This window comes from Sorex fumeus, unplaced genomic scaffold (assembly GCF_029834395.1).
Source record: "Sorex fumeus unplaced genomic scaffold, SorFum_2.1 ptg000128l, whole genome shotgun sequence".
Classification (NCBI taxonomy): domain Eukaryota; kingdom Metazoa; phylum Chordata; class Mammalia; order Eulipotyphla; family Soricidae; genus Sorex; species Sorex fumeus.
Window position 1 is genome coordinate 48,805,934 of NW_026606185.1, and position 124,754 is coordinate 48,930,687.

The 124,754-nt window shown below is 50.7% G+C and overlaps 1 protein-coding gene and 1 non-coding gene across 3 annotated transcripts; both read left to right on the forward strand.

The window, feature by feature from the left end:
- The first annotated feature begins 17,613 nt into the window (after window positions 1–17,613).
- On the forward strand, window positions 17,614–114,458 carry ARK2C (arkadia (RNF111) C-terminal like ring finger ubiquitin ligase 2C). Of its 2 annotated transcripts, XM_056138253.1 has the most exons (8): window positions 17,614–17,964; window positions 97,220–97,535; window positions 99,523–99,633; window positions 103,746–103,875; window positions 105,660–105,764; window positions 106,085–106,180; window positions 112,818–112,924; window positions 113,375–114,458. In XM_056138253.1, exons 1-8 carry the CDS (start codon window positions 17,904–17,906, stop codon window positions 113,490–113,492), a joined length of 1,044 nt encoding a protein of 347 aa, XP_055994228.1. In that variant the 5' UTR covers window positions 17,614–17,903; the 3' UTR covers window positions 113,493–114,458. The 2 variants fall into 2 exon arrangements, with proteins under 2 accessions (XP_055994228.1, XP_055994229.1); XM_056138254.1 differs by lacking the exon at window positions 99,523–99,633 and having other exon boundaries at window positions 17,617–17,964.
- LOC130045581 (U8 small nucleolar RNA) lies at window positions 55,859–55,989 on the forward strand. Its single transcript, XR_008795567.1, has one exon. It is a non-coding gene; the product is annotated as a U8 small nucleolar RNA (small nucleolar RNA).
- Window positions 114,459–124,754: the final 10,296 nt, after the last annotated feature.

Here is a 124,754-nt window from a genome sequence, read left to right on the forward strand (position 1 = left end):
TTTTTACAATACCCAGGGACCCTTTCTCTGCACCACGAAGGGCGTCTCCACGACACTCAAACTCAGGCATTGGAATCTGGGGGTGCTGTTTGGGTGGTTTTGACGGAGAGTGCAGCGGGGACCCTGGGTTAGTAAGAACCCACGCTGCAAAACTCCAGAAGGCTGAAGCTGCATCCCCAGACAGCCTGGTGGGGTGAGGGGTGTGACGACAGAAGCAAGAGACCCCTCTGTCCCCACTCCCTGGAAGCTGATGCTCTGCAATGGAGTTTGGGGGCACTCTGAGCACCCTGAGAAAATTTCAGGATGCTATCTAAAAGCCAGAAATAAACCTGAGATAAATCTTGGAGGGGGGGGAATGAAGGATTTCCTAACCAGATGGGAAGGGACTGGGAACGGATAGAGCAACCTCCCCAGCCGCTCTTGTTCCAGCTCTCTGTGAAAGTTCATGTCCTCGACCCTGCCATTGCCCTCTGGAACCTTTCAGAAGGCAACCTCTGGCCTGGCTGATCTGGAGAGGTGACAGTCAGGCCTGGATCCCCAGGATAGGAAAGGGGTGGGCAGCAGACCTCGAGGCATCCTGCCCTCACCACCACCTGTTGCTTGTCATTCTCCAACTCTCTGGGGAGGAAATGAAACCCAGAGAGGTTGGGGAACCTGCTGTGGTTGCCCAGCACTGGCTGAGTACAGGGACCTGAGTGGCCGGGACTTGGGGGACACAGAGGAAGGCTGAGTGAAGGGAAAGGTGGGTGCACACACGATGCATACAGAGGGGTTTCCCATCACATTACTTATGCATTTGTGTCAACTCCAAACATTTGTATCATGACTGATTGTTTTGGGGGTTCCCAAGCTGTGCTTAACCTGGGGCCCCCATCGGTGATTCTCAGCCAGCCAGGCTGGTGACTCAGTGCAAGGACCAGAGGACATGCTGCTGTTTGGGCCCCGCAGTGCTGGGACACTGGGCCCACCTTGGTGGCAATCGGGAGTCCACAGCCCACGGTGCTGTTGGGATGTGTGGTGCTGGGTCTCCTGGTAGGCAGCCTACCCACTGCCCTGACTCCAACCCACCTTTACTAGATCTTACACGCTCTTCCAGATCTCAGCACCTCTGCTCCCTTATCTGCTGCATGCCTGACCTGGGGGCGGGGGTGGCGGGGAGGTTGCAGGGGAGGGCCCCCCTCCCAGCTGGAGCACCCACTCAGTGCTCTCCCAGGAGGCAACAGAACCTCGCCCTCAGCCCTTCCCATACAAGCCCCATCTGCCCTGGTCACTGACTCAGCCACACCTTACATGGCCCCATCTCCATGGCAGTTTCAAGCCTGGCTCTCATTTGCCCCTACTGGCTCCCAGTCAGTTCCACAGAACACAAGCTCCAGATGAGGCGGGAGCCATAGCACAGCAGGTAGGACACTTGCCTTGCATGCAGCCAACCCAGGTTCGAGCCCTGGCACTGCATAGAGTCCCTCAGCCCTGCCGGGAGTGGTCCCTGAGCACAGTCAGGAGGAAACCTTGAGTATCACTTCTATGGTTCAAAACCAACAAAAAGCCCAGGAAGGAGGGGAGGGGGATCTCAGACCGTCCCACCTCAGGCCTTAAAGTTAATTTCTTATTGGCTAAGCAACTGCAGAGGGGGTGGGGGGACACCTCTGCTTGCCACCCAACTGCCATAATCTCAGGCAGGAGGGCCCGGAAGTCATCCAGTCCCATCCTGGCATCTTCCGTCCCTGGACTGCAAAGGGACTGTGAGGACAGTTTCCTGGGCCTGCCCGCGGGGATCCTGGGGCATGGGGTAGGGGGCAGCGTAGGAGAGGGCACCATGTTCGGGCTCTGTGACCTACGCGGGGGCGTATCTAGCGCCTCCTGGTGGCCGTCTGCACTCAGAGGTGCGGGAACGCCTTTGAGCAGAAGGAGCGCGTGGGTTGTGCGCCGTGAATGTGGGCGTGATGATGGTCCACTATGGACAGCACCGCAGCTCTCAGGGTGGGGACTGTGAGCATCAGCTGATGGCGGATACTCGGGGCTGGGCTTTCTGCTCACGCTGATCTGGGGCGGACAAGGCCCCAGTGGGAAAAGGTTCTCCTCTGCTGCATCCTGGAGATGGATCTGCTCTTCAGGTCCTGATATCATCCTCGCACCCCCAGATCAATTCAGGCAAGTAGTCATGTCTTTTGCCTCCAGTGTGTTGGGTAAGATATACAGGTTGGATGGAAGTTGTGTTCCTGCTGAGACATTGAGAGTAGGCGTGGGGAGAGAGAGACAGTGAGAGAGAGAGAGAGAGAGAGAGAGAGAGAGAGAGAGAGAGAGAGAGAGAGACAGACACACAGACACAGACAGAGAGACAGAGACAGACACACAGACAGAGACAGACACACAGACAGAGACAGACACACAGACACACAGACACAGACAGACAGAGACACAGAGACAGAGACAGACAGAGAGAACGGGAGAGGAGGAGGGAAAGAGGAAGGAGTTCTGAAAGAGAGCTGGATAATGAGTCCAACTTTGTGCTCATTCCCTTGGCCTATCATGGTCCCTGGACACATAGGTCGGTGGGGATAGACATCACCAGGCATCTGCTTCATCTGTGTGGACCTGGGGTCTGGGTGTGGCCAGTGGCGCTGACTGGGAGGGACAGCTCACTGCCCAGGTGAGGAGCAGGAGCTGTGGAGGAGCAGGCGAGAGGCCGGGATTGCAGCTCAGTGGCAGAACACATGCCCCACATCTGTGAGATTCTGGGCTCAGTCTCTGACATGGAAGGGGGCATGGGGAGAAGCGGTGATGGGTCAGTGGCTAAACCTGCTCCCACCCCTCCTAGGAGAGGTTGGCAGCTTGGCGGGTGCCTACAGTCCTAAATCACCAGGTACTGCTAGCCAGGATGGTTCCCCATTGGGGACGGAATGCCCAGGAGCCTGGCCTGGGATGGTGTTAGGAGGTGGCACTGGGGTGGTGGGGTGGTGATTAGCTCCTGAGGATGGGACCCTCATGAATGGGATGAGTGCCCTTTTGAGAAGGGCCAGAGTGGGTCTCCTTCTGGACACTCAGAGAGGAGGGGACCCTCTGTGAATGGTCAAGGACCTCATCATGCACCCAGTCTCCACAGCCCAAGCATTGCTGCTTAAGCCCCAGCAGCCAGAGTTGAGAGGCCCCCCTGGCCTCACCTCTCCACCCTCAACTCCCTCCTGCACCTGTTTGAAAAGATCAGAGCTTTAGCAGTCCAGTTGCTGCTCTTCCCCTCAGGAAGATGGAGATATGGAGGATGGGATCAGGGAAGGTTTCCCAGAGAAATTCAGGTTGAAGCACAGCTTGAAGAAGAGGAGAAATTGCAGATGGACTCGGAGTGATGGCAGAGGCTGGCGGTCCATAGGAAGGATGGTTGCATGCTGACATCCTGTCAGGTCTGAAAGAGTCCTTTGGGGATGGTATTCGGGGTGGCATGTGGGATTGGACGTATGCCAGGCCTCTCTGCAAGGCTGCCTGGAGGGACCCACACCTGACTTCATATTACCTACCCGCCGTGATCGTGTTCCTGGGGTATACTGAGAAGCCACCTCCAGTTCCCCACGCTGTGACCAGGCTGGGTTCCAGAAATCTCTGTGTGAGCCAGTTGTTTGCAACTCAGAATGCATTTCCCCATAGAAACCAAGTTATAAATGGTGGTTGGCTTTTCAGTCCAGTCCACAAAATCTTATTTAACTCCTAACGCTCCCGAGATTCATCCCTGAGGATGCCATGCGGACTGGACTCGCTCGCTCTTGGTCTGTGCAGAGAGATGCATCGCGGGTCCCACCTGTTTCGTGACGACTTAGAACTGAGGACTTTGGGGAGGCATCTTGGGTAAAGGTCAAGTATTTGGGGGTACTAGGAACTCCTCCTTTCTCACCCCACCGAGGCTCCAGGCTCTTGGGAGCGGTGGGAGCAGGCGTGGAGGGGGGTGGTTTGGGCAAAGGCTGCTTCCACGTGTTGGGGCACACACCCAGGATGCCCGCACAAACTCATTCCTTCGTGCTCCAGGTGTGTCCCTGCGCACCCCTGGGTGATGGTCTGTCGCCAGTGGAAGGGCACGGCATGTGCGTGGCCTGTGGGCCAGGCAAACCAGAGGTGCTCAACAGTCTGTTCCGCAGGAAGCAGGCCTTGGCAAGGACGCTTGGATAAAGACCCCTGCTCAATGAGACCGGGTCTACACAGCCTCCAGAGGCTCGTGCCAGCCTAGTGTTTCAGTCGCCCTTTGTGCCAGCCGGCTTGCTCTCTCCGTGATCTATTGCTTCAGAACAAATGGCTCCAAAACGGTGCTGGCAGGCAGCAATGATTCATTTGTTCTCACGAGTCCGTGGGCGGGCGGGCAGTTCTGCTCCACTCACCTAGGATCCTCCAGCATCTGCCCTCACCTGGAGGCTGGCCAGGACAGCCCGGCTGGCCAGGGGGTGAGGGTGGGGCTCTCTTCCTCTCAAGTTCCTCTCACCACCCTCCCTCACCCCATGGGTGGGACCAGCTTCCCTGGCTGGTGGCTGGCCTCCAGGCAGTGTTCTAAGAGGCCCCGGGCTTCTGCCACGAGTCTTTTGCTCTTGCTGCTGGTGGTGATTCTGTCTTCAAAGTCCCAGTACTTCACCCACCAATCCTGCAAGTGAAGACATTCACCCCAGCCCAGGAATAGAAGAGGCACAAGTTGCTTCGCCAAGGAGTGTGGAAGCTGGATGGGAGAGAGAGGGAGCCTGTGTACCTCCTCCCGCAACTGATAAAGGACATTCTTTTAAAAAAATTATTGAGGGGCTGGCACAGCAAGTAGGGCGTTTTCCTTGCATGCAGCTGACCCGGGTTCGATTCCCAGCATCCCATGTGGTCCTCTGAGAACCACCAGGAGTAATTCCTGAGTGCAGAGCTAGGAGTAACCCCTGAGCATCACTGGATGTGACCCAAAAACGCAAAATAAAAAATTTATTGAAACACCATGAGAGCGATAGCACAGTGGTAGGGCCTTTGCCTTGCGTGCTGCCTACTTGGCCTACCTGGGTTCAATTCCTCTGCCTCTCTCGGAGAGCCCAGCAAGCTACCAAGCATATCTCGCCCGCACAGCAAAGCCTGGCAAGCTACCCATGACGCATATTCAATATGCCAAAAACAGTAACAACAAGTCTCACCATGGTGATGTTACTGGGCCCGCTCGAGCAGATTGATGAACAATGGGAGGAGCAGTGCTACAGTGCGGTGCTACCATGAGATAGTTGCAAAGCTTTCATGATTGAGTTTCAGTCATACAATGATTGAACACCCATCCCTCCACCAGTGTGCATTTTCTACCACCAATGTCCCCAGTATCCCTCCCACCACCCCTACCCCACCCCACCCCCTGCCTCTGTGGCAGGCACTTTCCTTCTTACTCTCTCCCTACATTTGGGCATTATGATTTGCAATACAGTTACTGAGACACCATCTTTAGTCTACTTTCAGCATGTATCTCCCATCCTGAGAGATCCCTCCTACCATCATTGACTTAGTGATCCCTTCTCCATCCCAAGTGCATTCTCCCCCAGCACATGAGGCAGACTTTCAAACTGTGGAGTGATCCTCCTGGCCCTTGTCTCTACTGTCCTTAGGTGTTAGTCTCATATTATGCTATTTTATATTCCACAAATGAGTGCAGTCCTTCTATGTCCGTTCCTCTCTGTCCAACTAATTTCACATTCTTATCACTTCTTGGCACCTCACTCTCTTTTGTCTGGGGGAGATGGACCACATTCATTAGTGCTCAGGGCTGATTCCCAGCTCTGCACTCAGGACTCACTCCTGTCAGGGCTTGGAGGAACATAGGCGATGCTGGGGATTGAGCTCTAGTCAGCCCCATGCAAGGAAAGCACCTTACCTGCTGTGCCATCTCTCCACCACAGTGGCTGGATCTCCTGTCAAATATCCATTATACTCAAGAATGCTTGAACCTTTAGGATCTCACTCAAAGAGAACCTAAGCCCACAGCCTCATGCAATGCATCCGGATAGGGGGTAGAAGCCTTTGGAATCACTCTGAACACTGCTTCGTGTGGTTCTGAAGATCCCAAGCACCCCATCGTTGAATCCTATAGCACTGAACTGTTGAACAAGGCTAGCAGAGCATCACTGGAGTGTCACTGAGCACTGGGGAGCTCCCCCTCACCCACCTGAAGAAGACCATGGCAGCCTCTCTGAATTCACAATTCACAATTCAAAGTCTAGTGGGAGGAACTACACTTCAACTTAACTTCCCATTGGATTCACAGATTCCTCTCTCACACCTGCCCCAATGAGGGTTTGGGGGCACAGACTTCAAGGTCACCAGACATGGATGGGCCTTTGGCATATCTCATTTCTGCAATGACAAGATGCCCTGAATTCAGACTGATGCCCAGTGTATTATTATTCTTTGACAAGGCATCTTCCCTACAGCTGACACAGAAGGGAGCACTGCAGGAAGGATGGGGCGCCTCCATGGGAACCGGACTCACAAGGCCCAACATAGCCACCTGTGGAATTCTCGAAGGTTCAGGGATTCATCCCCTTTTTTTTCATTTCTCTTATCTCTGACCCTGGCTTTGAGGTTTTCTCTTTATCAGGGTGAAGATTATTCTTTACCTGAGTGGTGAGATTATAAAAAAAAAAATCAAGAAAGTTTTTATTTTTTTGTGTGTGGGATAATGTGCAAGGCTTTCCCTGTGACAATGCCCAGATTAACTTTTTAAAAAATTTTTTTATTCGTGAAACAACATGAGGTAGAGTTGTAGACTCACAAACTTTCCTGCTTGGGTTTCAGTTATACAATGATCGAGTACCCATCCCTTCACCAGTGCCCATTCTCCACCACCAATGAATTCAGTTGCCCTCTCACTCCCCCATCCCATCCCCCCCACCCCGCCCCATCTCTGTAGCAGGGCATTCCATTTTCCAGATTAACTTCTAAATATGCAGAAAACTCCAGAAAAAAACCCTCTGGAGGAATTGTATATCACCTCTTCTGGAAAAGCCCTTCAGGTTGCCCTTTCGAGCCCGTGTTCTCCCTTGAACATGCGTCTCATCTCTCTTCTGCTTTTCCCACTCTGGAGAAGCCTGTTTTCTCTCTTGAACATAGATCCTCTTTTTCTCTCCCTCTACATCTTTCGACATATATTTTGTTCAATAAAAATGATTTTGCTTCACACACACACGCATGCGCGCGCGCGCACACACACACACACACACACACACACACACACACACACACACACATGCCTCGTGCCTCACCACTTACCGGGACATGTAAAGTCCCCCTGTTACCAGCAGTGAAGACACAGAAGGACCCCCGAGTCCTGTTCTTCTAGTGGTAAAGTCCCCTTCTACCACTCTGAGAATGATTCTATCGTCTCCCTTTGCCCTGTTCTCTGCCACCCCTTGCCACCTGCTCCTGTAATTCTGACCCATGTGCCCTGGGGTTGCATGCCTGACTCTCTCCAGGTTGACCAAACTCCCTCATGAGTTTCACAAGCTTAGTCTTGGGGCTTTGATGCCTTAAAACTCCTCATTGCTCTCTGGAGGGTCTTCAAATATTAAATTCTGCTGTTGGTTTGCAGCATCTTCTCTTCCTTCTCTGGGGGATACTCATGAGCTTTAATTTTTGTTCCTTCTTCCTGAATGATTTCTGCAGTCTCCAGCTCACTTCGTCTTTGTATTTCTTATTAGATCTTTTCTAGGAAGTCTGGTGACCTTTGGCTGTCTGCTCAGAATTAAATGTGGTGGTAGGGGAAAGGATGCAAATGTGGATGGAAACAGGACAGTGATGGACACACTGACCTGGGACCTCACTGCAAAGATGGGATTGGGAACTTGGGTGGGGGACCTGAGAGGGTCTCCGTCTTTGTTTTTTCCTTCAAGATGGTCAAATGCCCAGAGATTTCTCTTCTGATCTCCTGTCTGGAGGAGTCTGAGTTGAAAAGGAAATTCTGGGGACACTAGTTAACTCCTGGACCCCAAAATCTCTGTCTCTCTTCTCCAGACCTTTGCCCCAGCACTGTCCTGAGGAGAGTCTCCCACCTCTCTGACCCCCTGACTCCCCAATCCCAGGGCACCCTGGTGGGCGGTCTTCAAGCACTGTGAGAATTCAGCAGGGGATTTAGATCTTGACTTTGCCCTCCCATCTCTGGCTGATGGTTCAGCAACCTTGGTGCTGCCCATTTCCAGGTGCCATTTCTCCCTTTGCTTTCCAGCCTCCCATATTTTGCTGCCCTCTTCTTTGCCTTCTCTGTCCTTGTGGATCTCTCTGTTTAAAAAAATATGCATTTTTTAGAGCCAAGGCTTTTTCTACTTTTAAGAAGCCCATGTTCTTTCTTGAAGACCTATTTCATCTCTTTCTTTCCCATCACACCTTTCTAATTTTGTTTATAGAAACTATTTTGCTTCCCTATTTCACCTCCCCCTGAAATTCTTTTCTGTGAGTGAAGGTGACACATATGGAATGCTTGTGCTGAGCTTAGGACTGACTTTCCTTTCCTGCAAAGAGCAATTTGTCCCTCCAGCCCAAGTTCATGGCTCCCTGAGAACGTGGTGACGGGGACCTGTTCCCACACCATGCAGAACAAGGGGGCATGGTGGAGCTGGCGGGACGTGGTAGTTTGTGCTATGTAGGTGCCCATAGCAGCCTTTACCAGTCCTGACCCACACCACACATTTCCCCCGGTGGCACAGCAGAGAGGTGAAAGCACTCTTATCTCCAGGCTAGTTCTGTCACTCCCTGCTTTGCCCAGCCACCTGCAACAGGAGTAGCTGTGCATGGGAACCACCTTGGATATCTAACATGCGCACATGGTAAGAAATGCCTGTAGAACATTCTGACTCCTGTTTGAAAATGACAGGCATTGTGTCTGCTCCTTCTGGAACCTCCCACACTCAGGGTCAAAATGCTATTTCCAGGCTTCTTCTCCTGACTGCTCAGCCCCTAGAATCTCTGACCACCCTTTGGTCATCTTATGCCACCGGCTGATCAGTTCCCTCTTCTGCACTAAAACCTCCAGAATCTCCACTGCCTAATAAACCCCTAATTTGTCACATACACACACATACACACACATACTCTCTCTCTCTCTCTCTCTCTCTCTCTCTCTCATTACTACTCACCAAATAAATAAATCTCTTCCTGTTTCCTTTACTCACCCAGTCCCTTGGCTTTGCAGGGTCTCCACACACACTGGAAGAGGCTTTGCATATGTCCACTTGCTCCTGCAGGGCAGAACAAGGTCTGGACAGCAGCAGGAGGATGAGCGACATGTGGAGGAGTCACCCAGCCATGCCAGCCCTGCAGTGGGGATCTGCAGAACAGCTGAGGCTGCCTGGGAGAAGGGTGAAGCTATCCAGCCCACAGAGCAGCCTGAATAGATGCTTGTGTTGAGTGCTGTTTTCCAACTCTTTTTTCTTTCTTTCTTTTCTTTCTTTCTTTCTTTCTTTCTTTCTTTCTTTCTTTCTTTCTTTCTTTCTTGTTCCCTAAGCCTTTCCATGAGTGATCCTGAAGCACAGTCTTTCTTTCTTTCTTTCTTTTTTTCTTTCTTTCTTTCTTTCTTTCTTTCTTTCTTTCTTTCTTTCTTTCTTTCTTTCCTTCTAGTTTTCAGGCCACACCTAATGATGCTCAAGTGTTACTCCCTGTTCTGCACTTAGGAATTACTCCTAGTGGTGCTTGGGAGACCATATGGGATGCTGGAGATCAAACTTGGGTTGACCATGTTCAAGGCAAGCACCCTCCCACTTCTCTGGCCCCCATTTTCCAACTTAATATTTTTTTAAATTAATTCAATTTTGAATGTAGACAAGAACCACAGCTGTTCATACAATTCTGGAGTTGAAATTGATTAGATAACAAAACTCCAATAGTAAAATTGATACATTTTTTAAAAATATATCCATTTTTTAATGTGAAAATTGTTGTACTCTTCAGGGTGCTATTAAGTGCTTGTCTAAGGATTTACTAAGTTGTTGCTAGTTGAGCCTTCTGTGTTATTGTCTTAGTTTGTTGAGCTTAGTTGGCTTCTATGTTACTCTCGCATTAAATTTGGTATAGTCCTGCTAGAATTTCAGTATTGAAGAGTTAGGAGGTGTTGAATGTCAGCATATGCGGCCACACAGTCCAGAGACTTCATGTTCTGAGGTCTGGGCCAATGAGTTGGCATAGTGACCATTGTGGGAGGTGGGCACAGGCCCTAGAACTTCTGAAACTATGAGACGGAGTGGGAGAGAGTGCCCACCTCCACTCTAAGAAGACCTCAGAGTTCTCGGCCTGGGGACCTGAAATTTTTTGCAGTTTGGTGTCTCTACAGAGAATATCAGTAAAGCAGTGGAGTTGGGCCATGGCTATGGCCAGGGCATGTGGGTGCAGCTGCAGGGCCTTCAGCAGGGCAGATACAAAACCATTCCCCCTCCCCAGGGTTTTCAGCCCGCAGGACCAATGTGTTCATGAATTGTAGCTGCTTGGCTTGCATTTCTTCCGAGATTTAGCTGTGAGTCGATAGAGCAGGGTAGCTGGATGAATCAACATGGTGGTGGCTGTGGAGGTGGGCTCCATCTCTATATCATGTAAATTTTATTATTTTTTGGTTTGGGGCCATAGCTAGCAGTTCTCAGAAATCACTCCTGAAAGTGCTCAGGGGACCACATAAGTGGTGTCCAGGGTTGAACCAGGGTCAATCACAGGCAAGACTAGCTCCTTATCTCCTGTCCTTTCTCTCTGGCTCAGGACTTACTACTGACTCTGTGCTTCAGGATCACCTATGGAAAGGCTTAGGGAACAATATATATGCCAGGGATTGAACCTGGGTTCACCCGCTTTTCGACCTCTTCAATTCTTACTGTAATGTTTTGGTGCCGCTGCAAACTGGCTGATCCATCTGAGCAGATACACTTTTTTTTTGGCCTCTGACCCACATGGTCCTATCAAAGTCTCTTGTAGAGTACCAGCACTCTCTCCTTCAATTGACATTAGATTTGGCTGTGAACTCAAAGTCAAGGTTCAGAAATGGCTGGAGCTTCTTGATCAAAGGGAGGCAGTGAACTCTACTGTCTGCAGCAGCCTTGGGCTGTGAGCTAGAGCAGAGCAGGCTGTGTTCCTGGCATGCACGCAGTGCAGAGGGGATGTGGACATGATACTACATTGCATTCCTCGAAGCTCTGAGGAAGCAGTATTCTGTTGTGACCTGCTGAGAAGTAATATGGTGCTGGGTGCCTGTTATCTTTTTTTTTGTGTATATATATATATTTCACTTTTTTAAAATGTAGGAGTATTGCTATTTATTCAGCCATTGATAAGGCTGATGAATTGGGCATGAGCTCCGCTATTTCACTTTATTTTTGAAAAATTTCTAGCATAGACTGGATTTGTCAGGAATCCATGGAGAAGCAAACACTATTTTCAAAGAGATGGAGAAAGATCCATTCTGAGGGATGGGAACGAGTTGTCCCATCATCAGCCAGCTAGACTTGTGCTCCAGTCAAACCTGAGGCCTGAGAGAGGTAGGGGCAGCTGAGGAGTCAACCTGTGGAGCAGCCATGTCCAAGGGCAGGAGGGCACAGCTGCTCCAGTCAGGAAGAAAGCCAGTTTGCTCTTCCTAAGCTATTCAATGCTGCTTGGAATCTCACTGGCTTGAGGACATCCCACTTGCATGACTGAGGGGTCTCATGACTCAGGGCACTGGTTCAAGTGCTCAGTTCTCCCTGAAGCCCCTCCCAAATAATCCAGAAATGCTTTGCCAGCTTTTTGGACATGCCTTAGTCCAGCCTGGGTGACACACACAATTAGCCATCATATAAACAAAAGTAGCATTAATTCAATCAACCCTGCTTGGTCCCTCATCGAATTTCGACAGTTATCAACTCAATGCCAATCTGGCCTCACCTTTACTCCTCCCCTGGGGAGAGCCTTCCAGACATCAGGCATCTTTTAATGTCATCTGTAAAGACTCTTTGTGTAAACAGAACCACAATGCCAAGTTTCCATCTCAAAACAATTCTTTAACATCATTAATACCCAGGCAGTGTCTGCCTCTCCCCAACTATTTTTATAGCTTATTTGTTGTAATTGCATTTCACAAAAGCCAGAGCACTGCATTTGGTTGTACTTCTTAGGTCTTATAAGCTCCCCCTCTATCTTCTTTGGCCCTTTATAATTTATGTCTTGAAGGAAATGATTGGTTGATCCCATAGAATTTCCATAATATAGATTTTGCTAATCATATCCCAATTATCTCTCGTGGGGGCACATCCAGCTGTACTCAAGACTTACTCCTGTTTTTGTACTCAGGGACCACATGTGATGTGAGAGATCTAACCTGGGTTGGCCACATATAAGAGATTTAAGCCTATCCTGTCTCTCTCAATGGGATTGTTGAGTATGTTTCTGTTTCCTTCTCTTCATTGGAAATGAGATCTAGAGGCTTGATATTGTTCTGGTTCCATTTTCTGGAAAGACTTCTTCAGAGATGATGGCATGGTCTTCCGGGAGCCACATCTCACTGCATGGTCTTTCTTTGGGTACTACTAACCCCTACAGACCATAGTTGCCTGCAACTCTTCATGATGACAGTCTTCTCATCAGATCATTTCTTCTCCACTTATTCACAATGCCTCTCCAAACAAAATGTTCTCATTAAACATTTCCTTTTCCTAAAATAGAGAAAAGACAGCAGACACACTTGATTCTTTCTCTCTGTTCATTTCTTTCTTTCTCTCTGTTCATCTTTCTTTCTTTCTTTCTCTTTCTTTCTTTCTCTTTCCTTCTTTCTTTCTCTTTCTTTCATCTCTTTAATTCGTTCCCTCCCTCTCTTACCCTTCCTTCCTTCCTTCCTTCCTTCCTTCCTTCCTTCCTTCCTTCTTTCCTTCCTTCCTTCCTTTCTTTCTTTCTTTCTCTTTCTTTCTTTCCTTCTTTCTTTCTCTTTCTTTTATCTCTTTAATTCTTTCCCTCCCTCTCTCTTACCCTTTCTTTCTTTCTTTCTTTCTTTCTTTCTTTCTTTCTTTCTTTCTTTCTTTCTTTCTCCTTCCTTCCTTCCTTCCTTCCTTCCTTCCTTCCTTCCTTCCTTCCTCTCTTTTTCTCTCTCCCTCCTTCCTCTTCTCTTACCCTCCCTTCCTTCTTTCCTACTTTATTTTGGTTTCTTTTGGGGCTACACTCAGTTGTGCTCAGGGCTTACTCCTGGCTCTGCACTCAGGGATCACTCCTAACAGTGGTTGGGGAACCATACGGGGTCTATACTATCACTACAGTCTACACTACAACCTATTCAAATGATTTCCTAGCATCCTCCAAATGCCAAGCTCATTATCTAAAGAATCTGTACTCCCCTTTTCTTCCCTAGGAAGCCACTAGGATCCCATTGGGAGAGACAGGACAGGCTTAAATCTCTTGCCTTATATGTGGCCAACCCAGGTTAGATCTCTCAGGTTAAAGTAGCATCCTGCCTTCCTTGTGTGGCTGTCATTAGACTTGGACCCAAGGCACCACTGCATTTCCTGGTCAGCCACAACTGTGTCGGCTGGGCAGGTTCCTGGCACACACACATGATCTACTCACCGAGTTCCTATGCAGCCACAGTGGATGGTTTTCTTTTCACTGGCCTCCATCTGTCACATGGTTCTCCACAGAATACTGAGCACTTCCTTCAGTCTCACCCTCCCCAGACTGCTCTCCGTTTTCCCCTCCCCCCCATGTTTCTCCCCCACTCTCCTCCCCTCCCTCCTCTGTCCCTCCCTGGCCCCTCCTCCACTGCCTCCTTCCATGCTCTTACCTGGTCCTTCCTTCAGGGTTTGCCACTTCCACCCAAAGCCTCCCGGTCTTTGCAGCCTGTTTCACACGGCCTTTCCCTCCTGCTGTACCCCTAGACTTCCGTGGTGTGCCTCACCATAGACCTTGACCTAGTAGACCCTATTGGCTCCCTCCTTTCTCTTCCCCAGTGATGATCATAAGTGACTGAGGTTATGCCATTTCTCCAGCGCCCACCCCACTTCTTGTTTGGAGATTGAACTGTAGCTGTTTGCAGCTACTCTTTGTGTGTTGTTTGGTTCTGGGGTTTCTCCCAGCTCAGTGCTTGCGGGTCTTTCTCAGTGGTGCTTAGGGGATCATGTGGTACTGGGGGTCTTTCACATGCAAAGTGTGTGCTTTAAGTCATATTCAGAGACCCTGCATGGCACAGGTTTTGAAAGCTCTATAGGTGACTGCACAGCTGAAGAACAGCAGGAATTTTGTTATGAATCTTGGAAAATGGGTATTTTTTTTGGTTTGTTTTGGTTTTGCTGGTCACACCAACAATGCTCAGGGCTTACTCCTGACTCTGAACTCAGGGCTTACTCTTGGCAATGCATGAGGGATCATATGGGTTCTGGGGATCAAACCCAGGTAGGCTGTGTGCAAGACAAGTGCCTTACCTGCTGTACTATCTTTTTGGCCCTGATTTGGAAAATATTTAATGTCCACCTGACAAATCAGGGAGATGTGTTTCTATTTGTTGATAAAAGGGCAAAGATGCTTCATTTAAAAAAAAAAAAGAAAGAAAAAAAGAAAAAGAAAAAGATCTAATTTCATGCTCCCAATGTAGTTCTGCAGAGAACTGCAGGTGGGCACCATTTAAACATGATGCTCCCCAAACCTTCTCTGCAGGGGGCCAAAGGAAATGGGGGATCCAAATTTGGGCCAAGGTCAAGGTCTCAGGGCTCTCCTTACCTTAAAGGTCATGTGTCTCCACTTTGGACCAGAAATTAAAGATCTAAATTAAAGGATCTTCACTTTTCATTTTAAAATATTTCTTCCTGAGTCTTACATGCAATGTCTTCAAACGTGCACTAGGCAGGGGATGAATGTAGAAAGCAAACATCTCAATGCATGGACTATATCTACCCATCTATTGGTTCTCTGAAATGTGAGTTATTGTGTTTCTGTGGACTTTAACAAGTGGGAGGGAAGCGGGAGAATAATCCTCATAGCTTGAGGGCAACAGTCAGGAAGCAGGCACTACCCAGGCTGTGTGCAAGGAGAAACAAACTCAGGTTTTTTAAATTATTTTTTTAACTATTAGTATTATTATTTTATGTTTCATTGAGTCACCATGGATTACAAAGTTATTCATTATTGGGTTTCAGCAAACAATAATCCAACACCAATCCCTTCACCAGTGTCCAATTCCCTCCAGTAATGCCCCATTTCCCTCTAACCCACCGTCCTGTCTCTATGATAGCACTTTTACAAAAATAACTTTTGGCCTTGTGTTTTACAGTACTGTTACTTATAGGGGTTCATGCATAACACTTTACCACTTTTCAGCACCTCCTTCTCCCAGTTGACCACTTCCCTTCACCATTTTTGTAGTCAAACTCAGGTTCTAACTCAGTCAATGATGGTTGCAGCTGACATATAATTCCATTTCTGGGCCTCACTTTCTTCACCCATTAAAAAAGGAGATGGGCCAGATAAGAATTACATTGATCTGAGAGACACGGTGGTATTCATGTTTCTGCAAACACCTGCCCCCTTTAATTTTTAGACTTCATGCTATATTATCATTTGATCCTCAAGTTGAACCTTAAAGGTAGTTCTGACTGGGTCATTAATATCCCCACTGGACAGATGGGTGCATTGAGGTCTCAGAGGGCAGCTAGAGGAGTTTGGGATGGGTGGGAAAGTCTAAGGGGTCTAAGGGTCCACCAGATGTAGGTGGAGTGAGTGACCTCACCCTGTCTGAGCCATTCAGTCTGGTGAGTGTCTGGGTAAGGCCAGGTTTTAAGTGGTCTTTGCTGGCTTCTCCTTTGCCTTTCTCTCTTCTCACCTGTTTTATTTCTTGAGTTGCAGTTTGGAAGTCACTTTTCAAGAGCTAACCCAGTGGACTTCTCAGCCCCTGGCACTTCTCTAAAGGATCCCTTACCAGGCCTCTCTGCCAGCTCCTGTGCTGTAGGAGATGGAGTCTCTTGGAAGGATCCTCTCACCTCCCCCATGTGCATTTTGTGCCTGCACCCACTTTCTTATCTTTAAAATGGAACCTGGGGGCAGGAGAGATAGAACTTGCCTTGCATATGGCAGACCCTGTTCCCATGGCCTGCACTGTTTATGGCCCTCCAAGCACTCCCAGAGGTCACTCCTAAACACAGAGCCAGTAACAGTCCCAGAGAAACACTGGGTGTGACACCAAACCTCCAGAGCTCCCCCTGGCCCTCCATCCCCAATTAACTGCAGCCAGGGTGGGTTGAATTAGATTCCTTCCAGCTCTGACTCCTGTGACATGACCATCAGTTTCCCAGAATGTTCAAGAGACAAAGAGTTTATTGCTACCGACAGCATAGTGGGTAGGGCACTTGCCTTGCATGTGACTAAAGGGGGGGCGGAGTTGATCTCCAGCAGCTCATAGGGTCCCTAGAACCCCACCAGGAGTTGATTCCTGAGGGCAGAGCTCGTAGTAAGCCCTGAGCACTGCTGGGTCTGGTCCCCAAACCAAATAACCCACCAATCACCACCACAACATAAAAAACACCATGAAAGAGTGAAGGAGTTTTAAAGACTGTCCCACTAAAAGAAATCTTTGGACTTTCTGCCTGTGGGTGGGTGTGGGGGGGTCCCCCTAGCATTCTCTAGTTTGGGTGTGGTCTGTGGGCTCTGCCACAGGAGTGGAGTGCTGGGACTTTTCACTGCATATGGGCTGTGGCCTCTGACGAGGTGGTCTCAGCGATCTGCCTGACAACAGAGCTCGGGTGGAGGTTCTCCCATCTGTCTGGCTTGTTCCCAGAGAACAGTCACAGAGCACACGTGACAGGATGCCAGTGCCTCCGTAGAGTCTCTTGGCCCCAAAGTCCAATACGTGCCAGCTGGCTGGGGAGTGGGCGTGTCTGTGCACATGCGGCCACGGGTCAGAGTGGGGTGACGGCGGAGCGTTTTTGGCGCCGCAGGGTGAGTGCGTGTCCCTCATGCGTTGACATCCCTCCGTGTGTCTGAGTATCTGCCAACAACTCCACAGCTAACTGCTGCCAGCTCTGTGATCTGCAGACGCAGCTAAGCAGAGTGACAGGCAGGCCGCCCGGGGGTGCGCATATCTGCACTGTGGGGCCACTCTGTGTGTTTTGGGGGATGCGTTTTTTGGCACGCGTCCCGGGTTAACAAGGCTTTCAGGGCGTGCATGTCTGGGTGCCAGCGCCTGGGTTCTGCGTGCGCCTGCTTGCTGCTGCCTTTCCAGCTCCACTGGCGTCTGCAGGCAGGCTCTGCACGTGCGCCAGCCTCCCTGCGCACGTCCCCGAGTGACCCGTGCGCGGTGTGCAAGGACCTCTGGGTCGTGTGGATTCGGCGCGCCCGTGCCCGCCTGTGCACGCAGGCTGCACTCACCTCCACCGGGCAGGCCGCACGGGTCCCCTCGGTCGCCGGGTGCACGGCCCGGGCCCGCGTGCATGGGCGCTCCACACGCGCGCGCGCTCCGGCCTTTGCGGGCGCCCAGGGACCCGCGCCCGGCTCCACGCCACCCGCGGGGCTGGAGCAGCCGCCCGCCCCCCGCGCGCGCGCGAGGGCCGCGGGCCACCGCGATTGGCCGCTCGCTCCTTCGCCGCCGTCACCCCTCCCTCCCCTCCCCGCCACCCGCGCGCCCGCGGTCCCCGCTGTCCCCCGCGGTTCCGGCGAGGCCGCGCCGCGCTGCGCTCCGCTCCCATTGGCTGCGCGCGCCTTTGTGTGGCGGCAGCTGCGGCCCCAGCGCCTTTGAATGTCGAGAGGGGCCGGGAAGGGAGCCTTTCCATGGGCCATCTGTCTCCCCGCCAGCCGCCGCCCCGCCGCCGCCCGCGCCCCGCGCTCCGCCTCCCGCCCCGGCGGCTCCCGCAGCCCCGCCGCCGCCCGCGCCCGCGCCCCGGAGCCGCGCCACAAAGGGCCCGCGCGCAGCCGCCGCCGCCGCCGCCGCCGCGCGAGGAGCCAGGATGGTCCTGGTCCACGTCGGCTATCTCGTGCTTCCCGTGTTTGGCTCTGTGCGAAACAGAGGTATCGCTCTTTTCCTTTCGGGCTCCGCTTCCGAGCGCGCCTCGCCGGCGGGCACCCGGGCGGGGGCGGGCGCGGCGGGCGGCGGGGGGCTCCGGCACAGCCGCGGGGACGCCGAGCGAGCGGTGGCTTCTCCCCGCTCGCGTTCGGGGTTGGGGGGAGGACCCCCCGAGCGTGGGGCGGGGGGTGGTGGTGGTGGTGGTGGCCGCCCTCGTGGGAGCTTTCTTTGGTAGTGAAGTTAGGGTTTGGCGAATTTGGGTCCCTCCCTCCCCAAGCCCCATTTTTCATTCTCTGCGGCGGACGCGGTTCCCCCCACGCCCCCCACCCCCACCCCACCAAATCACAGACCCTTCCCCTAATTCCTAGCCCTGTGTGATCGGAAGGAGGCGATACCTGCCGGTGTGCGTGTGCGTGTGTGCGCGCGCGCGTATTTGGTTTTCTGTGCTTTTTATTTTATTTTATTTTTTTTAAAAGATGTGTGTGTTTTGTGTTTTTTGTGTTTGTATTTCTTTCCCTTTTTTTCCCCCCGGGGAGGGGGGTGCTTTCTTGATGCCGATGGCTGGTTAACTGGGATCTGGTCGCTGCCCGATCCCGAATCCCGTGCCCCAGCCCCCACCCCCACCCTCTTGTGGGCACTTGCACGATTTCCCATCCTGCCCCCCTCCCTTTTAACCCCTTTTGTGCCCGGCCCTTGTGCTATTGGCCCAGCCTCCCACCCCAAGCCCCCAGTTTGTCTTTGTATGACAGTTGCATCTTGGTTCGGGAAGCATGGCAGTGCGTGCATCTGTGTGTGTGTGTGTGTGTGTGTGTGTGTGTGCGCGTGCAAGTGTGTGCGCGCGCCTCGGGGAGCCGGACGTACGGGGCTGTGCACCCTGGGCCGGCCGGAGCGGGGTGCCTGGCCCTAGGGGGCTGCGCTGTGTGCGAGGATTTGGTGGGAAGCTGCCCTCCTGCCAGGCCTTTGCCCCAGGCAGGCTTTGACGAAGCAGCAGGCCGGCGCCGGCTTTGTTTTTTAACTGGGATCTGTGGGGTGTGTTTGCACCACCGACCCCTTCCCCACATCCCCTTTCCCCTGCCATTCGGCTCCACCAACAATAGCTGGATTCCCCCCCTCCCCGCCCCCCACCGCCCTTCCCTCCCCTCCACGTTTTCTTCCATTTTCTTTTAATCAAAAACTCCCATCTCCCAAGCAAATTCGAGATGCATTTAGATTCCTTTTTTTTCTCCCTCTCCCCCTTTTTTGTATTCTGCCTCTGGACTCATTTCTCTTCTTGGAAATGTTTCTGTTCCGCTCCCACTCCACGTCTGCTTAAATCCCTGCTGGCTGAGGCCGTCCCTCCCCCTCCCCCTCGGAATGATGTCTTCCCTCTGCGACCCGGGCTGCTCCTCCGAGTCCGAGTGGGGGGTGGGGTCGCGGGGCCAGCGCTTCAATGCGCCCCGGGGGCCCGATTGGACGAAAAATGCAAACCCAGCCCTCTCTCTCCCAGCCCGGCTGTCCCCAGGCCCGTTCTAAAAAGGCAAGGTCGGCCCCCTAGGCTTGTTGGAACCGCAGGTTTTTTTTTTTCCTTTCCTTCGTGTGTGATGATAGAATGATGACATTCTGCATTTATCAAATCTTTTTTTTTTCTTCATTGTGTAGCTCAGTGAATGGTCAACTCGCTGCTGTGTGCGCTGTGACCCCTCTGCCTCCGCATTTAGCTGTATTGTGACCCTCTCTTAACCATTTCCTGTCTCCATCTGAGGAACGCATTGCTATTTAAGCGGCAGTATCCCCTATCTCAGGCCAGCCTAGCCCTGGAGGGGGTGGGTGGGTGGAGTGGGTGTGGAGGGATAAGGATTGGGGGTTGGATGAGATCTCCCTGGAAATGTCAGCCCCCCCCACCCCACCCCTACACACCCCCAAGACACCATTGTGTCTTATTACTTGGCATTTCGTCCTAAAACGGGTGTGGAGCATTACGGTTAGGCAGAAATTCAAAAATGATTAAGAAGGATGTTGAGGCTGAAAGTATAATTATTCTGATTAAATCATTATCATCCTCATTAATACCACCGATCTCTAAATACCATTGCGGGATGTCGATTCCATGTTTTGAAATTCAAATTGCTCAGCTGCCTTGAAATTTTATTTTGAATGACACCCTCCCCCCCCCCCCCCCCAATAAAAGCCAAACATATTCTGCCAGTTAAAGTTTACTTTCTGGCAAACACACCCACAGGAAAGTCGCCCACAGGAAAGTTGGGGGCTGAGTGGTTAGTGAGCCTGTGGGTAAAATCTAGTGCAATGTGATAAAAATGCATGACCTTCTGATAGAGGATACTAATGCTTAACCCAACGAGGTCCTAAACCACGATCTTGTAAAACTATTAGATAGCCTACCAGCTTAAATCTGTTCTTTTTAGTTTCCATTGTAGTAGTTAGCATAGGATGTAGGCCATTTCAGAATAGATGTAGAGAAATAACCATTTTTGTATCTTCATCTTGTTTAGCCAAATACATTGCACTGTAAATCCCTGTTAAGTGGATTCCTTTTGCCTTGACTTGAAGGCTGCAGTCCCCTGCAGCCTCCCCCCCCCCCCCCCAATTCTACACTTATCTGGGTGGCCATCCTCTAGTTTCCTGGCGCACCCAGGCAATACTGAAGAGATTGCATGTAGTCGAAGGCAAAAAAAAAAAAAAATCATGCAACTCTGTGAAAATCTTGGATGGAAATGCCAGAAGCTGCTGTTTCATAGCCTCTGGAAATTTGGTGCAGCAAGGTGTCCAGGGGCCCCGGTGTCTTAACTGTTTAACGCTGCAACGTCAAGAGTGTCTTTGGACGGCCGCCCTGGCCCTCCACGCTGCCCGGTGAACAGCCGGCTGCCTTCTGCCGCGGCCAGACCTGCTGCACGCCAGAACAAAACAGCAGTGCTCATGAAAGAAGAAGGCCCCCTACTTGGAGGGCCCTTCCAAAAAAAAAGTCCCAAGTGGCCTCCCCAGATTGCCATTTGGCAATCTGAAAAAGGAAAAAAAAAAGCAAGAAAAATGAAAAACTACTCAAATCTCCCCTCCTGTCCCCCTGACCTCTGCAAAATGGTTTTCCATTAAACAGGGATCCGTGTTCTGCTGTGCTGAATTACTTCCTGTTCTTATTTTGTGGGTAATTTTTTCTGTATTGAATATCTTTTGGTTGTGTATCTTTTTCACCTTTCTTGTACTAAAACTAAAGCATGATCTGTATTTTTTTACATTCCCCCAGTTGACAATGTACAGCGCTCGGTCAGACACTGCCCCCGCTGAACTGTGCTGTGGCGGTCGTGGGCCATCTGCTCATTGTACGCTGCTTTTGTTCTGTTGCCCTTCGGAAGCATGGTGGCCCCAGCCTTTTTTTTTTCTTTTTCCTTTTTCTTTTTTTTTGTATCGTGTGCATGACGACATTGTTACACACAGAATCCACTAATACTAATATACAATCTCTCAATAAAGAACTAGTTTTCCTATATTAACCTAGTGTGCTTCTTCTCTTGCTGTTTTCCCATTTATTGTCGTATCCCGCTGTTTAGATTTCCCTTGCTTTCTCTCCCGCCCTCACCCACCCACCACTCCCACCTCCCATTGTAAGATTCAGTGAATGCCTTTCTTTTTTTTACCTTATATTATTTTTGTGTGTATGTATGTGTGTGTGTGGTATAGATATGATGACTTTAATCCCATCTAGTCCATATCTTTTTTATTTTTTTTAACAGTAGCTGTCTGGTGGGGAGGGGTCATTTGTCCTGTCACACGGCACGTAAACGAATCCACTGCAAAGAGAACCACTGTCATGGGCCACCTGTGTGCCCAGGAGCTATCCATCTGCCCTTTTAGTTTCCAAGTTAACTGGGCACTCCAGTTATATGCTGGAGAGAAAGGGGGCATATTAACACTCAGGTTGAGAGAAGGGATACTGTTCTTAACTAGCAATTTGTAGCATTTCAGACTTGCCTGGAAAACCCATTTTCAGTTGTGTTTTTAACTTTTCCGTTCACTGTCTCATTGATTTGCTGTCCTTATAAATCATGCTGAGGAGAACATGTTCCAGGATCTGGAATTTTCAAAGGACCTCTGCTGCTGTTGTGTGTGTGTATTTAAATCCTTGGCGCCTGCCCTGTAAGCTTTTTGCATTAAGGTCCTGCCTCAGAAGATGTGTGAAACAAACCAACTCAGACCAATCCCATTTCATCCCAGGGCCAGGAGTCTGTCCCGCACTGTAGCAATAAGAGGGTCTGTGCCCTCTGTCGGCTGGGAGCCTGTGAAGCTGATTAAGAGCCCAGTTCCCCGACAGCTGCTTCATCTATGGCCCTAGTGCTCTGCTGAAAAAGAAAGCCAGACCCCTGCCATTGTCCAGGTGTGTGTGTGAGTCTGTGTGTGTGTATCCAGAGATGGGGGGGTCAGGAGGGAAGTCAGGACCCACCCCCAAACTGAATGAGGAAAACCCTCACCGCACATTTGAGAAATGAGTGCTGAGGTCTCTTCCTCCCAGAGTAGAATCCACATCCAAATGCTCGTTCGTCAATTACACATATTCCCTTTCAGTCCAGAAACTGCCTGGCCCAGTGAGGCATTTTAGACAAGGAGGAAATCAACTGATGAAAAGAAATTCACAGTTCCTTCAGAGGGTCATCGTTTTCTGAGCAGCTTCTCCTTGGATCCAAGTGCCCTAAATGCTCTGGGCTGTCTCTGTCCCTCTGCCCCCCCTCCCGCCCCCCCCACCCCCATCCCTCCGCCTCACCCCTGCTCCTTCCCCAGCGGGCACATCCCTGCTTTCTCACCTTCTTTGTGGCTTGGTTCAGCTTGTCTCCTCCCGCCCCTGACTGCCCTTTCTGTTCTGGCCCTTTGTTCTCCTGCTCTGCCCAGCCCAGGAGGGAAAGCTGGGCTGATTTACTGTGACACATGGTCACACATGGAGGTTCCCAGTGGAGACTTGGGTTGTAGTTTGTGGGTGAAGTGACAGGCAGGTCTGGAAAGGAGGCGGGGGGTACATTTCCTCTCCCTCCTCCTTTTCCATTTTTGGATTTCATTCATTCCCCTGGTGTGTGAAAGCAAAACAAACCACCCCCACCAACCCACCCACCCACCCACCCACCCAAATTCAACAGAACTACGCCGGATCAGGTGATCGCACTCATTTTTGTCCGAGAAAGCAGTTGGCTCATTAGAATGATATCATCCTGCTCTGAGATTTAATTTTTCTAAATTACTGTCAGGTCTGTCAGAATTATTTGATCAATACCTTTGGAGGGTGGTGTAGTAGCCTAGTAATAATAGAGAATACTAGTGGGTTAATGGGAAGTCATGTTTGAGCAATTCATCACAGGCACACTTCCTTCATTTTCACCCCGGTTGTCAGAATAAACACAGTCCAGCAAAGGAACTTTCCCCTGACTGGATGATCTAATCATTTACAAAGGCGCTCTCTCGACCACCCGACTCATATCCGTTTCAGTAACTTTTGACTCCAGCATTTTGGGAGAAACCATCTGTTAGGCAGATCCTGTACCTCAGACTTTGCGAGCCAAAGAAGCATAGCTTTTGTTTATAACTCTTCTGTTTGAACAAGTACTTCTTTCTTGGAACTCCCATCAGATATCCACTTACCCCACAAACCAACAAATACGATAAGTCTTCAAGGTCAGGGGGAGAACCAGCAAGAGCCTAGCTGCCCGCTCTGCAGATGGCCGTGCCGCCTCCCTTCCTTTGCCCGTTGGCTCCTGCGCTGTCCCGCCCTTTCCCCATGTCCTGCCCTCCCTGCAGTCACATGGGAAGATGCAGGTTTTCCGGCCTAGGGAAGCTACAGCTCTTGCTGGATCAAGTGGCCTGTGAGGCCTCTTTCCTGGCCAGGACACACAGGCCCTGGATTCCAATTCAGGGGGTGACTTTGCATTGCTCAACCCTGCCTGAATCCTGGGGCACAAGTGTGCCAAGGATGTGTGTGCCTTGGTGTTCCTGTGGATCCTAAGGACTCTAAAAAAATCCCCAGATTAACACAGTACAATCTCATACTTGTCTCCTGTACCGAGTAGCCGCACATGAACCAATGTATTTCCCTGAGAGTGACCTTAGAGACACTCAGAAGGGGAGGATGGTTGAAGAACTAAGCGCACCTAGTGACAACTCCACAGCTGGACCATGGCCATGCCTGCACCTTCATGTATTCACTCATTCATTCATTCACTGGCTCACTTGTTTGTTCATTTGATCTCTACCTGGGGCCAAGCCGAAGGGGATTCGACGTCCACGTGGGCTCTGGGGGCCTGTGTCCTGAGGTCGGTGCCGAGGCTGGCCCGGACCCCAGGTGCTTCTAAAATGGTCTGTGCTCAAGTGCCCACACGGATGGCAGAGAATCCTGGCTGGTGAGATGGAAGGGCTGGGAGCAGTCCAGAGGGTAGGGCTCAGCACTGCCTGGTGACTAAGGCTCTGAGTGTCAAGCCCTTGGCTGCCACTGATACCCGACAGACAGAGCTGGTCTGGACTCAAGTCCAATGCCTTGGGTGTGCCAAGTGGCTCTCCCTGCTCCCCACTGGCCCATGGGATCAAATAAAGTCAGATACGACTTTGCTGAGGGTGTGGGGTTGGAACGTGTGTCAGGGAATGGAGAGGAGGAAGCGTGCAAGGGGCGGTGGAGAAGGAGGGGACATTGGTGCAGGCCGGTGGCTCTGCTAGCACGCAAGAGCACAGAGTGTCTATGAGGAGGGAGGGACGGGAGTGTGTGTGCCCATGGGTATGCTTGGACATGTGTATGTGTGTGTGAGCTTGTGTATGTGTGTGCATGACTGCAAGAGTGTGCATGTGGGAATATGTGTGCACATGCTTGCATGTGTGTTTATATGTATGTGATATGTGCATGTGTTTCCCTGTGAGAATGTGTGTGCACGAGGGCATGTACATGTATGCCTATGACAATGCACGTGAGTGCATATGCATGTATGTGTGTATATGTGCATTGTGTGCCCATGAGGGTGTGTGTGTGAATGTGTGTGTGGGGATGTGTGCGCTGGCCAAGTCCTTGCACCGTAACACGGGGCCCTGGCACCACTACTCTGAATGGTTTGCGGGAACACATCCCAGGAACTGACCTGTGTGAGGGCCAGAGAAGGAGGGAGTCAGGAAGACTTGGCAGCGTTCTGGAAGCCTTTGGAAGCTCCCAAAGATCTGCGCTTGCTCCCCAGGAACAATCAGGTGCTCCCACACTGATGACAAGGTCCAGGAGTTGGAGACCGAGGCCAAGGAGGAGGCTGTGGCAGGTGTGGGGGTGGTGGAGGCCCAATCCATGGTGCTGGGACTGGGAAGGAAGGTCTGGGAGCAGGGAGACCTCCTGGCTGGGCACATGGGGTGGGACTGAGATCTGGGGCCACTACAGAAGCTATTAGGACCACGAGGTCAACTGGGAAATGTGCGACATGTGAGTTTGGGGAGAGACAGTCCAATGAGTTAGTAACAGAATAAGAGATGCTGGGAATGGCAGAAGGTGGCACAGTGACTGTGTCCTGGGATTGGAGTTCTAGCTCCTTTTAGTCCCAGGTAGGGGTGGAAATAGACTTCCAGACCACACATCCTTCCTATTTGCTCCGCTGCTTCTCAGAACCCTGCCCCCCCATGCCTGAACCCCACAACCTGCTCAGGTACTCTAGACTTAGCCCTGCGGTTCACCCTATTGTCAGCCCTGCTCACATCACTGGCCCCTCGGGGTGCTGGGCTCCCACATCCAGGAACGAGTCTCTTGCAACTGTGCCCTTGTTAACTGGGGACACCCCGTGGCAGCCTTCACAGATTGGCCCTGAGCTCTGGGGGAATCAGGCTAAGGGTATGGCAAATGGGTCAAGGGCATGTGGGGGGCGCTCGGCGTACCACCCTCCTAGGAACGTGTTTCTCCTTGATGATTCCAGGGAGGGGGAAACCGAGACCCCCCTGCCTCCCCCGCCCCCATCCCCCAGCTAATAATGACCATCAAGAAGCAGGCATGAGGTGACCAGACAGCCGGTACAGTTCCCCACTCTATCCTCCCAGTGTGCAGGCTGACGAGCACCATGCTGTGAGCATTCGAGAGGAAGCCTGGGGATGGGCTCCATGCCAGGGCTTGTTCGCAGTGTCCAGCACTGGGCTGCCAGTTAGAGGGTCCCTGTCTCCTCTGCCGTGCTTTTGAGGAACAGGGGGGACAGAGAACGACTGGGGTGGAGGGAATGAGCCAGGGCCGGAAGTGGGGGTGTGAACCTGTTCCCTGCAGACTGTCTGGGCATTTGTGGGGCTGGGGGTGGCTAACTGGTGCCATCTGACTAGGGACTTTGGCTCTCAAAGTTGTGGGCAGCTCCTATACCCTTTCTGAGCTCCTCTTCATGCCTCTGCCACTTACAGCTGTGCTGTCATGGAAGACATAGAATCCCATTTAGGAACGTTTTAGAAAATGGACTGAAAGAAAAATGGGAGCAGAGTAACCCTCAGAGATCACCTTAGGGGCAGGCCTTTCCCTTTTTTGCTCATATAGGACATATCTATATCTGTATCTATCTATATTTGGGGAGAAGAGCTGATTCATTGAGTATCCAATTATGCCCTCTTTATTTTTTTTTTAACACTGTAACAAGCAGTTTCACATTTTGCTACACTGTGTTCATGGGCATCCCTTTTCAAAGCTGCATACTATTCCACACAGGGCACAGCTTGGCACTCAGGCCTCCCAACTCTCACTAATGCTCCCAAGGAACTTTGGGTTCAAGACCACCTTTGCTTGCCCACTTATCACCCCTGCAGCTATTTGGCCCTTCTGAGGAGAAGCCAGCATACAGGGGGTCTGGCAGTTCCCAGCCTCTGTCCCACCACCCACCAACCATCAACTTTCCACAGAACCCAGTAGGCTGAGGGCAGGGCAGAGAGAGGAGCCTCAGGGCAGGAGGAGGAGCAGAACAAACTCTTCAGCAATCCTGGTCTTTGTTCTGCCATGCACGTCCCTCCTCTGGGCCTCAGTTTCCCCATCCTTCAAAGGGAGATGGCAGGCCTCAGCAGATAAAGGAATGCATGTGAGCAGGAGGAAGAGGCAGCCACTGGCCCCCGTAGCCCCCCAGCCAGGCTGGTCAGTGCAGACCCAGCCAGGCCCGTCGTCCCCTGTGTATGGTGCTGGCTGACTCTGTCTTCACTTTCTCTTTGCCGGGGAGATGACTGGCCTAATTGCCCCTTCTTGCTCTGAAAAGCTGTGATTTCTTCTGGCAAAGGAGAGCCCCCCACCCTCCCAAGGTCTCATCAAGGGGCTGCAGCCTGTCTCCCAGGCGGTCAGAGGCACATGACCCTGCTGCATCCCCCCACCCCCAGGTGCTCAGCACACAGCTCAGGCCCAGGCCTCGTGCTCTGGGCCTACAGCAAAGCCTTTCCCAGCCATGCTGGCCCTGATGCTGTGTAGCCTCTCCTGGAGGAGGTGCTCTGGGCGGCGGGGAGCAGGGGAGCTGGCCCTCTAGGAAGAGCCCCTCAGTGGCCGCCCCCCCCCCCGCCCCCCACTCCCCGCTCCCCACACACACCCCAGCCCAGGAGAGGAAACGCGGCTGCTGAGTCAGCGCCAGGCTGCGGGTGGAGAGGGGGTGGAGGCGCGGGGAGGAAGTGAGAACCAGCCAACACCTGTCTCAGGGAAGGGCAGGAAGCTCCGCAGCTGCTGCGGCCCTCTGGCTGCGGGTGGGAGGAAGTGGGGGGCTCCCGAGTCACCCCTCCTCCCAACCAGCTGGAGGGGCTCCAGCTCCCCTTCTCCCCTAGCTGCCAGGGCCACCCTGGACCCCACCCCAGGGTTGGGAGTCTCTCTCACCCCACTCCCAGGACCCCCTCCTAGAACTATTGCTCTGTTCCCCAAATTTGTGGGTGCTGTGTTCAGCCCTCAGGGGAGACACTGACCTTCCATCCGTCAGAGTATTCAGTAAGGCCCGGGGCTCCATAGCATTCCCCGGGGTAGCTGGAGTGACTGGGAATGTGGGAGCCGAGACCCATACATGGCTCTGGGAAACACGTCAGTGATAGGCGAGAGCCCTGGACTGTGGGGCTGGAGCTGAGTGTGCCCAGCTCCTGGCTGAGCAGCCTGATGCAAGGTAGGGGGCCAGGCTGTAGTGCAGCGGGTAAGACCTTGGACGTGGTGAACCTGGGCTCATTGCCTGGTCCCCTAAGCTCCCTCCACGTCCCCACAAGGGACAATCCCTGAGCACAGAGGTAGCTGTGCAGAGCTGCCTTCTCTTTCTCTTCCTCTTGCTGTTCCTTTTCCTCTTTCTCTCCCAGTGTTCTTCTTTCTTCTTTTTCTTCTTCTTCCTCCTCCTCCTCCTCCTCCTCCTTCTTCTTCTTCTTCTTCTTCTTCTTCTTCTTCTTCTTCTTCTTCTTCTTCTTCTTCTTCTTCTTCTTCTTCTTCCTCTTCCTCTTCCTTCCTTCCTTCCTCCTCCTCCTCCTCCTCCTTCTCCTCCTCCTCCTCCTCCTCCTCCTCCTCCTCCTTCTTCTTCTTCTTCTTCTTCTTCTTCTTCTTCTTCTTCTTCTTCTTCTTCCTCTTCCTCTTCCTTCCTTCCTTCCTCCTCCTCCTCCTTCTCCTCCTTCTCCTCCTCCTCCTCCTCCTCCTCCTCCTCCTTCTTCTTCTTCTTCTTCTTCTTCTTCTTCTTCTTCTTCTTCTTCTTCTTCTTCTTCTTCTTCTTCTTCTTCTTCCTCTTCCTCTTCCTTCCTTCCTCCTTCTCCTCCTTCTCCTCCTCCTCCTCCTCCTCCTCCTCCTCCTCCTCCTCCTCCTCCTTCTTCTTCTTCTTCTTCTTCTTCTTCTTCTTCTTCTTCTTCTTCTTCTTCTTCTTCCTCTTCCTCTTCCTTCCTTCCTCCTCCTCCTCCTTCTCCTTCTCCTCCTCCTCCTCGTCCTCCTCCTCCTCCTCCTCCTCCTCCTCCTTCTTCTTCTTCTTCTTCTTCTTCTTCTTCTTCTTCTTCTTCTTCTTCTTCTTCTTCCTTCTCCTCTTCTCCCTCCTTCTTCTCTTCTTCCTCCTCCCCCTCATCTTCCTCCCTTCCTCTTCATTTTCCTCCTCTTCCTATTCTTCTTTGGTTTTGGTTCACATCCAGTGGCACTCAGAGATTACTCCTAGCTCTGCACTCAGGGACTACTGCTGGTGTCACTCTTATGCAGTTCTGGGGATGGACAAGGCGCCAACCTTGTGCTCGGGAGTGCTGTAACCCATACACTATCTCTCTGGCCTGGTACTCCTTTCATACACTAGGGCCTGGCCATGACTTCATTGGGACACTTGTCCCTCTGGATAGGGGTGGAAATGGGTCTGTCTGCTGGGTCTGGAGGGAAGAAGACTCCTGAGATGACTCCTGATCAGCTTCCTTTAACCGCATAGATAGTGGGGGTCCAGGTGGGGGTCTCAGAGTGCAGGACTGCCAAGGGTGAAGGAAGGAACAGACCTGATGGGTGAGGTGGGAGGAGGCGCCCATGATGCTTCCTTTATCGGTCTGTTCCCCTCCCATCCTGGGCGCTGCTGAGCTCCGTAGCCACGTGGCCATCAGGGCTCCTGTGTGGTGGCCTACCTTGGTGGGCTGGTGCGTGGGATCAGGGCCATACCCTGAAAGGGAGACTGAGGGGTGGACAGAACTCCCGACCGGGCCCCAGGATGAACACTGTCGTTTCCAGCCGTATCGCAAAACCCGCCCGGAAATGGGGCACCCACAGAGTGACCCAGGGGTGATCTGGGGTGGCTCACCTGGGTGAGACTGAAGCCAATGTGGTTCTCCCGGGGCGGAGGAGCTGGGCTGTGGGTTTCAGTCTGGCAGCTGGCCCCACCCTGCTTCCCTAGTCCGAGGGGGGTCCCAGGGGAGGCACCCACCGTCAGGTGTCTGAGGGGCACCCTCAGGGCTGACCCTGGGCTCTCAGCACTGTCCCCACGGCTGCCTCCTCTCTGGTGTGCCCCACTGCCCTTCTCGCCACCTCTACAGGACTGGCACTGTGTCGCCATCAGCACCTTCCCATGGGGAGCCCAGCACCACCTTCTACTCTTTTCCAAGGCTCTTACATCAACCCAAAGACAAAGTCGGGGTTTCCCCTTGGACTCTGGGATCTGCTTCTGCAGGGCCCCGGGGGACAGTTGGTGGTGACCGTGCGGTGACGAGGAACGCAGGGTCTTGGGTGTCTGCCAGCCTGGGATTCATCTCCTGGCTCTCCCCACCAGGAGCTGGGTGACTCTAGGCCTCTCTGAAGCCTGATCTCTTCACCTGGACGAGAGGGAGAGGGTCATAGTGGGGCCACAGCAGCAGGGGCGGAAGGGCCAGGACTGGGGTGCAGAGGAGGGAGACTTGCAGAACCCTGGGAAGGGCTGGGGAAAGGTGGTCGCAGTGCCCACCCCCTCCCTGGCCGCCTCTGGGGCCTGTGACCAGCAGAGGTTTCCACATTTCAGGAGAAAAAATTCCCTCAGCTGCCCCTGGACATCTTCCTCCTCGAGGTGAGCGAGGAGCAAGCACTGTTCACTGCACGAGGGGCATCGCCACTTCTCACCCTGGGGTGGCATCATCCACTTTGGGAGGCTGGTCTGAGGGGACCCCAGAGGGTGTATGGTGGGGCCAGAGGGAGAACAGATGGACTTTTGGTTTGTTGCATAAGTAGCTGTAGAGAATTTCACATGGGCTTGGGGCAGCAGAGGGACCCTCTGAGCACCCCTGATATGGGCAGAGACAGCCGACTGGCCCAGCCTGGAAGCAGCAGAGTGAATGCTTGAGATGGTGGGAGTTAAAGAACTGGAGAAGTCAGGAGGGCTTCCTGGAGGAGGCAAAACTACAGCTGATGCACAGTGGGGAGAGTGTTGCAACCCCCCTGCCCCCCTCCCCGCCACCACCTCCCAGACTGGTCTGGCTTCTCTTTCTCTTTGGTGGCATTTGGGGGCCTCCCATTCTTTTAGCATCTCACCCCTCCCAGTCCCTACCCCCACCCCACCCTCAACCATTCTCCCCTGTAAGTTCTCTGCCTCTCTGCCTTCCCACTCCCCTCTGTATGCCCCAGAACTCTGGTGGGGGGTTGGGGTGAGGGGTGCTATGTGCTGTCCCTCGAGGCTGCTGAGGAAAGCTGGGGGGCTGGTGACCTCTTCTGGGACTCTGCTCTCCGCAGAGTTGGGGCCAGAATGCATAAGGGTGGGGGGTCCACATCACAGCACCAGGCTCCCTGCTGGGGGGCAGCCACTTCTCCCTTGTGCATGGGGTGGGGTCAGGGCTTGGGGTCACTCTGAGTTTGGTCAGGGGAACCAAGGAGAGGGGAAAAAAATGGCTCGGCTCTGAGGGGAACAAAAACCGTTCTCACCTGCAAAATGGGAACAAGCCCAGTGCTCTGCAGAGGTGTTCTAAGGACTCAGATTTGCTCATTTGCTCAGGGATCTGCTCTGCCCAGCTGCGCTACTAGAAAGTTCTCAGGGGTGCTGGCTGCTTTCTCAGCGGGAAGCTGGGAGACCTGAGGGAGCAGCTGCCTGAACTGAGTCTCAGAGGCTCTTGCAGGGAGGGTCAAGACTGCAGGGGTGTTGCCAGCACCGGGGGCGGGGCAGGTCTGTCGTGAGACCAGAGTGGCATGTGTCTGTGTGAGTTGCTCTGGGCTGGAGGGTTGGTGACATAAGGCTGCTGATGGTGCAGGCATCACCGCCCCTGCACTCAGGGCTGGAGCTGACCTGGGGAGCTGGACCCTGGGCTGTAGTTCCCTCACGAGCCCACCAGATATAGGGCCCCTGAGGCTGTTCATTGTCATGAATGCACACGCGTTCCATGTTCCAACAGTTTGGCAAACTGCGGGGTGTGGTGGTCCCTGCGTCTTCTCAGGCCCTGCTAAGTCTCCCCACCCAGCCTCCCCACCCCCCCAGTCTGCATCTGTAGCCTGCACTAGACTCCGGACGTGGAACAGTGAGTGAGTGTGTGTGGAGGGGTGGGTGGGGAGAGATGGAGGGAGAGGGTGGAGGAGAGTCTTGGGAATTTCCGCTGTGTTGGCGCGGGCACCGCCAGGAAATGCTGAGAGAGGACCCGGTGCCCAGCTCAGCACCGACCAGACGCGGCTCCCTAGAGGGAAGGAAATGGACACCAGCAAAAGGCTGGAGAAAGGAACTGCCCAGTGGGTACCTACCTGTCTAGGGGTCCTCTCACCCCACAGACTTGGACGGGAAGGTGAGGTGTCATGGCCTCCCTTTGAAGGGGATGAGTGTCCCCTGGTGGGGGGCTCTGGGCCCCTGAAAGGACTGGCCTGGTGCCACTGCCTCTCTGCTCCCAGCTTTCTTCACACCAGCTTTATACCCATGAAGATTATGGGTATACTCAGATTCTTGTGCAGGGGTCTCCTCCCATCTGGCTGGGACCCCGAAGCCCCTGATGCCCCAGTTGCCTTTCACAGCCCTTAACATCTGTGTGCCTGGGTCCCCACTGGGTAGCACACGTGCCCATTGGCAGGAAAGTCACACGCCTGCAGGCCAGTGGCACTCAATGGCCACGGTCAGCACTGGCACAAGCTCCCAAGGGACAGTTGTCAAGTTCAGATGCCGATCAACCCTCTCGATCCCGTAGTTCACAGGTCTGTGCTCATGGGCACACCCCAAGACCCCAGCACCCATTTTTCATGAAGTGTAAACTTAAGCGCCCCATTTCCCCTGATTTTCTCTGACCTGTGCCCTGGGGGACCCCTCACCTCAACACTGATGGCCCCTCCTGACCAGAGTTAGAATAAACCCACAGCAGTCCTGTGGGATCCATCTACTTGGCCCCATCTTCAGGACCCTCGCTGAGCCCCAGAAGGGACAGTGGAGGTACGGTGGCTTTGCTGAGGACCCCCCTGAAGCCAAGCAGATATCACAGGCTCCTCTGGGTTGCAGATTGCCCTGGAGGGCTTTCTGGAGAAGGAGGACGTGGATCAGAGGTGACAGGGTAGGTCTGAGTCTCTGTGGCAGGAAGTGCAAGAGGGGAGGGGCCCAAGGGAGCCCAGCGAAGCTGGTTGCTGCCTTCCCTGCCACCAAATGCCAACGGGGGTGGTGGGGGGTTGCCTTTTCCTCTTGCTGCCCTGGGCGGTGGTCCTAGCCCAGGAGACTCCTCAGTCAGTGCTCAGCCTCTGCAGCAGGGGTGGGGGAGGGTGGACTCTGCCGACTCTGTGATATTAATGTGACCACTCTGCTTTATAAAGTGTCCTAACAAGCTGGCGAGAGGCACGCTCGGTCTTATTTACGGCTGCTATTATTTCTCCGACATGGAGATTAATTTGCCGATAGTGGGGTGTGAGCTCGTCCATCATCAGATGGGCCCATTACCTGGGAGGAGAGAAGGGCTGGGTTTAATTTGTGAACAGGGCTCTGGGTTCTCCTGCTCCTGGAGAGTGTGTGGGAGGCAGGACCATAAATCACAGCATCCCGGTGCTCTAGCTGTGAGGGGCGGAGCCGGGCAGGCGGCTAGACCAAGAGAGGTTGGATCATCTGAACTGGGGAGACCCCAGGGGACCCCTCCCCATCCCCACTGCCCTGGAGCTTCAAATTCCAGGATCTAAGAATCATGGGGACATAGCTGTGGAAGCAGTACAGGGGTTAAGGTGCTTGCCTTGCGCACAACGGACCCTGGATTGACACCAGCCGCCCCCACCACAGCGATGTCAGGGCGTATGGTCCCCCAGCGATGTCAGGGCTCATTCGTGAGCACAGAGCCAGGAATAGCTCTTGAACAGTGCTGAGTTGTCCCCCCACCCCCATAAGGATGATGAGGATGTTTGTTAGGGTGCTGATTCACGTCCTTCCTGTCACCGCCTCTGGAGGTGGGACAGGGTGCCCCGGCTGGGGGCCGGAGAGGTTGCAGAGGTGTCTTTGCTCTAGGCATGGTTTCCTGGCACACCTGGCAGAAGGCCTGGGCCCTTACTCCTCTCCTTCACTGTGGAAGGGCTGTGGGCACAATGGCCGGACCCACACATGTACCACCCTGATGCATGCCATGCAGATGGGCACAGTAATCCTGCTCTGCGCCTTTGGCTACCTCTCCTGGCCCAGCTGTCCACCCTGCCACCCAGGCTGTCCCCGCTGGGGGCTCACAATCTCAGGGCTCTGCAGGGAGCAGCTCCTTCTCAGCAGTGGGTGCTGGGGGTGAACTGCTGGTGGGAGCCCGGGGGTGGAGAGGGAGCCAGTATGGGAGAGTGGGGGGCTCTGTCAGCACCCTGAGAGCTGCACATTTGCACTGTTAGGGGCACCAGCTACCCTAACACGGAGCTTATTTCACATGGACCAGGTACCATATGCTCACATAGTGGTCTCGGAGCAGAGAGTTGGAGGAAACAGCTGTTGTGGACTCATGCTTACCTGGGGGTTGGGGGGACCCTTCTTAGCATATTCCAGGATGGTTCACTCCCATGATGAAAGGGGAATGCAAAGGGCAGAGAGAGCAGGACCCCAGACTGCATAGAACCCACACTAATCGAAGTGGCCAGACTGGGTTACATGACCAGGCCAGCTTGCAAAGGGGAAATGGAGCCTCCGTTCAGGAAGACCATGCACATAGCTAAATCCAGAGGTGTGTGTGTGTGTGTGTGTGTGTGTGTGTGTGTGTGTGTGTGTGTTTGGGGGCCACACCCAGCAGTGCTCAGGGTTTACTCCTGAGTCTGCACTCAGATTTCACTCTTGGTGGGCTTTGGGAACCATATGGTGTACCAGGGATGGAACCTCAGTTGACTGCATGCAAGGGAAGTGTCTTCCCCTGTCCTCTCTCCGGCCCCTCCAGTTCTGTTATAACAGGAGAAGGCAGGTATTGGGAGACTGCTAATTGTCTTTGCCTCCACTGGGTTTTCAGGACCCACATGCCAGGCCTTCCATGGATCCAGATTAAAGTCCCCTGTTTCGTGTTTGGCAGGTGTGGCTGGCACAGGTGGTGTCAGTGACAGTCCAGGATAGAGCCCCAAGGAAGGAGCAGAGAAACCACTGAAACCCTTACAAACCATCCTGCTGACCTGCTTAACTACCCCCTCTGCCCTCCCCAAGTTGTGCCCAGGAGAACGCGGCAGGGGCGGAGCCTCGCAGTAGAGGGAGTAGGAGGAGTGCCAGGTGCCGGTCCCTGAGCAAGGGCTGGTCTCTGGCTCTTCCGTTTTCTGCTCGGAGGAATGAGGCTGCAGCCCGCACTCGCCCTGGTTGTTGCAGAGACTCAGGGAGTTGGCAAGCATCAGGGACCATGCCTCGAGGAGCTGCCGTGGCAGTGCCCAGGTCAGAGTCAGGCCAAGAGGGCGGTGTGAGAACTCGGAGCAGCAGACAAGAAGTGAGGTGGGATCCGTGCAGGGTCTGGGTTGGTGCCCGCATGGCTGGACTCAGCAAGGGCTTCACTGGCCCCTAGCCCCTACCCCACTGTCCCAGGCACTGGGCTCCCCCTAAGAACCCCTCAACCCTCCCCCTCCCTCTACATGTTTGGGCAGATATTACAGGTGGAGAGATGCAAGCAGCCCCCAAGAAGAGGTCCCTGGCTCTGGCTCCGGGGTCCTCACTGTGCTCCCCAACTTGGGAGGGAGAGGAGGGTGTGCCCTGGAAGCTGCAGCCACACATGGGCAGCCCATGATGAGGGTGGGAAGTAGGGGGCTGCTCATAGGGGTGCATGGGCGTGGCCTGGCAGAGCCCTGCCACCAAGACTGCTCATTTTTTGGTTTGTTTTTGGACCACATCTGGTGGCACTCAGGGGTCACTCCTGGCGGAGCTCAGGGAAGCCAGGGATTGAACCTGGCTCAGGATATGTACAAGGCAGATAGCCAACCCATGGGGCTATGGCTCCAGAACCCCAAGACCCTGCTGTGGCCTGAGATGGCAGAGCTGGAAGGTTGGCCCGAGACATGCAGCCAACTCCCTCATTTTATAGGCGCAGAGAGAGACAGACAGACAGACAGGGAGACAGAGAGAGACAGAGAGACAGAGACAGAGATAAAGACACACACACACAGACAGAGAGACAGAGAGGGAGGAGATGGCTGAGGTAGAGGGAAGCCAACCCTCTGGCTTGGTGCTCCCTGCCTTTTCCTCCTGTCCCCAACTCTGAAGGATTTTTTTTCTGTCCAGCTCCCCTGGAAGGCGATCTGGGGTATGTGCCGGGTGTGTGTGTGTGTGTGGGGGGAGAGGCTTCTGCATGCGAAGGCAGAGGAGCTCTAGTTCTTGAGAGGGAATCAGCCTTGGGGGGTGCTGTGGAGGGTCAGGGCTTGGGGCCAGGGCTCTGGGTCAGTTCTAAGGTGGCATGTGTGTGGAAGTGGCAGGGCTCGACTGCTGTATGGGGGACTAAGGTTCAGCACCGTGGGGGGCCCAGGGATTGTCACATCCAGATTGTAAACACGAGCTACCTCTTGGCTAGGAGGGAAGTGTGAGGGAGCACAGGGCTGTCAGTTAGCCTTGAGGTCAAGTGTGGGTGTCTGCTTGCATCTGCATGGTGTGTGTGTGTGTGTGTGTGTGTGTGTGTGTGTGTGTGTGTGTGTGAGAGAGAGAGAGAGAGAGAGAGAGAGAGAGAGAGAGAGAGAGAGAGAGAGAGAATATCTCAGGGAGAGGAGTGCTCCTGGATGCAGCAGGTGCCAGTCAAGGTCTCCGTCTCTCCAAGAGGCACACCACTTCCCTCACACGTCTCCTCCCAGAGCCTGCAGGACTCCCACCAATGCCCATCTAACTGTCTTTAAAAACTTTTCTGGGATGCGATCAATGGCCAGCAGCACATTTTTTTTTCTCCTCATGCACTGCACTGACCAAAATTTGGTGACCTCCAGTAGATCTCTCGAACCACAGACACACCCATCAGTGCCAGGGTAGAGCTGGGGACATGCAGGCTTGCCTCTCACTGTCGACCCCACTTCCGTGTTGCCCGGACACCATGAGACCTTCACGTGCATGCACGCAGCAGGACGAGCACTCGGGTGGCCGGAAGTCAGGAATTGGGAGATGGCAGTCCTGGGAACCCCCTGAAGCAGACCAGCCTGGCGGACCTCTGCAGGGGCCTTGTGGTCTAATTAGAGGCACCTCCTGTCTCTGCATCAGAGGGGCTGGCAGCTGTGTGAACAGCTTTGGAAAGCAGGGCCAGAGCAGGAGTGCACCGGGCACGGTGCTGGCCTTACACAAGGCCCACCCGGGTTCCATCCCCAGCACCCCATAGGGTTGCTCAAGCCAGCCAAGAGTGATCCCTGAGCACTGAACCAGGAGTAAGCCTTCAATACCACTGGGTATAGCTCCCAAACAAAAACTGTCACTGTCACTGTCCTCCCATTGTTCATCGATTTGCTCAAGCGGGCCCAGTAACATCTCCATTGGAAACTTTTGTTGTTACTGTGCTTGGCATATCGAATACATTACGGGTAGGTTGCCAGGCTCTGCTGTGAGGGTGAGATACTCTCAGTAGCTTGCCGGGCTCTCTGAGAGGGGTGGAGGAATCGAACTCGAGTTGGCCATGTTGGCTGCGTTCAAGGCAAACGTCCTACCGCTGTGCTATCGCTCCAGCCCAAACAAAAACAATTATTGAAAAAAGAAAAAAAGAGAAAGTGACAAAGATGTCCCATAATTAATATTCTAGAAAAAGTGCAAACTTCTTTCCGATTCCGTGTCTCCCTGAACCAGCTGCCCCAGTTCCCTCCTGGCTCCCACCCAAGGACCCCCAACTGTGAGTATGAAGACCCCCTTTTCGGCTCCCCCTGCAGCCCTGCTCTCCCTGGGCATCTGCCCGCACGGCCTCTGGGCAGCACCCCCAGGCCTGACCTTACCCAGGCCTGCCCACAAATCTCGAATCTCGAGCCTTGCAGGGCCCTGCAGGTATCTGATGATGTGGCAGTGATGTGACAGGAAGGGTCTCTGCGGAGGGTGGAGGCGTGGCCAGGTGATGGGACCTGCCAGCCCTGGTCACGGGCTGGACCTGGACAGGCTCCCACGCTCTTGGCCGTGGCCTGGAAGAGATTGTCAGAGCAGACCCTGACCTGAAGCTCCAGAGAAATTCTCCTTCTCGTCATTAGAAGAAATTGCATGCCCTTGCCCGGCCCTGCCCTCTCATCCTCTCCCCTCCCCTCCTCTGCCCCTTCCCTTCCCCTTTTCTTCCTCTCTTTTACTTTCCCCCTTCCTGCTCCCCTCCCCTCCCCTTTCTTCCCTTTCCCCCTTTTCCTCCCCTCCCTTCACTTCCCCTCCCCTCCCCTCCCATTTCCCTCCCTTCTTCCCCTCCTCCCTTCCTTTCCTTCCCCTCATTCTTCCCCCTCCCCTCTTTCCCATCCCTTCCCCTCCCCTTTCCTTCTCTTCCCTTCCCCTTTCCCCTCTCCCCTCCTCTTTCCTCCCCTCCTCTTTCCTTCCCTCCCATCTTCTCCTTTCCCCTTCCCTCCCCATCCTTTCCCTCCCTTTCTTTTCTCTTTTCCTTTCCTCCCTTTCACTCCTTCCTCCGTCCTTTTCAGCCCCTCATTCCACAAAATTACAGTGGAGTGGCAGACCCAGTTCCCTGCGTGTTTAGCGCTGAGAATACTGAAGTCAGATACTCCTGTTCCCCCACTTTATGGATTGTCCCTACTGGAGGGATCAGCCAGCAGCCAATGTGTCCACAGGGGAACAGTTGGAGGTGATACAGAGAATGCAAAGAGCAGAGGGTCAGGGACAGGGGTGCTGGTGTGTACGGGTTGGAGGGGTAAGCAGCTTAGGGCTGCCCTTCTGTCCCCTGTTTGGAGCTCTGAGAGAGACAGAGTCCTTGGGGTCACTCGGGGAACTTGGGAAATTCACCCCAGGACACTCTGCACTGCTTCTGGGTGCCTGGGTGTCCACTTGGTGCTTGGGAGTCATGTGGGTTGGGAATGTGGGACATGGTCCTTGGTAATGTTGTGCTGGTTTCCTGAGGGGCCCAAGTCCACACACTGCTGACTTAGGGCCGTGAATGTAACTCAGCAGCAGAGCACAGCCGACATTGCATAGATGAGGCCTTGGGTTTGGTCCTCAGTGGAAGGAATGGAGGAGGAGAAGAAGGTAAAGAAGGAAGGAAGGAAGGGAGGGAGGGAGGAAGGGAGGGAGGGAGGGAGGATTGAAGGAAGGTGGGCAAGAGGGAAGGAAGGAAGATTTGGAGGAGGAAAGGAAGGAAGGAAGGAAGGAAGGAAGGAAGGAAGGAAGGAAGGAAGGAAGGAAGGAAGCCAGGAAGCACACACTCCGAGCCAAACAGAGATGTATTCCCTCACAGTCTGGAGGTCAGGGTCTGAAACCAAGATGGTGCCAGAGATGCCTCCTCTGAAAGCTCTAGGGAGGCTCTTCTGGTGGCAGCCTTTGCTTAGTGGACATATCACAACTGTCCTGCCTCTGTCACCAGGTGGCCTTCTCTGTCTGTGTCTCTGTACCCCTGTGGCCACAAACTGGGTAAACTCCACTCAAACCCATGTTGCTGTATCTAAACCTGACCCGTTTCTGAGCAAGTTCACTTTCCCAGCTACTGAGGGTTTGGATCTTCGGGCATCCCTGTGTGTGTGAGGAACAGGTAGACCCTGGTACGGGACCACCTGGGAGGATTTCAGGAGTCCAGGGAAGGGGTGTGGGTCTCTGCAAGAGAGGAGGACAGGACAGTCTCAGGCTGTGGGGTCCCAGATCTGGGCGGCACAGGGAGGAAGGCATGAAGAGAGGTGCCAACGGCCTCCTCAGGGCTGCCTTCTAGCCCCGTATGGACTTGGGCAGTCTCCCTACAGGTCACTTAATCCTGGGATGAGGGGGACACTCCAATCTCAGTTTTCCCCTGGGACCCCCCAACTCTTGCTGGAAGGCTGACTCTAGCCTTCCAGTGCAGTGAACACAGAGGGCAGAGTGTCTGGCATCAGGACCCTGGAGGAGTTTCCCAAAGCATGCCCCAAACTCGGGCACTCCTGCCTTTCCTCTCTCCTGAGGCTCCTCCCACAAATTAGCTGCTTCTTCACACGCAGGGAGAATCCGGGTGGTGGGGAGGTGGGACCACAGAGCCTCTGTTCGTCACTAGAGCTCTCATGCTGAGAGACCTTGGATGCTCACCTGCACCCACAACCAAACACACACACACACACACACGCACGCACACGCACACACATGCACACATGCACTTGTCATCCAACTTTTCAGAGCAATGACAACGATGTGGAACTTCTCTCATGCAGCCCCCCCGGATGCTGTCCTCGAAGACCCAGGCCCCCAGCCTTTTAAGGGCACCAGCGTGTGGCCCTGAGCTGACACAGCCTGAATAATGAGGTCTCTCCCATTCTGGAGCCTCAGTAATCCTCTCTGAAAAGAGGGTGTCCACAGGACTGCCCACCCTCACAGTGCTCGCCCCTCACCTGGGAGGGAAACACGAACCCCTCTAGACCAGCAGTTCCATGTGCCTGGCATATTGGACTGGCCACCTTTGCGTCTGCCTGGCCACCTGCGCTCTCTCCAGGCCAAAGAGTCAGGGCAAGCAAGATGGGGTGCTCCTGCACCCCGGGCCTGGGGCCTGTCTGTGGGGAGGGGGGATGAGAAACACTGTAAAGGGGAAGGGCAGGCAGCTGTGAGGAGGAATAATGAGATCTCAGTGGGCCCAGGGGGTCCACAGAGCGATCCTGCGGAGGTGGTAGGAAGTTCTTGAGGAGGAAGTACTCAGCAGAGAGAGTAACATCTTGCAGATCAGAGCTCATGGTATGTTCTAGAAACTGAATAGTCCAGGGTTGATGGTGCACAGAGCACAAAGGGCATTGAAAACGGGCCAGACAGCCCAGATGGGCTTCCTCTGAATGGCCATTGCACTAATTTAGCAGTCAATTTGGTTTAAAACCTGCAGTCGATTTCTCTCACTTGTGTAGAAGAAGTCAGGAAGCAACCCAGGGTTGGTGCAGTGTTCTATCGAGCCATTGGCAGATCTGGGTCCCTTCCACTTATTTACTCTGCCATTCATGATTTCCTTTCTCCAAAAAAAAATCACTCAAGGTCCAAGATGGCTGTGAAAGCTCCAGCCCTTGCTTCTGCATTCCAGCAAATACAAAGCAGCAAATGCATGCTCTCTCAAATGAAGGCACTTCCTAATGATTGCATGAATCATTTCCATGTAAATCCTTTGGCAGATTTTAGTCACCGGGTCATACTCGACTTCAGTGGGAGGTGTCTGGAAAATTGCCTTTATCCAGATAACCAGGGGCCAGCTGCTAAGGATGAGAGGTTTGATTTCTGTGGGAAAAGGAAGCTAGATCTTGGGTCATTACATCATGGCATCTCCCAGAGTTGTGCTTAGAATTCAATCAAAAAGGTCCTCTAGGTTGGAATCCATGAGCAGTGCATACAGATCTTGGTCCATGATTCACAGCCCATGTGGTTGGTTCCACAGAAGGCATCCCTTATTTCTTCAACCTCCCTCCCACCAACATGGTCCTCCAAGGCAGTGCTCCCCTCTGGGAAGCCCCTTCCTCTGCACTGCGGGAGTTGAGGTGGTTGGAGGATTTACAGACCACTTCACTTCCAGAGTAGGCTGAGAGAAGAATGGTCATGGGTCAGTGCAGGGGCACAGGGGGTGTGCTAGAGACAGTGGAATGAATTGGTGGCCGGGTCCAAGTGCAAAGGCAGTCTTACTGGGAAATTGAAGTCAGGCTTTAGTTACCTTTAGAAACAAGCCTGTGACCCAGGTGGTGTGTCCTCAACCCAGAGACATTCCTGGACAGTCTCCCTGCCCATCTCTGCCTCTGCCCTGACTTAGGGCCAAAGCACCAGGAATCAACAGGGGAGGAGAACTCAGCCACATCTCTTGAGAAAGTGGGAGGGAGGAGTCTACAGGGGGAGGAGTCTCCAGGAGGGAGGGGTCTATAGGGGGAGGAGCTTTGCAGGAGGGAGGAGTCCATAGGAGGGGAGGAGTCTGCAGGAGGGAGAAATCTTCAGGAGGAAGAGGTCTATAGAAGGGGAGGAGTCCGAAAGAGGGAGGATTCTATAGGAGGGGAGGAATTTGTAGGGGGGAGGAGATTGCAGGAGGGAGGAGGAATCTTCAGGAGGGGAGAATCTGCAGGAGGGAGGGATCTTCAGGAGGGAGGAGCCCATAAGAGGGGAGCACTCTGAAAATGCTGTGAGAACTGCCATCAGTGAAAGGTCGGGGTGCTCTGGGGAGAGACCTGCCCTGCACCTAGGGCCACTCACCTAAGCATAGAAAGTGAGGGTGGTGCTAGGCAGGGCCAGACACTGCCTGAGTCAGGCTGGTCCTTGGGCACTAACCTGGGAGCGAGGCAAGAACCATTTGGTTTGAGATGTTTCCTCTGCTCTCCCCAGTGGGAAAGTGGGGTGCGGGCAGAGCTCTGCAGGAAGGAGGAATTAGAGGAGGGAGAAGTCTACAGGGGGTGGAGTCTGCAAGAGGAAGGGGTCTGCAGACGGGAGGAGTTTATAGGGGAGGAGCTCTGCAGGAGGAAGGATTCTTCAGGAGCAAGGAGTCTATTGGAGGGAGGAGTCTGCAGGAGGGAGGAATCTATCGGAGGGAGGAGTTTATTAGGAGGGAGGAGTCTGCAAGAGGGAGGAGCTCTGCAGGAGGAGGAGCTCTGCAGGAGGGAGGAGTCTATCGGAGGGAGGAGTTTATTAGGAGGGAGGAGTCTGCAAGAGGGAGGAGCTCTGCAGGAGGAGGAGCTCTGCAGGAGGGAGGAGTCTATCGGAAGGAGAAGTCTATAGGAGGGAGGAGTTTATAGGAGGGAGGAGCTTGTTAGAGGGAGTCTATAGGAGAGAGATGCTTAGGTAGGCTTCCAGCCCTGCAGCAGGTGACTTTCCATAGCTTTAAAAATGGGTCTCCAGGCTGGAGAGATAGTATAGGGTTTGTGTCCTACCAACTGGTTTTTTTTTTTTTTGCTTTTTGGGTCACACCCAGCGATGCACAGGGGTTACTCCTGGTTCATGCACTCAGGAATTACTCCTGGCAGTGCTCAGGGGACCATATGGGATGCTGGGAATCGAACCCGGGTCAGGCCGCGTGCAAGGCAAACGCCCTACCTGCTGTGCTATCTCTCCAGTCCCCCAACTAGGTGTCACTCTTGAGCACAGAGCCAGGCTTTCCCCAAGAATCTCCACATGTGGCCCAATTCCCCTGCCCCCTTCCAACACCCTTCCAAACAAAAACAAAAACAAACAAAAGCAAAACAAACAAAAAAGACCAAAGTGGGTTTCCCAGGGACACTGTCTCAGAAGCAAGGTGGTAAGTGAAAAAAAATCAGGCAGGTAAGAAGGGGCTGACTCACCCCCGACTCACATTACTAACTGTCAAGAAAGCAGGGGTGTAAAGAACCCCACTTTTCTAATGCCTAGTGTGAAGCTTTCCCTGCTCTGCACCACGCTGGGCTAGGTCAGAGCACTCTCCTGCGAGCACTCTCTAGCATGTTCTGAGCTTCTGCATCCCCGCTCCAGAAAGAGACCAGCTCCCCGCTTGATCTTCAAGGCAGAAGTTCAACTCGAACCCTCAGCTTTGCTCTTCAAAAAAGAGAAAGGAGTAATCAGATTTACCATGTCATCTAAATCACATACATGTAAGCATTGATGGGGCCTGGAAGAACACAAACAACACTGCAATGGCGGAATGTGCTCCCAGGGAAGGCATGGTCCCCCACCTTCCTGTGCCAGGGCTAGCAGATTGTCACACACCTTCAGTCTGATGCTCTGCATCCACCTCACCCCCATCCCTGCAGCCAGTCCTACCCTGCCACAGCAAGCACACACACACGTATGCATGTACATACACACAAATTCATGCACACACACACACACATACACACACACACATGCACACAGAGCTCTCCCTGCTCCTGGTTCCCAGGACTGCTTCTCTGACCCACCCCAGACCTCATTGCTGTGCTAGCAAATGAGGGGGTTGGGATATGCTTTCGAAGATCCCTTTTAGCTCACATTTCCATGATCCTATTATCTACTTCATGGCCCGTTTCCCCACTTAAAGAAATTAAGAAATAGGGCAGCATGAAGATAATAGCTCATTTATGTCCCTGAAGGGTTTCAAAGGCATTTCTAGATTGCAAGCAAAATGGAGCGCACACTCAGCGTTACAGGCCTGCCCGAGGCAGCCTCTCCCACAATCTTTAGTGCAAAGCGGGAGTGCAGTGGGGAGGCCCCAGACTCCTGGCTTGGGAGCTGGTTTGAGGTGACAAGGGGTTGGGTGGGTTTTCTCTTTTCACTAGAGGTTGGATCAGCCTTAGGATTGATTCTGAGGGTGCTAAGTTGTTCCTTCAAGTTTTTTTTTTCTTTCAGAAAGTAGGTTTCTATTCAAGATTCCATTGGCCTGGGTTTATTGATTTAGAGCCAGCTTTGTGAGCTTTGAAAGGAAAAATAAACTCTTCCTAATATATCTGCCTTGCTGGAGGGGGCAGGTCGGGTCTCGGGAGCACTGGAGAGGGGTCACTGGCCCTCTTTGTAGCAACGCCAGGAATCCTGCAAGCCTAAGGAACAGCCTTCATGGATGATGATACAGCCAAATCTCATGGGTCTGATCTCATGGAAGTCTCGAACCCTTAGTACTTTACACATGGGGCTCACTCACTTTGGCCAGCATCACTCGGGGGAACCAGCCCCCACTAGCAAACAAATGGATTGAGACTTACTCCTAACAGTTCTGAAATCGATGTATCTAAAGGTCTTGCTAAGACTTTCCTTTCAATAGGTCCCTCTGGTCATTGGTTTCCATGGCAGAAGGTTAGTGATCAAAAGCCTAAAAGATGTCAGAGCTGTGGTTACTTCAAGGTCTCCTGGAATCTTTTGTGCTCCCTACCCCCTACATTTCCACCTCCCACCTACAGTGCTAGAAACTGAGTCTGCAAGAGATGACAACCTGGGACAGGATAGTGGCAAAGATCAGATCTGTGGGCCCTTGCACGGAGCCCCTAGCAATTGTTCACGTCCCCTGATCTGCCTCCACTGCCCTCACAAGCAAACTTGGGAGTGGAATGCCTGGATCCTGCTCAAAATGCTCAAATCTGCATCCCTACTGTCTGACCTGACACTGACACTGACCAGTGTTCGGGCTTTCCAGCACATTCCAGAAATCAGAGGTTTCAGGAAGAAGGTGGCTTCTTTCCAAAGTAAGCCCCTCTGGGGGTGTGAATGGGGTCATGAAGAGGATTCCTTTTACTTCTTTGGCAGTAGAGTCCACATCTTCTACCCTGGAGATTGAATAGACTAGTTTAGGCATTAAACCTATGGAAAGCAACACATCACATTGCCCCCAGCCAGAGCTGCTGTTTGCAAAACTTAAGCTTTCAAAGGAGCTTTTGGGAGTTCATGGTCTCAATGTGGTGTCTATACCAGAAGTGGTAAGCTCATACTGGAAGTGGGGTACTCATACAGGAAGTGGTGTCTGTACCAGAAGTGATGTCTGTGCTGGAAATAGTATCTGTAGGGCACCTGGCATCTTTCAGGATCTGTCTGTCAGGCTTCTCTCCTTGAGGCACTCACAAGACAAGGATTACTCTTTGATCTCTGGTCCCCAATTCACTCCTGCTGACCCACACCCAGCTGGTTGATGTGTACTCTGTTGTGTAGACTTCTGGAGGGTGTGGGGTGAGGTGGTAAGGAGACTGCCAGTGTTAAATCTCCTTTAAGCCCCAGGAGGCTTGTGTTCAGTTGAGGAGTGAGGATTCTGGTTGCCATCATCATCAGACCTTATCACTCTGGTCAGTCAGCCACCTCCTTGCAGCAGGTAACCTGTGTCTGTCTCAAGTCTCCCTGGGGTTTATGAGTGGGAGTGAAATGGTCACAGGATATACTGGGGCCAGCAGTGAGGGGGTGATCATACTCAGAGGCCTGAAGCCCCCTGCTGCTCTCTGAACCTGTTGCTGAATAACTGATGTCATCTGAAACCTTCTGTCCTCTCATCCCCTATGCAAGCATGTTTTCCCCAACCTGATGTTTCATGGGGTAAGAAATCCACAGTATTCTACTGAGTTATGTTGGGGGAGGGGTGGGGAGTGGCATCTAACATTGCTTTGATGGACAGAGCTGGCACTCTTTGGCAGCTGATGAAAGGTCGTATTGTGGGGTTTTAGTGAGTGACCCCAGAGACTTCACATCTCACCTCCCCTGCTATCTATCCCCCCGCCCCACTTTGATACCCCAATTTTGACATATTTCACACTGCATTGAATTTTGTTCAGAAGAACAGCCATTGGTTACACAAGGTCACTTCTGGAGTCCCTTTGACAATCTTCCTTCCGAAGTAGGTGGGGTAGCCTTTGCTGAGGACCACAGGGCCACCAGGAGCCTGGAATCACAGGAAGGAAAGACAAGAATCTTTCTCTGTCTTCCTCTCTAGACTGCAGAGGCCCTAGAAAGTCACTGAACAGTTGGGCAGGATGCCTAGAAAACTTTGGGAATGCAGGAGTGTGAGTCCCACTGGGGTCAGCCGAATCCCTCCCCAGGACTTTGGGGATCTTTCTCAGTGATAAGAGAGTAGTAGAGTGTCACCTTAATTGGCACTCCATCCCTGTCTGATGGTCACCTTTCCCTGTTCCTTGGTGGAGAATGGCAAGTAAACAACACTGGGTGGGGCAGGGCAGAGGACAGGTTTTGGACGGCAGGTTTGCTGGCCAGAGGGTCCAAACCAAGAATGAGGCTCCCCTGCAGACTCTTTGGAACTCAAGTTTCTTGCCTGTGTTGCCCACTCCTGATTCAGTGTCATGGAGGGTCAGCAGTCCAGTGGTTCTGTTCTGGAATGCTCACATCTCTATCCAGAAGTCTCTGGAGGAGCCTTTTCTATGCTAAGTGAGCAAGTGTAGATATTCCCAAGGATACAAACATGGGGTATGTATGGGATGGAGCTTGGAATCTGGCTGGGCATCTCATTGTGGGACGTTTGGCACCTCATTTCTCGTTTGCATTTCCACAGCCTTGTTTGGGACCAGGGAGCCCTACCTTCATGGCTAAAGCTGTCCGAAGTGTACAAACATAGGCATAGCTGCATCAGAACCAAATAAGCACTCTGAGTAATTAAAGTCACTGCCAGGGAAATGTCATGCTTGGGGAAGTGTCATCACTACAAATTGGGGTCTCATGAAGAGATAAATCATGTGATACAGGCTTCACTGGGAAGATGAGGTAGGAAAAACTGGTATGTTACCTGGCTTCCCTCTGCTAGCTCAACTCAGCCACAAGAGATGGCATCTGGCTTTTCCCGGAGGCCCCTTCAGTTGTGTGATGAGCTCTGACAGACCTGGCAGGGGGTTGTAGAGAGTTACTTCCTGATGCTTTTGGAAATTTGACATCCTGCAGTGCCAAATGTGGAGAATTTTGGCTGGACTTGAGAGCACAGACTTATTATCCATGCTCACGTCTGAGAACCTAGGCAGGATTTTTATACAGTTTTCAAATTGGGAAAAAGGTGCTTTCTTTCTAGAATGCTCTAGTTTGGTCTTGAGAACTTTCTCTACTCTTTGTAGTGCTGGGATGAGGTGCAGGTGCCGTGCTAAGGGCCAGAAAGCTGAAGCCGACAGAATGGTTTGGGAAAGTGAAAAGGAATCTAACAGAAGAGCTTCTAGGTCCTGCTCAAAAGAATAGATTTTCTGGAACAGGTTCAGGGCCCACGCTTCCCATTGTGCTTCTGGGATTCACACCAAGAGGAAATTCATCATATACTTAATTTCCAAGAAAAAAAGGAAATAAACCATCAAAACAAAACAACCCTGTCAATCCTCTAAAGCAAACACAACAGGAAAACCCTGGACTGGGTGGATGAAAGGCTCTTCCTGGCCGCCTATCAGCTGGGGGATGTGGGATCTCTGCTTTCAGCCGCAGAGTTCTGGAGGTTTTCCAAAGGCCTTATGAGACTTAGTTTCCTTTTCTACTAGGTCAACCAGCTCCAGATGTTGGGTTGACCAGATGACCCCCGTAGGTCTCCATCTGCTTTAAAATGCAATACGTCAGGATTTTTAGGATCTAAATTCAGCTTGGAGGTGATGTGGGAGAATTTGGTCATAGTAGTGACCTGCAGAAGGGAAATGATACCTTGCTTAGAAGAAAAATGCCTCTCTCTGTTCCTGTGTCTGTGCCAAAGCCTTGTTCAGACACCCCTGGAAGCAGGGTAGGGTTGGTTTATAAGGGACAGATGGGCCTATTAGATCCGAGTTCTCATCATCACTATGACCTGGTCCTCATAGTTGGGCCATTTCCATGAAGAGTTGGTCCCTGAAATGTACATCTCACAGAGCTTCCTTGTATGAAGCAAGTGGTGTTTGAATAACATTTGGTAGCATACTCTGCCAAGCTGGTTTTGGTTTACCCTTCCAGTAGCATGTGAGTTTGTGCTTCAGTCAAGAGCAGATCCATGAATACCAGACTAAGAGGGTGCTCAAGTCTTCCTGAACCTTAGAATCTAGTTTTACCAGCACAGCTTGCTAGGCTCTGCCCTTGATATTCATTGAAACTGAGCAGGTATCTCTCCTCGTCACCTCCCTGTTTGAGTTTGTTGCCTTGCCAGGGCTGAGGACCACTGCCTGAGAATTTCAAGTCTACAAGTTTGATCTGCTCAAGAGCACCGTCCTCTGAGGAGCTGAAATATGCAGCTTTTGGGGTTTCTCCCCACAGTAACTGAATGGAAGCCCAACTAATGTGTACAAGCTGTTGAAAACCACTGACTTAGGTTTTGTTTGTATCCTTGGGCCTCCAAGCACCCTTGTGTTTGCACGAGGAATCCCTTCCCAGGTTCAGGAAAAATTTATTAGAAGTTCAGCAAGCAGTTTCATCTAGATATGTAGATTGGGCCTGTCTGGTGTTGGCAGAGGTTGGCTTAGAGCATGGGATCCTGAGCAGAGAATAAAAGATGTTGGTTCGATCACTCCCTCCCTTTCTTTCTGACCTCCAATTACCTCCTTTCTTGCCTCTACTTTCTGCCCAAAACATTACCCTAATTCCTGTAGTCCTTTGGGCAAGAAACTAAGATATTTCGAGGAGGATTAGCATGGGAAGAGGAGCAGGAAGTAATCCATGAATGCCTCCTTCCCCACTTTCTTGTGGGCTGGACACAGTCAGATTACCCTGGTCAGAATTTTTCATGAACTTACCCTTTGTCCTTTTGAGGGTCTCAGAGGAGACAGCTGGACCGTCCCCTGAGATGATTCAGATCTCTAGCTCCCATCTCTTCAGAACAAATCTACAGAGGCTCTGCTGTCCCATACTGTTTTTACTATAGACCAGTGTGGACTATAGACTCATTGTGGACCAATGAGTCCATACTCAATTACTATAGACTCATTGTGGACCAATGGGTCTATACTCAATTGCTATAGACTCATTGTGGACCAATGAGTCTATACTCAATTACTATAGACTCATTGTGGACCAAACCCTTGCTGAAGACCAAATCCTTACTGTACCTCAAACTCTTGATGCAGACCAAGCCCTCACTACAGTTCTTACCATAGACCTTACCATAGATGAAGCAGCCACTGCAGACCAAGGCCTCACTGTAGACCAACCTTTACTGTAGATTGGGCTCTCACCAGAGATCAAACCCTCACTATAGACCATGCCCTTTCCTACTTCATATAGACCAAGGTTTGGGGGTACATGCAGGTGTGTTCCAGGAGTCTGGAGCAGGAATACTCAGGCTGAAAATCACTTTGCTCTTGATTAAGCCATGGGCCCTCAGTCCTGTCACTTGACTCCTGAACCTCAGTGTCTTTGTGATGATTTACTCACAGCCACCAGGCAACCGTCCTGTATTAAATGCCAAGTCACAGCTGTCTTTGGCCACGTGCAGAGTGGGGGAGCTAAGCTGTGAGACACCCTGTCACTCACTTGCTGTGCTGCCCCAAACAAGCCACCTCCCTCCCTCCTCCTCCCTTAGGATGAGCAGCCATCCCTATGCCTGCCACCACACCCCCCACCCAGAAGATCCAATGGGGATCCATAAAATAGAGCCCAGAATAGCCAGGAAACGATGCTTTCGGTGGTGTAGGGCATCTCTTTCATCGCCTGCCATAGATCAAGCAGCCACTGCAGACCAAGGCCTCATGGGCACCTTGTGTGCACTCCCAGCTCACCCAGTGCTCTAGCTTGTTGGGTCTTGGAGGAGAGGGGACAGTCTCCGGCTGTGGAACAAACCAGCCTCTGTTACCATGGCAACAGGTAGGGAGGGTCGGGCCTGAGGGTCTGGTGAGGGGCAGAGGGCAGGCAGGGTTCTGGCTCCAGGGACCAAAGCTCCCACTGCGCCTGCACTGCTGCTCTAGCCACACTTTCTCCCACGGTGTGCCCCGAGAGGCGTGAAGCGCACGCTTTCTTCACCCCACCACACTGCAGTGCACCTTCTGAAGGGCTGTGCGCTCTCTGGGGAATGCCAGGGCCCATCTACTCTGAGCAGGAAGCAGGCACATGTGTGCATGTATGTGCACTCGTGTATGTATGTGTACACCAAAGGATGGTCTCAACGCTCCCATAGGTGCCTGTAGATAGAGGACCCTCCCCTTGCCCTCCCCCCTACACCACACTGACAGCACCCCTCCCCAGCCTCTGCCTCTGTGGGACTTGGCTGGTCCCCTCTCTTGGCTCTGGGCCCTGCTGGACTGATGTCCAGCTCCGCGGGATGACATTCTCATTCTCAGTCGCCTTTCTCCCGAGACCACCACCTGCACAAGCGGCTGGCCAGGGGAGGGGCTGGTGCTCCAGTGGGCTCTTGTCCAGGGTTTCTGAACCCCAGATGCCCACTGTGTCCTGGATTGACCATGCAGGACGTGCCCCAGAAAGATCCTGTTGCGGCCGCAAGGTCTTGCAGGATCTATCAACCAGAAGGGTGGCAGCAGGAGGGGGCCTGCTGGGGGTCACGGGGACTCTATCACTCAGGCTGAGCCGGGGGCCATGCTGCAAGACAGAGTTGGCCCAGGGAATCGTTCCTTGATGTTTCTCCCCAGGCGAGGGTGGGGGCTGGATCCTTGCACATGGAACTCTGACCTGGAGGCTGTGGTGCTCGGGGGGCCTCACCCTGGCCTGTGCCCTCCAGCGGCCTGGCAGCTGCCTGCTTTCCCAGAAGCAGATGGGCAGTGGTTCCCACAAAGGGGCTGTGTAGCGCCCGCCCAGGCTGTGGTTCCCATGGCAAGCTCAGGCCCCTCATGTTTCTAATTACTCCTGAGCGCTTTGCTTCCAGCGGCGGGAGCTGGGCCATTCCTGTCCCCCAGCCGTGAGGAGAGAGGTGGGGCACAGACGGTGTGTACATGTCAGGAGAACACTCCAGGACCTGTCAGGTGGCTTTTGTTTCTTTCAGAAAGAATGACGGTTTGTTTCTGTGGGTACAGAGATATGGAGAGGCCGTGAACCCACTCCCAGTGTGCACTCAAAGTTGAGTGGCACTTAGGATATCTGAGCTGGGTGCCACTCTGCCCTTCATGGCCAGAACATCCGTCTCCTCCAGCTGAAAGGATCCCCAGGAATCACCCACCTGCCCTGTCCCCCTAGCCAAAGCCCTGAACCCCTAGACAAAGCCCTGACTTTGACCCACTATTCTGATTTCTGTCACTATAAGTTTTTTGTCTAGGGGTATATGGAAGCAGGGCTCTGTCTTGGGGTGGGCATTTGGGCCTTTGAACCATATCCCCAACACTCCCCTCACTCCTAGTATCTCTCTGAGTTTGAGTTTTGTTGCTGCAGGTCGAGATAAGGGGCATAGGCATGAAGGACAGGGGATTTGGAGACCAGGGAGATGACCCAATGGATAGTGTGCAGGCTTTGCATGTGGGAGCCCCAGGTTTAATACTTGGTCCCACGTGGTCCCTTGAGACCTCTAGAAACCACATGTCCTTTGGAAACAGCGTCTCATTTTCACCACCAGAACTTCCTTCCCCGACCAGGTGAGGAACGAGAAGGCCAAGCTTCTCTTCTGCCTTCATTCTCTAGATCTAAAACCTGGTGACAGATGGAAGGCTGTGGAGCCCTCCCTCCCCTCTGCCCCTGACACTGCCTTTTCTATTGATGGGGAGGCCTCATCGACAAGACACGCTAAAACACAGGCACTCTGACTATACTGGGGAAAGAACTGCTATCCACACCCTGGACACCTTCCCTGGACTTCTGGGTGTACTGCCCCGGTGGACTGGTATGTGCCAGAGCAGAGGGACCATTTGATTGGGGGTGAGTCCCTGGGCCGGCCCCAAGGAACTTTATCTCCCTCACTGCCCCGACTTTCTTCAGATAAGGCTCTGATGGTTTCTGGGTCCTAGGCAGGGCCTCCAAGTTCATGAGGGTGCAGAAAGGAGAACATAAAACTCTTCTGGGCACTTTGTGTGAACTCCTGCCAACTCTATCTGCATCTATCAGGTTAATTGGGGGACCTGGTGTGCCCCTTTTATTCCCTCCCCTCCCCTCCTCATTCACCCCTTTCCTTGCCCTCAGCGCTTCCGGGATCCATTCAGGCTGCCTGGCTGCATTCCTTTCAGCTGCTGCTGGCCTCACCTATATGTGAACGCTCCAGATAGCTCCTTCCCTTTCAGCACAGATGACTTGTCCTGAGCCCAGAGATCACTCACGAGACCATGACCTGGTCAAGAGCTTGGGATTGTTCCCTGACACCACATGGTTCCATGAGCACTGCCAAGGAGTAGTCCCTGAGCATTTGAGTGGGGCACAGAAGCCAAAACAGGAGCAGAAAGACAAAGATGAGCCTTGTCCTGAGTTCCATTTCTTTAGTGTCTGTGCGTGTTGGTTGCCTTATTGATTCATGACAGCATCTCATTGCACTATTAGTCTCTGCATGCATCCCGCACTCTGGGGAGCTCATTTCTCTGCTGATACTTCCCTTTTATTTTTATTATTATCATTATTTTTATTAGCAGTCTTATGTTCAGTTTGGTTTGGGAGCCACCGCCAGCAGTACTCAGGGGGAGATTCTTGACTGGTATTCAGGAGACCAATATGGTGCCAGGAATTGGGCCCAGAGCCTCAAACATGTCAAGTCCACCATGGAGCCACATCCCCAGCTGCAGCTGCTTAATATGGACATTTGGCACACATCAAATTCCAAACCCCCACAGGAGAGAAGATGGGGTGATATTGGAGGGTAGAAGCAGCACATAGAGAAGAGCCAGGGTTCTAAACTTATGTGGCCTTCTACCCTCTTTTCCAAAAAAAATGTCTCAGCACTTCTGAGTCTTGATCTTCTCTAGAGTACACAGACAAAGCACCCCCATAATTACATCTGAGGCTATGACATGCTTCCCCATTCCAGTCATTTAATTATCCCCTCTGGGTCAGGGGAGGGAGGTGTCACCATCCATTTGGGAAAGACTGGAGGAGGGTATCTGGGCATTGAACACTATTGATCGCCTGCTATGTGGAGGCCAGGGATTGAGTAGAAGGGAAATGCCAAGACAAGGCCTGTCCCAGCTCTGTGTAATGGGAGCCAATCACTCCTTCTTGTTTTGCTTGTGAAAGGGGAAGTTAAACTTTCCTGGGATGGAGACAGTTGGGTGAGGTTGAGCAGGGAGCGTGGGGAGCTGGGCAGGTGTGGTCCTCTGGGAAGCTGAGGGGCAGCAGACTCAGCTCTGTGCCTACTGTGACCATTCATCCTTCCTGTTCACTCTCACCCTTCTCAAATCACCACCCAAAGAGAGTGATGTGAGCTGATGTGAGTTGGCTAGCTTCTTTGTGTGAGCCATCTCTGTGAGGTAAGTGCAGGCCCACTCTACTGACAGAGAGACTGCAGTTCAGGATAGCAAAGGAGCAGGCCTAGGACCATCCCCTGAAGATGCAATCTAGGCTTTAGACCCTCCCTGCCTTCCCAGCACTGAGCTTTGTTGCTGCATGTTAAGATGAGGGACATAGGCTGGAAGAATGCAGAAGATACAGCCTCTCGGTGGAGGAGATACAGGGGCCACAGGATGGCTCAGTGGATAGTGTGCAGGCTTTGCATGTGGGAGCCCTAGGTTTAATCCCTGGCCCTACATGGTCCTTTGAGTTTCCAGCACCACAAGATGTGATCACCCAAAGGGAGGCAGGATGATCTTTTATCGACTGGGACTGAGAAAAACTCCAAGAGGCAAAAGCTAGTCCTGAACTGCTTCTACTGAACTCCGAGTCAGCATGGGTATGACCAGGGAGTATTTTTGTCTGTTTCATTTTGGGATTACGCCCAACAGTGCTCAGGGATTAATTCCATCTCTGTGTTTGGGGTTCACGCTCAGTGGTTCTGGGAACTATGTGGTGCCAGGGATGGAACCCTGGCCTCTAGTGGTACAAAGCATGTGCTCCAGCCCTTGAGCTAACTCCCCAGGCCCGATGGATGACTTTAAGCCATTAATCTGCTTCTACAAAAGATCTCAAGAAGGAATAAAATTGATGCACGTTATCACATCCTTAGTAAACATTCATTCATGCAAAGGATCCTGTCTCATAAACCAGACACTGGAAATGTGGGACTGGAGGGAAGATCATACCTCCTTCTTCTCACTCCCTCCAGCTCTCCCCTTCTCACTCCCACCACACTTTGCCTCCGTGCACTAGGGCACACCCCACATAAGGAGACTACAGGGAGGTGAGGGGCAGACTAGTATCAGGAAACAACATGGAGGCTCAAAGGGCAGGTATGTGTGTTTTGCATGCCGGAGCCCTGGATTCTATCCCCAGCTCTGCAAGATTCCCCAAGCTCCATGGGGAGTGAGCCCTGAGATCTGAGCTGGGAACAGACACTGCAAAAGTCTATTTTGAAAAGAGTGGTGGCTGCACCACTGATGCCTCAGCCCTGCCTGGAGGGGTCACAAGAGCCCATGGGACCAGTGTGTCCCCTACTCTGCAGCAGGGAGCAGCTGGAGCAAGTGTTCTGGGAAGAACCAGTATGGGAGAGATGACCAGAAAGGAGGACAGCAGAATTTGGTCAGGTGAGGAGGGGTCGGTGGTGGTGGTGGGGAGATGCTTTTTGGGAAGGACTGATATTTGGGGTTTTGTAGAATGTCTAGGGGTCTGACAAACGAAAGGTTGAGAGCACTGTGGACAGAGAAAGCCATGTGAGGCCACAGATATTTAACTCTTTGGGAGGTGTCACTCAGGAACACCACAACTAGGGCAAAACATGTGGCATGATCAGGGCTCTGAGAGGAAGATCTGTTGGAGGCCTTTAGTGGGTGGTGGCAACTGTATGGGCAACACAGGTGGGGGTACAAGGGACCTTGGGGGAAATGTGGGTGGATCTCAGCAGTGGATGAGTTGCTTTAGGTGAGAGGTGAGGCCCATGGAAATGGTTCTGAAAGTGTGGCATTTCCGCTCTGCCTGTTCCAAGTAGACTGAATGCCCTGCCCTTTTTTGATTCCTACTGGGGGAGCGAGCTGGAGAGAATTGTGATCAGAAGCAAGGAAGGGGCTGGAGCTATATAGCACAAGAGGGTAGGGCATTTGCCTAGCACGTGGCCGAGCCGGGTTCGATACCCAGCTCCCATATGATCCCATGAGCACTGTCAGGAGTAATTCCTGAGTGCAGAGCCAGGAGTAACTCCTGAGCACTGCCGGGTGTGACCCAAAAAGCAAAAAAAAAAAAAAAAACAACCCAAAAGCGAGGAAGGGAGCCACTCGTTTCCTGGTACAGCAAGGCGTCCATCTACACAGTGCCATGTGGTTGGTCCTCTCTGCCCACATGACAGATGGGAAGACTGAGGCTGGGGCTGCTGAAGGCCATATGGTGAGAGGCTCCAGAACACCGAGCAGACTCTGGGCAAGGCCAGGACACAGTGGGGGCCTTTGATCTTCTTTATTCTTGCCCCCATGATAAAGCCTTTAGGACCTTCTGGGGAAGCTCTGGTGTCTTTGCTACCTGGTGCCACCTATGCACACAAGGACCCCTCTGGGCCTGAGGACATTTTCCTGCCCAGCTTTCCAGCCTTCCCTGGGGATCCCATGCTGGCAGGCACCACAGCTGTGAGACTTTCCCTGTGTGCAGGGGAAGAAGAGACTCAAGCTTCCAGACCAGCCCTGGTCTCCCTCCTTTGTTTCACCCCAGGATCCATCAGGTCAGAGGAGGCAGCTGATGATCGTCAGGTAGGATAATCCTTACCTGTTCCTCTACTCACAGGGCAGAGAGAGCATGATGATTGGAGTTGGTGCGACTCGTGATTAACTTCTCTGTGTGATTAGGGATTGCAGCAAACTCTCTGATTCAGAAAAAAAGAGGCAGCTGGGAGAGATCCTGGATGGATCCTGGGGTGTCCCTGCTCTCCTGGTTTGGAAATTTTTGTGCTCCCCAGTTTGCTAAGGTTCAGGGTCCTTCCTCTAACTTTGCTGAGTTAGGCTCTGGGCGAGCTGAGGGAGGATCTATCAGGGCCTGGTAGATCCAGACCAGGTGAGTGGTGCCCAGGTAGGTGACTGATCATATCTGGTCCAACTGGGGAAGGCAGAAATAGTGTCAGACCAGCTTTTCCGAACATTAAACCCAGATTTCCCCGCCCAATACTTGTGAGCACGATACAAAGGTTGGTTTAAGTCATTCATCAGGGAGCTGGTGGATGTGGGCCTCATAGAGTGTGCTCATTATTGCAAAGGGGGATGATGAAGAAAAAGATATTTGCACACATGAATAGAAAACCCAACAAGGCTGGTAGAGTGAAGTTACGAAGTTAATTGAGGCAGAGAGTTAGTACACTGAGGTAGGGTGTTTGCCTTGCATGCAGCCAATCCAAGTTTGATCCCCGGCATTCCATATGGTCCCCCAAGCACTGCTAGGAGTGATTCATTTTTTTCTTTTTTTTTAATATTTATTTTATTTTATTTTTATTAGTGAAACAAAGTCTCCAATGGAGACGTTACTGGGCCCGCTCGAGCAAATCGATGATCAACGGGAGGGCCTTTACCTTACCTTACCTTAGTGAAACATCATGAGGTACAGTTGTAGATTTACAAATTTTTGTGCTTGGGTTTCGGTTATACAATGATCAAATACCCATCCTTCCACCAGTGCCCATTTTCCACCACCATGGATAACATCCCTCCCCCCATCCCCCCATCCCACCCTGCCTCTGTGGCAGGGCATTCCCTTTTGTTCTCTCTCGCTAGGAGTGATTCTTGAGTGCCGAGCCACGAGTAATTCCTGAGCACTGGGTGTGACCCCAAAACAAAACAATACAAAAAAGTCATGAAGCTAATCAGCGTCCATCGGGGCCATAAACCACAGCCTCTCTCCTCGACCAGTCTGTGGGCCTTCTCCATGGGCCTTCTCCGTGTCCCGATGAGGGTCTGATTTCCAAGCCTGGCTGCCATGGCAGCAAACAACCACAGTCCCCTGTCCTCGGCATGGGCTGTGGATGGCTGGGAAGGAACTCTTCCTCTGAAAGACACATCTTTGGGCCTTATTTCAATGTTTCAGACATTTTATTTTTAACAGTAGGCAGAAACAGGGTGCAGCAGAGGAAGTCCAACCTGAGATACACATCCAGGTCCCTTACTCCCCTGTCCCTCCTGCCCAGGTCACCCCTTCCTCCGTTAGGAACCTTACCCTGGTTATCAGAGAATGACAGGTCCCTTCAGGATGGACATGGACTGGCGTGCCAGAGGAGCCTCTTTTCTTAAAACAACCCTGGGCCTTCTTTCATCCTCTCCCTAATCCTTAACCTGTCCCTTGATCTTTCCCCAGAGCCACCCCAGCACGCCCAGCCCAGCCCAGAGGCCCACCCTCCGACCTCCCATCTCAGTGACCCCTCAGACCTCATGCTCTGGGAGCAGCTCAGCTTCCCAGGGGAACATGGACATGAAGGCCCCTCCTGCCTGCCCACTGAAGTAGGAGATGGTTCTTGCCCGGCCCAGCAGTGGCAGCCTGGTACACGGCCCCTTCCCTGTCCCCTTTCCCCAGCTCTCAAGGGACATCCCTGTGTCCCATCATGAACTGCCCACACAGAGTGGACCCACTTCCTCCTCACAGAGGCTTCCCAAGTGGCCCCAGGGCTCCCTTTGCCCTTTCCACGGGCAACCTCCTGGAGGTCTCAATGGGAGGTGATCTGGCAAACATGGGCATGGGGCCCTGGGATCCCACTTATTGCGCTGGTACCAGCTTGTGTCTTGGGTTGAGAATATGGTCAGCCCAGGTAATGTGCTGTTGTCCGTGGTCAGGAGCAGCCCTATCTAGCCCACCAATCGAAGGGCCCAAATCAAGTCCCCTAGAAATGTGTTGCATGTTTGCTTGGGAGGTGGAAGAAGGGGCTGCACCCCCATAATCAGTGCAAAGATTGACAATGAGAGATAGATGTTTGGAGGACTCTGACAAGGAAGACTGTTTGTTAGTGTGTGTGTGTGTGTGTGTGTGTGTGTGTGTGTGTATGTGTGCGAATGCGTGAATGTATGCACATTTGTGGGCAGAGAGGATGGATCCTGAAGAGGAAGCAGTACTCAGGGATGCTGATGAGGGTGGGTGGGGGTAGGGAGGAAGAGCAACAAAGCTTTTTAAAAGATACACAGAGGGAAAAATCTAAATACAAACCCTGCAGCCTCTCCTCCCAAAGTGTCAGCTCACACCTCCTGAAATGTGAGCCAGAGACTCCCCCAGCCCCTTGCTCCACTCCCATAGTTTTGGCAGGACCCCCTGGAGACAATTAATTAATAAATCAGTGTTTGCCTTTCTCTTGGAAGAGTGATCCTCCCACCCCACTTCTGTAAGTGATAAGTGTTTCAGCTGAGCCCAGCAAGTTTTCTGGGACTGGAGGATTTGCTTTTATCAACACATGCCAATAAGCCTGTAATTTTATCAGTATAAAATGAGGGCATGGGTCTGATGACCTCATGTTGAGGCCTGCCAGCTCGACTCTGAAGCTCCGGTTCTATGGGTCCTGTGTCCACGGAAAGTAGCTTCCAGAACATCTGGACCTCCCTGAAAATAAGGAGGCATTGGAAACCACTCACAACCTCATGAGCCTTGGCCCCTATAGTTTAGGGAAAGGGTTGACAAAGGAATATTGTGAGGTACCACAGTGCCAGGTGGTCCTATGCTGGGTTGCTCCAGGGTCCACATTGGCAAGGCAGGTTGAATGAAAGAACTTCTCGTTCCAGAAGGAGCTATTGACAGACATCCCTGGCTACTCTTCAGCATTGTCATAAGCAGCATCACATCCTTAGATAGCTCTACAATCCGACAACCTACTAAACACTTTCCTGGATCTGGGCATCTTATGTGGAGACACAAACTCCCAAAAAGTGATAGGATGGAGGGTCACTATTGTTTGACAGAAACAATGGGTCAGAGGGGACATGTCAATTTTTCTTCTATGGCCAGTAGGTATTGGAGCCAGAATTTGAATCCAGGTCTCTGTCTTTGGTATCACATGTCTTGCCCCTGTATTCATCCAGGCATCTGCCATCCATCCACCAACCCATCCCTTCTCCAGCGGATGATGACTGCAGGCTCATTTCCTGCCGAGCCTACTGGTGGCTAGCATTGTTCCCTGTCAGTTAAGGGGGATCGTCTTCTCTGTCTGGAAAGATACACGTATGGAGCTCTCAGAAGCTCTATGAATATTTTATTTCCCTTCTGACCATTTCCTTGTTCCTTCTGCTCACTGCAGGCTTAATGTGGATCATTTTGGAGGCCCTTTGCACTCTGATTTCTAGAACCTTAACCCAGTGGACAGGGTTTGGGGGTAGAGAAGAACTGATGCTAACTGAAGGGGAGAAGGACTCTGACATCACTGGGCACAGCTAGGGTTGGCTCTGCGGAGGCATCTCACCCATGTGGCAATCATTCTTCACATCTTCCCAGCGGGATGGGCATGGTGAGTCTTGGGGCAATGGGCCAGGAAATAGCAATTCCTGGCCAGCTCATGATTGTAATGTCCTGACATGCCTTGTTAGCAGAGGACACTGGCCTGATGAGCTCAGCAGACATGTTTCTCGATGACCAGAGGTTCTGGACTTCAATGTCTTGCTGAGGCCAAGTGAAGAAAGGCAAAACTACAAAACTGCACCCTACCTCTCGAGTCCCACCGGCGTAAGTGGTGGGGACTGCACCAGCAGCCTGCCATGATTCTGAGCAGTGCTTTGGGGCCTCCTGGGAAATCAATGTTTCCTTTCCCAGGGAGGCATCAGGTAAGCATCGCTTATCTCTAGAGACAGGGCACCTGTACTAGTCACGGTGTTTGAGGACTTGGAGGAGAGAACCATGTCCACGCTCAGGCACCCAAGACCCCCAGAGGCTGCAAAATATGGGCACACACCGTGCTTTCATTGAGTGTAGGAGCGGAGGGTGGGAATCCAGGGAGCAGCACAGAATGGGAAGAAGCCCAGATCTGAACAGATGAACTCAGCGGCATTGATGCTTTGGGCAACTTCTGGTGGTGTTCAAGTCTGAGGGGCCAAGGCTCCCATACCCACCTCAGGGTCTCCTAACAGTTCCTCCATAAGCCGATAACTCTGTCTGCAGGAAGAGGCTTGGGGGTCATGGGGTCCCCAGAGATAACCAGTGTGGGGTGCATAGGCTGCCAACAGGGACTCCCAGGACATCATAATTGACATCAGCAGCATTTTCTTCAGACCTAGATGCAGAGTCAGGATTCGTCCTATACCCACGTGACTGACAGGCTGTGCCAAGACTCAGGTTGGCATGAGTGCTGTGACTAGTCTCTTAGCTGTCCCCCAACTGGCTGAAACCAACTTCACCCCCTGCCTCCCACGTTTCTGTTGTTGTTGTTGTTTGGGCCACACTCAGCAATGGTCAAGGCTTGCTCCAGGTTCTGCAATCAGGATCACTCCTGGTGGTGCTTGGGGCAGGGGGCATATGGGATGCCAGGGATCAAACCTGGGTTGACTGTGTGCCAAGCAAATGCGCTACCCACTGTCCAATCACTCTGGTCCCTCTGCCTTCCACATTTGACACTTGCAGGACAGGAGATGAGAAGATCACTCCTGTGTGTGTGTGTATGTGTGTGTTTATGTGTTGTTGTTGGTGGTAGTGGTGGTTGGTGAGGGGGGAGGGCAAGTGGCTGATAAGTGGTTTAGATCAGGAAGAGGACTGGGAGGTTCTGGGAGGAAACTTGTGAGATCAGGTGTCTCAGTCAAGGGTGCTAGGGTTCCTGTCCTAGAAAATTCCAGAAATGTTCTCAGTACTATTGCTTCTACTTTAGAAAACATTCCACTCATAGCCCTCACAGAATTAAAACCTTCCTCCATGTCTTGGGTCCTGGATTCCTGGTGGCACAGAACCTACTCAGTCCTGCAGAATCATTTGTTCCTGACTCACCTGGAGAGATCCACAGAGTGTGCAATGACATGAGGTGACAGGACACCCACGCTGTCATCATAGGTGTCTGGGCCAGAGGGAAGCTGCTAAAAGCCTGTGGTCTGTGATGAGGAGGTGCCCTGTTTTCCTGAGCCTGGCTTACTTTCACTTGAAGGGTTTGTGTCTCAGGTGAGAATGGGGGTGGAGGGCAGGTGGCCAGGCAGCTCCCCAAATCCTAATCAACAATTACTGAAGACTTTTTGGGCAGGAGCCTTGAGGATAATGAAAGAGTGCCATTTCCCTGAGAAGTGTGAGGTGTGTGTGTGTGTGTGTGTGTGTGTGTGTGTATTGAGTGCATGTGTGTGGTAAATGTGTGTGGTGTATGTGGTATGTGAGGTGTGTGTGTGTGTGTGTGTATTGAGTGCATGTGTGTGGTAAATGTGTGTGGTGTATGTGGTATGTGAGGTGGTGTTTGTATGTGTGTGGTGAGTCCATTTGTGTGTGGTAGGTGTGTATGGTATGTGTGACATGTGGTATGTATGCTGTGTGTGGTTTGGTGTGTAGGATGTGTGGTCTGTCTGTGTGGTGAAGTGTGTGGTATGTGTGCATACATGTGTGGCATGTGCATTGTGTGATCTGTGAGGTGTGTGTACATTCGCATGGCATGATATTGTGATATGTGTTATGTGTGTTGTATGAGCATGTGTGTGATCTGTGTGGCATTTGTACATGCATGTGGCTTGGTATTGTGGTGTGTTTGTTGTGTGCGTGTGTGTGGTGAGTGCATGTGTGTGATGTGTGTGGTGTGTGTGTGGTATATTCATATATGTGATCTACATGGCATTTGAACGTGCATTGTGGTGTGTGTGGTATGTCTATGTTGTGGTGAGTGCATGTGTGTTGTGCATACATGTATGTAATACGTGCATCTGTGTAGTGTGTGTTAATGTGTGTGTTATGTACATGTGTGTGATCTGTGTACATGCATGTGGTGTGGTATTGTGGCATGTGGTGTATTGTGATGGGGTGTGTATGTATGAAGGAGTGAGAATGGAACAAGCCTGTGAGGGGTGGTCACAAACCACGTAAGGGAGCAGAGGGTCAGGGGAAAGAGAAAAGAGAAGCTGAGCCCGGAGATCAGGTGAGAGCGCGGGCATTCCCAGGTCTCAGCGTCCCTTCCTACTCCATTTCTTGCCTCTCCATTGACAAAGGGTTTCTACTGCCTGTGGTTCAACATCCACAGCAAATTGAAACCCCTGTTGGAAGGGGGAGCCCAGGCTCAGGGCCAAGAACCATGGTAGCAGGGGGCAGGGGGCTGATCCTGCGCTGTGACTCAGTGCTCGGTGCCTCCAGCCAAGAGAGCACGGGAGACCCTTGGCGTTGACTCGCAGCTGGGGAAGCCTTCAGGAGCACTTACATAGAGGGTCCTGCAAAATGAGGGCACGTACGTGGGTAAGTTTCTGTTCCTGGGGGGAAAGTGACTTCATGACTCTCTCAATAAGGCTGATCAACAATCTATCACTATAATTCTAAATGCTCCAGATAAATGCCCTCAGGGACAGGCACATGATGCATTTTAGGAAAAAAAGTGCTTCAGAGGCAGCTGGCTGAAGCCCTTGGTTTGGGAGGGCAGGAAGGGAGGTGGGGGTGAAAGAGAAAGCAGTCCAGTTAGAGCCCCCCTCCCCGGATGGAGGCTGAGATGGTCTCCCAAACCTGATGTCCAGCATTTGCTATCAAGGTGAGCATGGGGGTGAACTCAGACCCTCCCAGCGGCCCCCAGACGGAGACCTCCAGTCACTGGACTCACTGGGCAGCTTTCTCTGATCCTTTGACTTGACTCATATGAGAGCTGTGCTCTCGACATGACTCCTAACTAGTGGCCACTCTGAATCCCACATCTTTCTTGGTCCTCGGAAGCCACTCTGCATCCCTACCCTCTGCCCAGCATCTGGTGACCTCCTTTCACTGTGCCTGCCTGAGACCGCCCACAGCGAGGGGGGGGGGCTGGACATGGAGACATTCCTGCCTGCCCCTCGCTCAGGAAACCTGCACTTCCTCCTGCCTCTCCCTGAACCCCCTCTTCTTTCTCAGCTGTGAGGCACCCCCACAGCCCTTGCTAACATTCCCAGAGGCAGACACTCCCCTCTTCCTGCCCCGACCTCCATGGGTGGCTTCCTCTCCCTAGGAAAGGGGTCTCCTGGGAGATGCAGCCAAGATGGTGGTCCCTCTGGAGTCTGACTCCATCAGCCTGATGGATTTGACAGGGAACAACAGTGTCTGGGATGGGTCACGCTGCTGTGTCTTTGGGTGCTCTAGCTTCTGCTAGACTCTGTCCTGTGTGTCCTGGTGGCTTGGTTAAAAGCTGTGTGTGTGTGGGGGGATTCCACCTCTCTGTGAAACAGACCAAAAACCCTTCTCAGAGGAGTGGAAGTCGGCCAGTTCCTTCTCTTTTTCCCCGCTCTGTCTGACACACAGCCCACCAAGCCCATCCCTGAGCATCCAGGAAAGGAGCGTGGGGGTTAAGACTGGGGGGTGGAGGGGTGGAGGGGAGAAACAGGTTTCAGAGTGGATTGCTGCGCTGTGCTCAGCTTCTCACAGTGTCTCCAGAGGGAGCAGCTGCCCTGGATCTCAGTGGTTCCTTCCCCTCACTGGCAGGAAAGGAGGCGACTATCTCGTGGGCAGGATCAAGCGACCTGGCGAACAGAAGCCAGCCCCTGGCCAAGATGATTCCACTGCAGTGGATGAGAGACTATTTACTAGCCTGTAACTCCACCTTCAGTGCAAGAGGTTGTGGACATGTTCTTCTCTTCTCACTTATTCATCAAGGGTCTGCAATAGCAAGGAGTTCCAGGGTTGGTTAAGCTTCACACCTCTGTCCGTGTGTGATGCCACCACCCAATTTTTAGAGCCATTTTATCACAGAAAGGGCCTCTTTCCTCACTCCTCCACACTTCCTCCCCTTCCTTCAGTGAGAGAGTTAAGTTTGGTTGCTGGTGGTGTTTCTTGGTTTTTTGTTTGTTGTGGCCAGTCGGCTGGCTCCCGTTTTTCACATTCCCAGCATGAATGGAACCATCCGGTAACTGCTTTCACCTCCTTTCTTATTTCACCAGGCCCAGTCACCTTAAGTGTCTTTTTTTTTTTTTGCTTTTTGGGTCACACCTGGCGATGCAGAGGGGTTACTCCTGGCTCTGCACTCAGTAATTATCCCTGGCGGTGCTCAGGGGACCATATGGATGCTGGGAATCCAACCGGGATCGGCCACGTGCAAGGCAAACACACTGCCCTCTGTGCTATCGCTCCAGCCCCCAAGTGCCTTCATTTCTAACAAGAGAGATACATTCCACTAGGTGCTGGATCATAGTTGTTTTCCCAGTCATCTGATGATGGACACTTTAGGGGGTTCTATAAGGCAGCTGCCATGAGCAATGCTACTGTAAACTTGGGGATGCCCATGTCCTTTACAGGAATTCTTGGGAGCAATAATACCCATGGAAAGACTTTACATTTCAGGATCAGCCAGAAACATAACACACTGGAGTTTCGATTGGGCTCTGTTCTTGGTCAGGGATGGACTGTGGCTGAAAGGGGTCCCTCTCAGGGCTGCTCACTGGGGACGTTAGTCCTGGTCTCCTCCAGGACCCTTCTCACTCCTTCCTTCATGGTCTCCGGTTGGCTGTTGTTCACACCTTTACTTGAAGATGTGTTTCTCATGAGTGATCTCGCTTTTGTTGAGAGGGGATAGAAGTCCAGACTCTACATCCTCCCTTACAGCTGTCCCCCATCATGTCCTCTAACTGGCAGGTTGGAGTGACATTTCAGTGCCTTGAGGTTATCAAGAGCCTCTGGGGGCAAACCTAGGAGGACTACCTGAGGGCTGCATCACCTGTGACGTCTCTACCTCATCCTGAGATGTGTTCACGGCCAGAGGGCATCCAGACTGCTGGCTTCAGGTAGCCTGGGGAGCACCTATCTTGATGCCCCAACCTTTTTGCTTAGCTTCTTGCTGTCTGGGGGGACACATCCTGCTGCAGATCAAACTCTCATGGATTCTTTGCCTCTAGAACCTTCTCTGTTAAGGCATATGGGATGATGGAGGGAGAGGCAGATGAAGGGGAGGGGCTGCTGCAAAGGAGGGGACTTAAGCAGGGGGAAACATGCACGAGGTCCGAGGCTTGATCTCTCACACCACCACCAGGCTTCCCCCTCGCCCCCCCGCCCCCCCCCCCCCGCTCCCATAAAGAAACCTTGAACCTAACATCACCAAGTGGGTGATGTCACAGATGACAATGTTCCCAGGGGCACAAGCGAGAGCTCCAGCTAGGCCCTAAGATACATCCCAGCCCCTGCACCAGCTGCCTTGTCAATAGTGTGCTGGCCCCGCCCTGCTAGCCTGCCACTGGCTTGCTCACTCCTAGAAGTCCCCTCTTCCTCTCCTCCCAGATAGTCAGCTGGCTGACACCCAAGCAAGCTTCAGGCGGGCATGGGTACCAAATCTCCATGTTCCCCAGCCCCCGTCCACTCTCCCCCATCCCTCCCCACTTAGCTGGCAGCGCTGGTCGGGGTAGGCTTTTGCTGAAGCTCAGACTGAGTGAACAGTGTGGATTTCAAAATACAAGTGACTCTGCTGGTGGTTTCCCCTGCTTCTGTTCAATGTAGTCCCAAGAAGCCCCTCAGAGCACACCCACAATCCAAGCAAGCAGAAGGATGCTGAGCTTCATGTCCCCTTCGTGTTCCTTTATGTCCCCACACCATGCCAGGACAACCGTGAAGCCTAATAATGGCCCCGCAGCTCCTTCAGCAGGAGCCTACAGGCCCTCAGAAGCAACTAGAGAAGGTGCCAACGCTTCCCCGGTCCTGGTGCCCCATTGGTGGGTGGGCTCTCCTGCTTGCTTTTCTGGCTCAGACGCAGTGGGTGTCTTGGCAGCCTGCCCAGCTCCTGGGAAACTGGAGTGACCTGGAAGGAAATTGGAGATGCGCTGGAGAGGCTACAATGTCATGTGTGGCAGGAGTAACCTTTCAGGGGCCCCGGGGCACTTTGATGCAGGCTCCGGGCTGTGTGGGAGGCACCCCTTTCTCCAGGCTCCATCACAGAGGAGAGGATGGGGCCTTCGCTGTCCTCACTCCTCTCTCTCACCCCCACACCACTCTGGCTCAGGCTGAGTGGGCCGGGGCATCGGCTTTGCATACCGGAGGCCCCAGGTTCAGTCCCTGGCATGGCATTGTCCCTGCACTCCCAGGTCTTCCCAGTGCTGCATCGAGGATTGGTCCATTGTCCAGCCCAGCTGGCTGAGGAGGCCCCAGTTCCCTGAACACTGCTTCATGGTCAGTCATGTGGGTGGTTTCTGGGGTGACTAGAGTAGAGGTCACTCAGTCATGCATGGGGTGTGTGTGGGCATGTATATGTGAGTATGTAAATAAGCATGTGCGCATGCATATGCATGTGAATGTGTAAATATGTGTGCGTACTTTTGTGTACATATGTTTGTAATATGTGTGCACATATGTATTAGGTGTCTATATGTATGTGTGAGTGTGTATATATGTGTCATGGTGAGGTGGCAGTGTATGTATGAGTGTGTATATGTGTGAATGTCTTGTATGTGTGAGTATTATGTGTATGTGGTATGTGTGTGTGTGTATGAGAAAATGTGAGTGCACAGGTTATGTGCACTCAATGCAGCATTAGGCAAGGGGAAGGAGGAAGGAGGCGGGGGATGGAGGCAGGAAGAAGGAGGTGGGAGGATGGAGGCAGGAGGAAGGAAAAAAGGAAGGAGGTAGGAGTTGGGAGAAAGGAGGTAGGAGGAAGGAGGCAAGAGGATAGAGGTAGAAGAAAAGAGTTAGGAGGTAGAAGGCAGGAGGAGGAAGGAAGGTATCAGGGGAAGAAGAAAGAAGGTGGAAGGATGGAGGAAGGAGGCAGGAGGAAGGAGGCAGGAAAAGTGGCAGGGACCCGGAATTTGGGTGTTGATTGCCAGGAGTCCTGAGCCTTTGCCTGAAGGGTGGCTGGACCAGGAGAAATCCATCCCTTCCCCTAGGTGCCCCTCCACGCTGACACAAGAACAGCACAGGGACAGACAGGGTCCTGCAGCATGAGACAGTGCGGCAGGACTTAAGGCTGAGAGACACAGCCACAGTTGGGGAAGTTTGAAGAGGAGGGGACTGGAACAGGAAGGCTCAGGGTCCCGGACAGGCAGGTGTAAGTGACTCTGTGGGTCTCGCTTCCTGGCCCCCTCTCTGTCTCTCCTCCTCAGAGCCCCATCACTCACGAGATGTGCCACCAGCATCTGGACTCCATGCAGGCCCTGAGTGTCACATTGTCCCAAGATGGTGGGGGGTATCCCGCCGGGGCCCAGGATCTGCGTCCTAATCACGCTGTCTGTGGCCTGGCTAATGTGGGGAGTTGTCTGAATGTGGGCCAGTGCCTGAAGCTGAACAGGCCCTTCAGGGCTGGGTCCCAGGAAGAAGGGGGGAAGTGAGCTGGGCTCAGGGAGCCAGGAAGCACTGGTGCAGGGTCACCCAGCCAGGTGGTACAACCAGGGGCTCCTTTCCCTCCCTCCTGCTTCATCCCCCTATTTTTCCTTTCTCCTCCTCCTCTCTCATCTTCCTCCCCCTCCCTCCTCCTTCCTTCTCTTTCTCCTTCCTCCTCCTCCTTTGCTTCTTCTTCCTCCTTCCTCTTCCTTCCTTCCTCCTCCTCCATTCTCCCTTACTTCAACTCTTCCCTCCTTCCTTTCCCCTCCCACCGCTTCCTACCTCCCCTTCCCTTCCTCCCTCCTCCCCTTCCTCCCCCTCTATGTCATGTTGCCCCCCTCCCCTCCACCCCCCACTAAGCCCACTGAGATTGGCTGGGACAGTCTGCCTGTGTACAGGTGAAGGCAGCTCAAAGGAGCAGAGCCAGAGAAGGCTGAGAAAGGAGGGGAAATGAGAGGGAGGGAGGGTGGGTGATGACAGTGGCCAGGGCTAGCCCTTCTGACCCTGGGGGTTCCCAAGGGTCAGAACAGCCCAAGACTGTTACATGGAGGGTGTCTCAGTATGTAGGAGTGGAAGGTAGGGGAGGGGAAATCGAGGTTGTGGCCTTCGTCATTCACTCATCCCCTCACCCGGGATGTGCCCATCTTGGGCTTTGCCTTCCCCTGTGTTTCTCTGACTTCCTTTCCTTTCTCTGCCACCACCCCTACAGTTCTCCACGGTGGCAGACTTTTCCAAGCCCTCTGGTCTACACCACTCCCCAAGGTGCTATGGGGTTGAGTGGCCCATTTTACAGGTGAAGAAACAGACTTGAATGGAGTGAGGTGTAGATACAGGTCCAGCCCCTATGTGGTCTGATCTTAAGGTCCCTGGGGTTCCTAACTCTGAGAGGGAAGCAGCGTGGTGCTCTGCACCCCAGCTCCCTACCTCTCCCTGGGTTCATTTCCCAGGAATGGGGGCCTGGTGTTCCCCCCTCCCCCCGCAGCTCCAGAGCCAGCATCTGACAGTGGCCTGGCCCTTTGTCCCTTCTGCTTGCTCACCTCCTCCTCTGCTCCTGAGCTTCTTACTGCCCAGGTGGGCTCTGCTGGGCAGGGTCTCCATGGGGCCTGGACAGAACTTGGTTAAAGGCTCTGATGGTGGACCTTAGGACACTTTTGCCCTCTCAGTCCTTTGTTAGGGCCAGTTTCTCAGCTGTGGAACCTACTCTGACCTCTGTGTTTAGTACTCAGAGGGGTAGGGAAAGAGGAGGGGTTGTAACTGCTCCTATGGGAGGTTTCATGGCCTGGATCCAGTTTCTTGGCACTGGCAACTCCCAGACCCCCCCATGTACCTTTCTGTGAAGTCTGAGTCAGCTGAGACCATGGCAGGGCTACAAAAGGGGCCCCTGGGTCTGGGCACAGTCTGCTCTGTCCCATTCATGCCAGTCCCGCAACTGTCCGGTGAGAGCCACATCCAACTCTTTTGAGTCCCTAATTTCCCTTGAAACGGCCTCTTCTGGCGTGGGGCTCCCATGAAGGCTCAGGGAGGCCCAGACAACTCCCCGCCTCTCAGTTTGTTGGGGAGAGCAGGTTTAGGGGGACAGAAAGGTAAGGATGGCCTACCCCAAAGCTGAGTCTGCACTGGAAATGCAGGACACTAATCCTTCCACAGCGCAAGGACAGAGGTCCAGGCCAGGCTCAGGTCCAGAGCCCACCTGGAAACTCGAGGGAGGTGACAGGAAGGCTGGGCCTGGGTGTCCAGGGAAAAACCTACTCCTCTGAGAGCTGAGACCTGGGGACATGAGGACAGCCCCAAGGAGCCACTTTGCCTGCCAGCCTGCCACACCAGCTCTGCCTCCAATGGCCCCAGGCCTACCAGCCCCCTGTGAGCTCATGGAACCTGCTGATCAAACACCAGTGAAGTCAAGGGTGTCACATCAACTTGCCCCCCTTCCCCCCACCTTCATTTCTCCAGCCGCACCAAGATATTTCCTTGGTGTGGCAGTTTTCAGCTACTCAGCGTCGCTAAGTTCAGAAGTAAAGTTCCTTGGGGGCCAGAGCGATAGCACAGCGGGTAGGGCGTTTGCCTTGCACACGGCTGACCCGGGTTCAATCCCTCACATCCCATATGGTTCACTGAGCACTGCCAGGAGTGATTCCTGAGTGCAGAGCCAGGAGGAACCCCTGAACATTGCCAGATGTGACCCCAAAAAGCAAAAAAAAAAGTAAAGTTCCTTGTCCTGAGAGTCTGCCCTGGACCCCAAACCACGAGGATACAACAGCATCTTAGGAAGTCCACCTCATCCTCTGTTGGACAGGCAGTGTGACATGCTCGAATCATGGATAGCTGGGGACCAGGCTGAGCCTGACCACGCTTGGGCGTGGAGGGAACTAGCCTCACAGGCATTTTTGTCATCCCTCCAACTCCTTCTCTTTTTTGTTTATGTTTAGGAGCCACCCCCAGGGTTTCCTCCTGGCTCTGAGCTCAGGGGATGAAACCAGGGTCCCCCACATGCAAGGCAAGAGCTTTAACCCTTATACGGTGTCTCGAGTCCCTCCTCAGAGCAACTCTTTAAGTGAGTCCCAACTATTGCATCGATCCCAGTGGGTCCAAACTCCTGGCATCATGGAGAGTAATAGTGAACCAGGCCTGGGAAGCATGTCCCCTAAATCCCCCAAAGGGGTCGGAAGGCACCCCTGGGGCCCAGGTGTTTAGTGAGACAGTTTATTGTTTTCAGGACCATGTGGGTGACACTGTGGGGAGAGCCCCCAGCTTTTATCTGTTCATGGGGGTAGGCGGTGTGTCTCAGTAAGATCTACTCCCAGAAAAGAAACTTGTAATGAGAGATTGGTGCAGACCCAGCAAACATCTCCTTTCGGCTTCTTGAGGTGAGGTGTTTGGGCCTTGGACTCAGCTGTCTCAGGAAGAGGCTCATGCTTGTGAGGGCCTCCCGTTCTCCAGCCTCCACTGGGGAAACAAAAGTTTAGATCTTGTTAGTGCTCAGTCTACTGCAGATGTAAAGCACACAATCAGGTGTCTAGTGACTGAGATATATTCTCTTGAGCACCTGTATTTCCTGGTGGCTAATCCTCTCCCCACTTTTTTTTTGCGTTTATGAATTTGCTTCTTAGATCAGCCAGTATGGCTCTTGCAATCTTTTATTCACTCAAAACCTTCCTCCTTCCCAATCCTACTTCCCAACTGCAGCCTCTCTGGGTTTGCCAGATAAAATAAATGCTGCTTGGTTAATGCAATGGAATTTTTATTTGTTTTGTTATTTGTTCCAAATATTGCACAAACCTATTTTTAGAAATTACATTTTAAAAAAATGGAATAATTTGAAAATCATCCCGTTTATCCGAAATCTGAATGGGGCACCCCATATGTATTTTCATTTACCAGCTGCCATGCCAGGCACCCCCCTTTTGAGTGGTATAGCTTTCATGAGCTCCTTTCCCTTCCTACATCTGACAGTCCCAGCCATGTGGGTTTGGAAACTTCTGCTGCTTTGGGCTGCTGGGCGACCCCGTTACTGAGGTTCATCTGGTGTCGCCTCTTTCCGTCTTGTCCTGGCTCCAGACCTCATGACTCACATAGGTGCTGTCATGCCCCTTCCTGTTCTTGAGCAGAGGCACTGGATCCCCCCAATTGATGGTGCTGACATTGCAGCTTATTCATGTCTCCATGCTTCTAGGCTATCGCAGTCTCATCAAAGGCTGGGTTGTGCCCCAGCAAAGCATGTCTAGTCCAGCCTTGTAGACCCAACAGAAAATCTCCAGTAAGTCTGACAGTAAATCTTGGGGGGGAGGGGAAGGGAACAGGTCCAGGATAAGAGGGACATCTAGACTGAGCCCTGGGCAAAGTCCTCCCAATCTAGCCTGGGCCTTGGGCAGAGTCCACCTCCTCCCTACCCTCCCAGCCTCTTCAGGCCTTCCTCCCTCTCTCTTTCTGAAGATTCCAATTACCAATCCTCACCAGATCAGCTCATCTACCTGTAGTATCTGTTACCCAGACTCCATTTCTCATCTTTACCTCCAACATTTCCAAGTCTTCTTCAATTTGCCAACTCATTTATTTCAGGGACTATCCTTACACATGGGGCTGGACTCCTGGTCGAGATCAAACCCGATACACTTCAGTACTCTTAATCTCCCAGGTGACCTTGGCCCCCCGAGTTCCTTCTCTGGGGAAGTCCACGGATCCCTCATGATTCACGGTCACTCCTTGTGCCTTTGCCCGTTCTAAGTGATCATGACCCATTTTAAAAGACATCAAATGTCAGTGAAGGTGGTTTGTATCTCAATGTAAATTCTCTGGATTTTCTTTTGTTCTGTGGGAAGACAGAGACCTGACTTTGGGTCTGAAGTGTCTCCCTTTTGCTGGGGTTCCTGATTTTTTTCCCAGACTGCTCCACAGAGCTTGAATCCCAGTCGGCCTCTTTCCTGTGCAACTGTGAAGCTGGGGTTTGGGGGGACTTGCCAAAGGGCTCACTTGCTCTTTTCTCTCCTGTGCTGTCCCCCTGGGGAGTCAGGCCAGGCCAGATGGAGCAAAGAGAGAAGGGTGAGGGGCTCACGTGAGTCAGCCTGGGAATTAGGGTTCATGAGGCATTTCCCCCTCTCCAAACTTGACCAAATGCAGGTTAAGAGCCCCATTTCTGAGCTGGAGAAACCAAGGCAAGGAGTTCAGAGTTGGAGGAATTGTTTTAGGTCATGCTGCTGACAGATGAGCCTCTAACTTTGCACCCTCCCCTCTGTGCTGTGTAACTAAGCTGAGCTCAAAGCCAGTGAAATGTGGCAAAACCCACACTGGGGTCAGGGTTCATGTGGGGTCCCAGTTTATGTAGGGTCTGGTTCATAAGGTGGATTAGTTGGTTTGGAACTGTTTTAAAGGGAACTGCAGTGCCAGGGGTTGGTAGAATGGCTGCTGTTCTTCTGTCTACAGGGAGGTGGCATGACTTGGTTCTTCTAGAAGGATTTTTAGTGTAGGGACCCCCAGGAATAGCAGTGCCTGTGCTAGATGGGGGTCAGCACTGCTTCTGGGACTATGGACCTGAAGGGTCTATGTGTGCAGTATGCACAAGTGGAGGTGAGGGTTTGCCCCATGGACAGGCAGGGCCAACATGCCAGAGACACAAATGAGGTCTGAGGTCTATGGGCTGGAGGCTGGGGGTTGGAGGAGGGTTAGAGTGGTTCAGGGTAGCGGCAGAAAGGAGAGGTGGGTGAGGGACTGGACAGCAAGTGGAGGGAGGGAGAGGCAGACAGATAGGCATGAGGGTGGAAATAATGTTCCCAGGATCTGGATCCAGGCCATGGATCCAATGAGCTGCGTCCAGGCAGCTGGAGGACCTGAAGGATGAGTACGTCTGCTTTGCATGAGTTGAGATAGGAGTGTAGTGGGAGACTCATGTCAAGAGTTGCTTTGCTAAGGCTGGAGTGGAGGAGATTTGGGGTCACTGATTCAAGGAGAGCCATCTTCCAGTTGTTTCCTGCAATCAACCTCTTGAAGAACTGTTGTGTCCCTTCTCCCTCCCAGAGGAAGATTATGCCTGGGTTTACACACACACACACACACACACACACACACACACACACACACACCCCTTCAGACATGCAAGCACAGGTTGTGTGAACCACATTATCATGTGTGCATTCTCACATGTACCCTATATTTCCCTCACACTTATGTGTACATGTGCACACACGCACACTCAGATTCCCCTCACATGTACACCTCATGGGCCCAGGCATGCACTTCCCAATGTACAAGGCATATGTGTGCCATTCTTACTCACACTGACTCCTCACATGCTCACACACTCCCACACATTCACACAAGCCCATTGTGTTCCTCTATAAGCACATTCTGACAGAGGATACATTTGCTCTCACAGTATGTGACACACTCAGACACATCCACATCCTCAATGCTTGCTCCCCGCAGAGACACTTCCAGGCTCCCTCCAGACACACCCACATGTTTGCCCATGTGGCCTACGGTCACCCATGGGCACAGGCCCCTGCTCAGCACCCTGTACATGCAGACCCACATACAGCAGGACTGCATTAACAGTGCCCGGGCGGTGGGAGCACATGTCCCCACGTCTCCCACAGTGCACCACAGAGTCTAGAAGTGTTGTCAGCTTGTGAAGTCACACTTGCTGGGTACACAGAGGAAGTCACCAAGGACACATTTCTCAGAACACACCCTGGGTGTTAGTGACACAAAAAGACCCTTCCCCTGAAGCACTCACACAGGTCACCCACATGCATTTCCCTACTCCACAGTCACCCCCAACACACACACATGCATACATGCATGCAGAATGAGACTGAGGTTGGGGTGCTCCAGGGCCCCATGGCCCACCCTCAGGACGACTCCCCATTCCTAACTGCCATGAATCCCTGGGACTGCGGGCAGCAGACTGGTATCTACTCCAAGGGCCTGGTAGCCCTTCAGTTCTGAATTCCAGGCTCTGGGGGTCTCCTCAGAGGGACATGGAGTGCCGAGAGCTCCTGCTGACATGGACAAACATGTGGCCTGATTGCCCAGAGCCACCGTGCCCAGAACAGGTGGGGACTAGGACTTCAGAACTCGCCCAGGCAGAGGTTCTCAGGGCATCCCCATCTAAGGCTGACCAGAGAGACATCTGACATGGGTCAGAGCCCATTACTACCAGGGAGGCTGAAAGGGGGCTGTCCAGGGGGTCCTGCCCTTCCTGGGGGGTCTGGCTGGCACTTGGGCAGTGGGGTTCATCCATGCAGTGATGAGCACCTCGTGGGGGGAGGGGGAGTAGGGACTGGTTGTCTGTCCTGGCATCACTCTCTCGTCCTTGAACAGCCCAATTTCCCTTCAGAAGTGACTATTTCTGGAGCTCTTGCTGCAGTTATCTAAGAGCTTCTCAGGCCTGACTCTTGCCCCTGCCTCCGCCCCCTGGGGGTGCAGGCCGGACCAGAGAACTGAACCGCTGCAGACTGGCTGCTCCCTTTGATTTGCCTACATTCAAGACCAATTTGAAGAAAGAGCAATAATGACAAGGGCCACGGTCTCCCTCTCAGGAGTGTGGGTGGGAGCCCAGTTTCTGCCTGATGCCTATCCATGGACCCCTGCCCCCTACTCCCAGTCCTTTGGATAAGAGAACCCTTAGGCTGCAGAGGGCTACTGAGCACTCATAGTGGCTTGTATTTCACTTTATGTCATAAACTGGCTCCTTCTCCTACCCCTTTACACATTCCTACAGGAAATTTGACAGTATTATTCCTAAACCTTCCACCCAACAGGACCATGTTCAGTGAAATTCCTTCTTGATTTTCTTCCTAAGCCAGAGTCCTTGTTGAGTTTGATCTTTTTCTTTAAAGATTAAGATAAATGGTTCTAATGTAGTTCTAGAAATGGCTTAGGAAGGAAGGAAGGAAGGAAGGAAGGAAGGAAGGAAGGAAGAAAGAAAGGAAGGAAGGAAGGAAAAAAAGAAAAAAAACTCCCAGCTGGGTTTTAAACAGAAGAGAAGGGACGCATGAGTTGGGAAGGGGTTGTGGGGGAGACCAAAGAACTCCTGGAAGGAGCATCTTTTCCAGTTGGAGTGACTGGATCCACTCAGGTAAAAACTCAGGTGATCTCACAGAGATGACATCATCACAGATGTCACAAGGCCCCTCAGGGAACCTTGAATGTTGAGATGCACAGACATGGACGGCACCTTCAGGAATCCAGGGTGGTCAAGATCCAGCGAAGTGGTCAGAGAAGTCTTCCTGGGGGAGGCAGCATGGTGGCCCAGCTTTGAAGTCTTTGCAGGTGAATGTTGGGGCAACAGGCTGGCGAGATATTTGGAGGTAAAATGCTCCTATAAGTCTGGAGGCCCTGGAAAAACTCAGGAGATGGGCATGGTGGACTGGTGTTAGAGGAAGGGCTTGGGGTCTGCCTAGGAGGGAGGATGGAGCCACTGGGGCAGCCGACAGAGGCTCTCTCGGGGAGGCCACTGACTTGGGGCAATCCTAGGGCTTCTTTAAGGAATGGGGAAGAGGTCACTGAGGGGACAGCAGGAGGTAAGGGACAACTGTACCTTGACCATCACTTGGCCCAACTTGCCTCCTATCTCCTCCCCAGAGCCTGAGGGGGCCTTGGGCAGGTCCGATTCTTATCATGGCTTAGTACATCAAGCTCAGGGCACTTACAAGGGTGGCATGGAGCACCATATGGTCTCCCTCAGGGCTACTTGTATCGATTCTGGCTCTCTCCCTTTCTTCTTTTTATGTTTGGGCCACACCCAATGGTGTTCAGGGATTACTCCTGGCAGAACTTGGGGGGGGGACCATGTGGTTCCAGGGATAGAACCCAGCTCTCCTTCCTGAGGAGCACGTATTTAGACCTCTGTGCCACTGCCCTGACTTCCCTCACAAGCTCCCCAATCGAGATCTCTAGCCACCACCCCACGTCTGGTGTCTTGGCTTCTGCAGCCACAGATGTCAGTGAATTGCAGAAGGGCATGGATGGAGTTTGTGGACTGGCGTTCATATCATACCATCTTGGTCAAGGCTTATAAATGAGGGGTCACCCAGACTGTGGATCGTGTCTTTAGAATCCACAGATCTGTTTGAGAACCACAGTGAGGTCAGACTGTGGTTTTTGCTTGAAGCTGGGGTGTACAGAGCTGGCAACAGGAATCAGCTTGGGCTGTCTGTGGAGCTGATATCTTGGGTGGTCTATACCCAGGTGTTTGAATCAAGTCCCTGCTCCCTATTCACCACCTCGATACTGTCTACAGGGCCATTCCCACATCAGGATGGTCCGCCTGGATTTCCTCTTTGGTTAAGTGGGGGATAATAAGGGGTCCTGGGGATTCCTGAGTAATCTAACAGGGTCAGGGACACAGTGACCACTGTCAGCATCAGTGTCCGCCATCACAACCACAGTGGAGACTAGAGCAACACCTGGGGCTGCTCAGACTTGGACACTTCTCCCTGGAGCCCCCACTCCTAGATGGAGGGAATGGGAATGTGGTTGGGTGAATTTGAAGGTGGGAAACAAGCTAATAAGTTGTCTCCCTCCATCTACCCTGTAAGTTACATTCAGATTTTCCACTGAGCAAAGAGTCAGGGTCTCTGAGCCCCTCCCCCACTCTCACCATGGTTTATTCCAGGTGCTACTTTGCTTCTCTATTTGTTTTTGGTGCCACACATGGTGTTATAGTAACCAGGGGTTACCCCTGACTTTGTACTCAGGAATTAGTCCTGTCAGGGCTTGAGGGACTGTATGGGATACTGGGGATTGAACCTGTGTGCAAGACAAGTGCCCTCCCTGCTGTACTATCACTCCAGCTCCTTCAGGATCTACTTTAAAATCAAGAAGAATGTTGGTAGATCCTGAAAGCTTCTTTTCCACTGAAGGGGAGTGAGGGGCACTGTTGATGGTGATATTTTGACCAAACAGTTTGGTGTCCTTCGGAGTAGCCCCCACAGTCTTGGAGCAGCAAGTCCTGTGCAACTGGCATGATCTGAGGAAGGGAGGAAAGACAGAGGTTTGGGTACACCTGCCAGTGAAGGGTGGAATTCTGCTCTTCCTTGGTGTAGCCGGGGCCAGGGAGAGGGGAAACGGACAAGCAATGCAGGTAAGGAGTTTGGATTTGAGAGAGAAGGAGCTGTCTGACTCCAGGTCTCTATGTTCTGGAATGGGGAGGCAAGAGTTAGGCTCCTGGTTACTTCTGAGTGAGGTGGAAGTTGCGTTGTGCTGTAGGACCCGGTGGCCTGGGTCCTAGCACTGAACAGTTCCAGTAGCACAGGGTGTGCAGGAGGGGACATTCTCATTCCTCTGTCTGGGTGTCTGCCTTTCTCTACTTTCATTTTTGTTGTTTTGTTTTTGGGGGGGGCATAGTAGTGCTCAGGGATCACTCCCGTTGGTGTTCAGGGGACTGTATGTGTGCTGGAGATTGAACCTAGATCAACTGCATGCAAGGCAAGTGCCTTCACCCCTGTTGCATTTCTCTGACTCCAGACTCTATTAGTTAACTGAAGTATTTGAAGCACCTCTCAGAAGTCTTGCTTTCTTTTCTGATTTCCAGAATGCGTGGAAAGAAAATCCATTCTTTCTCATGATCATACCATCTCACCTGAGTCCCTGTTCCCCTTTGTGAGCATTTGGTTGTATACAGTCATCTGGCCTCACAAGCTCCAGTGCACCATCGCCACATTTATATTCGTATGAGTTCTCTGTAGGAGGCTGAGTAGAGTTGCTGTCTCAAAGGAGTTGTGCATTTGTGATTTCAGGGCATCACCAAACCCTTTTCTCTAGGTGTGGCACCAAATCATTCTCTTCAGAGGTGGCACCAAATCATGGTCATTGCTCCTTCCTTGCAACTAGCTTTTCTGCTCTCCAGTCAGCCCTTAACCCAAACGAGGGAGGGAGGGAGGGAGGGAGAGAGAGAGAGAGAGAGAAAGAGAGAGAGAGAGAGATTTCCAGTCTTTCCCCAGTCCAGTCCAATGTCTTCCCATTGTGATGCCAACAACTGCAGTCATTCTGTCTTTTGTGCACACAACTGCTCCCCATGGCCAGAGGCGAGGAGGGGTGTGTGCCAGTCTGCTGGGTTTATCAAGGTGAAGGTGAGAGCCCCCAAACCAGTAGGACTGTGGACAAACTCACTCTCCAGGCCTAAGCTGACTTGCTATATCATTTGTTAGCTCAACACGATTCTTTTCTTTTTTTAAATTTTTTTAGTGAAACATCATGAGGTACAGTTGTAGACTTACAAATTTTTGTGCTTGGGTTTCAATTATACAATGACCAAGTATCCATACCTCCACTAGTGCCCATTTTCCACCACCACGAATCCCAGTATCCCTCCCACCCCCCCCACCCCCCATCCCATCCTGCCTCTGTGGCAGGGCATTCCCTTTTTCAACACGATTCTTAACACTGACACTTTCTGGAAGGTCTCTCCAGGAACGTACTGGTGGAGTTGTGTCATGACAGTGACCCAGAGCCAAGCCTGGTGACACTCAAAGCTTTCCCCAATAAAACCCATGGGTTTTGCTGCCAAACAAAAGGAAATCCATTAAAAAAGATGTGCACATATCCCTTGAAGCAGCACTTGTCCCTCCCCTACTGATCATTGGCTGGTACATGGTGAACTGACCTTACACATCATTTTACCAATTGTCCAGATTAATGACAGTGGTCAGCACTGAGTTCCTAGATACTTTGCATATGCCTTTGTTTCCAGGAAAATGCACACACACACATACACACACATATACACACAATAATTTGCCAAATATCTCCTGGTTACCAGTGTGTCCAGGTGCTTGCTGAGCACAGGTGAGAGATGGTCAATACCTGATCTTCATGTTTGGAAGTTTTCTATAATGAATCCTAGGGTAGAAAGTGACAAATCATTGATACGAAGATACTAACACACGCTACATATTCAGGAACACTCTTCCCCTGCAACGACAGCTCTCAGTATCTCCCTGCCATCCAATCATCCCCAGAGCTTGGTGGAGAGGAAGACCTCCAGTAGGTGGGGTCAGGCCTGCAGGAGACAGTTTTAGCTCCAATTTACTGGTTCAAAGGGTCATTAGCAAGCTGCTTTAGGCTAGAGGAATTTGTTGAAATAGAACTTCAGTTGGCTGGACAAAGAAAGGAGATAAGATGTTTTAGGGGCCTCTGCCCTTGACTTTTACTGATGAGATTGGTGCCGGAGGCCATTATTAATACTTGCTCTGTCACTGAGAGGGAATTACAGGCATCATTTGCATGTTCTTTCCACACTCCCTCTGTTAGTGGCCTGTACATTTCCACACACTTTTGCTGAGTACATATCATTTGCCATCCATGAGCCAGACAACCCAGGCCCTGTGTATAGCATTGACATTCTTTGCGGGTCCCCCTGCTGTGACCAAGCATCCATCTTGAAAAAAGTTTTCCCATTCCAAAGGGGTGAGACGATACTGGTGGAATCCCAGGCCTGGGGCAGGTGTTTGGGGCTGTCCACCCTGTGTAAACCAAAGGAAGGGGGTTATTCAAGGAAACCGGAGTTCGCCAAGCCACGGAATGTGCCCAAAATTAGACGTGGGGGCTGCACCATGAGTGTATGTCATGCCCTGTGATGAGGAAAGTTGTGTTTGGGTCCTGTGCTCCTTTCTGCTGGGCCCAAGGGTGTTCTGTGGGGAGGAGGAGGACCTAGGACTGGAGGAGTGTGGGCATGCTGACCCCGCCTCTGTCATGCCATCCAGGGGGCCAAGCCCCTGGGTTGAAAGCTGCTTGTCAGCAGAGTAACAGAATTTGGCTGGCAGCAGGCAGGGAGCTGAGGCATTCAAGTCAGTCGTGCTATTTTTAACCGCCCTCTTTCCCCAGTGCAGCTCCCAGGCTCCGCGGGAGAGGATGGCTCATCTCAGAGCCTTGGAGAATCAAAGTGCGGCCCCTCCCTACCCCTATCCTTCACAATCAGGTTGGCTCATAGCCTATGAGCCCTGTCTGACCAAAGACCTGGTTTGGGGAAAGGGGGACCTGTAGGGGCTTTGGGACCAATGGGACTGAGCTAGGTGTGGAGCGGCTCCCCAGTGAACCAGAGGGAGGCCCCCTGGTCTGCTCTCTGACTGCCCCAGAGGTTCACCACTCAGCATGCAGACAAATGTGTCCGGGATCATGTGCCTTTGACGCTGGATAGCAGCTTCCGGCAGCCCCCCTGACAGCTGCTGACAACTGGGACTCAGAGCAGAGAGCAGGTGTCCTCCTGGTCTGAGTCTCTCTGCCAGTGGAGTCCCCTACTGGACACAACCCTGAGGGGTGACAGGGGTGGCGGGGCAAATATCTGGGGAGGTTCTGCCACACTCTGTCAGGCAACGGCTGCTTCTCACCCGCGGGTCTCTGCCTGGTCACTACAGCCCCTGGTCAGCTCTAAAAGGTGCCCCACTTCCTGAGAGACACAGCAGCAGAAGGGCAAGAGCTAGTGGTCCAGACTGCCCCTCACATTTGGAGTTGGGACAGCTGAGGTGGCAAGGTCTTGAGCACTATTTCCAGTTGTCACACCATGGTCCAGGCATCCCCTGCAGAGGGATGGCGAAGCCCAGAGGCCCAAAGACTGTAGGTGAAGGTCACAGACATGTGTCCCGGTGTCCCTGACAAGCTGAGGACCCCCCATCCCGGCCCCAGCAGCAGAGGCTTTTGGATGCGGAGAATGAGGAACCCTTTGTATCCAAGCAGGGGTATTTGGGCTCCTCCCGCCCTGCTCTGGGGCTCTGGAGCTCTGGACTCAAGTGTGTATTGCGGGGACAGGTCCTGAACTCAGATTTCAGGATTGTTTGGTTTCAAGATGGCAGCTGGGAGTTGCCCTGCTAGGCCTGCTCTCTGGAGTGAACTTAGACGGGGCTCGGCAAGCCCTTTCCACAGGCGTCTCAGATCCACCTCCGTGGTGCCACTTGCCAAGTGGAGCCACTCCAGCCCAACCTTGTCCACAAGCAAATGGGACAGCTGAGGTCCCTTAGGGGGCCTCTCTCGACTTCAGAGCGTCTGCTCTGGCCTGTCATTCAGTGACTGAACTGCAGTGTTCGTTGGGGTGTGTCCCTTTCAGGTCCAGAACCTCTAGATCCTCAACCTATCTGTGACAGCCCAGGACCTGGGGTGGCTAATCTAGCCAAGAGCATCTTGGTTTGCTCATCTTTAATCAGACAGAGGTGGTGACATCGTGCTAGAGGAGCAGGAGCAGGCCGTGGGCAGCTGCGAGCCCGGCTTTAGGTGGGAGTCTGGACATTTTCTGGACTGTGTCTTTATATCTTCTTAAGATGACCTTTTTTTAAAAAGAAAACCGGAAGCTCATGCACACAATCCTTGTGGTGTGAAAGGAAACAATATATACACAATTCCCTTCCTGACTCCTTCATGGGAACCAGGATAGTCAGGTCCCATGGATACTTCCAGAAACTGTCTGTATTTTTTGCTTCTGTAGCACATGGAGGAGCTCTGGGTCACAGAGGCTTATCCAGACTATCAACCTTCTCAGGTTTCTCCCTTGTAAATATTTGCGGTAGCACCTGAATCCAGGGCTCTCAGGCATGAGGCCCTGGACAGCTTTCAGAGCACCTCAATTTCCCCCAAATGTTGCCTCTGAATTCACACCGCTCTTGGGGTAGAGATGGTCATGAACACCAACGTGGCAGGCTGGGAAACTGAGGTACAAAGGTCTAGGCCACTGGCCTCAGGCCGCAATGCCAGTGAGGGATTGAGTCTGGGTTTTACCCAGCTTTCCAGACAACTGTTCCCTTCCTGCTTCCTTGAGGGTAGAGACATCACACCTTGTCTTGTCATGTGTATACAGCAAGCACTTCCAGTCAACCAGGGCCAAGTGCAGCTCAGCGCCAGGCAGGCCAGGGGATGGGGCAGGCTACTCAGGCGTCCTGTGCACTCACAAACCAGTGTGGAGAATCCCTGGCTCCATGGCTTCCTTTGCTCCAGTGGAGAGGAAGGCAGAAGGGGAGCTGGATGTTGGGAAGGGACCATTTTAGGGACATGGAGGGGGCATGCTGCCATCCCAGGATCCTTGTGTGGTGGCAGCACAGTGAACAGGGCATGTGCTTTCCCTGGGGATGCAGGAGAGAGTGTGAGATCAGAGCCTGGTTCTGCAGGGCCTCCTCCAGAGAACCTGGGCAGATGGGGCTCTGCTTCTTGGCTCAGGGATAGTCCACTAGCTTCAGGGAATTTCTGGAGCCCAAGAGATGAAGACAGGGAAAATTTCAGGGACTGGGAGAGAGCTTGGTGTAGCACCACAGAGACCTGAAGGCCAGAGCTTGGGAGCCCCAGAACCTCCAGACCTTCCACCCATTGGTGCAAGCCCTGGGCCTGGAGGAGCTCAACTGAGATTGAGAGCTTGTCCTTTGGGCCTGCCGGAGGCCAGGTGCTGAGTTCCTGGCTGTGTGCTGAAACCAGGAACTGGTTTCAGCCCTTTCTAAAGAACCAATTACCATGGTGTGGACAGTAAAAGGCAGGCCAGCATCCAAAAAACAGACTCCAAGTTCTCAGGTCTGGGCCAAGGGATGTGGGTAAGTTTAGCTGAGCCTTTGTTTCTTTATCTTTAAAATTGGAACTGTCTCCCGACTTTACCAGGCTTGGTAGTGGGACTAAATTAGGGAAGATTTCTGCAGGAGATGACTTATTGTATAACAGAAGGTCCAAAGTGGAGCTCCTGATGGAACCACAGCTCCTGGAGTGGGGGAAGACAGAAAGCCATTGCCTGAGAGATGGATATGAACTTGGAAGGAGAAATCAGTTTGCCCAGAACTGCTCCAGCTGGCTACTTGGGGCAGAGGATGGTCCTCCGCTGTTTGACTATGCTGTTTGCATTTGCACTGTTAATTAGCATGTCATGGGGGTGGAAAGGAAGAAAAAAACTCACAACAATTGATTTGTCGATTTGCCAGCACATCTGGGGAAAAGGCTGAGTGTGGGAGGTCAAAAGCTGAGACTGGAAGTCAGTGCTTCCTGTTCTCAAGGAAACACATGGCTCGGCGGTTTCTACTTTCTGCTCTGTGGCTGATGAAAGCTCTAGGAAATGAAGGTTCAATCGCAGCTCTAGTGGGAGCAAGGGCAGACAGGGAGGAAGCATTTAAAGCTTTTGACTTTTTGAGGAAAGGGTGACTCAGTCATCTGGCTTATGCAAAGGCAGTCAATTTATAAGTCATCATCCATCCATCCATCCATCCATCCACTATCTATACATTCATCCACCTACCATTTACCTATCTACCCATCTCTCTACCCACCCATTCATCGACCAATCACCCATACAATATCTGCCCACCCATCCACCCACTCATTATTTACTTATGCACCTATCTATGCACCTGCCCCTCTTCCTATACTCATCCATTCATTCACCCACGCACCCATCCATTTATTCTTACAATTGCCATCCATCCATTCATCCATCCATCCATTCATCCATCCATCCATCCATCCAATATATGTTCATCTATCCACGCACCCTTTACTTATTCACCCATCTCTCCACCCACCTACCCATCTACTCATTTATTCACCACCCATACACCCATCCATCCATCTATCCATCCATTGATCCATCCATCCATCAACTATTTCATCCATACACGCATCCATCCAACCAGGTACCCATAGTGCACCAAACCCCTCAGATAACACCCCTGTCCTTTTCTGAGGGCATTCTGGGTGTTATATAGAAAAAAAACAGAATTGTTTTCCCTTAAGACTCAAGACTCATATTCAAAATAATTAAAACACAGCTCAAAATTGAGTCCCACTCTCAATAAATGGAAGCATTATTTTTTGGCCTTTTCTACAAAACTATGCTTCCAACGCTTGGATTTAAAAAAAAAAACAACAAATACTTATTCAGCTTACAATTCAGGGGATTTAGAATTTGGGTCAGGCTCAGACAGTAAATTCAAACTTTTGCTCTTATCTGGGCAGACTCAGATGTGTTCAGCTGGCTGGGACAGACTGGTCTCAGGTGACTGAGCCAGGACAGTGATCTCTGTTTTATTTGAGCTCTCATCCACCAGAGGCAAAACCTAACTTCTAGGTGGGAGAAAACAGGAAGAGTTCTTATAGATATGGCTTGATGTCACTTCTTCTTTTTTCTGTTGGCCAAGGTCGATCACATGGCTGTGCCTAGTTCAAGGCTGGGAGGTAAATACCACTTTTTTTGGTGGTGGTGGGCTAGGGTGAGATGATTGGAGGAAATGGGGTCATTTTAGCAAGCTGTCAGCCATACCATCCTAGCTCAGGAGTGATCTTTGTCCTCTGTCTTTCATGAGCCTCTTTCAATTCATCTGCCAGATTAGTCATCTCTACCCTGGACAGCTACCCTGGATCTCACCATCACTTCCTTCCTCTGCCCCATTGCCACACTGTTCAAAAAAAAAAAAAACCTGCTCTCTTCCATTGCTCCTGCATCTTTCCTTTGATCTATGTCTCCTCCTCCCACGCAACAGCCAGGACAAACCTAGTTCTGACCCTTCAGACAACCTGCTTTGGTTTTGATTCTTGTTCTGAGTTAAACCTGACACCCTATAATGACCAGTGTTTCCTGGCTGGCACCTACAATAGATTAAACTTAAATTCCCACCACCCTACCTCTTACTCTGCGCACACCATACTGGCCCCCCAAACCAGGCATGAGCCTCCTTCCACTCCCACCACGGCTTTTGCTTGGGCAGTTTTGTCCTCCTGGAAAAGTGAGCCCCAGACAGAGTTAAGCTCATTCTTTCTCCTTTAGCCCTGGCAAAAATCACCATCTCTAATGGTGGCTTGGTGGCATCCCAAATAGAATTTTCCCATTCACTCTCCTGTCCTGCATCTCTCTTCCTCATAATTCATTTTCACTGTATCATAATTATAATGAAAAATGACATTTTCTTAGCATCAGAGAGATAGTACAGGAGATAAGGTAATTGCCTTGCATGCAGCTTAATCCCCTGAGCACCTCCAGGAGTGATCCCAGAATCTGGAATCAGGAGTAGCCCTGAGCACCTGTGGTATGGCCCAAACTCTCTCCCTCACACACAAATGACATTTTCTTTTACAAAACTTGTATTTAAGGGGGGGCCATCCCAAAGGGAGGTCTGGAACTTCCTCCCCCCATGAATGATTCTCAACCAGCTGCAGTGTCTGTTCAATGCAAGGACCAAAGGATGCAGGCCCTGCAGTGATGGGGATCCCTGCATCCACTCTGATGGGGCTGGAGCCTTCAAGGCTGCTCCCATCACTGGTCAGGGGACTATGGTGCTGGGAAAGAAGCCTGGGTCAGGGACAAGGTCTTGCTGGTACCTGATCTTTGAAGCCTGGTGTGTATTTCTCCCAGGCAGGCAATACCAGCTTGGACTTGCCTCATTTCCCAGTTTGGACACTCACCCATGGGGATTGCCCTGGCCAGGGCTGTCCCAGGAGGACAACCTTGTTTAGCTGTGTGGGTCAGTTTTGCACCCAGAGCACCCATAACAGAGCCTGGCATATACTGATAACGTTCAGAGAGGGAAAAGGTAATTTTTGAATAAAAAACATCCCAGTAGGTCCCTGGCCTACTGGAGTTAGATCCAGACAAGTGCTGCTCCCTGAGGCCAGCTGGGGAAGAAGGGGGTACATAGATCCTTTCTGCCGGCCTTGCCACCTCATTCAGTATCTCTGTGACTTTCCCATTTCCAGACAGTCAGCCTCACCAGCTTATCCTGAGTGGATATTAGGGACCCACAGTGGATTGTCTTGCATAAGGGCAGGGAAAAAGAATGTCTAGGGGGTGGGGGGGATATTATCCATGGTGGTGGAAAATGGGCACTGGTGAAGGGATGGGTATCTGATCATTGTATAATCGAAACCCAAGCACAAAAAATGGTAAATCTACAACTGTACCTCACGGTGTTTCACTAATAAAAAAAAAAAGGATGTCTAACTCTCTCCAGGGGCAAGTTTTGACTCTGGTGGGAATGTTATTAATGGCTCCTGGCTCTCATTGGCCTGGGTTCATCCCTGAGTGGGGTACCAGCCAGACAGCGTGGGTTGACTATGAGCCTTGGCCTGGCCTGGGCTTCAGTGCTGGGGCTGCTTTCCCTGCCTGATGATCCACTAAAAGCCAAGTGAGACTGGGAGAAGGAGGCATTCTCTGAACCCCCTTTCTGCAGACTGACCTGGGCCAGCCCCCATGTGTGTGTATGTGTGAGCCTTTGTGTGAGTGTGTATGCTTGCATAATGTGCGTATGTGTGAGTGTGGATATGAGTGAGTGTGTGTGAGCCTGTGACTGTGTGTGTGTGTGCCTGTGTGTCTGTGGTCAGGGGACTCTGTCTTCTAGGAGGTATCCTCCGGTGGCTTATGCCATTCCCCAGACATGTGATCAGTTAAGACACTTCATGCTCATTTCCCTGGAGTCTAGGAAGTGGGGTAGTTCAATTGCTGCTCTGGGGACACAGCATTCTTGTCCTTGACTGTAGAAAGTCTTGGCCTGCAGGTTTTTGGTCTGGTTGGGGTGAGCTGGGTGGAAGAACTGGCCTACTATTGTCATCATACTTCAGGATACGAGGTGATAAGCTGAGCAGACGGGAGCCATTGGACCCCAAGTGCTGGGGACTAGGCACAGTGCATTGACCAAGGCAGGGACAGCTGAGGGATTGAGACAGTACTGAGGTGACTTGAGGTGGGTCTTTGCTGCTGGCTAAGGGGCTAGGATTCTATATCCTACTCCCCATGATCCCCCTTCCTGGTCTCTCAGCCTCTCCCTCTCCTACCTTTCTCTTTCTTAGATTCCAACCTGCTCTTCCATCCCTGTCACACACATACAAACACATTCAGAGAGAGAGAGAGAGGAGAGGAGAGGAGAGGAGAGGAGAGGAGAGAGAGAGAGAGAGAGAGAGAGAGAGAGAGAGAGAGAGAGAGAGAGAGAGAGAGAAAAGACTCTGGGTACTCTCCAGTAATTGGAAATCCATTTAATTGTTTCTGAATCTCTCTGAGAGCACAGGGCCACCCACCCAAGGCTGCTATCTGATTTCAGGGTTCTGGTGAGGCCAGATGTTCCCCTACCCCACACCTAGCTTCATGGCTGTTGGCTAAGATTCACCAGATTCCCAGTGTGATCAAGTGAATGTGTAACAGAGTCTGAGAAAAGTTCCCATCTTCCCTAGCCACATGGGTCAGAGCAATACCCCCATGCTTGGTTGTCAGTCCTGCAGAGTTGTCCTGGTCCCCTAAGTCCTAGTCACCACATTCATGTCCTCAGTAGAAGCACGTGTATTCTGCAGACTTCATGAGGAAAAGTTCCTCTTGGCAGCTTTCTGAACCCATGGACACCCTCATGCTGCTGGGCTCCAGTTACTTCCCGGGCACCTCCTCAAAGCATTTAGGGTTGGGAATTGTGTGTATTCAATGTATTTGTATCTTTATCAGGAGTAGGAGAGCTGAGCCCAGAGTGCAGGAAGAAAGGTCCATGGTTAACAGAAATAAATCAATATGACTCTGTACAGGTCCATCCTGCCCCGGCCAGCCTGGCATGAAGATGTTCCTACATGGGCTCTGAAACTTCTGCTTAAGGGTTAGTTGTTGGTTTCCACAATGACCACGCATGTGCTGAACCACCCTAGTCCTTGGAGGCCTTGCAATTGGATCTCTTAACTCATAAAAGTGTTTGCAATATCTCACCATGCAAATATCCCAGGGCTCTAGTGCTGGAGGCAGCTATTTACACACTCACTTAGTGCTACTGCCTATATGTTCAACAATTCATTTTCATTCATTTATTGTCATCCATCCATCATCTAGCCATCTGTCCATCCACCAACTATTAATGATACACCCATCACCTATGCGTCCATGCATCCCATCATTCCTTCCTCCCACCACAATCCCATCCTCCCTTTCCCCTTTCTTTCCTTTCCTATCCCTTCCTCCCTCCCTTCATCCATCATCTGTCCATCCAACATTATTAATCCATCTATCCATCCATACAGCAAGGTCTAAGTGTTAAATCAACACTAGGCACAAGAGTTGTAGTGAATGAGATCTGGTTCTCAGAGACCAAGACTTACTTTAAACATTTTTTTCCATTTTATTTAGATACCATGATTTACAAAATTGTTCATGATGCATTTGTTCAATATTCCAACACCAATCCCACCACCAGTGCGATCTTCCCACCACCTTTAACTCCATTTTTCCAGCCTACCTCCATCACAGGCTCAAAATAATTCATTTTATATTGCTTGTTACAACTAATTGCCTAATTGAATTATAAAAAAATACTTCAGTGAAAGAAAATTTGTGAAAATTGTTATACCTGACTATGGGGATGTTAAATCTTGTCTGTGGGTTTATTAAGCTATTGTTGGTAGTTGGGCCTTCTGTGTTAAGGTTTTGCTTATTGAGCTTAGTTGTCATCTATATTTCCGATCTAATTTGGTGTGCTCCTACTGGGTTGTTCATGTTGTAGAGTTTGAAGATGTCACATGGCTGCATTTGTGGCCACATGCTCCAGAAATTTCAGACTATTTAACTGGGAAGTGAGCTTGCGTGGCAGTGCTTGTGGGATGTGAGTGTGGCTGCTGAGGCTTCTGTAAGTCTGGGGGCATGAGGTGGGGGAATGCTGCCTACCCCCACTCAGAGAAGACACCAGAGTTCTCAGCCAAAATAAACCAAAACAAACCAAGAGTGAGTCTTTCTGACCATAGGTAACTTCCCTCAAATGCTTTTTAAAATAAAGGCAGGGTTGTTTTGAGACTTCATCACCATTATATGAAGAAAAGGCATATTTGGGGTGATGGATAACATCTGTCAAGCTGTTTCATCACTGTGGGGAGTTTCTTTGGTAATGCCACCCTGTCTTTGGTCAAACATCCCTTCCCAGACCCCCTTCCCTTTTAGTCTGTGAGAGCAACTGGAGCTCAGACTGATCCTTTGCTCTTTGTGGAGGTGAGCGTTGGATATTCAAGGCCAAGTAGGCATCCATAGGCTGGAAAGTGCCCTTGCTTCAATGAAGAGAGCAGGAGGGGGAACACAGTTTCTTGGAAGAAGCTGAGCTTTTTTTTTTTTTCATGACTCCATTTTATTTCCAGTTGTGCATGTCTTTTGAGTTTTTTTTTTTTTATTAGTGAAGCACCATGAGGTACAGTTGTAGATTTACAAATCTTTGTGCCTGAGTTTCGGTAATACAATGATCAAATACCCATCCCTCCACCAGTGCCCATTTCCCCCCACCCCCTCTCCCACCCTGCCTCTGTGGCAGGGCATTCCCCTTTGTTCTCTCTCTCCTTTTGGGTGTTGTGGTCTGCAAAAGAGGCATTGAGTGGCAATCATGTTCAGTCCATAGTCTACTTTCAACATGCATTTCCCCTCCTGGGAGGATCCTCCAAACACCTTTCATTTGGTGTTCCCTTCTCTATCTGAACTTCCCTTTCCCCTAGAATATCCAGCTGGCCTCTAAGTTATGGAGTAATCCTCCTGGTGTTGATCTCAGCTATTCTTAGGTATTGATCTCATATTTTGTTGCTTTATATCCCCCAGATGAATGCAATTTTTCTATGTCTATCCCTCTCTTTCTGACTCATTTCGCTTAGCATGATACTTTCCATATTGTACCACTTGTATGTAAATTTCATGACTTCATCTTTTCTAAGAGCTACATAGTACTCCATTGTGTAGATGTACCAGAGTTTCTTTAACCAGTCATCTGTTCTTGGGCACTCAGGTTTCTTCCAGTTTCTGGCTATTGTAAAGAGTGCTGCAATGAACAAACAAGTGCAGATGTCACTTCGACTACACATTTTTACCTCTCTGGGGTATATTCCCAGGAGTGGTATCGCTGGGTCAAATGGGAGCTCAATTTCTAATTTTTTGAGAAACGTCCATACTGTTTTCCAAAAGGGCTGAACTAGTCGACATTCCCACCAACAGTGAAGGAGTGTCCCTTTCTCGCCACATCCGCACCAGCATCGGTTGCTTTTGTTCCTTTGAATGTGGGCCAGTCTCTGAGGTGTGAGATGGTATCTCATTGTGGTTTTGATCTGCATCTCCCTGATGATTAATGATGTAGAGCACTTTCTCATGTGCTTTTTTGCCATTCAGATTTCTTCTTTGAGAAAGTTTCTGTTCATTTCATTGCCCCATTTTTGGATGGGGTTGGATGTTTTCTTCTTGTGGAGTTCCACCAGTATTTTGTATATCCTTGTTATCAACCCCTTGTCAGATGTGTATTCGGTGAATATCCTTTCCCATTCTGTAGACTGTCTTTGTATTTTGGTCACTGTTTCTTTGGAGGTGCAGAAGCTTCTTAGTTTAAGATAGTCCCATTTATCTATCTCTGTTTTTACTTGCTCAGCCAGTGGTGTGGCATCTTTGAAAGTACCATTAGCCTCAATGTCATGGAGGGTTTTGCCAACTTTGTCTTCAATGTACCTTATGGTGCCTGATTTGATGTTGAGGTCTTTAATACATTTTGATCTTATTTTTGTACATGGTGTTAGGCAGAGTTCTGAGCCCATTTTTTTGCATGCAGCTGTCCAGTGATGCCAGCACAATTTGTTAAAGAGGCTTTCCTTACTCCACTTCACATTTCTTGCACCTTTATCAAAGATTAGATGATCATATGATTGAGGGGAGATGTCAGTGTATTCAACCCTGTTCCATTGGTCTGCAGTTCTGCTTTTGTTCCAGTACCACGCTGTTTTAATTATTACTGCTTTGTAGTAGAGTTTGAAGTTAGGGAGGTTGATTCCTCCCATTTTCTTTTTCCCAAGAATTGAAGCTGAGCTTTTTATTAGAGATCAAGGCCTGACCCTGAGGAATTACTCACCAGGCTTCTCTTGGTTGTCAGAATTCCTTTGGATAGACCACTTCCTTTCCATCCCTTGCGTCCTCCAGTTGGCCAGGAAACTAGTCCATGGGGAGGGAGGAAAGCAGTCCTATGGTCACTCATGGAGTCAAGCCAAGGGAGAGGCTCCTTGGGGTTGAAAAGCAGGTGCAAAATTAGTTCAGCCCACTTACCTGGAGGAGGAAAGGGGCCAGGAAAAGTAGATATGGGTAGAGCTGGATGCTGGGCAGGATGCTGGCTTCCCATCTTCCTTATCTCTCTGACCTGCTAGGGTTTTGTCAATCAGTTAGCTCAGCTCATGTAGTGCATCCCAGACTCCTGGTTTCATTATTCGACACTCCTCACTTAGAGGCTCCTGCCCACTCCCCATCATTGTGGCACCACTTCTCCAGATATTTGGTTTCTGGGCGGGCCCCCAGACAAAGCTTTATTTAGCCTGATGGGCCTTGTGCCCTGGGCTGGAGAAGTCAGTGTGTGCTACTGAGAGGCACAGAAGACAAGGAGGTGACATTCTTAGCTGATCAGTGTAGTGAAAGGGGTGGCTGGGTGGATCATGTTGAGTGAGTCAGGGGAGGAGAGTCTGTCTTTAAACTCCTGCCACATGGAGCAAAACTGTTGTACCTAAGTTCAAGCCTCCAGACTTAGTGTCCAAGATCTTTCTCCACCCTGTTTTCTTGCCTTTTCTTCCTCCCATTGCCCATCTCACCTTTCTGAGTCTTCCACTTCAGTTGGCATGGTTCTTACCAGAGTATGGTGCTGTGAACTGGCAGTATCTCAGGATGGTCATCTGCCCCAGTGTTCCCCCTCCTCAACTGGCAGTGGATTGGTTCCGACCTGAACATCCCCCATGATGAGGAATTTGAGGGGACAAAGTGACATTCTAACAAATGCCCTCAGAAACCACATCACGTTTTCATGGGAATTCCTCAGCACTTCTTGCAGAAAGGACTTTGAGAACCCCCCACCCTAACACACACACACACACACACGCGCGCGCGCATGCATGCACACACACACGCACACACACACACACACACACGCAAGCACGCACCCATGTTTACAGTTCCTGAGAAGTCCTCCTCCTCAGAGTTTCTTCCTGAGGGAAGTTGGGAAGAGATGGGACCAGCATCTCCATGGCATGTGCCATTTGTGCACAAAAAATCCACATGTGTGAGGGTATATGGGCAGATGAAGGCCTGAGTGCAGGCAGAGGGAGCTTGAAAGGCAGAACCAGGGGGCACAGAGCATAGAAGGTTTTTCCCACCCTACTATCTCTCTGGCTTTCCAAAGCCAGTTTGTATCTTATCCTACATGTGGTTTTTAATTTTGTTTGGGTCCCACACTTGGTAGCTCAAGGACTATTCCTAGCTCTGTGCTTGGGGGTCACTCCTGGGGTGTTCTGAGAACTGAGTGCTGCGGGGAATCAAACCTGGGTCTGCCTGCTCTCAATGCTCCTAACCCCGCATTGCTTTGTTTGCTTCTCCAAGAGCCTGTGTTCTCCCTAATACCTCAAGCTTGTTATTTCACCCCTGATGAATCTTTTCATTGCTGGCATCTCAGCCCTAGGAAGTCTGATAAATGTGTAGCATGATCAGGGACATCTGGAGTTTATTTGTTGACCCAGAGGAGAGACTTGAATGGGAAAGATTGTGGGTTGTCTATTGACGCGGCTTGTGGGAGTTCAGTCTTGCTCAGATGTCACTGATCATTGGCTTGTCTGTGCCCAGAGTTGCCACCTTACAAACAGAGCAAACAGCAGCTGGAGGCTTTGGCTGGCACAGACCCTGCTCCCCGCCCCCGCCCCCTGCAACCCAGGACACAGAGCAGAGGAGAGGTCCCCAGGCCCCAGAAGGGTGTCTTCTGAATTTTACTCCCTCCTAAGCAGGACTCATGAGACTGACCATCCCCTTTGGAAATGGAAATGACAGGGCAGGGCATGCAGAGTCCCGGAAGTGAAGTCAGGCCTTTGCAGGTAGAAGTTGCTTGGAATGTTCTGCAATCACTGATCCCTCCTCTGTCATGCTCTTCTCTAGTTGCCTGGTGGAGAAAGGGCGCTCCCCTTGCTGCTGTCTCTGGAGCAGCAAGTAGCAGGCACAGGTTCCAGGACAGGAACCCCTCCAGGAGGGAGACACAGTCCTCTTCCTGATGATGCCCCCCAGAAACTACAGGGTGGTGACTGCTCCTGGAGGTGCTGGGAGAGAGACGGGGTTCATTTCTTTATTTCTTTTCTTTCCTTTTTTTTTTTTGCTTTTTGGGTCACACCTGGCGATGCACAGGGGTTACTCCTGGCTCTGCACTCAGGAGTCACTCCTGGTGGTGCTCAGGGGACCATATGGGATGCTGGGAATTGAACCTGGGTCGGCCGCGCGCAAGGCAAACGCCCTACCCGCTGTGATATCGCTTCAGCCCCTCTTTTCTTTTCTTTTTTCTTTTCTTTTCTTTTCTTTTCTTTTCTTTTCTTTTCTTTTCTTTTCTTTTCTTTTTTTTCTTTTCTTTTCTTTCTCTCTCTCTTTCTCTTTCTTTCTTTCTTTCTTTCTTTCTTTCTTTCTTTCTTTCTTTCCTTCTTTTTGCTTTTTGGGTCATACCAGGCGATGCACAAGGGTTACTCCTGACTCTGCACTCAGGAATTACTCCTGGTGGTGCTCAGGGGACCATATGGGATGCTGGGAATTGAACCTGGGTTGGCTGCTTGCAAGGCAAACACCCTACCCACTGTGTTATCCCTCCAGCCCCATGGGTTCATTTCTTTATCAAGCTGTAAAACTTCTTCATATTTCATGTGGCCACATCTATTGGTAACCTAAGCTTTCCACTTCCCACCCAGATAGCTTTTCATGTACACATCTCCAGCTGGAGCACCCCCATATCTGTGTGCTTGGTCCTGTCTCACGGACAACCCTTACTGCTGCGCTGCCTTTCTTGATTGTCTTCAGCACTTCTTTGAGAACAGATGTCCAGAAGGCTCCTTGTTCTAAAACTCTACCTTTCTTCTGCTCATATGGATTGTCTGGCTGGATATAGAGTTATAGGTGGAAAATCATTGTCTCCTCGGTGTCTCAACAGCAGCTGATTCACTGTTTTTCCAGTTCCCAGTTGCACTAGAAATTGCTCCTGCTCTTGGGCATCCTGAGTCTTTGTCTGGACCCAACACAGGGTTTTTTTTTTTTTTTTGGTTTTTTGTTTTTGTTTTTGTTTTTAAGACAGACTTAGAAGCCATCGCTGGGATATTTCACAGACAGAGACTCTGGGCTGGGAGCTTTCCTCCCATTTTTCTGGTGACCATGATGCTCGTCACTCTTCCGTTGGTGGAAATATTTCCTGTGTGTAATTTCATTCGCTGTTTTCTCCTGATTGTTTCCTCCATTCTTGATCTCACTGTCCAAGTGAAATGTGCTGACCCAGCCATCAGCGTCTGCCTCCGCTTCCATCTGTTTCCTTGTTTTGCTCTCTGGGAAATTTCTCCAGCTTTCTCTTCCAACCCTTCTGCTGAAGTTCAGACATCTTCTCTTAGATTTTTCATTTCTGGGAGCTCCTGTATTGTGCTTGCATGTTAACAGATGGACTGTGGAGATAACTTGATGGTCAAGGGTGCATATACTAGAGCAGAGTTGAACCCTCTGACAACATGACTTCCTGAGTACCACTGGGTGTGGCCCTAGAGACTCTCCAGTATCACTAGGGTGACCCTGATGGTCCCTGACACCTCAGGGCCCAAGCAGCTGTACATCCTTGGTCCCTGGCATTGGTTGGCCAAAAGTCCCTGGGTGCTGCTTGAGAGAACCCCCTAAGTAAATACTTTCTCCTGAAAAAAAGCTTCTTGTTATTTCCTAAAACCAACCCCCCATTTCTGAAGATATTCGTAATATCCTTTTATTTGTTTTGTTTGGGGGCCACAGTTTGAAGCATTGCTCATGGTTTGCTCCCGTCTCTCTGCTCAGGGATCCCTCTTGTGGGGGAATCTGGGGATCAAAACTGGGTTGGCTGTGTGCAAGGCAAGCACTGTGCTCGCTGTACTCTCATGATGGTGCTCTGAGAGTTATTTTTTGTTTCCTGTCCTTTCATCACTTTTGTTCCTCCAATTTTTCTCTCACAAAGGAAAAACTTTGTGAAAAAAATCTGTGCATTTTTTCTTTTATCACTTAGTTTTCTTCTTCAAAAGACTAGTTTGGGGTCTTAGTCTGTCTGTACATATTGAAGAATCATTTTCAAAAACCGTTCAGAAGATCTGTGTGTGAGTGTGTGAGTGTGTGCGTGTGTGCACATGTGAATGTGTGTGTTAGTGTGAGTGTGTTAGTGTGAATATGTGAACGTGTACACATGAGTGTGTATGTATTAGTGTGCATTATTGTGAGCCTATGTTAGTGTGTGTGAACATGTCAGTTTCTGCATGTGAGTGTATGTCAGAGTATGTATCATGCCAAGTTCTGTTTTCCCTGAAGAGTGTCCGATTGGGATTGCTGGAAGTTTCTTTCCAGTAACTAGCTGAGTCTAGTTTCCAGCCCGGGACCAGGAGGGAACATTCCACCCAGGGAGTAGCATTTTCAGGGCCAGAGTGGCAGCGCCAGGAGGTTCCAATGTTGCAAGGATTGTTTTTCACAGACACAGTGTGACACAATGCTGCCTGCATTTGGGCACTTGGGACTGTGCAGGGAAACTCTCTGACTCAGTTTCCCTGGAAAGTACGCTGGTGATGAAGGAAGTCACAGGCCTGCAAAGAATGGGTGTCGACCCCTCACAGAGGCCTGTAACAGACCTTCATGTTCTCAGGTCCAAAGTAGCCACCAGCACGGTCTCTGCCTCCGCCCCAGTCAGCGTGACCTGTATGTCTGTCCCTCTGCTGACTGCCCCTCAGACATGCTGGGCTTTCGGCCTCAGCTTCACTCAGTCCTCCATCTGCTTCCTATCTTCCCAAACTTTGCTGACGTCTGTCGCCTGCTGCTGCCACCACTCATGTTCTCTCTGTCCTTGTCTGCTGGTCTCTTTCTTTCTCTGAGCTCTGGTGTTTGGTGGGGGTCTGGAGGAAGCATTTGGGCTGAGCCTGTGTATGTGGCCGAGTTTGGGTCTCTGAGCTATGGCACTTACACTCTTCTGCTTAGTGAATGCCCCATGGAGCGGACATGCAGCTCCTGGAGAGAGTTCCTGAGGCTCTGTTGTCATCGAGCCTCCTTTGATTTAGTAAAGTAGCAGAGACTCCATTCACCGTGGTCTGCGCACCGCCTATTCCTGGAAATGTTTGCTTTTTAATGTGCTATCATGATCATTTCATTATTACTGATGGAAAAATTAGTTTGCATGATTTTCTTCCACCTGCATAGCAAAGGACTCCTGATTGTACTCTCTCTGCAAGTCAGGGCTCGAGGCAGCCATGTCCTAGCTGGGCTTCCAGAAGATTCTGGCCCACTTGCTTTTCTCTAGATGAAGAAAAAAGATTTTAGAGGGTCAGATGGTGCTCAAACGGCTGGAACAATGGCCAGAATGATAGTACAGTGCATAGGGCACCTGCCATGGATATGGTTGACTCAGGTTCGATCCCCAGCATACCATATGGTCCCCCAAGTACCATCAGGAGTAATCCCTGAGTGCAGAGCCAGGAGTAAGCCCTGGGCATCACTAGGTATGGCCCAAAACAAACAAACAAACAAACAAACAAACAAACAAACAAGGCAGGGGTCTGGAGCATATAGTTCGCATGTAAGAGTTTCAAGTGCCATCCTTGTCCCAACATGGCCCCCCAAACATGGCCAGGAATGATTTCACAAGCACTGAGCCAAAAACAGCCTCTGAGCAGCACCTTGTGTGGCCTCCTAACAAAAATAGTCTGGAGGGAGAGTACAAGGTTTAAGGCGGTCGCCTAGCATGCAGTTGAGCCTGGCTCAGTCTGGTACCACATATAGTCCAGGATTAAGGTCCCCTTTTACCCCTCACCCCCCCCCCCCCCAATTTCCTGAGGTCAATGAGGTGGCACGGAAGGAGTTTAATTTAAGACAAACTATTTTCAGGGATCTTAAAAGTTCTTTCCAGGCCGCGGATATAGCTCAGTGCCAGAGCATTTACCTTGCATGGGTTTGATTTCTGGCACTGAAAGAAGAGGAAAAAAATCTAGTTTCATAAGTACAGAGCTCTGAGTTGGACCCCTGCCATCACAAAGACCAATAAACCAAACTAAAACCCTCCTAACACATGTGCAGATTTAATACAGAATTCTTATCTATCCAGGAACGAAAAACGCCTCCACCACTGACGCCCTCGGAGCCTGTTGCTGGCTATTAACGATGCAGTAATGACACAGGGACAGTCGTTCTGCCCCTAAGGGGATGATGTGTCTGGGTTCCTATGAACTTGAACTTGAGTCACGCCAAGGCATCTCCGCGGGGATGGGGTGTGGGGGAGGGTGTGCAGGAGGGGTCCCGGGGCCAGTCCTCACTGGCATCTTCTCTGTTCTCGCCTCCCAGGTGCCCCCTTTCAAAGGTCTCAGCACCCTCACGCTACCTCCTGCCGCCACTTCCACCTGGGCCCCCCGCAGCCGCAGCAGCTCTCGCCCGATTTCCCCCTGGCTCACCCCGTGCAGTCGCAGCCGGGCCTCAGCGCCCACATGGCCCCGGCCCACCAGCACAGCAGCGCCCTGCACCAGCCGCTGACCCCGCTGCCCGCCCTGCAGTTCCAGGACGTCACAGGTCCCTCCTTCCTACCTCAGGCCCTGCACCAGCAATACCTCCTGCAGCAGCAGCTCCTGGAAGCTCAGCACCGCAGGCTCGTCCCGCACCCCCGGTGAGTGCTAGGTGGGTGAGGGTGGAGGGGAGCGGGCGAGACGCCTGGACACCCGGCTTCTGCCCCTTCTGGACTGGCTGTGGCCCTGGCAGCTTTGCTCCACAGCATTCATTCGGGCTGGGGATGACTTCTGGATGGACTCAGTTGCTCCTTTGGCATAGGGCCCACATCAGGGGTGGGGCCTGGGGAGGTGGTGCTGGATGATGCTTCCTGGGGACTTACATGGTCCAGGAGGTTTGAGCAGGTACCCTCCCCCCACATCTCCACATCCATGATTGTAAAGCTCTCCAATGTACTTTTATTTTTTTATTTTTATTTATTTATTTATTTATTTGCTTTTTGGGTCACACCCGACAACGCATAGGGGTTACTCCTGGCTTTGCACTCAGGAATTACTCCTGGTGGTGCTCAGTGAACCATAAGGTATGCTGGGAATCGAACCCGGGTCGGCTGCGTGCAAGGCAAACGCTCTACCCACTGTACTATCGCTCCAGCCCCACTTCATGCATCTTTAAAGAGCCCAGGGCTGGTTGGGGCGGGCAGCAAGGAAACAAATGAAAATTATTGTTGAGGATGAAATTTGACACAATTCCATTGGTGGGACTGAAGGAGTATGGAACCGCTGCAAGGCTTGTCACCTCTCTGAGCCTTAACCATCTGGAAAAAGAGTTGGAGGCCAGGAAGATGGCCCAGTGGCTGGAAAAGGTACTGTGTATGCAGTTGATCTGGGTTCAGCCCCAAGCATCATAGCGTCCCTGGAGTACTGTGAGCACCGCCTCAAGCACAGAGCTGAGAACAGCTCTCCAAGCCCTGCTGGGGGGAACTCAAACACCAAAACAGAACCCAAACAAAACAAAAAGAGACAGACTAACTCAGAGGTCCTCAAGCTTTTTTTGAAAGACACTCTTTTTACTCTTTGAAATACCACTGAGAACTACAGAGAGTTTCTGATTCCATGGGTTTGGCTATTGCTACCATGTTAGAAATTGGAACTGAGACGTTGACAAAAATATTAATTCATTGAAAATAATAATAAGCAGGCGAATGTTAGTATCAATAATGCCTTTTTGTTGTTTATTTTGGAGCCACACCCAGCTGTACTCAGGGCATATTCCTGGTTCTGTGCTCAGGAATCTCTCCTGATGGGATTTGGGGGATCATATGGGGTGAAGGGGATTGAACCTGGGTTGGCCATGTGCAAGGTAAGCACTTTATTATCTCTTCAACCCCAATAATGTCTTTTGGGGAACAAAGTAGCTATGCATAACTGTGAGAAGAGCCTCTATCCTGTCTTCATATTTATAGACCTCAGCTGCTTGACAATGCTAGACAACTGTGGTACCAGGTTGAATCCTGCTTTCAGTCTGTTGCAGAATTTCCTGGAAACTCCCCACCGCTCATTTGTGAAAGAATGGTTGTGAAAAGCTTATGGCCCTCACCATGTTGCTAGGAAAACAGTTCTGACCTCATTAGCCCCGAGGAGGTTCTCAGGGATTCTGGGTATCGGGGATGGGGGAATCTTTGAGAACTGCTGACCTAGATGATCTCTCAGGTCCCCAAGCTCCATCCCCTCAAGGGCGACTGGGACAGAAGGCAAATTTGTAAGAGGGCAGAGGGAGAAGTAGTTTTCAAGATCTGGGGTGTTTCAGGGGGCCTTCCTGGAGGAGGTGGGCTGTGTCATGTAATGTGGGAAGAGTGTGGAGTAGGACAGATGAGAGAAGAGCATGGTGGGAGCAGAGGGGTGCACAGAGAGGATGGAACCTGCAGTAGGTTGAGTCGTGCATGTTGGAGTCTGCCCACTAAGGCAGGGGAGTTGGAAGGAGGGAGCAGAGTTGGAGAGAGGATTTGCGTGGGCCAGGCGGCCTACAGCGGACACACCTTGGGAGAGGCCCCCCCTGCTCAGGAGGCCATGGGCTCAGGCTGGCCGGGCTGCTTCATGCCCCGCAGAGCCACTGATGCCATGGGCCCTCGTTCCCTCCCGGTGCAGGAGGAGTCAGGAGCGTGTGTCTGTCCACCCCCACCGCCTCCACCCCAGCTTCGACTTCAGCCACCAATTGCAGACGCCTCAGCCCAGGTATTTGGCTGAGGGCACTGACTGGTGAGTGTGGGGGAACTCCTGGGGGAGGGGTGAAGGGAGGAGGGTCTTGCCTGTTTCCTTTGCTGGAATGTTGCCGGGGGTCTTGTCGTCAAGCCCCAGCCTTTGCCCCCGTCCCCAGTCACCTTCAGAATCTGTTGTCCCCTCCCCCCACAAATCAGGCTGTGTCCCAGTAACAAGTCCAGATGTGTTTGGGTACTACCATGCACCCAGTCTGGGGCTCAGTACACAGGGTCCTGCAAAGAAGGAGGAGGAAACAGTAACCCCAAATCTCTCCCCCAGCTCATGAGGGCTGAGAACCAGGGCTCCTTGCTAGATGGAGGGCAGAAAGGAGAATCTCAGGTGTTAGGATAGTCAGGAAAGGCTTGCTAGAGGAGGTGGACTGGGACGTTCCATAGGGAAGTGTCAAGCATTCAGGTAGGGCAATGCAGGCCAGGGCAGTAGTGCAGACAGAGGCTCACATTTGCCAGAAGGATGGTGAGAGAAGCAGTAGTGTTGGAAATGAAGACAAGGGAGAGAAGCTGGGTGAGAGATGGGGGGCCCTATTGGGAGGGTCTTTGCAAACTACAGGCCCCTGTGCAGTCTCCCTCCCACAGTCTTCTGTACTCAGGACTAGAGGGTCGCTACCCTGGGATGCAGGGAAGCTTGATGTGGCATCTTGGGTCCCCCAACTCTATGGTTCTCTCTCAGAAGAGGGCTTGGGAGGTGGGGGCACTAAGCAGTAGGCAAAGATGTGAAGTTCCTGGAAATGATCAGAAGCAAAGGGTGGCATGCCTGCAACTGGTCTTTTAAAACTTAAGAGGAAAATTCCATGTGTGTGTGTGTGTGTGTGTGTGTGTGTGTGTGAGAGAGAGAGAGAGAGAGAGAGAGAGAGAGAGAGAGAGAGAGAGAGAGAGAGAGAGAGAGAGAGCCAGAATGCGGGAAATAGCAAAACACCAACATTGGGAGAATTAGGGTGGAGGGCACCCAGGAATTCTTTATTCTGTTATTACAACATTAAAGGAAAAATGTTTTATTTTTTTAAATCTGGAAATAAGCACATTGACCTCAATGGACAGGGAAAAAGCATTTAAAACTAGAGACATGAACTTATTGTGTGTCAGCCTCTGGGTCAGGCAGACCAGCCTCAGCCTGGTTTGCTCCAGGTGCAGCTCTGGGACCACCTACAAATGAAGCCTGAGGATGGATCTGGAGACTTGAATGCTAATGATACCGGCAGGGGCAGGGCACTGCTGGACCAAACAGTCGCTTCAAAGATGGGTTGCATCATGGCCAACTTCAGCCCAGACTTTTTCTAATGAGCAGATTCCAATTAAGAGGACTTAATTGCAGTTTGGATTGAATTCTGTCCCTCAGCAGTCAAGTCAATCCAATTTAATTCAGTTCAGCCCCCATGGAGCACCCAGGGCTGAGTAATAAAATATGCACTCACATATGCGCACGCGCGCGCACACACACACACACACACACACACATATGTGCCATGCACACACTGTCCCAGGAGACAAAGGAATCCCACAGAGAGATGTGGGGAGATCTGAGATGTGAGTCCTATACCTCTTTTTCTCTCCAGTCCAGTCTCCCCAACTTTTCTTGCCTACTTTATTTAGCACCTCTACATTCCTGTTCCCAGCCCACCCCCACCCCACCCCAGAGGCTAATTCTTTCTCCCATCCTGTCACCACTTGCAAGCAGGAGGCCTCTCCTGGGCGCGCTGGTCTAAGTTTGCTTCCCACTGGCTCCTGAGTGTAGTTTATTTCCTGGTCACAGACTGAGTGGCATTATTCAAGACTTTCTGGCAAATGTAGCAGAGGCATAGGGGTCAGGGAAATGGGCCAGGGGCTAGAGAAGATGCTCTGCATGCATGAAACTTTCACTCAACCCACATCATCATATTCCTACCCCCCCAAACATTGCTAGGGGCTTCTGGTGGTCCCTGTACCCAATCAGCACCGCATCCTCTGGTCCAGGCTAGAAACTATCCAGAAAGTTGACAGAATGATATAGAGCAATTCCGCAGGCCCCCTGAGCACTGTCCGGAACTCACCCAGTCACCTCCCCCTCCCCCCACATATTCAAACTAACGAAAAATTAATAAAAAGTAGCACTGTCCTCCTGTTCTTCATCGATTTGCTCGAGTGGGCACCAGTAACGTCTCCATTGTGAGATTTCCTGTTACTGTTTTTGGCATATCAAAAACACCACGCGGAGCTTGCCAGGCTCTGCTGTGCAGGCAGGATACTCTCGGTAGCTTGCCAGGCTCTCCGAGAGGGGCGCAGGAATCAAACCTGGGTCGACTATGTGCAAGAAAAATGCCCTACCCACTGTGCTATCGCTCCAGCCCCAATAAAAAGTAGAGGAAAGGGTATATGAATGTAACATGTATTGAATAAGGACTAGAAAGTCCTTTAATGTCTATATCTATTTTTTTAAACTTTTTAATTGAATCACTGTGAGATATCTTTAAAAAGCTGTTTATGATTGGATTTTAGTCATACAGTGTTCCAACACCCATCCCTCCGCCAGTGTACATTTTGCAACTCCAGTGTCCCCAGGTCGTCGTCGTCATCGTCATCTTCTTCTTCTTCTTCTTCTTCTTCTTCTTCTTCTTCTTCTTCTTCTTCTTCTTCTTCTTCTTCTTCTTCTTCTTCTTCTTCTTCTTCTCCTCCTCCTTCCCCTTCCTCTTCCCCTTCCCCTTTCCCTTCCCTTTCTCCTCCTTCTCTTCCTCCTCCTCCTCCTCCTCTTCCTTCATCTTCTTTGTCTTCCTCCTCCTCCTCCTCCTTGTTCCTCCTCCCCCTCTCCCCCTACTCCCTCTTACTCTTCCTCCCCCATTTGGGGCATTATGGCTTGCAATATTGATACTGAAAGGTTATCAAGAATATCCATTTACCTACTTTTAATCCTCAGATCTTGTTCAGCATTCTATATATAAAACATGTTGGAGGAATCAGCTATTTTCCCCCTTTATTTCTCTTTCTGATGGTGCAAAGCCGTTTTCTCATATCTAGTTTTTGCTGGTCACCCTCTGGTGGAAGCACTGGAAGGCTCTGGGGTCCAATATCCCCCAGATTGGTTTCAGGATGGGGCAGATAAAGGTTCCACAAATTTCTTAGGGAAAGTGCCTCCCAGTTGGTTCCACATTACTCCTGCTGGTAATTCTTGTCTTTCCTCTGATATTTGTAGCCGCCGGAGGTCTTTGCCCAGGTCCATTATTGCTTGCTGCAGGGGGTACAGTTCCACTGGTCTTTATTCAAATATGAGCCAGGAATTTCCCTTCATCAACTATTTCTGCTGATGGGTGTCAGAGAGGAGAGGCCAGACACATGCTTGGGTCTGTTCCCTTATCTCCCAGGCTTTGTCATGAAGAATTGATCCCTTGAATCCTCCAAATAGGGCAGATTAACTGCCTCTCCCTTGGATAGTCTGGGCCTCACATCCTTGGCAGGTTTTAGACTGCTGTATTGGCTGAGAGGCCTACAGATGGTGTTGAACCTCAGCCCCTCTAGGGATCCAGGCTGGTTCCTGAATGGCGTTTGCTTTTCCTTGCTTTCAGTTAGGCCAAGATATTTCCACATTTTGTACACTTTCTGCCCCAATCTGAAGTCAACAATTTTCTAAGCAGTCCTGGTTCCATTTCAGCTACAATGAAGATAAGTAAGAAGAGTTTCCCTGTACTGACAGGAATGGGAATGGGGTGTGTACGTGGGAGAGGGTACAGTGTCTTTCTTCTGGCCACACAACTGGAAGGATAGGGTCTCTCTGGTGTGGCCATCACTCTACCCTCCACTTCCTCCTGCCTCTTCCTTTTCTTCCTCATCCCATTCCTGACCACTTGACTTGGATCCTCCTTCCCACCTTTCTTGGGAGTCATGGGGCAGGGAGCACTTTGTCTTAGAGTGAGCTTTGCAGCACTGGTTTCTGGTTGTTTTATGGGTTCTGGATCCTCTGTCCTGGTCTCAGATCTCTGCACCTTTGTTCAAAGGAGAGGGACAGGGGCAGACAGCCCAGCCTGGCTCAGCTCCCAGGCTGAAAGCCTGAGTTTCCCCTCCCATCTCCACCCCTGCCAGCTGATGGCTGAGTCACCCGCATATGGTTCATGTGGCCTGTCCCTGCAGGGATCTCAGCGTGGACGCTGGCTTGAGTCCTGCTCAGTTCCAGGTGCGACCCCTCCCTCAGCACTATCAGCATTACCTGGCGACGCCTCGGATGCATCACTTCCCCCGAAATTCATCCTCCACGCAGATGGTGAGTGACAGACTCCCCTGGGAAAGGGTAAGGGGGGTGGTCCCATGCTGTCTGCCTGGGTGACTGTGGGAGATATCTAGGGCAGCTCTGGATCTTCCCACTTCAGCTTCTGGAGATGGCAGCCGCATGTTTAGGCTCCCCTGTGTGTGTCCTGCCCCTGTATCCCAGATTCTCGTTGTTCACCCTCCCTCCCTGCTGTGTTGCTCCCCCCACCTCTGGCCTCATGTCCCTGGCTCCCCTAAACCCCAGTCCTCACGTATCCTTCTTTCAAAGCAGTGCCATTGCTACTGTCCCTCACAGCTCCCAGCCCCTGCCTGCCTTGACGGGGTAGAAGGAAAGCCCGTGAACCAGAACCAGGTGCAGCTGGAAGCGGGGTGTATGCGTGCAAAGGGAGAGCTGCAAGAGATTGCAAAGGGGTGGTGTGGCAGGCTGTGGTCTAGGTGGGGGAGGCTCTGAGTCTGATCATGGGCACTAGAGACAACTCTGTCACACACATGACCAACGTCATTAATTTCTTGGGGTCAGCACCTCCCAGGACTTTGGTTTTACTTATCTGAGAAATGAGATGAAGATATCATCTCACCATCTTACAGGGCTGAGGTGAGGGACGAAAGAGTCCTGGGAAGTCTTGCGGTGTGGGCTGAGCACCCAGATATGCCTCCTGCAGGGAGCTGGGCTTCTCATTCTGGGATGATGCCCAGATGGTAGGAGCAGCACCAGGGAGTAGGGGATATAGGAGGCCTGGCATTGCAGGTTGCATAGAGGAGAGTGAAACCATTTTGTGGAGTTAGGTTGGAGATCTTACCAGACACCTTTTTCCTGTAGCCAATTCAAATTCCTTTTTCCTTCTTTTCTCCCTTGCCTCAGTTGTTTTCTCTGTTTTTATGATGCATCTCTGAAGTTTCTATCAGTTCTGGGGCTTTGGGCTATATCCTATAGAATATCCCCTCCTAGGAGAGAAAAGGATACTTATTGAGCAATTACAGTTTAAGACACTGTTTTAGTCATTTCTGTGAATGACTGCAATCGTGCCTTTCCATAATCCCACAGGAAAGGGCATACTTCCTATTTTATAGGGTGTCAAACTGAGGCAAGAGAGTTAAGTACTGACCCCACAATCCAGTGGTGAGAGAGTTGGTAACTGAAGATGTAAACTGGGTTCAGGCAGGGCCAAATCCAGTATAGGGTCAGATCGTACTTTATTTATAATTGTGGTATTTGTTCATTATAGACTATTAGCACAGACTTTAATTACAAACTTTGCATGACAATGAATGGTATTTATTTTGATTACTGAATCCTTTGGGGTCCCGGGAAATATGCTCTCACTTATTCCAACCTAGTCTGGGTCCAGGGCTCATCGTCAAGACAGTACAAAGTAGAGAACAAATTCTGCCTTCAAGTGTCTGGGTTTGTTTCTGCCTGTTTCCACCACTTGGATCCATAACTTAGGCAACTTAATATATTTGTGTTTATTAGTAAAATGGAGATAATATATCACATTATAGACCAGATGGGATCATTACATTCATTAATTATATGAAAGACTTAGAACAGTGCCTGCCATGGAATAAATGTTAGTTTGTTGATTTTGTTATTCCTTCTGGGACTGGTCAATAATAGACTTGGTTCTTTCTTGCTGAAGAAGGACACAGGACAGGAAATAATCAGATTTGCTCACAGTATCTCATAGCATCTCTGAGTGTGCTGGTTGGTGGTTATGAAGGAGGAATAGGATGCTATGTGACCCTTGAATGCAACTTGAGGCATTTTCTCCTTGACAGGTGGTCCATGAAATTCGCAACTACCCTTACCCTCAGCTTCACTTCCTGGCTCTCCAGGGACTAAACCCCAGCAGACACACTTCCGCCGTACGAGAGAGCTATGAGGTAAGTCCTTTTCTCTGGGAATTCTTTCACCATCCTGTATCCAACTGGATTGATGTAGGAGCCATTATTGTTCATCTTCTTTGCTTCTTCCTGCCTGTTGGTGAGTAAGGCAGAGATAGTGTTGGAGAGATTGAAATTAAGAGAGAGAAAAAGAAGAGAGTGGCAATAGAGCTATTCTGATTTTAACTGCATCAGACAAGTTCTTTCTAATGATAAGCTGAATATCTCTGGCTTCTATCTTTTAATGCTTGGCAACCTTACTATGTGTTACGTGTGTGTTACATGTGCCTTGCACAAACTTCATGTTTTTCTCTCTGTAGGAGTTGCTGCAACTAGAGGACAGGTTGGGAAATGTGACTAGAGGAGCTGTACAGAACACCATTGAGAGATTTACCTTCCCTCACAAGTACAAGAAGGTGAGTCTGCCAGCAGGTCGGCTCTATTTTTGAGAGGAGGGCATGTAGATTGTTTAGGAAGACTTGATCTTGTTGTACTCAGAGTAATACAGCCACAACACTAAAAGCCTTTGCTCTGGTTAGGTGCTCAGAAGTGGCAATAAATTCCCAGGGTCTTCTCCCATGTTTCTGCCAAGTGTAATCAACAGGAAAAATGGGAGTAGAACTCATATGTAAAGGAAGAGAGGACATTTTTTGTGTAATCTTGCGCATGCATGCGCACGCGTTTGTGTGTGTATATTGTGTGCATATTTACTCGTGGACTTATAAGTGGATATATTAGGCAGTTGTAAATAAATGATATATAAATGTATCAGTGAGACAGGTAAAGGGAGCACCTACGCTAATGACTAATATTTGTCTTAGGAAAGAATTCTAAATCTAATCTCAAATTTGTATATTCCGGGAGTAGAGGGATTATCTGGTGAGCTTTTAAAGCCACAACCTGTCATAGGCTCTAGCTTAAGCTGAGAGAGGTCTAGAGTTCTTGCTCAGAATATAATTAAAATTAAAACATATTTTATTAAAGGTATCCAAGATATTCTTCAGTTATTGACTGGATCAGCATGTGGTACATGCATACAGTGGAATATTATTCCTTAAAAGGAAGGGAGCTTTTAAACTAGGAAAAGACTGGGAGGAACTTTAAATGCATATGACAAAAGGAAAGAAGCCAACTTGAAAGAGCTGAGTATTGTAGGATTCCAATTTAATTAGCATTCCAGAAAGGGTGACACTAGAAACTAGCGCAAAGACCTGATGCCAGGGGCCTTGGAAGGGGAGGATGAAAAGGTGGGTCATAGTGAATTTTTATGGAGGTGAAATTCTTGTATACTATTTTAAAGGTGTGTGCATGACATCATGCATTTGTCAAAACCCCTAGAACTGTATGGCATGGCATGAATGCTAATATCAACTATGGATTTTAGTATTGGTATGGGAGCGATAGCACAGCGGTAGGGCGTTTGCCTTGCACGCAGCCAACATGGCCGACCCGAGTTCGATTCCTCCGCCCCTCTGGGAGAGCCCGGCAAGCTACCGAGAGGATCTCGCCCGCACGGCAGAGCCTGGCAAGCTGCCCGTGATGTATTCAATATGCCAAACACAGTAACAACAAAGTCTCCAATGGAGATGTTACTGGGCCCGCTTGAGCAAATCGATGAACAACGGGAGGGCCTTTACCTTTACCTTTATGTCACTATTAGTTTATTAGCAACAACATACTAAAGTTTGATTTTAATAATAGAAGTAACCATGGGTTGGAGGGAAAGGAATATGGCAAAGTGCTATAGTTTTTGCTTATTTTTTTACTAAAGCAAAATTGTTTTTTTTGCTTTTTGTGCTTTTTGGGTCACATGGGCAATGCTCTGGAGTTACTCCTGGCTCTGTACTCAGGAATTACTCCTGGTGGTGCATGGGGGACCATATGAGATGCCAGAGATCAAACCTAGGTCAACCTTCTGCAAGGCAAATGCCCTACCCACTGCATATCACTCTGATCCTGGAAAAATAGTTATTTTTTAAAAAAAGATATTTACTTAGAGAAATGTTGGGGAGAGGAAGGGAAAGAGAGAAACAAATGTTTGAGAGGGAACCTCAGCTTCTTCAGAGGGAAGAGGGAAAAATCTAACAGTACAAATCTCAGGTTGAGGTGCAGGCCGATGTGGAGAATGAGCCCTGCACGCCTTTACAAGCTGGTTTTATAGTAGAGCTTCTTCCAAAATGTCTTCTGAGGGTGTCCACCCTCCTCTGGGTGGTGCCTCAGTTTCTGCTTCTGACTGGTAACTCATTTTTTCCATCACTAAGGAGCTCAATATTTTCATCTCAAAGGGCTGCAGACTTAATGATTTTGGGCAACTTCAGATCTAGACAGCTTCCCCAACAGGTGCTCCCATTATCTGTCTGCAACACTCCCCAACATAGAGATTTAACTAACTTAAATCTTTATGGGGTATGTGGGTGAAAGTTCATCTTCTATAGCTATTTCCTGCTGGCATGTGGCATGGGCTTGCTTTTGTAAGGGAGTGAAATCTTCAGCTAACTTAGTATTAATGGGAGAACAGTTTATTGGGTTTCAAAGTTAGTCTGAAAAAGAAATAAGATAGATAAGACAACAATTAAAAATAAATGATGCCCTGGAGGAGTAAAAACTTAAAACTTACCCTGGCCTAGGTAGGGGTAGAGTGTTTATGGAAATAATGAAAAAAAATAGCCATAGCATAAGCTATTGCTCATTTCTTTTTCATTTTAATGAGTTTGTTATTAAGCAGTAATAGCTCCTGTTTCTGTTGGCCTTCTGTAAAATGACATACAAAGATAAGAAGACTATTAGCTTTTAAAGAAGAGAATAAGATCTAGTTTTTCTTCAAAATTCCTTAAAACTTGGTTCATAGGAATAGCTAGATTTGTTTTTTGTTAGAGTCTCGTTATTGGTTGAGGTAGATGGAACTTATTTTATTCTGGAAAAATAGATTCAACTAAAACTTCTAATGAGTTTTACAGAGTAGGGATGACCTAAATAACTTGGGAAAGTCCCTTCCACTTACTCAGTAGTGATACGAAGGGGATCCACTTTCCCAAGTTTTCACTTAAAACCTATCTACTGGACTGAATTTTGGTTGGATGTAATTTTCCATTTGGATGAGGTAAAAGCATGTCTGTATTTTTAAATTGTCTGATGCACCTGTCCTAGATTAATAACATACTTAATTATAGACTTTCTCGGTCCAGTAAAACACCTATGGGGAATAGTAGTATCTAAAAGTTCAAAGGAACTAAGTTTAAGTCTGTCATGTATCTGAGATGTGCTACAGGCAAGTTAGTTAGTATGCTAATTTTCTTTGTAAACAAAAACTGCTCTAGAAAATGAGGTCTATTACAAAAGCAAACATGTAATTTTATGAACGTCTCCCTATTGGAGGACTAAGAGCTTGACAGACACCAAGAAATGTGAACTAAAAATATATTCTCTTATGGAACTTAAATAGTGAGGACTGATTTCTCAGAGTTTTGGAGACTAGGCTGTCCCAGGTCAAGGCACTGGCAGGTCTGGCTCCTGGTGAAGATTTTCTTCCATGGCCAACTTCTTGCTACATCCTTACATGTTGGAGAAAGAAAGTCCTGGTGTCCCTTCCTCTTTGTACAATCTCATCTTCTCAGCTTGTAGGATCTTATCTAATCTTACTTACCTCCCAAAGGCCTCACCTCCTATTACTAACTCATTGATTTGTGGGAGCAAGCACAGAAATTCTGCCCTCAAAAACATCAGAGCTCCATGACTTAATTATTTTCCTGCCTGCTCCTCTGTTTCCCTTTCTGTCAGAGGGGAATGATTATACTAGTAGCTGTCACCTGGGGTGCTCAGGGCATCAGTGGGGCATGGCACATGGCTCAGCACTGGATCTGACACTATTTTGAACTGTGAACTGCCATCACCCTAACAGGAAGCCAAGGGTTCTAGGCTTGTCCATGTTGACAATGTTGAAGTCCATGCATCTTGGCTCATGCCATTCCTCATATAGACACTAGAGATGCCCATAAGTGATTTCAGCCACTGTTCATTTATTTTTTTAATTTTTTATTTTATAAAATAGTTCACAATATTTCATTACATTTAATATTCAAACACCAATCCCACCACCATTCCACCTTCCCATCACCATATTTCGGATGTTTCCATCCCGAATCCCAATCCTTGCCCCAAAGCAGAAACGAAATAATATATTTTGTATTGTTGGTTATAAAAAAAACACTGAAAATGCTACAAAAAAGTGTCCTTAGAGGAAAGAGTGGAGGTTGTTGTATTTCACCCAGGGACCATTAAGCTCTAGTGATCTCTTTCTATAGGAGATCACTAACATGTTAAAGGTTGAACCTTGTGTGCTTTATATATATATATATATATATATATATATATATATATATATCACTGTAGCACTGTCCTCCCGTTGTTCTTCAATTTGCTCGAGCGGGCACCAGTAACGTCTCACAACAAATTGTGAGACTTGTTGTTACTGTTTTTTGGCATATCAAATACATCTTGGTGAGCTTGCCAGTCTCTGCCATGTGGGCGGGATTGGTAGCTTGCCGAACTCTCCAGGAGGGACGGAGGAATTGAACCCAGGTCAGCCACATGCAAGGCAAATACCCTACCTGCTGTGCTATTGCTCCAGCCTATAACTATCTATCTATAAATATATATATCATATATCATATATATGTAAAAATGTATATCTCCATCTAAGATTGGTTGCCTCCAATTTTGAACCCTATCAAATGTAGTGAGGCAATATTGGAGTATATGGTGTGTGGCTTGAAGTAGTGTGTGGCCACAAATGTGGCCATGCAGTCCATGAATATATTCACTGGTAGGTGATGCTCAGCCTCCATGTGGGCATGGAGGCGGCTGGGTTCTGGAGGTTTTCGGCTGCTGGGCTGGGCCCCTTGGGGCGGGGAGGGGTCTCACCCGCCCCCCTCCGGGGTGCCCTGAGCGAAACAGCCACAGCCACTGTTTATTAAGTATTGACTAGATGTCAGTCATGGATAGGGTGTTCATTGAGGAGATGACAGCATTTCCGTAATTAAGTGTGTCTTTTGCATGGGAGCATTAATGCCTTTCTCTGGAGAATGAAAGTATTGGTGAAGAACATGGAAGTCCTGGATACTGTTATGATTTACTTACATCTAGTTTCCATCGTTTACTACTGTCATTGTTTGAGATTTCCTAGTTTAATATTTCATCTTGTTTTATTTGTTTAGTCTATGTTTCTTTAAAAGTCAATATTTTCAACTATAATCCTATTTCCTGTTAACTTTGTATATTTGGGTGCTCCCCTGTAGTGCTGGAGATGTGGGGACCACTCCAGGCAGTATTAGACCCAGAGCTGCTAAACCTGTTACTTACATGTTCAGTCCAGAAGCACAGTGCTTCGTGGCTCTGTAGGGGGCGCTGTACAATGCTGGGGTACAAACTTGGGGTCTCTTGTGTGCAACATGTCTACCCCTTTGTGCTATCTTTTTAGGTCCTATTTTATATCTTTGATCTTTCGGTTCCCCTGCATTTTATCTAGTCTTTTCATTGAAACCTTTTGCTAACTTTAACTCTGAGACTCCAAGCTCAATGGACCCAGGGAGAGAGATCCTCTGCCTGCTCCCACCAAACACGGGATCACGGTCACGGTCACAGTCCTCCCGTTGTTCATTGATTTGCTCAAGCGGGCCCAGTAACGTCTCCATTGTGACACTTGTTACTGTGTTTGGCATGTCGAATACGTCACGGGGAGCTTGCCAGGCTTTACCGTGAGGGCAAGATACTCTCGGTAGCTTGCCGGGCTCTCCGAGAGGGGCAGAGGAATCGAACTCTGGTCGGCCATATTGGCTGTGTGCAAGGCAAACGCCCTACCGCTGTGCTATCGCTCCAGCCTCCAAACTTTCGCTAGAACCTCCAAACTAACTTTTTATCAAAATTTTTTAATATTTATTTTGTTCACTTTGTCCATGGTTTCTCATTTTAATGTGCCTTTTATACTTTGTTTTTTATTTTATATAGTATTTTCATACTTATTCTTTTATAGCATTCTATTTGGCTCTTTGTTTTAAATTTTAAAATAGTAGTGACTATTTTAAAACATGTTTTTTGTTTATAGATTATTTTGCTCAGCTTAAATATATAAACATTTTTTACATGTTATTGATCACTTCACACTTTAAAATATTTTGTTTTCCCTAACTTTCCCCTTTATTCTAATCACTTTTAGCTCATCTCCTTGTTTCATTTATTCAGTCTGTTTTTACTTCTCATGCTTAAGGTTTGTTCTTCTCCTTACTGCCTTTATGGCTATTGAAATCATGGCAGGTGAAATATATGCCCTGCCAGGGGTTTGGAAAAGTGTTGAGAGAGGTAAGTTTCCTGAGCAAGTATAAGCAAAAAGCTTGTATGGTGGACAACTTCATGTTGGAACTAGTCCTTTACCTTAAAGGAATTTCTGGGTAGGAAGAAAAAGCCAAAAATATGCAACAAACTATACATTACAAATGGTATAAGTTAAGGAGGTTGAGGAACTTAGTCTTTATGCAATAATAAATGAATGAATTGACATTAATTGCATCATGAAGTCAGGGAGGAAGGGAAAAGAAGGGAAGAAAGAAGGAAGGAGATGAATGAATCACACTGCACTTGAAGCTAAAAGGAGAAGCTTGGAAGCAGATGTCTCGTTGGAAGGGTAGAAGAAAGTGCGGACACAGAGTTGACAGCTATTTACGCACAACTATCATTTTGTGATAGATTTATTGGTTCATTTGGCCTTAATTTGATTTCAAACTGAATGCTCCTAGGATAGCAAAGTTTAAACCTGGGATAGCACAAGGATAGTTCTCTTGACTTGAATCTTCTCTATCGTGATGCAAGGGTGCAGGAATCAGGATGAAGCAAGGACCTGGGAAGGGCACAGAGAGCTGAGTATGACTTAGAACTTAAATGAGACTGACTCATAGGGCAAGAGGAATCTTCCTTGGCTGGGAGTAGGTTGTGAATGGGAAGACAATACCCTTCAGGTGAGTCTGCTGCAGGTGAAGAACTCTTTCCTTCTGCTTCTCTTAGCGAAGACCCCAGGATAGCAAGGGGAAGAAGGAGGAGGGGGAAGAGTCAGACACGGATGAGAAATGCACAATCTGCCTGTCTATGTTGGAAGATGGAGAAGATGTGAGGTAAGAGCTTGACATCCTGGGCTTCCTCTCCTTTTCCCTGGGGGTGTTGGTGACCATCCCTGTGGCAGGGGTGCTTATTTTCTTGTGTGTATGGGATGTGCCAGAGTAGTGCTGGTGGTGGAGGAGGGTGTTGTAGAATGTTCTAGAAACAATGCTCAAGGTCTCAAAGGGCAGTATAGCAGCTGCTATTTAGCCCATAGAGGTCTAAGTCAAAGTCATGGCTTTGTTTGAGGCCGATTTAAAAGGGATTTCTGAAGGAGGAAGGCTTGAAAGTTCTCCTTCCCTTCCTAACTGTCCAGCCCCACTCATCCTTCATTACGATTTGGGCTCTCAAGTTCCTCTCCAGCCAGTTCCCTGGCAGTCCTGGAGTAGGTCTTCTGGTCCCTGTGCTGCCCTGAGCCCTCAAAATCTCCTGGCTCTCTGAGTATCTCTTTTTCTCTCTCCCTGCAGGCGTCTTCCCTGCATGCATCTCTTCCACCAACTGTGCGTGGACCAGTGGCTGGCCATGAGCAAAAAATGCCCCATCTGCCGAGTGGACATTGAGACACAACTGGGAGCTGACAGCTGAGGGAAGAGTTAGCCAGTGGACACCCCATTTTTCCTTCACCAGGTCCCCCCACGGCCATAGCCCTTGCAGCCAAACTTTGCCTTCTGAGCCATTTGATGTAGAGGATGCGCCTGCAAGCACATTTTGTGGAAAGAGTTGGTGGAGTCCGTGTCGGAGGGGAAGGCGGGGTGGGGCAGGAAGCATCCACCCAGAGTGGCGACTGTCCTCATCCCCTCACTGCGCGGAAGGGAGGGAGCTGGCCGTGCCCGGAACGGGGGTGGGAAGGGGGGCCCCCCCGTTGCTGAAAATCTAGGTGTGACCTACAGGTCCTAGCTGTTAGTGCGGCCCCTCAATCCTGTCCTTCAAAGGATTGTACATATACCTCTCGACCACGTAGAAACCATGTAGGGGTCTCTAGCTATTTCTGTGGATGGCAGCCGGAGCATGTTAGCTTAAGAAAAATGTCGTGTGTGGTGCTCTAGTCATCTTGTGGTGGACATGTCACTATTACCGAATCCGCACCAAATATTTCTCATGAGTTTCTTGTTTTGGTGCCTGACTGAACCCTACCAACGACAGCCCAAATCTTCCCGTCTTTCTGAGTGGAAAGGGAAAAGGAATCGAAGGTGAAAAAAAAAAAACACAAAAAGCCAAATCCTGTTTACGGTGAAAAAAGAAAAAAATGTTTTTTCTCCCAGCTTGGGAGGCGGGAGGAGGGGGGGTGGTGTTTCTGTTTTGGTTTGTCTTTTTCTTTGCTTTTGTTTTTCTCATGTTTACAGTGCACGGAGTGTGGAGGGGTTGAATGGGACAGGGGAGCACTGGAAAAGGAGCAAGTGGGGGGTCTGAGATGGGTCCCTTTGGGCTGTGGCTGAGGTGTGGAGTTAATTCTGAGTAGGTTAAGGGGGGGTGGGGAACCCTGTTTCAGGGGAAGTTCCCAGTTCCAGTGTTTCTCTCCTTGGTCCCAGCCATCATCTGCACCCTTACCCCATTCCAGATGGCAGCAGGGAGGGGCTGCCCCCCCTCAGGCCCCTCTTCCTCCTGTTGACTATATTCATGTTCACTCACAAGACTCTTATTTGGCCACTGAAGCAAACACTTAAGAAGAGGTTGAAGACTGCAGACGAGTGTAATGGACACTCAGCTTTGGCCAGAGAGCTCCAGGCTAGCTCCAGAGAGGGGCTGAGGTCAGGCACCGTGGACTTGAGTAATCTTGAGCTTCTTTTGGGATGTCTTAGACAGTTGATGGAATCCCTTAGTACACCTGGGCCTGGAGGCCACGGGGACTGGGACTGGGAGACCCTGTGCCCCCAACCTCCAGTTCCTTGATAACCGTGGCAAATCCCTTTCTTCTTCTGTGCCTCAGTTTCCTTCTCCTTGGAGCTGGGAGAAGCAGCACACCCCCCATTTCCACTTCCTCTACCTCACTGGATGATGTGAGGATTCATACTCTCTGCCTGGTCCATTCAGTGTTCTCTCCCGGGGACCCTCCTAGGAGTTGAGCGTTGGAGGCTAGAGGGACAGAGAGTCCAGAAAGTTCTTAGTGACATCAACTAGGGTCTCTCTCTTCCTGCGCCATCCTGCAAATTTTCTGAACCTCCCAAGAAGCAGACAAATGGGAGGATAGGAGAATGGAGATGGTAAAAGTCACCAAATTTCAACTCCCTCCCAATATCCTTTTTCTCTAAGTCTGGAGGAAATCCCAGCTGGCTGGAACTCTGCTCTCTTCCTCAGCCCCTCTCATTTGCACTTCCCCCCCAAAACACCCCACCTTAACCCCATTCCCACCTCAAGGCCCTCCAGTAAATAAGGGAGGAGTAAGGGGGTTAAGACTCTTAGCACAGAGCTGAGGAAATTCCATATGATAAAGGAGATTCGAGTGCATTGCTCTTCCTGGAGGAAAGCCAGGACCAAAGCAACATGCACACACAGTCCAGCTAGGGCTTCTGTTGTGACCAGCATCATTAGGGCCACAGGCTGGATCTCCACCAGCGGCAGCACCACATCTGCTCCAGGCATTCAGGGGTAGCTCGTAACAGCTTAGGACCCAAAGTTGGGTGCTTCCGTGGGTGTCACCTCCTCTTCCCTGCTGGTCATAGTGAATCCCTCCCATCTCCATGTCCAGGCTTATCCTCTCTGAGGCTGGCTGAGAAGTTCCATAGCTTGGAGGATGGCCAGATGCCAAGGAGAGCTGGTCCTGGAGTCCTCCTGACTCTTTGAGCTCCTTCAAGCAAGCTCCTTCCTCTGGGATCCAGTTTCCTTAGCAGTCACACAGGAGGTGTCATTGCTAACTCTTCGTCCAGCACCCACACACTCTGACTTTCTGGGAAAGCTGCACCCCTTTAAGTGGGGAGCGCCCTGGGCTCATAAAGCTCTCTGACTTTCCATGCACCCCAGCATCTGTTCCAGAGGTGCAGTGGGGATTAGCGGATTTCCCCTCTGCCTGCTCCCTGTCTTCAACAGGCACCTGAGCACCCCAGGTTAGCTGACTGCAGTGGAGACCACCCAAAGGGGCTGGAAGTCAGCCACGGGATTTGGGGGTAGCTCCCAGATGCCCCCACTTGTCTCCATCTCTCCAGGGCCCTGCCCCCTGCAACAATGCATAGGAGAGGACCTGGACCCCATTTCCCCCTGCATTAGGTGGGGGAAAGGGGAGAGGGTCTGCATTTCTGGTCCCTTGAGAACCCCTTCCCTGCATCGGGAGTCCCACTTTGACCAGGGGACCTGGGAAGAGCAGGGAAAAGGCATCTCCCTCCATAAGGGGAGTCACCCCACCCCAAGTCCTTCTTTCAGTCAACTCCAGGTCCTCGGACCCTTGACGGAGATGCATGAGTGCCTTGTGGGGTCAGAGCTGCCCTGGGGTTCTAGTGGGGCTCCCTGAAGCTGAGGACACCAATCAATGAGACCCACGCTGCCTGAAGCAGAGCGCCTCGGGGCTCCTCCACGAACCAGGAGCCTCCCCTTGGGGCACCCCAGCAGCCCTGACCCCCCTGATCTGTGGCCGGACTCAAGCTCCTCTGCAAATATTCCCAGCCTCCGTGCAAGTATTTTGAACTCTTTATGCCTAATGAACAAGCACAGTTTTTTCAATGGTGAATAAAAAAGCACCAAGTTTTGTTTCCCTGACCTTGATGCTATCCCAACCCCCAAGTCCCATCCCCTCCCCGCCGCCTGCTGGCGGGGGCAGACACTCCCCAAGTGGGGCTGTAGCAACCTCTGTCAGGTCCCCCCACCCCGTGTTTCATCTGCGCGCGTAGAGCAAATGCTAGAGCGATTTCAGCTGATAGAAAAACAAAAACGAAAAAAAAATACAAAAAAAACACAAAAACATGGCACGTTGCTAGTTTACAGGGTTTTGTGAGTTTAAATGCCTTATATTTAACAATCATAATTTATGACTAACTTGTAGATAGCGTGGGTTCTTATTTAATTATTTTTATAGTTGTTTTGCATTTTTAATTATAATTTATTTATTTAGAAAGGATACTAATTTTTTTTATTACTCCTATTACCTCATTTTGGCGTTGTTTCTGGGAGTGGAATGCTTCTGCATGCGTCGGTACGATGACAAACGACTACAAAAACAAAAAAAATCCACAAAAAAAGACTTTAAATAAAATGCCGCGAACTTTATTTCGTCCAAACTATCAGGGTGTGTGATCGCAAGCTGTCGTACTGTGGTGCTGGCCTCTTTGGGTACATTCCATACGAAATGCAAACCTTTGATTCTGTATGCTGTGACCTAGTGACCAACCCCAATATAGTGACTGTATTTAGCACATACATAAATATAATTTGCACTCGTCAGCCAACTGGGGTAATCCTTTCACTTGCTACCCTCGACCCCCACCCCCACACTTATTGTGAACCTTCCCTCACCCTTCCCCAGCCCAGCCTCCCTGTCTATCCTCCAAGAAATTTGGGGGGTCGCTAGAGACCAGTCCCTCCAGTAGGTCTCTCCATTCTCTGCTCAGGAACTTGGCCCTCCAACATTGCGGGCAGGAGCAGCTGGGAGCTTCCAAGCCGGCTTTCTCCTCCCGGGCCCTGCCTGGGCTCTCTGGCTCAGGAGGCGTTGGGTTTTCCCACCAAACTTGAACCAAGTGTTTGTTTGACCTCCCTGAGCCTTCATTCCCAGACCCGGATACAGGAGAGCTCAGATGCAGGGGCAAAGAAGCAGAGGAGGAAGGGGCCGGAAGCGGGCAGGGGCTGGGAAGCTCTGAGCAGCCAGTGAGCAGGAAGCACACTCGCTGCTGCCGTCTTACCGCAGGGGGGGTGGGGGGCGGTCAGATGTGCCCCTGGCACCTGGACGGGAGCTGTCTTGAGGCTCCTGCTCAGTTCCAGGGTCAGTTGCCCCCCAGGTCGTGGGAGCTAGGGAGTGGGCAGGCAGCCTAGCATCCCAACAGGACGGGGTTTGGGGACCCCTCCTGCCCCCTCCCGAAGACTCTATTGTGGCCTCTGGTTTTCTCCTCCCCAGATTCTCCTCCCGCACCGCAGCCTTTGCTTCCTGGGGGCTGGGGCCGAGCCCCCACTTCTCAGAGGAAAGCAAAGGTAGGGTCGGGGGCACTTTCATAGCAGGGAGCCCTTGGCGGGGCGCGGGAGGAAATTGCCCCATCCCGGAGGAGTGAGCACACGGGACTCTGGGCTGGCTGCGCCTGCCACTCCCCTCCCCGCATGCGCTCCCGCTCCCCCCTCCTCTCTGCTTCGCCTTCTCTTCCAGCTCAACCCTCCTCTGGCCTCCTGACATCACTGCCTTCGCCTGGTGGAGAGGTCCCCCTTTCCCTGAGGCCTCTGGGGATGGTGCTGATGGGGAGGAAGTGGTCCTCTCTGCCACACTGCCTGGCCAGGCTGGGCAGAGGCCGGGGGCACGCCTGGTCCCTTAGCCATGCAGGGTCCCCAAGCCCCAACTTTGCTCTGGCTGGACTCACAGTCCGGTTCTTGGGCTTCCTGCCTGCTGCCTGCCCAGCCTCCCCACTGGCCTCTGGCCTGGAGCCTTGCTCTCGCTCTCCTTGGACACGGCCCGTGGAGTTGCCCCCCCGGGCCTGGCAGACACTGCCCCACGGCAGGGCTCCTGGACGGACATGCCTTATGCTGCTCTGCAGGGTCAGAGTGGGAAGGGACCCTTTGCCCTGGCTGGCCTGTGCCCCCTCCCCACCCTTCCCGCTGTTCCTCTCCCCCAGCCCCACCCCTGGCCTTGGCTGTTGGCTCCTTTCTCAGCTCTGAGCCAGGGGCACCAGGCCCTCCAGCGGGTAATCTGGTTGCCCCTGGTAAGTGAAAGGATTATCCTCAGTGTTGATTGTCCTTTTTTTGTAATCCTCCTGCTGTTCTGTTCCGTTGTGCTGTGCAACATTTTGCTACATAGACTATTTTATAGCAGAAAGCTAGAAGAATATTTATTATGAATATTAAAGCAATAGTGCATCAATGAAAAGGCGGAGACATTAGGAATTGTGTAAATGCTTAGATTCACTTTTGGTGGATTTTTTGTACTTTATTTATAACTAATAAAAATGAACTGCATTGCTAACTACAGCTCATTTGTGGAGAGTATTTATTTCTATCAGACCTCTTTGTTCAAGATTTGGGGTAATATGCATCATCTCTTCCCCGTCCATTTCCTCACCTTCTCTTTAACCCCTTTTCCTTTTCCTTCCATCTCTAGCCTTTTCGCCTTCCCCCACATTCCCCTTATCCTCTTCTTATTCCTCCTAGAATAGATAATAGTGTTATCTATTCTTTTGGAAACCTCTCTTTCTCAAAGAATCTGTTCAATGCTGTGCATCAACCATCTAATAAACCTGTTTTCTAAACTCCAGTTTTCAGATCTTAAAGAGAAAAGTTCCTATGTGCTATGCATTATTCACTGGGACCTCTTGCATTTTGAATTGATGAGTTCCTCAGTTTCTCCATAGGAGAGAAGGAATTTGATTCCACAACTGGCCTGGATTTCTTAGCTGGAGTCTATTCTTGGGTACGGATCAATGAGCTGAAAGATAGCTTTCTTTTATAAACTTTGAATAATCCATATTAATGCACTTTACAAAAGCAGTGAACTATGTCTTAGAACAGTTTTTGGTTTATAGAAAACTGAATAAGTATGGAGAATACCCATCTACTCTCCCCTGCCACCAGAAACATGCCTTGCCTTAATGTGCTACGTTTGTATGGAGATAATATTGATAAACTATTATTAGCTAAAGCCAGGATTTTCCATTAGCTTAAGGTATTTATATCCCTACTTCATCTATGGAAAACAGTGTGACTATTTCTCTAGAAACTTAGTGCTCCCATATGACCTACTTCTTGATATTTACCTCCAAAACACAAAACATTAATCAAAAAATATTTGTAAATATTTGAAAAGATATATGTTCACTGCAGCGCTTAATACAACAGTCAGGATGTGAAAACAACCCAAATGTCCGATGACAGATAAATGAATAGGGAAGTTGTGATAATACATAAAGGTAAAGGTAAAGGTAAAGGCCCTCCCGTTGATCGTCGATTTGCTCCAGCGGGCCCAGTAATGTCTCCATTGGAGACTTTGTTGTTACTGTGTCTGGCATATCGAATACTCTCGGTAGCTTGCCGGGCTCTCCGAGAGGGGTGGAAGAATCGAACTCGGGTCGGCCATGTTGGCCGCGTGTAAGGCGAACGCTCTACCCACTGTGCTATAGCTCCAGCCCTGATAATACATAATGGAATATTAAACAGCTGTAAGGAAGGATGAAATGTTTGTTTGCTGTAACCTGGTGGGCATCATGGTTTATTTTTATTTTGTGATGTGCTTTTAGTTTGGGGGGCCACACCCTGTGGTGTTCAGGGGCTATGCTTGGCTCTACAATTGAGTCATTCGTGGTGGTGCTTAGGGGACCACATGTGGTACTGAAGAGTTGAACTGGCATATGATGCATGTAAGGCAAATATATCATCTCTCCAGCCCTTGGGAGGGCATCACATTAAGTGAAGTCACAGGTCAAGGACAAACGCCAGCTGTCCTCACCCATATGAGGTATACATTGAATAACAAAACAAGGGAATAGATGGCATCAAATCACGGTCAATCCTTGGATTAGAGAAATGAGAATTTCAAGGAAGGGGAAGTGGGAGTGTAGGTTGGGGCATGAGGATGCAGGCTGCAGATAACGTAAGGATGTTGGTTAAGCATCTTGAAAATTCTGATGGTTTAGAAGTGAGACAGCTATGGACATAAAAACCCATGAGAGTCAATACTGTTGTAAGCATGGGATCCAAAGTAAAACTGGTAAATTTTAAAAACGAGATTTCTAAGGAGATGAGGGTGTGAGGGTGCGGGGAGAGAGAACAGGATCATGGGAGGAGGGACGCTGATTCTGATCATGGGTTTGGAGTTGAAACATCAAATACCTGAAGGTGTTGTTAAAATTCTTTGTAAATCGCAGGGCCTAAAGAAAAAAAGAATAGGATCCCTACTACTTGTTCAAGTGAGATGGTCCAAGACCATCGCTTGATGGTCTTTACATATTTCTGTCCATGTGCTCAGATCCATGAGGTGGGGGCTCCTTAGTTCTGACCCACAGTGCGAGGACACTGGCAAGATTTCCCGCTTCCTGCTTCTCCCAGCCTCAAACATGGAGCCACAGGCTGCGTGCCTTCCAGCTCCTGCAAGTCACAGTGTCTGCCTCAAGGCCCTTTGTCATGTCTATTTCAGCTGCCTCCACTGATGTGTCCATTTTATTTTTTACCTACCTTGGAGACATCTGGGCAGTTTCCTGGATGCTTTCAGGTTGGAGCAGGGACAATAAAAAGGTAAATCTCTTACTTTTCTTTCTTTTTTTTCTTGCTTTGCCTTGATTTGATTTTTGGTCCATACCTTAATCCTGGTTCTGTGCTGGATCACTCCTGGTGGGGCTTGGGAGACCATATGTGTTACTGGGGCTCAGACTGGGGTCAGCCATGTACCTGGCAAGTGCCTTTCCTGCTGGGCTGTCTTCTGTAGCCCAGGCTCTTCAATTCTACCCTCTTCTCTCCCCCCACACCCCTTGGTTTACTATTACAGTTCCCAGGAGCAGAGAAATTTTTCAGCAAAATCCAGATACATGTTCTTCATCAGCCTGATGCATGTTCTTCATCAGCCCTATGTTACTCATGACACTCCTGTCACTAGGAAGTTCCTTCAAGAGGAAAGAAGTCTGTCAGCTGAGCTGGAGCTCTCTAGAGAAATGACCAATAGTATACACACATATATAGATCCAGAGTATACATGTATGTAGCACTGAAGCACTGTCCTCCTGTTGTTCATCGATTTGCTCGAGCGGGCACCAGTAACATCTCCATTGTGAGACTTCTTGTTACTGTTTTTGGCATATCAAATATACCACAGAGAGCTTGCCAGGCTCTGCTGTGTGGGTGGGATACTCTAGGTAGCTTGCTGGGCTCTCCGAGAGGGACAGAGGAATCAAACCTGGGTTGGCCATGTGCAAGGCAAACACCATACCTGCTGTGCTATCGCTCCAGCCCTACATGTATGTATACACATATTAATCCTGTATATATGTATGAACACACAGGTCTTATATATACATATAAATTGATGAACAATGGGAGGACAGTGACAGCGACATTATGTACATGTACACACATAGATCCTATATATGTTTATACACACATTATCCATATATATCTATACACACATATAGATTCCATATAAATTTCTTTACATATCTTCTGAATACGTTATGTACACAAATGAATTGTGTACACACAGCAGGCCTTCCAATAACCACGTAAGGGTTTTCTGTTTGTTCGGGACCATCCCCACTGATGCCCAGGGGGGCTGTGATGTGAGGAACAGACCCCTCAAACACAGCAGGCATGCATTCCAGCACCCAAAGCATACTTCCAGTCCCAATCTCATTTCCTGACCCTGTTGAAAAGGAAGAATTAATTCTGGCACTTCCTCCACTATTCAGGTGTTTCTACTCTCTCTCTCCTTAAAAAATTCAGACTAAACCTTTCTTTCCTTAAAATATCATTTCCTGGGGCTGGATGATAACAGGGGTTCAAGCCCTAAACATGCACATGGCAAGCTCTGGTCTGATTCCTGGTTGCACATGGTCCCTTGAGCACTACCAGGAGTGATTCCTGTGTGTGTGCCCCCCACCTCCACTCCCTACCATTAAAGTCGTCTACTCTCCAGGCCTATTTATCTCAAACCATTTTTTAAATAGTAGTATTATTTCCTTTGTCCACACTAGTTCCCCATAACCCTCTTATCTTACCCTCGCCCAAGGCTTCGAGACATGATGCCTGGAGAATACCCAGTGTCATCTCTAACCAAGAGCCTGGAAGACAGTGGACAATGACCTGGATGAACATGGGCACCTACAGTACTTCTGAATTCAGAAGGATTGTGTGTGTGTGTGTGTGTGTGTGTGTGTGTGTGTGTGTGTGTGTGTACTGACTGGACTGAGTTTACTTTGATCAAAATCCTGGTGGAAAAGTATTGTTCGGTATCTTTGAGATTTACGGAAAAGCAATCCTCTTACAAAAGGGTTTGTAAACAATAAAGAAAAAGAAAAGGTTTGTTCAGCTGAGAAAATAAGATTGGAAGGCTTTGGTTTAATAAACTTTAGAGCAAAAGTGGTTTTTAGAGAATTTGGTGCAACAGTTTATATGTAAATTGCTTGTGCTAATTGCAAAGGAGCCTTATCTATCCTTTGATGCAGACCCTAGGGATACTTGCAAATCCTTTGCTAGCAGTTACTGGAAAGCAATAGCATGATGGTTCTCTGCAAATATTTTTGAATGGTCTCTAAATCAGGAGAGGAAGGATGGCACTGATGTAGAAGCTTGTCACTCCAGACACACTTTCTAACAATGTGATCTTCTTTTCCCAGGTGCTGTGTGTGTGGAGGGGGTGGGGGTGTGGAGGGAGGAAGGATAGAGAAGTGACCCTGGAGAATGGCAAAAAATGGGAGATGCCAGGGCAGGAAGAGACCAAGCTGGCACCGATAGTGATAATGAACCCCAACAATGAGCAACAAGCAAGCACTGGAAAGCAGACTGGTTTGGGGGACAGAAACTGCCCCAGAAGAAGCAGCTTGTTCATGCTCATGATTTCTCACTATTGTGTCTCAGTCGTCTCAGTCTTGGGATCCAGACTTGTTGGGGTACAGAGCTTTGTTATGACTTTGGGAAAGGAATAGCTTTCTGATAGCAAGTGAAGCTCTGGGTGCCCCACAGAATGGGGACCTGCTCTCAGGAATCTTTGCCTAGCCTGAGGTGATTCAGCCTTGATAGTTTCCTCTCTCCAGTCTCTCCAGACCTCTTCAGTCTTTGGCCATCTTCCCTACTGAGTTTCCATGCAATGGATATGCTCATTACATGTCATGCTTGGTTTTTGCAGCAGGTATATTTCGTGTATTTAAGTGTGGGCTTTCTGTAGCAGCATGCCCGGAAGCCCCAGGGCAAGAGCTATAGATCATTTCTCTGCTTTGCTCTTAGTGCTTTGGGGGGAGTGTCGGTAATTGAACCAGCTGCCAGAAACCCATGTGAGCTGTCCAGCATCTCCCGTGTTGTATTACAAGCAACTCATGCAAATGACTTGGGGGTATTGACCACACAAAGACCTCCTCCTCTTCCTGCTCCTCTTCTTCCTCCTCCTCCTCCTATTATTCCTTATCCTCTTCCTCTTTCTCTTCTTCCTCTTCCTCCTCTCCCCTCTCCTCTATCTCCTCCTCCCCTCCCCCTCCTCCTCCTTATTCTCCTTCTCCCTCTCTCTCCTCCTCTTTCTCCTCATCCTCTTCCTTCTCCTTTTTTTAATTTTTGGACCATATCCAGTGGTTCTCAGGGCTTGCTCCTGGTTCTGTGTTCAGGGATCAATACCTAGAAGGGACCATATTGGGTTCAGGGATTGCCACCTGGATTAGCTTCTTGCTCCCTATGGCCAATCTTCCACATAAAAGCCAAGGGCTCCTGTGGAAGTGTAAGCCCAAGAATGCCATTCCTTGCATGCCCCTTACCTGGGTGTCACCCATCTTAGGTCCCTAGTACTGCATGGCTCATTCCCCAACATCCCTGGAGCCCCCTTAAGCATCTGCCACACCCTCTCCTGCCTGGTGTTGCCTCTGATGGGTCAGAGCAGCAGGCTCTAGGCAATGCCTTGTAAGGGAGGGAAAGGAATGGAGGGACTTTTCACAGGCTCCTGATCCCCACCCCCCACCCACGCAAACATTTCCTCCTGCTATTTTTCTCCGCATCCCCTGGGTGCGGGAACTGGGGGAAAGAAGGCGCAGCTTCATGAGCAGA

Bases quoted from the DNA above. Each gene is read 5' to 3' on its own strand.
- ARK2C (XM_056138253.1), top strand. From the start codon at position 17,904: ATGGTCCTGGTCCACGTCGGCTATCTCGTGCTTCCCGTGTTTGGCTCT. The intron at 97,536-99,522 runs GTGAGTGCTAGG...CTCCCGGTGCAG, and splicing joins AGGCTCGTCCCGCACCCCCG to GAGGAGTCAGGAGCGTGTGT. The intron at 103,876-105,659 runs GTGAGTGACAGA...TCTCCTTGACAG, and splicing joins ATTCATCCTCCACGCAGATG to GTGGTCCATGAAATTCGCAA.